This window comes from Protopterus annectens, chromosome 2.part2 (genome assembly GCF_019279795.1).
Source record: "Protopterus annectens isolate FY-2018-M chromosome 2.part2, PAN1.0, whole genome shotgun sequence".
In the NCBI taxonomy this organism is placed as follows: domain Eukaryota; kingdom Metazoa; phylum Chordata; order Ceratodontiformes; family Protopteridae; genus Protopterus; species Protopterus annectens.
In genome coordinates, this window is record NC_056730.1 from 683588596 (window position 1) to 683732774 (window position 144179).

Sequence of the window (144179 nt, forward strand, 5' to 3'; positions counted from 1 at the left end):
TATTACATTGGGATGAAACAGCTAGGCTTAAAATGACCTCCGGGTCAATAGCCAAGCAATCTCCTATGATCCTAATAACAGAGATAATATAACTGGAACTGAGATCTTTAGGGAATGAGGTTTAAGAGAAGCAAGATTTGATTGACCTATATAATGTTCAAATGTCAGTGACTGTGTAGTAAATTATATATGATGTATAATGTTTGCAACTAAAAATATGTCAATATTGCTTGTTTTCATTTATATAAATATATGATTGCCTATGTCATACGTGATAATTCATTAAAGATGTTTCTTGTTTATAAAAAAATATTATAACAAAAGTTCTTTTTAAAGAATTAAAAAGCATTGACAAGTCTGTATTTTTAATTGACCTAACCCCACTACAACCCTTTTAACATATTGCATTCTCATTTCACACATACTAGACATATGATATCCTATAGTTAGGAAGTACCAAAGAAATATGTATACCTTGGCTGAATTCTCCGTTAATACAATCTAATAAGATACATGACAAGGCCAGGGCTCTTTGCAAAAAAGATATAAACAATTGAAATAATTACACCCAATACCAAAACCAAAAAAAAGAAATATAAGAATAAAGACAAATGCTGGTAAGTTGTACCATGTCAGGGAACAACAAACAACATTCCTCAGATAGTGCCAAAAAATCTGGCAGGCAAGAAATGCTGTAAAACTAATAAGGTCTTCCTTAAAATCGCATTAAATCTACTAGTTATGTCAATAATAAACAAAATAAAGAATAATATTTCCACATCCCAGCACATGAATTACTCATTGTTTAGTGGTGTAATATCACACAACTATTAAATAGTTTCCCCATTCCATTTTAAAGCTAAACAAATATTACAGGTTAAAGAGATCTTAGACAAACTTGAGATCTCTTGTAACCCATATCACCATGTCATTCATCCAGAAATGTTATAATTAGAAAGTGACATTGTTTGCAAGCCCATAATATGTTTGCAATCTTGTACTCACTATTAGACCTATTCCTTGTAGTATCTGATATGCACTCTTCATAATGTCAATGGCTTCAGCCGCATAATTGTCGTCTGTCTACTTGAATAAATCCTAGAAATAATCGAATATGAACAGTGTCTGAAATATATACTGAAATATGGCATCCTAAGAGATAAACAACACTGTTCCTGTCCTAATTATAGTATTGAAGTTTATATACTACCAAATAAAATATTTGCCAACATGGAAGAAGGAAAACTCACTGGTATTATTTCTTTAGATCTGAATATAAGTCTTTGAAGTGTTGACCTTCCTGTCCTAAAGTGGATGCTGTGAAGAGATGACACTGTGTTTTGAGAATCTTCTGGCAAAGCAAACCTTTAGCATAACAGGACATGACACCTCTAACACAATGACAGTCCTAGAAGTTGTACAACAGGGTTTTGTATTTGACCCCCTTCTGTTCTCTATTCTTATTAATAATCTTCCCTGGGACACGCCACATTTGAGCTGAGTGCTTTATGCAGATGTTATTGCAATAATGCAATAATAAAATCAAATTTCCATACTTCCCTTAATAAAGTAATACAGGATGATTTCTTCCCTACATGGAATTGGTTTGCCTATAATTAGCTAGTGCCTAACACAAGTAAGAAATAGTAATGGTTTTCAGAAAATCACAAGCATTAAATAAGGATGTGTTTCACAATCAGTGACTCTGAAGGCATTATTCTGACCCAGATACATTACAGTCCATTTATACAACAGAATGAAGTTCATAAAGAGACCATTTCCAAAAGACAGTGATCACTTACACTGAGATCAGATCCTTGTAGTAAGCCTGTTTATTGATATGCCTTACATCAAAGCAAGTCGCTTACACTGAGAGCAAGTATTTCAGAATCAAGGCAAAATTACACTGAGCGCAGCTCTTTTGGAATCTGGCTCCAGGTTCCCCAGAAGTTTGGGGTATCACACAAAATTTTAATCCAGTTTGCCAGCTTACCTTGGGGTCCAAAAGATCAACAGCTATTCATGTTATTCTACTAAACTTGAGTATAGTTTACCCATTTGTTTCACCCTTATCTGCACAAAGTATTAAACTGTTATATACCACAGGAAACAAAGTTTTAAATTTTATTAATCCACCACATGCAGTGAATACAGTTATATTACTCTGCATTAAACTGGTTACCAGTTTCAGATATGTCCTCATCCTTATTAAACTCCATAATGGTCAAACAGTTGAAGAAAAAAGTACTGTCCATGACTTAAGGAATACGCAAATGACTAAAATCACATATTATTCACTGAGAGGACAGGAAACCCATATAACCTGCCAAGCCATCTTTTTGTATTTTTGCTAGCGAAAAAAATAAAAAAGAAAAAAATCTGTAAAATAGTAGCTGCTTGATAGAAAAAAAACTTTCCTCAAAAGATAAGGGCATGTATAACTTAATAATCTTCATGAAACAGCTATGAAAATGGCTGGCAGATGAGAAGAAATACAATTTCTATGGTGAATCCAATAGTACTGACCGGTGCAAGTCATGTTACACAATTTCTCCTACTACTGTTTGAAATACCTGCGATGTTATGTCATGATTTCTGTTTATATACTATGATTGTTATCTAGCAAGTGATAGTAATAAGAACTTAGGGCAGGATTCACGAAGCCTCCGTGTAAGAGTTATAACTCATACACGGAGGCTGCAGTTAAACGGAATGATGTCAGCATGCTCTGCATATTCATGAGAGCATGCTGAATCACACTTAAGGCCAACACGGTCCGTGTAAGACAGTAGGGGGCGTGTCCGTAGGCCGAGCCCTGTAAGCGGACATGCCCCCAGAAGAGTAAAAGTTCCCAAAGTAAACACCCACGACAGAGTCCACGGAAATGTGAATAATCAGAACACAACACATGCCCCCACAGACTATGAACAGAAAACATATAAATAAACATGTTATATATTTTTTTAAATTGTAAAAATGTTTAACCGTGAGTGCGCAGGCGTGCCCGTAGCGCAGCTACAGTTAGCAGTCAGTGGGAAAGCATATAAGAACTAAATATGCAAAATAAGCCAGGAAGCAATAGTGTAGCGGTAGAGATGTTGGCTGAAAAGCAGGCATTCATGGTTCGAGCCCCCACAACACCAATTTTTTTTTTTAGTAAAATAAGCAGGAAACAAGTCCCTGACAAATATGTACACATAAAACCACAATATATGTAAAATGTAATGAAATAGCCCATTTATATTGAAGAAATGTGAGGTAACAAAAGAATAAAAAATGCCAGATGTGCCCATAGCTGAGCTACAGTTTAACAGAGTGAGTGCATCTGCCCGTAGATGAGTAGTGGTTTAACTGGTGCAAAATGAGTGCCCGTAGCTGAGCAATGGTCTAACACGCTAAATCTATGTGCCCCTAACTGAGCTGAGCGTAATATGCATGCTGATAGCCAAATGAAGCTTTAAGCAGCGTACCCCGTTTGCGCGGAGCTGCACACCGCGCAAACAAGCTAACCAACGGGCAATGTTGAGCAAGCCGTATCATGAAAAAGCAGTGGCCAGGTTTGAACCCAGGATACTATACACCCTAGTCAAGGTACATAACCACTAAGCCATGACAGCAGTACCTTTAAATGCAATAATAGCTAATATATAGGAATGAATACAAACTGGAGCATGACAATGCAGGTTTACTGAAGTTGATACAATTCCAAAATGGCCAATCACAGATATGTGCGGGAAAAACGGACTATATAAGCCCCATAGGTGGGAATACACAGCATAAACGATTGTAGAACTGACCTGCAGGAAGAATGACAGGAGTAGGAGAGGGTAGTTGCTTTTGAGCACAGAGGTGGGGTGTTGAGGAGTCCAGGTACATGGTCTGGCTCCTAGTCCATAATCATGAGGCCCAACTCATGCAGGGCCAGGTCCTCTGGGGAGCATACAGGGCCGAGGCGTGGGACCGGTTGGCTCATGATCTCACCAGTGCCACAGGGATTCCAAGGACTGGTGAGCAGGTCCGTCACCACCATGCGGACCTGAAGAGATGCAAGCAGGACCAACTGAACCTTTGGATCCAGGAGGCCCGGCAAACACCCAACGCCCCACTACTGAGTAAGTTACATTTAATTATGTATGTAAGAAATTAAACTAGCTGATATTATGGAGATGTGTATTCCAATATTACTTCATTTATATTACAGCTGCAGGTGTCCATTCTGCGAACTGCAGAGCCTATGGCGATAGGCTGGTGCGGTTGTGCCACCAGGCAGGTCAGTAATCCACTACCAGTAACTGTAAAGAAATATAAAAGTGTGACAGTCAGCAAAAGAGTGCAGTGTAGTCAGTAAGGAATAAAATGTGCAAGTAACAGTGTGAAAGTGTCTGCAAGTATTGCTTGATTACAAAAGTGTGTTTCAGCCTGTAAGTTAAACCGAAAAATGTATCTGTCTGACATATATTCTGAAATAAAAATGCCCTACCTGTAAGAAAATAGTACACAACCTGCAGCAGGCTGAAAAGTATAGCTGCAGAAGATGATGAAATCACATGTGTGAAATATATCCCTGTTGAAATACTGAAACATGACAGAAGTGAGACTGCTGGAAAGGATTGTAATAACTACAGGTAAAACATGTCAATAAAGCCTAGAAGTAAGTACCATCCTTAATAGTAAAATGAAAGCAAGTGAGAGAGTGTGAGAAAGTGTCATGAATCCAGCAATACAGTAGTAATAACCCCTGAATAAAGTATACTGCAGTCAAGACAGAATGAAATGCATGTGAGATTCAAAACCAAACAGCGAAATCTGTTCAAAGTGTTGCTGCATCTGGAATGTGTATCCCAAAATCTGGATATGTTGCTCTCAGTCTGCAATATGCAGATAGGATGATTGTCTGATATACCAAACATCCACACTTGTCTACAGCTATATAAAGCAAATGTAGCAGGGTGATGTAGCTGAACAAAGCTAGATATGAATGTGTATGAAGAACAATAAAATGTATATTGATGTTGCAGTAACAGTCCTATCACCAAGTTGAAATAGTTATCATATAGGAAACTGTAGTTAGAACAGTAGTGTGTATATAACTGTAGCTATTAGAAATGTACAGCATATGTATTGTTATTCGAAGGTGTTAATATTATTTTCTTTACCTCACCCTATAAACACATATAACCCATTCCACGTGAAAATGGTATGTGCAATCACAATTAACACCCCTGGATGTTTGTCCTGTTGGGTCATATATATTTGCATGTCCGTTGATGCATCTGCCCTGTTCATACATCCACACCTGATGGCCTGTTGCCATCAATTAACCCTGCATGTTGTTGGACTGTGTATTTCTGTTCAAATTATGCATGTGTTATGCACGCTGTTCAATGGTGTGAATATCTGGGTGTTTGGTTATTGGGAATACTAATGCATGCTGTTACAACCAATTGTGAATGGTATTATATGTCACTAACCCAAACTGTCATGACATAATGCAAAACATAGGACGACAGGGAAGGCGGGTTCCAGCGGACCAACCTCTTCCACCTCAGCTGGCGAGTGCACCTGGCACTAGCGCCGTGTCCGGACCCTCCTCCGGTGGCCCTGTGCCACCTGTGGGTGGAAGCGCTGCAGGGGATGGGGCTCACCCCCCCCTCTGCAAGTGTGGCCGGAGGAGAACCACCACTCACCCTCCGTAGCGTCCGGACTGTGGTGTGTAGGGAGATTCGGGACTCTGTTCTCGAGCTCCTACGCCAGCTCGAGGCATGGGTGGTGCAACTAACGGGCATGCCTGTTGCCCGGCCTACACAGCCCCCAGCACAGCCCCATCCTGGGCAGTGAAGGAACAGTGGCAACTGCCTATGGGTGGGGATATCAGTTCCACTGTTGCCATCTGTGGGCTCATGGGCTCTGGATATCCAAACCTCCGTCCCCGTCAATTGTGTAACCCCCCCACACGTGTCATACACCGCCCCTGTATGCATCTTGTTTGTCTTGTCTGTTTACCTACCCAACCTACCTCCCCAGCTGTACCGACTTCCTTCACCTGACATACCACTCTCACCTGAAAAAAAAAAAAAGAAAAAGGGCACTCTGTACCCACAAAAAAATTACGCCCCATACTTAGCTGCCCATTCCGCACACATGTCTGCTGGACATGGAACCTATCAATTACAATTGGCTGTATAACAAGTATTATTGTTGTCCTGACACCTCTCTCAGGGGTGGAAGGTTTCAAATGTCACACCAAATTACATACATATGCACAGCTGTTGGTGATGAAGAAATGGGCAGCTATGGGCCTTACCTACATCCCTCCTGCAAATCCCAAGCTTGTTTCCCTACTGTCTTACTCTCTTTGTGACCCCTTTTTCACCTCTTTCCTGTCTCCCCATTTTCTTTTCTTTCAAAGAAAATAGCGCGGGTGTGCGCCAGAGTAAGCACGTTTAAGCGGTTGTAAGCGGGTGTGCGCATGTGTGCCCGGAGCTAACCGCCAGTGCGCATGCGTGAGCTCCGCGCAAACCAGTGCTAACCCGGTTACAACTGCTTAAAAGTGCCTTAGTCACTTTGATTGACAGGTCCTGTACTCAGTTCAAAAGCAAAATAAAATCCCACTGCAGTCCCGAACCCAGGACATTGGAAACACTAGTATGTATGACCTACCACTAAGCCATGACTCTTATACAAAAACATTGTGCTAAAATAAATATAACATGTAATAGTAGGGATGAATTTAAAGGGAATACAGGATGTGTAGTACACAAAGCATGTCATTTAAAATTACTGTCAAAACTACTGGATTTCCATAATAGTAGTGTGTGAACAGAAACAGCCATGCTAGTTGGTAGCTTGTAGATAATAAGGTCAGTTAAAGTACATATATAAATGTATGTATATGTACATATATATATATATAAATATATATCTATATATAGTTGTAGGAGTCATTGTACATACACACTTGCTACAGGGAACATGAGAGAGGAATGGAGAAATGTGAATATACAACACAGCCTGAATCATGAGAGAGATACTAACCTTTACACTCACAGAACACTGTCCACAGCATACCAGTATGGTCCCCGCCCTCACAATCTGAAAGGGCAATGCCTATCCCACATACCCTTTTATAGCACTGACCTGAAATCACAGTGAGAACTGCAATCAGTACACAACTGGCTGTATGCAATTAGCAAATACTGGCTTACAATTGGTGCAGAGGCCATCACATGGACCTATGCATATACCTACAAAAGCATCCAGTGCTAACACTCCCCACATGCAATACATTCATTGCATTGTCTGTAAGCAGACAGAGGGAGAGCGAGAAGTGAGAGAGAGAGAGAGAGAGAGAGCAAAAAAAAAAAAAAATTATACACTGTGACTCTGTCACCCGAAGCTGTCAGCACTGACAGTAGCAGCAGCAAGCAGAAGCAGTGGTAACGCAACCAGCTGCGACAAACACAGGTAATGCAAAGTAGCAGGTTAATAGTGTGCATACTGTGAACCCTCCAAATGTGTCATAGGTCTGTATCCATAGGTATGTCCATGTGATATGTTGTGTGTATGTAGTTCCACCAAAAGGGGATGACCATACATTACATGTCAATCAGTCTTAGGTCATGATCCTGGCAGCAGTTGTCTGTGCGTTGGCCCAGCAATGGCTGTAGTGACTACTTTGAAAGGTCAGCCAGGTTCAAAAGGCAGGATCAGCCCATCCCAAAGGCACACTGGCTGGGAACAAGTGTCTGCAGGTACCCGATATCACTGCGTATGCATCCCATACTGCATAATTCCATAGCTTAGCAGACCAGGCCCGTTATGCATATGATGTGGTAATTCCCAGGGTCAGTCGTGGTGCCCCCTTAGTGGTGTGGGACCACTGTTGCTGTATGCCACTGTCCAGGTACATATCCTGTAGTACGGCCAAGATAAATTATCAGTGTTATATGCGGTTGTATGTCCTCTCGAGTGCGGTAGCACACATCCAGGGATACCACGAGGTCACAGTGATGCTGTGTGTTCTTCTCTGCTGAGGGTGGCCCTCACCTGGACATGTGAGATGATAGGGAGGTTACATCCAGCTGTGATAAATATTTCAACTGGTGGGGGAGAAGGAGGGGGGATACATGCACCGAACATGTCTGCAAGATTGTTGCCAATATCCGTGTGTTTGGTGAATGTTAAGTAGGTGTGTATTAACACAGAGCATATCTGAGGCATGTGGTCCATATGTGTAACATAACTGAAGAAGGCCTTGTGGTCATCCATAGTGTTTGTGTCCATTTCCCTCCCAGAGTAGGCCGTGGCCGTTGTTATGACGGACCGTAGTGTAGTACCAGTGCTGAGCACAGATGCCTTCCCTTAATGTGAATGTGCTCTGTCCTGCAGTAGTCTCCTGCTATTGTTATACAATCTGCCTTTGTCTGGGGTCCACCGGACAGGATGCCTAACCTTTGTGCATAGGGTCTGGGTTAGAAATGTGCGTGCAAGTTCCATGCAATCTGTGGCATGTCCGTGGTAAGCATTTGCAAAGGGGTCAGCAGTGTGGCTTGTGGCTTCCACTGGCCCAGTGTGCTGAATGGATACCATCTCAGTCCCAGCAAGTGAATAACTGTCTAATCACATACATATCAAAGTAGTCTACTGTGCTGGTGGTGGTGGGATATGTATATCCAGGCTGAGTAACTTCTGTCCACATCACAGTAGTGGACGGTGTCCCACATACAGTACCTTGGGATGAACCCCCAGAGTGAGGTTGTGCATTGCACCTGTCAGTGTGTGCTGACCGATGGGGCATGCTACTATGTTGTGTGGAATGTGGCAGGTATTGTTGCACAGGTGTTGGCTGAGCACTGATATCTGGCCATGTACCTGTATATCCACCACGACACACACACATGCAACATATGGGAGTAGTAGTATATCACTACACATGAGTATCATGTATAGTATGTGTGCCATATATTGCTGACATGGTCTGCTGATATCCTGTTTGTGTTCTGTTCCAGGGAGATGGCGCGTCAGCGTAACCCCGCCTACTCTGTGGCAGAAGATAAGGAGATCCACCAGAGCCTGGTGCGGGAGTATGACATCCTGTTTTCCCGCACCAGTCAGAATCAGCAGGAGAGGGCCGCACTGTGGCAAGACCTTGTCCGTAGGGTAAATGATATTGGCATGCATAACAGGACATATGAGCAGGTACGACATCACTGCAGTGATTTAATCTGAAGTGTCCGTCAATGTGCATCAGATATCCACAGGCAACAGGTCGCCACAGGAGGTGGGGTGGCCACACATCCCCCCCTCACCAGACTGGAGGGGCTACTCCTAAGTGTTGTGGCTCCAGCCCCGGAACACCAACAGCAGTACACCTGCATTATGATGGAGGCTGGTTCCACACAGCAGCATGACATAGAGCGTGCAGGTAATATGCCATATGTACACTTGACTGTTCTGTACACTGTATCATATGCAATATCAATGGCACAGTTGTGCCCACTGACATTAATCTCATCATTTCTGCAGGTCCCTCCAGGGTTACAGCAAGGCAGGCCATCCATGCTGGTGAGTGTGTTTAACATAACCTATAATAGTCCTGATAATGCTAGTAACAGTAGTGTAACTCAGTAGTGCTCTGTGTGTATACTGCGGGGTGTGCATGTGTGCATGTGTGCAGGTGTGCCTGTGCCCATGTGTGCATGTGTGCATGTGTGCAGGTGTGCCTCTGTGCATGTGTGCCTGTGTCCACGTGTGCATGTGTGCATGTGTGCATGTGTGCCTGTGTCCACGTGTGCATGTGTGCATGTGTGCATGTGTGCAGGTGTGCCTGTGCCCATGTGTGCATGTGTGCATGTGTGCAGGTGTGCCTCTGTGCATGTGTGCCTGTGTCCACGTGTGCATGTGTGCATGTGTGCCTGTGTCCACGTGTGCATGTGTGCATGTGTACACGTGACCACTTGTGCATGTGTGCATGTGTGCATGTGCCCATGTGTGCGTGTGACCATGTGTGCATGTGTGCATGTGTGCATGTGTCCATGTGTGCATGTGTGCATGTGTGTATAAGTGCATCACTGGTAACAATGTCTGGAGACTGTAAACTGTGTTTCCTGTCTTCCTCCCACAGGTTCTGGGGCTGCTCTGGTGACCTGCAGCAGGGAACCTGAATCCTGTGCCACGGCTACTGGTAATGATGATATTTGTGTAATGGTACAGGAAGGTGTGTCAGGGTCTGCCATTGGTCAGCCAATTGACAATACACAGCTGTCAACCCCATCATTGCGCACAGTCATCCTGCCTGTACATCCTTTGTCACCATTGTCCCTAGGTGATGGACAGGATACAGTGGGCATAGACCAGGGTAATGTGGTACCTGTGGCACATGCGTCCCCACACAGCAGCCATGGGCAGGGTCCTCCGATGGTACCACACAGACAGTTGCCCATGGGTTCTCGTGGGAGCATCCATGGGCGTACTGCCTCTGGCTGACTTGCCCAAAGAGGTCTGTCAACCTCAGCTATGTTTCGGACTGTCATGCAGGCACAGTCATGTATGGAAAGGTACACCAGACAGGGTCTGAGGGAGCTGAGAGCATGTCACACAGCCATGACAGACAGTATGCGTGACATTGCGGATGCTATCTGTAACTTCACCGATGTCATAGACAGACATTGTGGGGACATATTACAGCAGTTCCACAACCAGATGTCCATGAGCCAGGGCAATGGTGGGTGTTTGCAGCGTCGACGTGGCCGTATGCCGGCAGCAGCAGCAGCTGGCAGTCGGCGCGTACGACAACAGGCTTGCGCACGCCCCCATAGTGCCAGCAGCAGCCCCAGCAATGCTGGGTCTGTGCTGTCATCAGAACGCCCCAGGAGGCCACGTGCACATGGCTCTGGACAGTCCCAACAGGGACTTGTGTCCAGTCAACACACTCCCGCTTCTGATGACAGTACCCAGTCTGGCTTAGTACTGGATACGGTCCGTAGCACCCCTGCCAGGCACAAGTACCGTGTCCGTGCACACAGACACTGATCTGTATGGCCTGCCAGGTGCAGTCTGTGGCTGTCCACAAACCCCTGTATATGGCAGCCATGAGGTGGAACTGTGTGCATGCATACACACATGCGAAATGTGAACACCTAGGGCGACCACATACACGCACACACTGCACCAACACTGCCCCACCCTGTACTGCTGCCCCTCACCAACACACATACACACACACATGTCAATTGGTGGTATCAGTGGCTGACTCCGGCATACCTAATCCACACCCTGTGCATATGATGACACTGTGCCACCTCCTGCAATCTCCAACATCATTGCGGGAACAGGTAAACACGTTGCTGATGCACAGGGTGACTACATAGAAGTGTATTAGTAGTATCATGTTGGTAACAGTACAGTGTGCTGCTATGACTGTGTGTTTATCCCAGCATGCCTGCTGCAGTAACTGTATGAATGTCCTGAATTGTTATCTGCACCCATAGTACATACCAAAGTATAACAGCTGCACATAATTGCATGCCGGTGGTAAGGTTGTCAACAGATAGCTGCATACATGGGTAGCACAGGGGGAAAGCTAACGCATAGTAGTGATATGCAATGGTGGACATGTACAGTAATGGTGTCAAGTTGCCCATAGCGACTATGCCATGTGGATGTTCAAGCATGTAGATATGTGTGCAGTACCAATGTAATCCAAATCACAAATAAGTATGACATAATATCAGTTCTACCATGGGCATCTGCGCTGTGTATTCCTGGGTACATGTTGATAGTGCCTACATATTTGCATTGTTACTTACTGTTATTGTTACCCCTTCTTTGTTGTATAATGCACTACTTCCAGCCCTGTTTACTGTAGCTTTGTTTGCATGCATGTTTGCTTGGGGTTCCCTGGAACACTGCTTACACCTGCAATGCAGAGTTACAGTGCTTCTCTAGACTTCTAGTGACATCTGCATAGCGTACGATATGTATGTCAAATTTACACATGACAGAACGTCACTGTCTGTCCTGTACGCATGTACGTTGCCTGTGACACATTACACATGTCTTACCTGACATTTACCCACGTGTGCAGTCATATATGTCAGTGCTATGAAACAGTAGCGGTACACCCACACATACACACCTTCAGTATGTTGTTCCCCATTGGCCCTATGTGTTGGTACTCACCATGGCAATCACACTACTAGGGTAGCATGTGCAAAGGTAACCTGTGAATCGCCTCTACGGTCCAGTTGTGGTTTATGTGAGTCATGTGTCAATGTCACAGCTGCCACATGTATGCAGTCAGCCATCACCCTTGGCCAGGAACGTACAACACATGTGTGGGATGCCACCACACAGCCAATCTGGGGACTGGTCTCTGAACCCAGTAATGCCATACCCTGTCAGGTGGCATGTCATATATACTACATCCTGGACAAACGTCAACCCCAATCCCTGCTGCTACTATTGATAATACACCTGAAGATGTTCCTGATAGTTTTGACCAGTTCTTTACTGAGACATTTCAGGCCCTAGCTAGCCATCTACCTCCTAGCTCCCCTGGTCCTGAAAGTAGCACCCCTAGAAAACTACTTGCGTTCAGCTGCCAACCAGTCGCCACTTCACTTCTCCGTACCTTGATTGTAACAGTGAAACCCACTACACTTTCTGCCGATCAACTCCCTGCTGAGCACCTATCAAAACCAGATGATGCTATTGCTTACCCGTCTCAAAGGTAATCAAAGGAACCATGGTAGAATCTAACTTTCCCACCATCTGGAAAATGTCATATGTAATCCCACTTCACAAAGGAGGCAGCTCTACTGAATTCTCCAATTATAGGCCAATAGCTATACTCTCTCCACTTGCAAAGATTATGGAAACTTTCGTCATAGACAATTCATGCACCACCTAATCCAAAATCGCATTATGGCAGACACTCAGCATGGCTTACGTCCTCATCACAGCACTACTTCAGGCCTCCTAGCCTTTACTAACACCATAAACCATACTTGCAACACTAATTATATATCCTCAGCCCTCTTTTTGGATCTTTCCAAGGCATACGATATGGTTGATCACCAACTTGTACTCCACACCCTGCAAACACTGTCTAGATACTGAAGCCTTCCAATGGTTTCAATCCTACCTGCATGGTCGACAGCAGGCTGGCCTCTGGCAGAACAAACTCTCTAACCTTCTACCTAACACCCTCAGAGTACCACAAGGCTCTATACTAGGGCCCTTGCTGTTATCCATCTTCATTAATGACCTTTATACTATCATCCCAAAAGTCAGCTGTATCCAATATGCTGAAGACTCTACTCTGATCTGCTCAGCCACATCTCCAGTAGAGTTATGGTCAGCTACCCAGACCACCTTTAATACAATAGAAAACTGGCTTTCTGAACATCGTCTGATCCTAAATCCCAAATAAACTAAACTGCTGTTATTACACCAACACGAAGGTCTACCGCTTTCACCGTTACCATAACATCAACTGATGGCACAATAATCTCCCCTGACCCATCTCCTAAACTATTAGGTGTCATCATAGACAATAATCTCAAATGTGACCTACATGTTAACCAGATTATCAAAGCCATCAATAGAAAACTAGGGTCACTTTACAGAATTAAAGCCTTCCTAGCCCCTCCAGCTAAAGGTGCCATAGCTCGCTCACACCTTGTTTCAACCCTTCTGTATGCATCCCGTCTACTCTTGAATATGAACAAGACTGTCCTTAACAAACACTCAATTTGCTACAACCACATTGCCAGGTTTGCCACTGGGCTGCCTTTTAGGACACATCATTGCATCAATCTAAATCAGCTTGGTTGGCTTGCAATACCCAGCCAAATACAGTATAACCAACTGATTATGGCCTATAAAATCCTCTATAATCCAGACAATACTCCTGCACTTCAAATATTATCACCCCCTATAACAATCCTAGACCGCTTCGCTCCTCTAACAAATTACTACTTCAGACTAGCAAGTTTAATGACACAGCCGGTGATTCTCTCTTTGCAAACCCTGTAGGTAGATCCTGGAACTCACTTCCAGCTGATATTACCCTACTGTCCACCTTAGGTCAGTTTATCAGTAGACTCAAACAACATTTGTCACTTAACTGGCTATGTCAATGTATCAAGCCTGGCTAACTTGAATGTGTAAAATCAGTGAACCACTTTACTCTGTAATTTAATTTAATCCTGACTTGTGCTCAGGACTAACATTAACCTGTGGAACATGTTTGACTTGCTTACTTATGTAATCTCTGTAAATAATCTGTTTGTAATATGTAATGCTAGTATTATGTAATGCTGTATCTGCTACCCTCGTAGCTTGTCTCCACGGGCCTCCCCTGGAAATGGACATGCATCCAGTCGGACTATCCCAGTGAACAAATGTAGGATAAATAAATAAATAAATAAAATATATTACAGTGACTACAATACAAGTCAGACGTTGACACGCACTGACAGCATGCTGAACACACTGGGGCATACATGGGGACTCAGAATAGCAGCCTGCCTGGGTATCACACACCTCCACAGCTGGCACACAGGCATATGTTCCGTCGGAACACAGCACATGCCACACATGGCACGCACATCCCCTGTGCCACACACTCACAGCCTGTAGGGCTACACAACACACCTGCTACAGACGTGTCAGGTACCTGTCTTGTGTGCTGCACTGGGGTCCCGCTCAACAGGCTGTATCTGGTGAAGGTCACAGTGATATGCCTCAGGGACACTATGGTCCACCACAGCACACATGCATACAGGTCAGTCAGAGGCATGCACACATATGACTCACTCATTGACCATGCCAGTATGGCTGCCTGAGACATACCTCCCTGGACTACATGATAGGGAACATAGAATGGATCTCTCAGCATGTGGCACAGGCCAGTATGAGCCTGATGTTGGTTGCCAACATACCCTCACCAGGTATTCTACCACTATATGTGGGAAGGGTGTTGTATGTCTACATTATGCTCAGTCTCCACTGTCATTCATAGGGTATCCACTGGCTGTCAACATGTGCTTACATGCTATGGAAGCCACAATGATGTGCAAGGGTCATCTTGCACGTGACACCCATGGCCCGATGTATAATGGCAAAGCTCCTTGGTACACATATACTGCCTTATGCTGCAGGACATGGTTTACATAGCCACCTCCGTGGGTATCACACAGGTTAGGACACTAACAGTGCTGCTACACAACAACAGCAGTGTACACCGGAAGATGCATGCACCAGACACTGCCCTCAGCACGGTGAACTGCAATGTCTGTGCAGTACCAGATTCATGATTCATGGCTCACAGGTGTTACCCATCACTGACAGGATATGCTCCATGCCATGCCTGTCGTCCCCTACACATGTAACACACATGGATAGGGGGGTGGTATCCCAAGGTAACACAGATACACACACCTCCAGGTTGTTGGCACAGCACAAACCATCAGGGCCTACTCATGTGCAGCTAACAGTGTGTCAGACTGCCATCTGGTTCATAGCCTGGCACACACAACCCTCCCATACACAGGAAGACCACCTATCCTCCATAACAACACTGGCAATATGACAGTCTCAAGAACTGTGTTTATATGGCGGACTGCATCCAGCCAAACATTGTGTGTGAGCATTACTGTAGCTACAACACACTAGTTGAAGGGTTCACAGCATGTGGTCACTGAATTGCAGTGGAATGACATGTTACCACTACCACAACAGGTGGCAACATGCAGCACCTGTACATCGACTACATGTACACTATATGGCCCAGACCAGATGTGTATCCCCTGCTGTAGGTCTTTCACCATAGACACCTACACTGTATAGAGACATACCACGCGGACCCTGCACAGTAAGACACAGTCATATTGGTATACATTGCAAATACCATTTATCCACTCGAGGCATGTGTCAGACATGGTAACTACTGCAGGTCACAGGTATTTATGTGTATGTGTCACACACATACATCATGTGTGCAATGCCATTGCTGGTTTAGGCAATGGCATGAATTGTTATGTACAAACACCCACACAAGGTCATACTGTGTGACACAACCACACGTGACAGTTGTGGGTTACCAAAACATACCTATCTGTACTCTGACAATGGTAATAGACACAGTAGCAGAGCACACTATTGGCATTACTAGCCAACTAGCCCTGTTTGACTGTGCTGATAGTGTGGTGACATCCCCTGTGTTTACTGGGGGAGTATGCAGCATCTGGTGTATTGTAGTATTTGCCAAAAGAATCTGTTCTTTTACACACCCTACTACCCCCACACACATGCACACTTGCCATTTGCAGGATTCATTCCCCTACCTAACTAAGTCATGACACGTGAGAAAGACGCATTAGCAAAGCGCACTATTCGGTTTACTAGATAGTTCCTCTTCTCTGGCTGTACTTATAGGGTGCTGACAACATCAGTATTTTGAAAGGGTAATGTGCATCAGGTAGTGTGATCTCCTGATTGCCAAAACTAACATGTTTTTCATACGGAAATGCACACACACAAACTCCCCACATCCAAACACACACACATACCATTTACAGGTTTCAAACTCCTACCTAACTACATTACGATACTCGGGAGAAACGCATTAGCAGAGTGCGCTATTCACATTACTGGGAGGCTTCTTTTCTCCTGCTGTACTTATAGGGTGCTGACATCATCTGTGTTTAGAAAGGGGAGTGTGCATCCTGTAGTGTGTTCTCCCAGTTGCCAAAAGGGACATTTCCCTCACACAAATTTACACACACACAGTAACCCCCCTCATCCAAACACACACACTTGCAGGATTCAAACCATTACCTCACTATGTTATGACACTCGAGATGGACGCATTAGCAGAGCGCGCTATTCGCATTACTGGGAGGTGTCCCTTCTCCTGCTGTACTTATAGGGTGCTGACATCATCTGTGTTTAGAAAGGGGAGTGTGCATCCTGTAGTGTGTTCTCCCAGTTGCCAAAAGGGACATTTCCTTCATACAAATCTGCACACACACAGTAACCCCCCTCATCCAAACACACACACCTGCCATTTGCAGGATTCAAACCACTACGTTATGACATTCGAGATGGACGCATTAGCAGAGCGCGCTATTCGTATAACTTGGAGGCTTCCCTTCTCCTGCTGTACTTATAGGGTGCTGACATCATCTGTGTTTAGAAAGGGGAGTGTGCATCCTGTAGTGTGTTCTCCCAGTTGCCAAAAGGGACTTTTTTCTCACACAAATCTGCACACACACACACTAACTCCCCTTATCCAAACACACACACTTGCCATTTGAAGGATTCAAACCACTAACTAACTATGTTATGACACTTGAGACTGACGCATTAGCAGACCGCGCTATTTGCATTACTGGGAGGCTTCCCTTCTCCTGCTGTACTTATAGGGTGCTGACATCATCTGAGTTTAGAAAGGGGAGTGTGCATCCTGTAGTGTGCTCTCCCAGTTACCAAAAGGGACATTTCCCTCACACACACACAGTAACCCCCCTCATCTAAACACACACACTTGCCATTTGCAGGATTCAAACCACTGCCTGACTATGTTATGACACTCGAGACGGACGCATTAGCAGAGCGCGCTGTTCGCATTATGGGGAGGCTTCCCTTCTCCTGCTGTACTTATAGGGTGCTGACATCATCAGTGTTTAGTAAGGGAAATGTGCATCCTGTAGTGTGTTTTCCCAGTTGCCTCTCACAGCCTTTCACACACACAAACCCCACTCACCCACACACACACACACACACTGAGCATTTGCAGGATTCGAACCCCTACCTGACTATATTATGACACTTGAGGGAGACGCATTAGCAGAGCGCACTATCTGAATTACTGGGCATCTATTCTGCACCTGTAGTATTTCTAGGGTGCTGACATCTTTATTTCTACAGAGGTATGTAGATGTAGTACTACCTGTCAGGTGGGGGATAGCATATATATGCATTTGCAGCCACCTACGTCAGGGTCAGATATGCACATCGCACTGGCAGGTTATGTTCTATACCATGCTTTGGGACCACAGGACCTGTAACACACAACATAACCAGTCCAGAACACCACACCCACATCCAGAACACACACTTAGCTTCCCTGGGAACAGTGCCAGGATATGCAGGTATTCACATACACCATTCCAGTTGTTAACATCAGGTACAGGCATATTGTGTGTGAGAACTACTCAGGCCTCTACCTCTTTACCCTACAGCCACTACAATTTGTGGGTCCATGTGCTATGGCAGAACCACACACCACAGCCACATGGGTGAATACATATTGCACCTGTCCATCTGCAACGTGGGTACTCACTGTTCCACACCAGAGGTAGACCACCATTGTTGATATCTGACCATACCCACCTTTCCCTGGACATCCATATCTCATCTCCACGCCCAGGCAAGGTTGTCACTGCACACAAACTGTGTTTAGCACAAGCAGACTCTACACTTGTGTAGACTGGGATGGATGACTTCAGAGGACCCATGCTGGAGGACTATACTGGCCACTCAGCATAATCCTTGACAATTGCATCTTATGAGCATGTGTACAGTTTGCATTGGTCATGCTATCCCACATATACCCATGACTGCTCCACAACAAGACACCTGTCAGCTGTACACCAGCCATATATGCGCCGTTCAACAGACAGAGTGACCTAATACATGGCAGAGCTGTAGCCCACAGAGGGAGGACATCTGTGGACAGTTCCAGCACGACACTTCATTCACACATACTCATTACAACACAGTGTTGACAGTGGAATCATCCAGAGAATGCAGATAGGGCTCCCCTCAGTCTGTTATTGACGGACACCTACTGTCAGAGATCCTCAGCAACCCTCTCACAGCACACACCGACAACATGGCTGTGGCTTAGCACATTCAATCCCTGAGAACTCCACGGTGCCCCTGCTTGACAGAGGCACAGCTCAATAGCCTCACATGTTGCCTTCTGTGACCTACTTTACAGTGGCACAGTAGCCTACTATCCTGGGGATGCAGATGCCAAGCACACTCTGGCTGAGCTGTCATTCCCTGGGGCAAGAAGCCTAGTATTGACCTCTACACCCATATGTTCAGTTGTCGGATGCACAATATTTGTTGTGCTGTTCTACTGTTTGCAGGTCTTTATTGCCATAGCATTCCCTGTTCCTATGACCAACTTGTGTATCTGTGGCAGATGTTTGCATATGATGGCGATCCACTATATCACTTATGTCTCTGTGGTCATTTACTGTGTGCACTGGGCTGATTGCTGTGTTGTGGTTGGTTCCTGGACTGACACGTACAAATACCAGATATGTGTGGCCAACTGCTAAATGGAGATATGGCCTAAGTGTGTGAGCATGCCCAGTTCAGCCTTTCCATGGCATGTTGTCTGACATATGCCTCATTTATCAAAGTGTGCTTGCATGCCCAGTGTGAGCTTTCCATATGTTGCACTTTGAAGTCCACCACATATTTGGGTGTGTGTGAACTTCGACAATATTGCACGTTTATGATTGTGTGTTGGGTGTCATGTTGTGTACTAACTGGCCAACTGCTTCGTGTCTGCCACAACAGGGATTATACTGTGCCTGCAAGAATTGCATGGGATACTTTGCAGACAGTTCTCAACATACTTTCATAATGACCTAACACTGTAGTACCGTATAGTGTACTGGTTCGGTACTTTCACTGTGGTGGACAGTATCCTAGGCTTTAGTCCTATGACTGCTTGACATCTTCATAGTGAGCACAACAGACTGTGTAGGGGCCAGTTGTGCACATATGACCATGTTGCAATATGTTCAGATATGGACTACCTACACCAGGCTCGTCCAACATTGCTAGTGTATTCCACAACATGGGTGGACATTGGCAAACACTAGTGATGTTCCGTAGGCCATTTCTGATGCTAGTCACAGGGTGTGTTTGTCCTTCGACACACATTGTAACTGGAGTTTGCCATTACATATGTCATGGTTAGTATACTGTGCCTCTGTCTACCTCTGACATAACAGTGATACCCAGGGTAGCCTACCATCTCCCATACACTCATCAGGATGCCTCTTGAGGGGTGTCGATATGTGGCTCTCTGGCTGAACTGTACCAGGAGTTTACTGAAGTGTGGGGGTGCCTTCTGTGTTATGGATCATTCTGTACAGCTTGTCCTATGTATGTCAGTGCTGGGGTTCAGGTCTCTCATGTGCATAGCTCACTGCCATTCAGATTGTACAAGGTGCAACATGTTCATTCATTCCAGGTTGGACATGGCTTCATACATCAGGCACAGCTTTCCTGTAGCTGGGCAGGATGGCGGTGTGTGGGGCTGCAGTTTGTTTACTCAGGCAACACATGGCATCTGTTCATGCTCTTTGCTACCCCTCGTGGGGTACTGTTGTGGACTTTACAGTTGATGGAGGTGTCTGCTGTGGTATATCCCACAGGGGCTATTGTAGTCAGTTGTGATGCTGATGGAGGATGGCTGCAGAGCCACAGTGAGTTCCCCTTATCTACATCTGCCAGCCTTCATGTTTGGGTGGGTATATGGTACATGTTTCTGTGAACACTACAGCCACATGTTTGTCCAGTGCAGGATATTTATCACCTTTTGTACCCAGGTCTCACATTACATGTTAGGTACCTCATGGGTTAACACCTGTGTGGTAATTTGTGGGCACTTACTGTATATCCACGGTGGTTGTCTATACACAGTTCTGCAATTAGCTTGCTGACATGGCTATGGCTACAGTTGTCTGTTTGTAGGTGGCCCTTTTGTGGGTTGCTTGTGTCAGCTGGGGGTCGGATATGGTGGGCTGTTTGTACTCCTCTGCATATATGCTCAGTCACAGTCCTTCCATGTTGGCCTATACCTATGGAACATGTATACAGAACGGGGGTGGGGGGCCAAGACCAGGCCTTGTGGGATGCCACTCATATCCGCTTTGTAGTCTGACATGGATGCGGCATGTCTGACCATGTCAGTTCTGTCCTTGGTCTGCTTTGCAACCCCTCTACTGACATAGGGGTGTATATTTAAGCTGGTGAACATATCCATACTCAACACGTACGGTATTGTCTAGAAGCATGTGCACGGTCCAGCTACGCTGTGTGGACCACATAGTCCTCATCAATGACCTTAATGACTGCTTCAAATGGGTCAGACATGTTTAGGGGCCGGTTCTGCAGTTACAACAGCCACAGTGTGTAGGGTCCAGTATCAGTAGGTCCACAATAGCCTTCTGTCTGCGGTACATACTGATCCTTTCCATAGCTGTGCAGAACAAGCTTGTCAGGTTCCCGGGGTGGTAGTTTGGAGTATCCATTCAGGCAACACCTTTGTTGTGATGGACCACTGTTGTTGTACACTGCTCTTTGGGTACATATCCTGTGGTAAGGCTGACATTGGCCAGTAGTGTGATTTGGCATTCCATTATTCTTGGGGTCCATGTTGGCCTCAGCACAGGACACCATCACATACCTTTGCTGCTGTGTGTTCTGCTTTGCAGATGATGGCTGTTACCTCAGCATCTGCAATGTCAGGGGACCATCTGCTGGGATAGGTATTTTGCACTTGGGGGGGGGGGTGTTTGCTCTGCACCTGACAGGTTGTATGTTAGCAATATGTGTGTGTGTTTGGTATGTTGTTTGTAATATCTGTGTGATTCGGAGCATATCTGTGGATGCCCAACATGGTTCCTACCATCAGTTGGGCAAGCCTTGTGATTATCCTTAGTGTCCTGTACATTTTGTATCTTCATAGGTTCATGGGTTCATAGTAGGCTAGACACCCTAGGCCATTAGTAAGCCTAGCTAGAGTGCGTGTGTCTTTCGCCACCCCTTGCTATGTTCAATTATGGCCATTTATGAGGTTCTTCACTGTGCCTCTGTCTGGTCGTGACACAGTGGGGACCCCCAGTATACATGTACAGTCATCCATCCACTTGGCAATATTCCTGTTGAGGGGTGTCAGTGAGGGGCTCTGCCTACCATGGATTGGGATCCTGTTTCTAGATGTGGGGAGCCTATGGGTTATGTATCTGTCCCTCCAGCACATCTTATTTCATTATGTGTTGAGGTTGACATCTGTGACTCTCACAGCTCCAATGGCTTTGATTTCCTGTGGTGTAGCATGTCCATTACTCCTGTGTTGGACATGGCCTTGTACAACAGACATACAATGCCTCTGTGTAGGCAGTGTGTGACTGCAGTCAGCTGGGGTGTCTACAGCCAGGCAGCATATGACATATATTTCACACCCTTTATCCTGTTGGTGGGGTAACTATGAGGTCTTCCGAACCGCTGCAGGTGTCACGTGGTACATCCCATATGAGTCATTGTACTAGATTATGGGTCTGATAAGGGAACAGTACAGCGGCACAGTGACCTCTGTTGATGTTGATGTGAATCCTTTCATGATACGGTGTCCAGTATCAACAGTCTTCATAGCCACATTGGCATTGTGGCTGTCACATGACAGATTAATGTCGACCTGTGTCCCTAGGTCCCTGATTACTCCTTGCATACATAATGGTTTGACACCTATGTGGTACTTTGTGTGTACCTTGTCTGGTATTTGGTGGGACATTCATACTGTCCAGTGTCTTCGGATGTCTGGGTGAAGTTCTTGTGTGTGAGAGTGTGGTCTGTCGCATGCTACAGACTGTAAAGCAGTTTTGACTACAGTTATGTGCACATGGGTGGTGTCCGCTGCTTTGTGCATTGTCAGTTACCTGGCAATATGGGTGTCTGTGCTGCATATGGATACTCCCCCTCCTTTGATGTCTTGATGCAGGTGTTGGGGCCATAACACATGATATGTGGTATAACCTAGTAGTGCTGGTGTGCTATCACTAGGCTTGCAGCAGGCTTCTGTCACTGAACAGACATCAATGTTCTCCATAATGGGAAGTGCCTCAGGGGCATGCATATTGCAGTTTACACATCTGGCATTGGTCAGCATTACCCTTATGTTTCCTACCACTTATGTTTTCTAGGGTGGTGTGTAGTCTTTTGGCCTTGCCTACATGGCTCTATGGAGGTGGCAAAGGCCTTATCCAGTATCCAGGCGCACGGGTAACAGCTGACAGCCATCCCTGTAACAGCAGCATGGCTTGTCATGCTTGACATCTCAAGCAGACACACATTAGACCCTCTTGGACTGACAGCTGTAACTGTGCCAGCTGTTAAACATGAGCATTCTGTGTTTGTACTGTGGCATCATTCTTCGTGAGGGTTGGATGCTGCACACAGCCAGTGTCATCCCGCCCTGGGGTACAGACTCGGAGGGACCATCCATGTCTCATTTGATGTTGACCAGGGAGGTACATCTCAGGTAATTCACACCAGCATGGACATTGAGTGCATCATATTTCTGCTTGCTTTGGGGTGACCTGCGTACTTGTGTTATGTGGCATTTTGTGGCAGCCTACAAGCAGCTTACTCTACCCTTTCCCTTGTTCAGTCTGGTGAGTGGGACAGCTGTGTGTCTGCCTATACAGACACCTATTACAACTGTATCAGGCATGTTGTTTCTCCTTCGGGCCTGTGTCTGTTTGGCACACCAGCTTTGCGTACTATTCATTGCATGTGCTATGTTTGAAGGTTGTGGTTGCTTGTGATCTACTTTGGAGGCTTCTGTTGGTGTGGTGTGTTTGTAATTAAGGCCTCCAGGAATATTTGTCTGTGTTTATGTGTTTGGTTTACAGTTGTGGTAGGTCTATGTGGGACTGGGTTTGTGGTGTATGTGGTTACCTTCTCCTCCTGACTAGTGTTGACAGTACTGAGTTGTTGGAGCTCAACCTCTGGTTTGGATACATGGATGCATCTATCACATATGTTTGTATTTATTGGGGGGTGTTGTGGTTGTCTGTGTACTCGGTACTGGCATCACACTGCCTCTGGATTCACAGATTATACTTGTTGTGGCTGGACTTAGTGGATTGTATGTGTGGACATATGTTGTTGCCATACTACTGGTCAGTGATTACTTCCCTTTTTATGTTTGCTATATCATGTGGTAACTTCCTCATTCTCTTGCATGGTTTGGTAATGGCTGGAGGCCAGCATGCCAGATGCCTGCATGTATGGCATTGTGTGTTGTTGTTATTTGTGATTGCATACTCCAAGCATTCCTGGCTGTGTTCATGGAATGCCTGTATAACATGATCTGTGGTGTGTCCCATATTCTGCACTTGCACAGGGCCTTTTGTGGATTCACCATCGGTTTTGAGGACTGCAACCTATACTTTACACATGTTTTTCACTGTGGTATTCTGGCCAGGGACTGGGTTCAGGGTGTGTATATCCAGTGTGATTACTCTATGGTCTGGTCTTACCAGTGAGGGGTACACTTCTCATCTTGTCATCCAGTACACATGTTGCTGATTATCACATCCAGTATGCTTACCCCTCTTGTGGGAGTAGTACATTGTTCCTGGGCATTTTGGTTTATGGAATCTGGGTAATTTTCTCCTACTGTGTTGGTGCTAGTACAATGCTACCGGTGTATGTCTGGGTATTTTCAGTCAAGCAATATAATGTGGTTTGGGGGGGCTTGATATATTCATGTATTCCGACATAGGCCAGGTGCTGTTCCTGGTATTAGGACAGTAGTCTGCCGCAGGCTATATACTGCGAGGCAGTTTTAGCCATTGGTATTTGACCATGGCTATTCCATGCTGCTTCTTTTTGTGGTACCAACATGGGGTGTGGTTATCCTTGCCATTTCTTGCTAGTCACCCTCCTTTTGTAGCTTGTTCCATGTTTTGTGGCTGTACAGCACAGTATGAGGTGTGACCTGGTAGTGTTAGGGTGCTGATGTGAGCCTTGCCCAGTTCTCTATTACAGGACTGGTATCTACATTCTCCTTACTGTGTGCGTTTACACTGCAAACATCTTGCTGTTTATACATCTGTCATGGGGTAGTATTACATCTAGGTTCCTATCCCTTGTAGAACCTATGAAGGTGGGTTTGTGTTTTGAGACTTACCTATTCAGGGCATGCTGTGGGTACTGACAGCCTTTGCCGTATCCATGGGGCATGGCATGATAGGTGCACGCCACCCCTAGCAGGTGGTACATCATGTCAGGCTCCGCATATCTTCCCAGCCTGTAACACACTGGCTCCCCTTTGACTGACTGCATTACTTCAGCCAATTATTGTACTTGATCTTCTTGTCTTCATAGTGTGGCATCATGCTTGGTGAGGGTGAGATGTTAGGCAGGGTCTTCATGTTTGCATATACTAGATGGTGTTACATTGCTTAACACATTTCAATCATGCCTCAGGTGGTGCTGCAGGGCTGCCTCTGTCGGATGCACATACTACACTCCCTGTACATGTTTGAGAGCAGGTTGTGTCATGTTAGGCATCCCTGTTACTATATGACTGAGTCAGAGAGGGGTATCATTCCCAGGGTTCCTACTGAGCCAGTGTATGTGCTATGCGTTGCCTCTTTGCCAAGGCCAGGGCATACTGGGCATGCCTCCTTCTGCCTACTGGGGCAGGCTCAGGTTGTTCCTCCTCCGAGTCACGCTCTGCCTGTGATGGCCTTGGCAATGGTGGGGGCTGTTTGGCCCGCCCTATGCTGGTCCTGCTGCAGCTGTTTTCGCAAGATCATATTATGTAGCATAGCACATACCATGACAATTTGGGTACATGTAGTTGGTGTGTACTGCAAGGCTCCACCAGATGTGTCCAGACACCGGAACCGTGACTTGAGCAGCCCAAACACATGCTCTATTACATTACGTGTTTGTGCGTGTGCCTCATTATGGAGTTTCTGTTCAGGTGTGTGTGCGTTTCTGATGGGTGTCATCAGCCACGGCTCCAGTGCATAACCTGCATCCCCACTAGGTGTCCATGTGGGATGTCCCCATTGGCAAATGTCTGGTACAGCTGCGTCAAATGCCAGATGTGGGAATCGTGATAACTCCCAGGGCAGCCAGCACACACATTCATTATTATGCCCTGGGCATCACACATGACCTGGCAGTTGATGGAGGGGAAGCCCTTGCGGTTAATGTAGGCCCTACCCCGCTCACCGGCTGGTGCTTTGATGCGTATGTGCGTGCAGTCTATTGCACCCAGTACCTCAGGGTATTCCGCTATTTGCTGGAAGAGACGCATATTGCTGGCCAATACCTCACGGGCATTGGGGAAATATACATGATCACTGACATGTGCTGACATGGCATCCAGGAACTGGTGTAGTACCCTGGAGGCTGATGCCTGTGATATCCCCATCATATCGCCAGTTGGTCTCTGGAAGGTACCTGTTGCTAGTATTCTTAGGCCAACACATACCTTGGTTTCCACTGGGATGGGTTCCCCTCTGTTGGTTCTGTGTGTGAGACGTGGCCTGCAGAGCTCAACAATTTGCTGCAGGAGCTCTCTGTCCACTCTATAGCGCTCTACTATCTCCAGCTCATGTAACCCGTGGTAGGTGACCCTGGGCCTGTACACTCTTCTCCGTCTCCTCACTGTGGGTTGTCTGGCACCATCTGCATTGTCACCACCCTCAGCAAGTCGCCTATGTCTCATTATGACAGCTATGGCAGCCCCTAACATTTCTGCTCTGAGTTCAGCTTTTACAGTTTTCACTTCTATTAGCTTACTCCTGTCTTGCAGTGTCTCTTAATGGAAACATCCTGCACTACTGTTTGCAGAGTTTTAAGTGCTGGGCTGGGCTACTATTCTGCCTGTGTAATTGCCTGCTTCTAATTGTTTTCACCTGCTAGCTTCAGCAGTTATCCTTGCTAGCTTCCTATTAATTCTGTTGCTTCCTTTTTCCTCTCTGTTTCCTCAGGGGGGAGCAACGTGCATACTATCTGAAACACGCTCACAGTGGCTTACACACGCGCACACGTGCTTACATGGTTCAGAATCTACTTATTCGGGTTAAAACACGTGTACACCCGCGCAAACACTGTTACACGTCTCCCAACAGCCTCCAACATACTCAGCCTGCCCTACACGCGCGCACACCCGCGCAAACAGTGTTAAACATCTCTCAACATGCTCCCACATGCTCAGACTGCCTTACATGCGTGCACACTGTCCTACTCGCGCTTCATGGTGCACACATGTGCACATGCACGCCCAGCAAGAAACTTTGGTGTAAGTAACAGTGTACACCTTCCATTTCTTGACTTTCCATGACTTATCTAGTGGCACACCTCTTTCCATGATCTGTGCCTGTCATCTGTCATATTACACTGGCCTCCAATGAACTGCATTTCTTTCTACCATTCCCCCCTGTGATGTCACCTATCTCCTACTCTATTCCTCCCCCTTATGTATCTCTTACACTACTCAGGCTGTGCTCATTTGCTATGTGACTGTGAGATTCAGTATCCGAACCCTCATTTACATGATATTGCCTACTAATGCTTAGTTACATGTCTTAGACTCAGCTTCCCCCCTTAGCAACCACTACACGGTGGCCATGTTGGTTTTGGTCTGCTGGTCCCTGCATTGTCATTCCATGTATTGCATGAAACCCACATTTGTGGGTTTATAACCTTCTTTTTTATGTTTTTATACAGCGCAGCCCATTTGCGCGGGGCTGCGCTGGGTTTAAACATCTATAATTTTATCATTTTGGCATCGGGTTGTATTGCCAATGGCCACATATTTGGCCATTGGCATGCTGCCTGAGTTATATGCAACCTTTTTTTGGAGCTGACATCGCTCCGTTTTGGAATTTGCAGAAATGTACTCAGTTGTCAACTGAGTACATTTCTGCAGCTAAAATGTCTCCTACACGGACTGGTTTCTGCTTCATGGATCGCTAATATACCTCATTTGCATACCTTTCAGATGCAAGTGAGGTATTTAGCATGTCCACGCCCAGTCCATGTAAGATACGTTTTAGCTGGTCTCTTACACGGAGCTTAGGGCTGTTCCTGGATCGCAAGGCTTGCATGGAGTGTTGCACGTCTCTTACACTCCGTGCAAGCCTTCGTGAATCCTGCCCTTAGTTATATTTAAAAGAAATGCACATTTTAATGGCTGTCAGACACATATTACTATTAATATATTAGATTCTCTCCACTGGCACCATGTTGTTAATAGCATCTCACATGCTATTTGTAATGTAGTCTGGTGAATGCATACTGGTGTCATCACCTGTCCAGATTTTCGAGAATGTTCAGAATTTTGCCTCATAATTATAGTCTGTTCATCAAAAAATGTTTTTTTTCTGAAAATATAATCATTGAGGACTGAAGTCACTAAATACTAATAGCCATTTGAGTTTCAGACTTCATATCCTTCAGAAAAATGAATGCTAACATACAACCTGCTATTCTAGCTGCTTTCTAAGTTTATAAGAGCAATATTTAAAATCTGTCCCTATTTTTGAGCCTTTGCCCGCTCATTATTTTTGGCTTTGTCCAGATTTGTTGCACTGAGAGTTTGAGAGGTATACTTGGTATTGTAGTTCTGTAATACGTATCGTAATTTCAGCACTGTGTAAGATCTAACTGTATCATGCTTTTGTTGTAAAGTTGTACTGTCTTTGCCAAGCATCTCATATAATGAATGAAAAATAAAATACAAATAGATAGCAAGCTAGGTAGATGATTTGTCAAATAGACATATTAATAAACCCACATGTAGGCATCCTATTTAAAGTGAAACAGGGTTGTTCAGCTGAAATCAGCATAAAAATTCTTTACAGCACACCTCATTATCATATTATAGGTTCATAGTTATACACTAGGCTAATCACCATCAGGCCTTAATAAGCTTAACCATGCAATCCAATCCAATTGTGCCCCTTTGTATCATGGGCATTTATTAGGAGGGAATATGTTACTCAAGAAATTTCTAGAGGTTATGGTTGGGGGATATGTTAGTTTGGGCATTACAGTCTCCTTCTGTGTATTAAAGTAATGGGAGCCATACTTGGGGTAAATTTCCAAATTCCCATCCATTGTTCAAGGTTATGCTTAAATAAGGTTAAAGATGGACTCTGATTCACATGGGTGGGGACCCTGTTCCAGAGCATGGGGATCCCCTGAAACACATATCTGTCTTGCCAGCATGTCTTATTTGTGTCACAAGCAAAACTTAAATCCTTGGATTTAGTGGTTCTGATGCTTTTCATTTTGCAGATGTGCAAAATTTCCATCAGAGCTGGATCTGAGGATGATTGGATGCCAGGCATAGCCATCTTCTCAGTAACCTGTAGAAGACTGAGTACAGAGATAGGGCTTTAAGGTGATCCATACAGGGCAATGTGTTTATACCCTGGATTGTCCTGGTAAGGAAACTCTGGGGGTGTTCTATCTGTTGCATGTGTTTGGTCAGGTACATGCCGAAGGGGGCATTATACTCAATGATGAGTCAGATAAAGACCAAATAGATTGGCCTTATGACTTTCTTGAACCTGGATGTCATGCCCTTACTTCTCTGTTAGGTGGCATAGAATGATTATTTTACTACCTTGGCCACATGTTAGTCAAAAGTTCAGATTACTGTCTGCATATGTTCACCGATCCCTGCTGAATCAACTCTTGCTGGTGTCTTATCAATGGAGTAATTAGTCTGGGTGGCAGTTTTCCCAATAAGCACTGTAGTGGACATTGAGCTTTGGTCTGTGAGTTTAGTCCACTTTGTAACCAGTCATTTGTCAGTGTTAGACCCTCTTGTAAGATGCTTGTTTCACAGGGTAAAGTATAATACCTCCCAATTTGCAGTCGTATGCAAACTTGACCAGACAAAGACACTTGACATTAGCTTTTACCTCCAAGAAGTAGATGCCAAATAACAGCAGTCCTAGCATGAAGACCTGAGATACCCCACTGGTGCTGGTCTCTTAGTGGAGGTGGTATCACCAATCCTGACTTCCTGGGTCCTATCTGTAAACCAGCTGGCAATCCAGCAAGTTATACAAAAGTTTATGCCGAGTTTGATGAGTTTATTAATTATACCCAAGTGGGCAATTGTACTGAATGGCTTAGTCAGGTTCAAGTAGGTGGTATGCAATGTTTTTCCCTCATCCATTGCCTTGGTGACCTTCTGAAACAAGTCCACCAGTCCAAGTAGCCATAATCTTCCCTTGACAAAGCCAAACTGGGTAGAGTCCAGTGTCTGAAGGTTGCCTATGTCTTTGTTGATCATTTCTATGATATTTTATTCATTGGCTTTGCATATGATACTAATCAAACTAATAGGTCTGTAGTTTCCAGGGCTGGTTGATGGTCCACCCTTGTGAAGTGAGAAAACACTTTCATTTCTTGTGCATAACCTGTTTTGAGGCTATAGTTAAAAAACGTCAGTCAAGTGGTCCTGATAGGTCATGTTTTTGGCTATTTAGGAGGCATTGTCAAGACACATTGAGGCTGTGTTTCCGGCCTACTGAGACAGAACCTGCTCCCTGTTAATAGTTGGGGGGGGTATGCTAGTAGGCATTTTATGTAGGGAGGCAATGGTCGAGTGGAGTGGTGAAGTTTGAGCTAAATGTGTCAGCCAGCAAATTCTCTATGTCACTGTACTCAGTGAAGGTGGCACCACTGAACATTAGTTCAGCACACTGTTTATGCTGCCTTTGAGATTTTGGACATAGCTGTAGAAGGTTTTGTGGTTGCATTTCACCTATGAGCCTATCCTGACCTCATAATTGGCCTTGTTGCACTTAAATAGCTCTCCTAGTTTCCTGTTTAGTTTAATTATAGAGCTCCTATCATTATTGGACTTGCTCTTCCTGATTTTGGAAATTGACTTTTTTCTTTTTGTTATATACACTGTTAAGTTTAGAATTTCATTAGTGTGGTTTGTTTTTAAAGTTTGTTTTGGGCTTACTTCTAGTAGGTTCAGAAGCCACTATGCAGCCATTTACATGGTTGCACAGGTATCTGTGTACAGTCCTGCATAGATTTGTGTGAAATCGGGGTTGGGGGGCACTGAATTTTGATAAACTGTTGCTTAATTGGGTGAAGTTTGTTTTGGAATAGTTAGTAACTGTTACAAGGTTTGATGGGGTTGCCAAGCTGATTTTTACTTCAAAGGAGACAGCCTTGTGGTAAGACCTCACTGGTGAGGAGATGACACTGGGGGGAGGGGGTGCAGTAGTCTCCCATATTGGTGAGTAGCAGGTCTAGTATCTTTGAACCTCTGGTGGATGTGTGCACTATCTGGTCAAGAGTAATTATGTTAATAAAGTCCAGGCAGTGTTTGTTCTCATTCTATAGAGGGCTAGTTAATGTCTGCCGTGAATAGGGTATCTGGATTAATGGTGAGTGTTTCCAGTAGGTCTAGGTATGAGCTATAGGATTTTAAGGGCATAGAAGGTGACCTATAGCTTCCTAGGATATGGCATGGGACTTTGTCTATGGTGATTTGCAAGTGGATAAATTCCAGGGATCATGTTGTTTAACTAGCATAGAGTTATGCTTGTTGCTAACATTGACAGAGACTCCTTCACCTTGCTGGAGTACTTTCTGTGGATTTAAACTATACCTGAATAATGGCACAGATGTCTATATTCTCTAAAGTAAGGAGAGCTTGTAAGGTGTGGAGTTTTTGTTTACTCACCTAGCATTGAGCAGTAACACCTTCAGGGTTCTTTGGGTTTTATTTGTTATGTTGGCATGTTTGCTAATTTAGAATAACCTAAAAAAGCCTCTAAGGTGGTGGATAAAGTTTTAGCCAATATTCAGAAGCCTGGGGAGACAAGTGCAGACCATCCTTTGTAAAGCAATGTGGGCCATTAACCATGTCCTCCCATGTTGACAAATATTGAATCCTCCCCGGAAAGACAACAGAAACTAAGCCAATTATTGAACTCAATCACTTTTTGTTCATATTGTGGCATCATTCTTGGTGAAGGTAGCATGCTGCTCAATGCAAGGCACATACCTGCCTGAGACACATATTCAGAGACAGAGAGAAACAGATAATGATGACTCTGTTCGTATAGTCCAGTGAAGCACATCTCAGGTCATTAACACACACATGGACTATGATAGAATCATACTGATAACTGAGGTGCAGTGACTTGAATGTGTGTATAACTTGGCATGATCTATGATAGAATCATACTGATACCTGGGGTGCAGTGACTTGAGTGTGTGTATAACTTGGCATGGACTATGATAGAATCATACTGATACCTGGGGTGCAGTGACTTGAGTGTGTGTATAACTTGGCATGGACTATGACAGAATCATACTGATACCTGGGGTGCAGTGACTTGAATGTGTGTACAACTTGGCATGGACTATGATAAAATTATACCGATAGCTGGAATGCAGTGACTTGAGTATGTGTTTAACTTAGCAGATCCTGGCTCCTGATAAGCAACTAACTATATCTTCTCCTTCTTCAGTTTGGTGAGGGGGGCATCTGTGTGTTGTACATGACAAGGGTCCTCCGTAATGTGCTGGCTTGTCTTATGGGCTTTGCACTTGGATCCTCACTTTGTGTAGTGTTTTGTGTTACTTTTAGGGAGAGCTTTAAGAATTGGTGAGGATAGACTTGGCCATTTATAGGCTTAGGAGGTCTTTGAGGTTTGGGAAGATTGCTTTTTAGTGCCTCAGCATAGGTTGGTCTGTGTGTATGGTGGACACTATGTGTGGTAGATGTAGTGCATGTGTGTTTTTGATAACCTTGTTTTGCCTCCAGTAAAACTGCATATTTGCACATGTTTAGGAGACTGTTTTTGTTTTAGGAGACTGCTCATATTTGTTTATTTCTTTACAGTCTATGCTGTCTAATGTTGTAGTCTGTTTCCTTTGTATTGCAAAGTGCCAGGTTAAATGACCACAGAAATAAAAATGACTGCTTGACTAATATGTTTTAGGACCTTCATTTTTTTTTATATTTACTGAGTGCTGCTGTTTTCTATGTGCCATTACAAATACAACCATGGCATCTTATTCCAGAAAGACACAGCAAGTAATAGTCAACTAGGACCTCATACTGTCTACTCCTTTGACACACCTTTATGCCACAGTCATTAATTTAGTGCTGCCATATTATCTTTAATTAGCATATTCTCTCTTATCTCAGGTATTCTTTGTTTTCCATAGGATATTTGACAAAGATTATATAGAGAGGCAACTTTAAATAATCACTATTATACATGTGAAAACGTATTTCAATGTACTGCATGTCAGGCAGTCTCCCAGATATCCTATCCACACACAGACACTAAGCAAATAGAGATGAGTTGTTCCTTCGGGCCTTCATTTCTGGAAGATAGAGTTTATGTACTATATTGAAACAGCTGGATGTATCTGTTTTTCGGCTAGCCCCCTGTTTTGATGCAGTCTTTGCAACATTTTATGAAGAGTTGTGTAGAGTGAATCTATGCTGCATATGTCATTTCAAATATGCTGTTTGCAGAACGAACAGTGTGATAGAGGCTTTGTGTCACTTGTCAGCCATGCAGTGGAATAGTTTTGTGTACTAATATACTACTAGTTCCCTAAAGAGTTTCCTCTAATTTGAATTAGTTTATAATCCCAGAATATATTTACCCATATATATATATATTACATAGCTACTTACTATATTTCTTTCATATCATGCAAAGCTATATTGATTTGTTTAACTAAAATATAAGATTTTGCCCCCGAGTCTGTTATCACCTACCAGACATATATTGGGTGTTCTTATACATGTTCTTTCTCTCTTCCCGTTACTGGAAACCTTAATGATATTTGCAGAGACATACGTTCTTTACAGTGGGGTGTGATCTAATTCTTAAAACACAAAAAAAGGCATTTGTATCACAGAAGCTTGCAGCAGTTTTTTTATAGTTATTAACATCAGAGTGAACAGCATTTTCTACTGGCTTCCTCTCCTGCTATCTTGTTTCTTTTAAACCCATGTTGGTTTAACTCTCAAATTGCCAGCTTGTATACAAGGTTCCTTTCTGGGACACTGTTTAACATATTGCTAAATTGTAGGTAAAACGTATCCACTACCCTTCTCCTCTTATTTATTTAATTCATCGATGAAAATATGTATCACTTGGATAAGAATTATTCAATACAGTCAGTGATGTGATGGATACTGTTCAGTTCTATTCTCACTGCATTCATTTTCTTTAGCAATGACTGCCAGTTTTCTCGCAACCAATGTCAGTTCCAAATGCATAATATTTGCACATTTTTATCCTAATGTAATTTTGAGAAATGATTTAATTCACTACATTGCCAATAGTTGGATGGTTATATTTGTACTAATTTCCTGCATTATTCATTTCTGTAATTATAACATAAATCAAATTTCTTATTTTATTTGTATTGCAACTGGAGATGTCATGTAGTATTTAAAATTACAATCTAGTGAACATTTTTTGTGATCTCTTTTTTAAAATCAGTGATTTCCTTTAGAAAAAAAAAAAAAAAATCAGTATGCACGACAAATAGCTTCTGCCACATTTTCATCTCCTAGAAAAGTACACAGTGTCCCAGTTCAGAATGGTTACATATAAATAATGAACTATTTTGTCATTTGTGTGCAATATTTTACAAAACCGTAGTTTGGAGATGTGGCATAGTTCAGACAACCTGATAAACAACAGCCAAAACATAACATTCCAACAGAACATGAACATAAACAGTAAACATGTTCAGAGTTTCAGAACACTGTAAATGCGATGTTTAGATATAAAACAAATATACTGCAGTCCTCAGCACATCACTGGAAGCACTTTAAGATTCAATCAGGATGTAATGTTATATGTCTTCTTTAAAGAAGGAGTGTATAGTGAGCACTGAAAGAACACTCAGTATGGGAAATCTTGTTATATTTCTCAAAGCGGGAAATGTGATTTATTTGGGAATTTTATTACTTAAACATTTTCATAACAAAATAAACTTATTGTAGTGTAAAAGTGTTTGCAGTAGTTCTCCATCATGAAATGGACAAATCAGAACACTTTAATTGTACAGTCTGAATTCATAGAGCCAGATTCCAAAACAGTTCCTCTCAGTGCAAGTCTGTCCAGATTACAAAAGACTTGCTCTCAGTGTAAGTGATTTACTTCAGTGTAAGGCTTATATATAAGCAGGCTTACTGTGGGGACCATCCAGCCATCCATAACCCCTTTCCCCATTTTGCACATGGGGTTGGGGTGTCACTTCAACAGTGACGATCATCTCGAGCCAAGCTTCACACCACCGGGTGGCTAGCCAGATTAAAAAAAAAAAAAACTTGTCTCAGCTCTCAGCCTGCTGCCAGTGTAAGGGCCACTTACACTGAGAGTAAGTTTTTTGGAATCAGGGCCATAATAAAACTGTTGCTTATATAGGGCAGAAAAAAATGCAGTTGTGTAAGTAAACTTACCATAACAGTAAATATTTGAATGATCACTGCTGCAGTATAGCTATATGGGTTAAATTCTGCATAGGATATAACAGTTAGACAGCTTCCAAAGTTTCAGGGCACCTTCCATGCACATAAACTATTAGGCAGTTTCAGCTGAGCTGCCTAAAAAGACAGCTTTGGGTGCCAAGCCTTTCAGAGCTTTCATGGAAATGGTAGCTGAGCCCTGAAAGGACAATGCTAGGAACAACAAAAAAATAAATGACCACACCGTGGCATGAACACACATCAGAAAACAAGGTGGAAGGAGGGAGGGAATGGCTACAACAGAAGTGATCGTTCAAACAAATGTTATGGCAACTTTACTTGCATGACTGTATTATATTCATCATATTGATCACTGCTGCAGTATCCTAGCTAAATGGGTAGATTACTCTAGCATAGTATATTTGATAGGTGGAAGGAGAAGGGTCCAGGAGCCCCAGGATTATAGTCCTAGCAAAGCCTGATCTAGGCCTTGAGAAGGAATCAAGTTTGTAATGCTTTGTAAAAGTATGTGCAGTGGACCAAGCTGCTGTTTCTAGAATATGTCTAGAGTCCAACCCTTTCCTTAGCTAAAGACAAGGCCTGGGTAGAGTGGGCCTTGACCCTGCCTAGAATAGTTTTGCTGTGGTGAGTATAACAAAAGTTAATAGCCTGAGACAACCATTTGGAAATAGTCTGCTTTAACACATATTGTCCCTTCCTCTTATCTTTACAAGAAATGAACAACTGATCTAAAGATGTGAAATATTTAGTTCTGTCAAAATACTACCTGAGTTGTCAGTGGACACCCATGGTATGCAGTATTGTTTCTCCCTCATATTTGGGGTCAGGAAAGAAAAAGGAAAAATGGCTTGTATTGCTTAGTATAAGCATGGATACCACTTTAAGCATAAAAGAAGTTCAAAAAGAAATACTCTCTTTCTGGAAAATGAAATTGGGTTGATTCACCATAGGTTTGAAGTTCATGGTAGGTACTAGGCTAACTGCTGTTGTGAGCTATTTTAAGCCTAACCAATATATTTTAGAGCTTGCAACTCAGAAACCCTTCTTGTAGAGGTCAGAGCAATCAGTAAAACTGTTTTTCATGTTAATAACCTTAAGTCATCCAGGTTAGCTGTTTCAAATTGCGAAAGTATTAGCTTCTCTAACAAACATTAAAGAATGGAGACCAGCTTTCTTGGCATCTTATGCAAATCCCCTTTCAAAAGCATTTTGATCTGAGAATGCATTGAAAAAGAGGAGTATCCATGGGCAGACATGCTTATGAACTCACACAAATATTGTAAAACTAGAAAACAACTAGCCCTGAATGGGTGCTGGTTATGTTATTGGTACCAACTATAAAACTTTTCAAATTTCTAATGTATGAGTTTCTGGTAACAGGCTTTGTTGCCTCCATTAGTACCTGCTGCATGTCCTCAATAAACAGGTGCCTAAATGGAAGTAAGACTCTATCATTTAGGCAGCCAGTTGAAGGTGATTGTGGTCAGGGTGTATCAAATAGCCCTGATCTTATCTGAGTAGATCCATTCTGTGAGGATGCTTGTAGTACTTGCCCCTGTCTGTTTCCAAAAGAAGGAAGAACCACTGTTGCCTAGGCCAGAAGGAAGTACCCTAGATATTAGTGGAATGGGTGGAAAACCATACAGTGACGTTCCAGTTCAAGGAACAGAAAAGTCATCTGTCTTGTAGGCCTTCTTGCATGGAGTCTTGGAACACAATCTTTATAGGTGATTGTTCAGAGAGGAAGCAAAAAGGTCTAGTTGAGGAACTCTCCACAGACGGATGAAATCTTGGAAAGCCCCTGATCTAGTTTCCATTTGTGAGGGTCTACTCCTGTCCTGCTCAACTTGGCTGCCACACAATATTGTTCTGTTGGAATTTATAGTGCCTGTATAGTAGGATTATGCTGTGAAGCTGTATCTCAAGCTAACATGGCTAGACTGGAAAGAGGGTAGGTCCCCCTTGCTTGTTCATGTACCACATGACTGTGGTATTGTCTGTAACAACATGAAAAGTTCCTAGGGGCCACAGATAATTCAGAGAGTTGAGTGCCTTGATCAAGGCAAGGCTCTCTTTTATATTTATGTGTTTGAGTCTGTCCATGGTGTCCCACACACCTTGCAATTTTATTCCCCTTAAACTGCTCCCCAAGCAAAGTCTGAGGCATCTGTGGTGACTGACTGCTTAAGAACAGGGATGGCGAAGGGGAGACCTAGATTTAAAGATATCTGTTGTTTTCACCAAATTATTTCTCTTCTGACAATCCCCAGCACTTGGATTTGAAAAGAAAAGGGTGTTGATGTTGGGACCAAATAGCCTTCAGTTACCATTATATCTTTCTCATGTGGAGTCTTGGCAGGGCTATCATAAGAATCAAGATGCCATGCATCCCAAAATCCTGAGGTACACTAGACTTAAAAGATTCTTATTGTCACATCCCTATTCATCCAGTCCTCCGACATTCATTAAGGTTTTGTTTGTCTGGATCACAGTATCAGTTCCCTGCCTTACTCTTTGGACTATCCACTGCACCAAGAATGTTTACTAAGTATCTAGCTCCAGTTAAAGCTCATTGCAGGCTACAAGGATTTTTCCATAATTAGATGATTTGTTTTTTTTTTTTTTGCAGAGAATTTTAGAAAGTGTCAGGAGTCTTCTCTTGGATGAGAGATCTCTTACACAAGCAATGATTCCAAGAGAACTTTCAAAAGTCTGCCTTGACTCCTCCACACAGAATGGTGTTCTTGGGATGTCAGCTAGATATCTAGGGTCAAACAACTTTCCTTCCACAGGAAAAAAATAAATCTATATCTAGATCTATTTCTAAGGTTTTCCACTCAAACTTCAGTCAATGAGAGGGAATATCTCAGGATTTTGGGTCTTATGGCTTCTATGATTGTTTTCATACCCCTGGCAAGACTCTAAGTGAGAAACATACAGTGGTCCCACCACTAACACTATCTTTTCAATTCCCAGTGCTGTAGTTTGTCAGAAGTTAAATCATTTGGTAGGGACAATGGGTATCCTTAAATCCAGGTCTGTCCTTCTCCTTCCCTGTTCCAAAGCAGTCAGACACCACAAAGACCTTGGACTTTGCTTGAGGAATGGTTTAAGGAAGGACACAAGTGCAGGGTATGCAGTACACCAAGGACAGATGCAAGTACATAACTATCAAAGAGAAGCTTACTCTGATGAAGGCACTCAACTTCCTGAATCATCAGTAGTCCCTTGGATCTTCTGAAGTTCTTACATAAAATGCCACAGTCATGTGGTGCATCAACAAGCAGGGGGGCACAAGGCCATACCTCCTTTGCAGACTAGCCATGTTAGTTTGGGCTATAGCATCACAGCACAGTCTCACTCTACAGGCATCCTTCATTCCATCAAAGCAATACCGTGAGGTAGACAAGCTGAGAAAGACTAGGGCAGACCCTCAAGAATGGAAACTAGAGCGGGGGGGGGGGTCATAAAAGATTTGATCCATATGTGTGAAGTTCCTCAAGAAAACCTCTTTGCCTCCTCTCTGAACAATTAGCTGGCATTTGTTCCAAAACCCCATGCAAGAGAGTCTGGAAGACAGGTGCCTTTGCTTTTCTTTAAGCAGTAATGCTCCTGTATGCATTTCCACCCTTTCTACTAATATCCATGGTACTTCTGACTCATCATAACAAATGATTCCAGGCAGAGTCAAGGTTCACTTTACCAGGGCTTTGGCTTCCTCTATGGCTTTTTGAAAAAGGTTGGATTCTAGACGTGTTCTAGAAGTTGCTACTTGGTCCTCTATACATACTTTTACAAAACACTATAAGCTTGATTGCTTCTCTAGTCCAGGTCAGGCTTCCCTAGGAACATTCTCCAAGGGCTCCTTGATTCTTTTCCTTCCAACTCCCAAATGTAGCAAACTAGTGCAATCTATCCATATAGCTAAGGGTACTGCAACAGTGATTAATATGATGAACATACTACAGTTGTATAAGTAAACTTGCCATAACGGTATATGTTTGAATGACCACTGTTGCAGTATCATCTCTCTTTCCATTCCTCTTGTTCTTTTGGTGTGTTTTTTATGCTTGGGTGTAGGCATTTATTGCCTGTTGTTCCTAGTATTATCCTTTCAGGACTCAGCCTCCCTCTGTCTGTTGGCAGGAAAGCCCTGAAGGGCTTAGCACCCAAACATGTGTTTCAGTCAGTTCAGCTCAAGCTGCCTAACAGTTTTGCTACTTGGAAAGTGCTCTAAAGACTTGGAAGCAAGCTGGCTGATATATCCTCAGCAGGCTAGAACCACATATATCTAAGGCTACTGCACAAATCTATGGGTCTATATTATAACAGGGAATGCTTAAAATAGCGAATGCTGTATAATCGACCCAAAACAAAACCGAAAACACAAAATCCTGAGCAAATGGAATGGTCCGCATAAAAAAAAAAAAAAAACAAAATAAAGTGGGAGGGTTTATCCCCCACACTTACTGATGTGGGTGGCTGTGCCCCCACACCACCCCTACTTAAATATACCAACTCTGAGATCACACCACAGTGGAGAAAATGGTAAAGTCCCGAAAACGGTCCAGTGATTCTTTTCCCTGGGGGAAAAAAATCGCTGTACCGTGTCTTCAAGATTTTGCTGTTTCGACATTTAGCTGTCGATTAAACAGTGTTTGTATATTAAGCATTCACTTACTTAATAGGGAACCTGAATCTACATACTATCTACAGCTACTGTTATGGTAAGGATTTTTGCATGACCGCACTTTCTTTTACCAGAAACCACCTTACAAGAAGAATCAATAGCCTGAATTAAACCCTGAGCCAGACCCAGTAAACTAATCCTGCCTAAGAAAATTTGAAGAGTAGTAAATAAATGTTTAAATTTCTGTTTCTTTTTGACAAAAAAATAGGGCCAACATTGTTATTAATGGTAGCAGCAGGTTCCCCATGGATGGGCACAACATTTGGACAAAATGTTAGGACCAACAGGAGTGTCTCTCTCTCTCTCTCTCTCTCTCTATTGTCCACTGGAAGAACCCCAATAGCTATGGAGGATGTGGCTATCCCCTGGTCCATAGTGGCTGTAGGTGTTCCACAAGACTGGCCTGAGGTAAAAGATGAGTGGTCTGAGGAATAAATAAGACTCATCCACCTGTGGCTGAGGCAAATTGCTATCCTGCTGTAGAGGCAAAGGCTGCTTGCTTAATTCTTTTTTTGTGGCTGTAAGAAGTACTTAGTGTGGGATTGCTAGTTTGTTCCATGGTCAAGCCAAAAATGGTGCTTCTTTCCCAGGGAAAACAAGCAGAAAATGCCAGTAAAAGTTAAAAGTCAAGTCACTTTTTTTGCAAAAAAAAAACACAGCAAAAATCACTTTATAACACTTTGCCAGACCCCCAAAGTAAAATAAATACAATTTCTCCACATAAAAAATGGTTTTCAATTACTTTAAACAACTTTTTTAAACTGACAGGAAAAAAGTACACTTTCATTTAAAATACAGTCTCATAACAGTACGTTAGAACACAAACTCCAAGCTTAAAAAGTAAGTATTAATAAACAATTTTCGAAATATGTTTTTTTTCCAATGGGAAATGGCTTATCTGTTCAGCAAAGAAACAGCACAAGCTGACCACTAATCCTCGAAAACCTCAGATGAGCATACACTTCAGGGGTAGGAAAGCTCTGGAGGGCTTGGTGCCCATAACTGTCTTTTTAATCAGCTCAGCTTCAGTTGACTGATGTTTTGGGCATGTAGAAGGTGCCCTGAAGCTTTGGAAGCTGGCCAGATGTTATATTTTATGCAGGATATAACCCATATAGCTATGGCTAGTGCAGCAGTGATCAATATGATTTATGCCTACAAGGTATAGGTAGCAGAAGACAGCAGCTACACATGATGATGAGTGTATAATAATTTGTAAAATATTACAGATGGTCAGTTTGGAAGTGATAGCATTGTTACCACCGTGCTATTTCTGAATTTATCAAGGGGTCACCACTATGCTTACTAGAAATTGTTGTTGTGTCCAACACTTTGAAACAGTGAATGGTGGAAGGACCATATTCAGGTTATGCATGGGTTACAGTTGTGTATTGTATTGCAAGAAGGCAATGTCTGGATTATTGCAACAAAAAAGAGAATGCAGTCTGAAAAGTAATATATGCTGTATGTTAATTTGTAAACTGAAATACAATTTTAGTACAAACTAATTGCTCTGTAATCAGATAGGCATAACAAAGACCTTTTTTAGTCATAGCCCATGAAAGGCAACAAAATGAATCAGTATAACAAATAAAAAGCTACAAAACAAAGTATGCTTAGTATTCAAGTTACAGTAAGATAAATACATGAATTATTTAATCTGTGTAACTTAGTGTTTGACAGCTTTCAGGAGTAGAGCTGTTAATATTAGGCCTAACTGGAATGATGCAGAGCAGTTTGGGACTGCATTTGTTATATGCTTGCATATGGAGAATTCTAACAGGTGCTGCTTTGTTGAAGTAGAAATACAAATGTTTCATCTGTTCTAATACATTGAGGGGGCATTGCTTCACAACAGAGGGTGGGAGATGGATGTGCTTGGGTACAGGTAATTCATAGGTTCATAGGTTCATAGGTAGGTACTAGGCTATTGACCGTAGGGCCTATATAAGCCTAGACAAAGAGGTACCCTGGCTTTTGCCACCCAATAAAATTATTTTCCTGTGGCCCTGTCGAGCAGAGCCACAGAGATGATCCCCGAGGTGAATTTCCTATTTCCCATCCAATCATCAAGATTTTTTTTGAAGACTGCTAATGTGGAGCTTTGTTTGATATAGATAGATAGTTTGCTCCAGAGTATGGTAAGTCTCTGGGACAGAAATCTATCCCTCCAGCATGTTCTGTTTATTGTGGTGAAAAGGTTTAGGTCCCTAGAGCATGTAGCTTGGAGGGATTGGGATTTCTTTAAGTGGAGTATGTCCAACAGCTATGGGTTTGTCATAGCTTTGTATGTTAGGCAGAGATCACCTCTGAGTAGGCGATATGCGACAGAGTAAAGCTGGAGTTTTTTTAGACGATCTACATAGGACATCTGTTTGAGGCTGGTAATCCTCCTTGTGAGGTATTTCTGTGGCCTTTCCAGTTGTTGTAGATGTCTTATGAGGTACATACCAAAAGGGGCATTGTACTCTATAATGGGTCTAATGAGTGATGAGTAGAGGGGAACAATGACCTCTTTTTTCCTGAATGAGAAACCTTTTGTGATGAGGTGTGCCATGCAGAAGGATTTCCTGACTACTGTGATGATGTGATTATTAAAGGAGAGACTACTGTCCACCTGTGTCCCAAGGTCTCTTATCACACCTTCGGTGTTAAGTAGACTACCACCTATGTGGTAGCTCATGGGTACAGAGTTTTCACCAAAGGGGATGACAATGCACTTTTTGGGATTGAGCTTGAAGCTATGGCTTTGACACCAGGCATTGTTTCATTGAGGCCTTTTGTAGGATGTCCACATCATTAGGAGTTTCAATTATGGCTCCTAGTTTGCAGTCATCTGTGAAATTCATTAGCCAAAGACCTTCTGTGTTAGCCTGTACTTCAGAGATGTAGATACCAAACAGGAGACTCCACTTCTCACTGGTCTGAAGTCTGATTTGGAGTCTGCTACTTTCACAGCGTGGGTTCTGTCAGTGAGCCAGTTGGCAACCCATCTTGTGACATACGGATTTATACCTAGTTTAGTGAGTTTATCTATAATTCCAGAGTGGGGGACGGTGTCAAAACCCTTGGCGAGATCTAGATGGGCTGTGTGAACCATCTTACTCTCGTCTACAGCTTTGGTGACTGCTTCAAAGAAGTCTATCAGGTTTAGCAAACATGATCTGCCTTTTACAAACACGAACTCGGTGGGGTCTAGAGTTTGGAGATTACCAGTTTTTTTGTTTATAAGTTCCATGATGGTACGTTCCATGGCCTTGCAGACCAGGCTTGTTAGGTTAATGGGAGGTTGTTCCCAAGGTCTGTGGTGGTTCCCTCTTTGTGGAGTGGGATAACCGTCGCTGTGCACCATTCAGTGGCCACAAAGCCTGAGGTGAGGCTATGATTGAACATGGTGCTTAGATATGGTGCCAGTTCATTCTGTAGTTCATGTAGAAAGCAGCCTGGGATGTTGTCAGGTCCCATGGATGCTGCGTTCTTGGCTTTGGAGAGTGTGTTTTTTACCTGTGCAGCTGTGATTCCAGGAGCTTTGCATTCTTCTGGTACAGAGATGGGCTTTTTATGGGGTGAGAGGTGGTAAAGTTGGCACTGAACCTATCTGCCAGGATATTGGCAATATCAGTTGGTTCGGTATATTTAGTGCCATTGTTCTGTAATTCAGAGCAGATCTGAGTGTTGCCATTGAAATTCATGACATAGCTATAGAATGCTCTGTGGTTGTCTTTAGAATCAGTGCCAATTTTGTTTTCGTAACTATCTTTGGAGGATTTTATGAGGGATCTCAGTTTCTTACTGAGGCTGACCAGGGAGTTCCTCCAATCATGGGATTTTACTCTTTTTTGCAACAGTTTCTTTCTTCTGTTGTAGAGTTTGTTTATGCCAGGGGACGACCAGATTGGCTTCCTGTTTCTGGAGGATAGCATCTTGGTTCTGTTAGGGATAGCACGATCCATGCACTCGTGTAAGTTCTTATAAAGTACAATAGTGTAGGATTCAGCAGTTGTACCTCTATTGTCTGTCTGCATGGGTGTCATGAAGTTTGCCAGTTCTGTCTTAAGAAGTGTGAAGTTGGCTTTGGAGACATTTTTTACGGTGGTTTCCCTAATGGGGGGTGGGGGCGGGATGTGGATGTCTAGGGTTATTAGCTTGTGGTTGAATCTGAGCAACAAGGAATTGATCTCTGGTGTGGAACACCAGTTGCCTGTGTTGGTAATGACCAGGTCTAGGATATTGCTGCCCCGGGTGGGAGTGTGGGTAAGTTGATCCAAGGCATTGGAATTTATGAATTCCAGAAAACATTGAGCAAATGTGTTGGTACCTGAATAGTTTTCCCAGTCAATGGTGGGGTAGTTCATAGGTTAGTACTAAGCTAACTTATTTATTTATTTATTTATTTATTTCAGTTTGATTACCGGGGAGGTCCACTGGGCTTGGGGGCCCGTTTTCAGTGGAGGCCCGGGGAGAAAAGCTCCATGCGTTTAGTTACATACAGTTACATACAATTTATAAAAGAAATTACATAAAAAATTGAATAAAAAGTAACAATAAAAGTTTCATAGACTATTGTATTACAAATAACAGTAATCAGAGACTGAGAAGTAAAAGAAAAAATCCCAAATATTCAAGGGGAAAAATCCTGGTGTAGGCAAGAAATCAGGAAGTATTAATTAAGAATATAAGCTGAGTATATTAAAGAGGTTAGGTAGGTAAGTGAGGTTAGCCAGGAGAGAAGTGGGAGGATAGCTTCAGAGGTAAAGGCTGAGGAGTGCAATTGCATTTCCTGTTTTGATAGAGGTAGGAATGAAGCTGTTTTTTGAAGATGTCTGGGTTGGTATAGGTCCTAAGTGAGGAGGGCAGAGCATTCCATTTTTTGGCTAGGGTAAAGGATAAGAGCAGTTGGCTCATGGGTGTTTAGGTTTTTGAACTGTGATTAGGTTTTGGTGAGAGGATCTAAGTGATCTAAGGGGGGTATAAGGCTGTAGAATATTAGAAAGAGCAGGGCAGTTTGAGGGGTGGAAGTATAATTTGTGGGCTGTTGAAATTTGGAGAAAGTCAAGGTGATTGGGGAGTTCCAGCCAGTTTAGGAGTGGAGGGAGGTGCAATGATGAGAGGAGGATTTGGCATTTGTGGCAAATCTAGAGATTTTGTTGTAGCATTGTTCCAATTTGGAGGTAAGTGTGGAAGATAAATTAGTGAGGAGGGGAGCGCCGTACAGGAGGGAGGGAAGAAGGAAAGTAGAGGCAAACGTAAGTCTGGTGTGAGGAGAGAGGAAGTGGTTGTTTCTATACAGTAGTCCAAGTTTTATGTGAGTTTTTTTTTTATGTTTAGTTGGATATGGTCATTAAATTTTAGTTGGTCATTTATTTATTTATTTTATTTTATTTTACATTTGTTAACCGGGCTAGTCTAGCTGGATACATGTCCTTTTTCAGTAGAGGCCCGAGGAGAAAAGCTCCAAACATAATCATAAAACACAAGTTATCATAACAAGTTATAAAAAATACAGGTTATAAAAATACAAGTTAAAAAAGTATAAAAAAAGTAGACATTGTACATTTACAAGATTAGTAAAAAAGTACATTTTACATATCAATTATAATGCCGAGAAGCTTGGTGGAGGAGACAATCTCAATGGTGGAGGTGTTGTGACTGGTAATTAAAAATGAGTTCTTATCTAGAGAGGATGATTTAGATGGGGTAAAAAGGAGGATCTTAGTTTTGTTTGCATTTAGGGCAAGATGATTTTGGAGCATCCAGTTTTCTGTGGTAGAAAAGGCAATCTGTGTTTGGGTCTTTAGTTCTGCTAGATTTGGGGCACAACAGATTAAAGTGGAATCATCGGCATATTGCACAACTTTGGTGTTGGGAATAGCTTTATGGAAGTCATTAATAAAGATGTTAAATAGTAATGGGCCTAGAATGGAACCTTGTGGTACACCAGTAGGGGTAGGAAGGAAAGAAGAGGTAGCTTGGGCCCATTTCACTGCTTGGGACCAGTTTGAAAGGTAGCTGGAGAACCAAGAGGGAGATTTTTAGCAGATGTTGAGATTAGAGAGGTGGTTTGGAAGGAGTGAATGAGAGATGGTATCAAAGGCTTTGGATAAATCTAGAAGAACAGAGGAGACTAAGTTACCGGAGTCACGTGCTGAGATGACAGAGTGTAAGAAGGAGAGAAGGGCAGTGGTAGTACTATGTCCAGGACGGAAACTGTGTTGGGTAGGGGAGAGAAGTTGGTGTTTGGTAAGGAATGGCAAGAGTTGCAGGTGGATACATATTTCAAGAATTTTGGATATAGGGAAGAGGATGGCTATGGGGCCGAAGTTGGAGACAGAGCATGTTTTGCCACCCTTGTGGAGAGGCAGAATGAAGGCAGAGCGCCATAGTTTGGGTACATAGCATTCAAGTAAAGACCTATTTATTAGGATGCTGACGGGTATGGCAATAGAGCCAGAAGAAATTTTTAGGAAGGAAGATGGAATGCTATCAGGGGCATTTGAACAAGGCTTTAGTTTTTGGAGAAGTTTTTTTATAAGGTTGGTGGATACAGGTTTGAGTTCAAAGGAGGGGGCAAGGGATGCAGGGACTGAAGATTGAGCAGGGAGGGTGGGAGGGTTATTGTTGGAGAAAGTTTTGGTTAGATCAGCGATAGAAGAGGTAAAGAATGAATTGAAAAGGGAGGCTACTTCGAGGTCTGATTTGCTGGTATCAGGGGAGGGGTTGCTTTTTGTACCTGGTCTAAGGAGGGAATTGATAGAATTCCAGAATTGTTTAGATTTCTTGCATTGTTTTCTTGTAGTTGGATATAGTAGGACTTTTTATCCCTAATGACTTGCTTTTTGGCTAAGTTTCTCAACTGCTTATATTTGAGGAAGGTTTGTGGATCCTTATGTTTAAGGTGGGCTTTCCAGGTTTTATCTCTTTGAAGCATTATCTTTTTAGTGTCCTTAGAGAGCCAGGGGGAGTTAATAGTTTTGATTCTTTTTGTTCTAATAGGGGCTTGGGAGTTAAGGACAGTTAAAAATGTAGAATTGAAGTAGTCAATGGCTTCATCTAGTGGTAGTGTTTTTAGGAGGTTCCAGTTGGATAGTTTAAGAAAGTTAGAGAAAGAAGTAGGGTTAAAGTTAGATAGGTTACAAGTATGAATGTAGTGGTGAGAGTGTGGGGAGGAGGGAGTAGCACGAATGGTGAAGGCAGGGAAATGGTCTCCTAGTGGGTCAGGGGTGACGCCTGATTTTGTAATTTTATTTGGGTGAGTTACTAGGATCCAGTCAAGTATTGTGCCAGGGGGATTAGATTTGTTGGGTCGAGTGAAGGAATTAGTAAGTTGAGTGAACTTGAATAGGTTGATGGCTATAGTGGGATTGGCGCTATTGATTTTTCCCCAGTCAATATTTACATCACCCATAATGAAGGTTTCCAGGTTAATACTGGAGGAGGTCCAGGAGAGGATGTCTTCAAGAGTACTGATATTGTTACCAGGGGGAATATAGAGGCAAATGATGCAGATGCTTTTATGGTTGTTTATTTTTAGTAAACCAACCACAATTTCAGAGTTGTTAAAAGAGGGGATGGGGTTAGGTAGGAGTAATGGACAAGAGGTTGGAGTAAAGTATAGCAACGCCACCACCTCTTTTGTTTGGCCAGTCTGACCGGAGACAATGAAATCCTGGAGGAAGGAACTCTGAGTCAGAAATATCAGGTTTTAGCCATGTTTTAGTGATAGCAGCAATGTCAGGAGAGTTATGACTGAGCCAGGCATGGAAGAGAGTTAATTTATTTTTTAGGCTTTGGGCGTTAATAGTAATGCATTTGAGGTTTTTGTTAGGGTGTATGTTGCTAGAGTGTGGGAGAATAGAGGGAGAGAAATTAGGGCCTGGGTTGGGGTGAATGTCACCAGCTAGATAAAGGTAGGGGAGGTGGGGGGTGTTTTTTTCTGATTTGTTATTAGTTGGAGGAAGGCGGAAAGGCTTTGGTTTAGGTTTGGAGTTATTATTTATGGTAGGGAAATGTTTTACTTTTGATAGAAGGGAGGGGTGGGAGGGAAATAAAGAAGCAGAGATATTATGGTAGTGGGACGATAGGAGGTTTTGGGGAGAAGAAGGAGGAGAGGGTATATGGAAATTGGTATAGTTGGTCATTTGGTAAAGGTATAATAGAAGTATGGTAGAGGATGAGAGCAAGAGGAGTTTGGTAGGAAGGGTGGGCATGATAATTAGAATTTGGTAGGAGGTGATAGAAAGAGAAAGTTGAAGAGATGAAAGAAGTGGGTGGGGAGTGGTTCAGAGAGGAAGGTGTATGGGGGAGGGAGGGGAGGGGCAGGTGTATCAGGATTGGTTGGTGAAGAGGGAGGGGTAATTTAACAGGATAGGCTGGAATAGCGGGAGTGGCTGGAAGGTGAAGAATAAGTGTAGGAGTACTGGGGGCGGGTGGTAATTGGGGGCAGGGTAGGGGAGCGGAGTGAGCCCACAGGGCGAACGGAGTGGGAAGAGCCAAGAGCCAAGGAGACAGAAAGGCCTGAGTAAACAATCAGTAACCCCAGGCTGAAAGTAGAGAGCTGTAGCAGGGGCGCAGATAAGTGGTTGTAAACTTGTTTTATAGAGGAGTGTATTAGAGTATGACTAGGGGCTTTGTGTGGTTCAAGGGGAGCATACTAGTAGTAAGTATATGAGAGAGTGCAGGATCCTTAAAGGAGGGCAGCGACACTGTTAGGCAGGGAAAGTTGTGAAGCAGGGAGAAGGAGTATTACTATTCTGTATGTATGGAGTATGCTGCCATCTAGTGGAAAAAGGAGGGAGGTGCACTTCGAGGAAAGATGTTCCCCGGAGAAGATTATGTTTGGAGAGATTAGAAAGAGGCAATTTGGGGAGAAGACTGAAAGACCAAGGAGGAGGGGGGGGCCAGTGCAGAGACCAGTGTTCATAGGTTCATAGGTTCATAGGTTCATACTAGGCTATCTGCCCGAGGGCATTTACAAGCCTAGCCCATAGTTTTGTGGCTTACGCCACCCCTTTAGTATGGGGAACTATACCCATTATTTTGCTGTGCCTCTGTCGAGCAGTGACACTGAGGTAATCCCTGGGGTATATCTGCAATCTCCCATCCATTGGTCAAGATTTCTCTTGAACAAGGCCAGTGAGGTGCTCTGCCTCACATATACTGGGATTTTATTCCACAGCATAGGAAGTCTTTGGGTGATGAATCTATCCCTCCAGCACGACCTATTAATATCCCTGTCGAGGTTTAAGTCTCCCGCCCTTGTGGCTCTGACGGATCTAGATTTTTTGAGGTGAAGCATATTCATCAAATCTGGGTTTGACATGGCCTTTTATGTTAGGCAAAGGTCACCTCTGAGCAAGCGTTAAGCGACTGAATAGCGCTGGAGTTCTTTCAGTCGGGCAGCATAGGACAGATGTTTGAGACCCTTTATCCTTTTGGTGAGGAACTTTTGTGGCCTCTCCAGCTGCTGCAAGTGTCGGGTCAGATACATTCCGAATGGGGCATTGTACTCGATCATTGGTCTGATGAGTGATGAGTATAGGGAGACTATGACCTCCCTTGATCTAGATGAGAATCCCTTCATGATAAGGTGGGCAATGTAGAAGGTCTTCCTAACTACTTTAGCTACATGGGTGTCGAATGACAGACTACTATCAACCTGGGTCCCCAGGTCCCTGATAACTTCTTCTGTGCTCAGTGGATTGCCACCTATTTGGTAGCTAGGGGTAACCTTGTTTTTCCTGAAGGGTATGACTATGCATTTTGGCATTTAACTTTAGGCCATGGCTCTGGCACCAGTTATCCGCTTCTGTGAGACCCTTCTGAAGGATATCTGTGTCAGATGTGTTTTCTACTATGGCCCAGTTTGCAGTCATCTGCAAACTTTGTCAGCCATAACCCTCCTGTGTTTGCTTGTACTTGGAAAAGTAGATGCCAAACAAGAGTGGGCCCAGGACTGAGCCCTGTGGTACACCACTTGTGACAGGCTTTGAGTCTGACATGGCGCCAGCAACTCTGACCCTGTGGGTTCTGTCACTCAGCCAGTTTGCAACCCATCTTGTGATGTATGGATTAACATTTAAGCTGATGAGTTTTTCAATGATACCTGAGTGGGGTATTGTATCGAAGGCCTTCGCCAGATCGAGGTAGGCTGTATGGACTGCCTTTCCCTCATCAATGGCTTTGGTGACTGTTTCAAAAAAGTCAACCAAGTTTAGAAGGCATGATCTGCCTTTAACAAAGCCAAACTGGGATGGATCCAAAGTCTGCAAATTCCCTATGTCTTTATTTATGAGGTCCATTGTGATCCTCTCCATGGCTTTGCAGATAAGGCTTGTCAAGCTAATGGGCCGGTAATTTCCAGGGTCGATGGAGGCACCGCCTTTGTGAAGTGGGACCACAGTTGCAGTGCGCCACTCCTGGCATGCGTATCCAGAGGTAAGACTATGATTAAACAGCTGTCCTAGCTGTGGGTTTAATTCCTCATTGAGTTCGTGGAGCACACAGCCGGGGACACCATCAGGTCCCATGGATGCTGTGTTTTTTGCTTTGGAGAGAGCAGTTCTCACTTGGGCATTGGAGATGTTTGGGGGGCTGCAATCGCTTGGTATAGATATCTCTCCTTTTGGGGGGGCTGCCTTTACACACACTGAGGTAGAATGCTGCTCAAGGTAAGGTAGTGCTTAGAAAATACATAAAAAGCAAGGAAATACATACACCGAGTCTCCTTAGCAAGGGAAAAAGGGTCCCAAAAATTATTAAAGCTCAAGTGGAATGTTCACTGTCTTCTTCTCTTGGGAGAGATCTCCTGTCTGTTCAGTGAAAAAGTGGGGGAGGGCACTCTTGGGAGCAAACTGAGTCTCCATAGCAAGGGAAAAAGGGTCCCAAAAATTATTAAAGCTCAAGTGGAATGTTCACTGTCTTCTTCTCTTGGGAGAGATCTCCTGTCTGTTCAGTGAAAAAGTGGGGGAGCGCACTCTTGGGAGCAAACCGAGTCTCCTTAGCAAGGGAAAAGGGTCCCAAAAATTATTAAAGCTCAAGTGGAATGTTCACTGTCTTCTTCTCTTGGGAGAGATCTCCTGTCTGTTCAGTGAAAAAGTGGGGGAGGGCACTCTTGGGAGCAAACCGAGTCTCCTTAGCAAGGGAAAAAGGGTCCCAAAAATTATTAAAGCTCAAGTGGAATGTTCACTGTCTTCTTCTCTTGGGAGAGATCTCCTGTCTGTTCAGTGAAAAAGTGGGGGAGGGCACTCTTGGGAGCAAACCGAGTCTCCTTAGCAAGGGAAAAAGGGTCCCAAAAATTATTAAAGCTAAAACTTCCCTTGCAAGCCTAGCCAATTATCCTTTGTAATACTCAAATCCTGCACCTTGTGTTTGTAAGGCAAACACCTTAACCATTAGACCACCCTCCCACCTGTTGAAATCAACCATTATTAGGGTGTTGGGTTGTACCCTAATATTTTCCAGTGTATCAAGAAATGAGGAGTGGGAATCCTGGGGCATGGTGGGGGATCTGTAACAAGTTACAATTTGGATTGTGGTCTTGCCCAGAGTTAGTTGCACTTGTCAGGAATGACAGAGAAGAGAGAGATGGGTAGAGCTGCAATGTACATAAATAAGGGTATCAGGTCTGAGGTAATGAAAGAGGAAGAACATTAAACCATGCAAATGGAACAGCCAGAGATAGAAGCTAAGCTGGGTTCCCTAAATTATAGCAAAAAGGAGGAGCAAGTAGAATGATATAGTATATCATCCACCAGACTCAACATTAGATGATAAGAGGATAAAAAACTAGAGCAGAGAATAAAGAGTGGGGGTAGGAAGAAGAGCATAACACTCATGGGGGTTAGTAGTTGACAAAATTGAACTTGTCTGTTTGAAAGATTTAATTTCACATTATGTATATTCCAAATGCTATTTCAGAAAGTAGTTAACTACTGTGAATCACTTAACCACTCACTGAGACAGGTTAACTAATGACTTGAGAGAACAGGCAACAGGACTGGCATGTTTGATGATGACACAAATATGTTTGTTGCAGCAGTGGAGGAAGGGTCAGTATTTAAGGAAGGATTTTGAAAGTATGAACAAGTGGAAAGAATTATGGCAACTGATGTCAGTGGGTAAATGAATATAAAGTGCAGCACTTAAGCCATAATGACCCCAGGGTGAGATATCTTCTGTAAGTAGTGGAAATTATGATAGCAGAGTAGGAACAGGATCTCGAGGTGCTATCACACCTGAACTGGAACATCAACATGTCAGTGAAAGCAGCAAACAAAATGTCAGAATGCACACTAAGGGGGTTAGAATCCAAAAGCAAAGGGGCAATTTGTGTTGTCGACAGGACCTTAGTATAGTTTGCAGTTCTAGAGGCCATATAGGTAAAAGAACAGTAGGTTGTCAATAAGAATTCCAAGGAAAGCTTCCAGAAAGCTCCTTCTGTAAAGAGGAATGAATTTGACCAGAGGTTAGAGGAGCTAGAGCTCTTCTCAACTGAGATCAGAAGAGACAGGGGAGATGATATTTATGTCAGTAAAACATGAAGCTGTTATTCTGAACAAGAGAACAGAAAGTGGATGATTAACACATGTAGCTGAATGTAAGGGATATCTACTGCTTATATATCTGAAAGCAGGTTTTTACAAGGAACATTGTAAACCCATGGAATAAAATACCAGAATGAGTAGAGGAGATGGAATATATTAGGCATTCAAAAGAGAAATGGAAAGAAGAAAAAAGTTAATGAAAAAGGTCATAGGAATCAAAGAGAGGTAGACATTATGGTACTCACAGGGCAGACAAGATAGTAGTATTGTATTCTACCATCAAGCAAATGCAGCATAGTATTATACCAGCGCTACCAAAGAATTTATATAAAGGATTCCAAGATGGCCATCAGCTAGGAAGCACACTTCTCAGACAGCTCCTGACAAAAAGTTATAATCTAACCCAATCAGGGCTTCAGCGCCTCTACTAACTCGTCAAAAATCAAGAAGTACTGTACTATACTAAATAACAAAGCATCTTTTCAGAAGATTTTGTAAAATATACAGAATTTATATATTTATCTGCAAAACCACATGTGCTGATGGGAATATCTGCAAGCAGTTCAGGCCTCACTGATACACTACAGGAATCTACAGAGAAAATAAAAACTTTGATAAATACAGTAGCATGGACTCAATGGATGCTCAAACATCAAAAATAAAACTTTCACAATTAACTTCACCAGAGAAAGAAGTCTGTACAAAGAAACAAAAAAATTGCAAAACGGCAAACAGATCTACAAAAGCAGACTGCCAGAATGAGGACTGAACAATCCTTTTTAATGGAAGAACTCAAAGCAGCTGTAACACCTTTGCAGGAAGAAATACACTCCTTTTCTACAAAACTAAATACTTTTGTAAGTACTTTAGATCAAATATTATCTAGGCTACAGAAAAATGAAGAGAAAATTGTAGAAAATGAAACCAAGATAGAAGAAATCAGAAGTACTAATGCCACAGAAAAAAACAGTGTCTGAACTACAACAAAAAATAATAGATCGAGTAGCTAGAAGAAACAATGTGCTTATCAGGGGCATCCCTGAATCATACGAACAAGCTTATTTACATACTGCAATAACAGAAATCTTTGAAATACTCTTGGATAAAATTGCTGCAGTACAAAACTTTGTAAAAGAGAGATGTCATAGAGCATTAAGAAAATCTCAAACTCTTAATGCCCCAAGACAAGTATATGTGAGACTACTGAATGCAGCTCATGATAACATGGTTTTACAAGCTGGCGAAAGGCAATAAAATAGCAGTTGCACAGGTCTTAACCTTAGCTATCAAGCAACAGAGACAAATTCTATCAACCTTCTGTGCATAAAATCTTCTTTTGGCTTTTCCCGGTTAGGGGTCGCCACAGTGGAACTCCGGTCCGCTAATGATTGGCAGTAGATTTTGATGTGCTGGCTTGCCAGGCCTAACGCACAACCTTCAACGAAGGAATGCCCATTCATGCATGCCACCACACAGAAGACTCTCTAACTGAGAATCGAACGGGCAACGTCTAACTGTGAGGCGACAACGCTACCGCAGCACCACCACCGCAGTTACATCAACCTTCTATGCATAATTAATAAAAAACAAAATAAAGTTCCAAATGAAGTATCCTGCTTCTCTACAATTCCAATACAAAGGATCTGCACACCAAGTAAAAAGTAAAGCTTTCTTAAAAGCATTCAATGAAATCCCTCCAAAATAACCAGGGAAATGTAAGTAGCATTTATACTGTTGTTATCAGCATTTAAAATGCGTTTATACTGTACAAGAATCTTAATTCCAATGAAATACAGGCGTTGCTGGTATTTATATGCATTATTTTGATGTTTCTGAAGATTCTTTACCTTTATATTGTAAGAAAAAGTCTCCATGGGCTTTATTTTCTATTCCAACATTCTAAAGCTGTTTTTCCAGGAAGCTGAGTCACATCAGATGTCCTGTGATCTTTGACCTCGCAACGCACATGTTAATTATCTTATTCAGTGATGTCAGAGCCAATTCCAGTCTCTGGCAGCCAAGAAGTCCCAGAAAGAAGCAAGAACCATGTGAATGCATTAAGGCATCCAATAGCTTGACCAGATTGCCATCCAGAAAGTAAACTGCAGTATTACAAGGCTGAAAATCGAGAGACGTCTATTCTTCTTGAAAAAGAATAATTCATGGCTCAAAAATCACACAGGTACTGCAAACTTTCTTAATTCACTAACTGTAAGTCTTTAAAGGCAGTTCTGGAAGAAGAATATTTATGTAATTACTGGCAATCTAAATGATGTAAAGGAAGAAAGCAAGTTTTAAACATGAACTGAATAAGAAAGCTAAGGTTAAAGTGATCCCTCCAGAATAAGATGGCTTATGAAGAAAGATGCACTACAATCTTGGACTTGGCTGATATACTGTAATAAATAAAAATTACTTTATGCTCATTCATCAGTTTTTTTTTTCTCTTTCATTGGACTAGTATTAGTCGGAATACCAGAGAAGGTCAAGTAACATTTTGTGTACTAAATTTTATTTTTTTATTTTATTTTACATTTGTTGACTGGGCTAGTCTAACTGGATATATGTCCATTTTCAGTAGAGGCCCGGGGAGATAAGCTCCACTAAACTGATAGTAACAACTTCAGAAACAGTACACTTTTCAGACTAATACAGTTGTTTACATAGCAACTTAGTAATCATGTGAGGTAACATATTTTAAAAGAGATAAAACAATAAAAGAAGAAAAAAAATATTTAGAAGGCAGTGACACATTCATATAGTCCAAGCTGGGTATACATCTACATATTCTATAATAGTTCCTAAGAAGGATGGCATTCATACAGTCTTAAATTAGCTTAACTGATCAGATTCACTGAGGTATATGAAGGAGCTAGACTTAATGTAGCAATAGTGAAATTAGTATATAGTGCACATAGCAGGAAGGGGATTCTTAGTCTGGGTTAGTACATGGGCATAGCCAGTGAGTTGTAAGGTATAGTTGAGTTTCTTTTTGAATAGTAGCGTTGAAGAAAGAGATGTGAGTTTACAGGGAAGTAGGTTCCAGGTTTTCCCCACAGTGTTAGAGAACAGTGAATCCCGTGCTTTATTGTTGGGTTTATGTATGGATTGCAGTCAAACAACAGATGCACATAGGACCCTTGCACGGCAAAAGTACAGAAATCCAAAGAAACAAAGCCAGCAAGTGTTGAAAGTGTGGAATCCAAATAGTTTATTCAGACCCAAGGGAAAAATCCCCTGAATGAGATATAAATAATATATCCAAACCGGTTTCGGCTCAGCAGAGCCTTCTTCAGTGGATAACAAACAATGAAAGCAATCACAACCCAGTATAAATATATATATATATATATATATATATATATATATATATATAACTGGTAAGTCACATAAGAACCAATCAAAACAGATAATCTATAATTCAGAATTGGTCATTGAGACCAGGTGGGAACAGAGCTCCAAGTTTGACTATCCATTTCCTTTCTTTGAAATGAAGTATCTCATGCCAATTACATTTATCTCTACAAATGCCCTTGATGTAGTCAATAATAACAAACTTAAAAGAAGCTATTGTATGTTTCAAACTGTGTTTGTATAGAGCATTGTTGAGACATTTGTTCTTAATATCACTGAGGTGTTCACAGATTCTAAAACAAAAAGATCTAGAAGTCTGCCCCACATAGAAAGCAGAACAAGTGCAGGTCACCAAATAGATGACCCACTCAGTACTGAAATTAGCCCAAAATTTAATGTCAAAAATCTCAGAAGAGTTTTTACTATTAAATTCCCGGGTATGTAAAACCCAGGCACAGTATGAGCAATGACCACATGGGATGCACCCTAAAACTGGTCCCCCTGTCAGAGATATTTGGGTAAAAACTGTGGGATCAAAAGAAGGTCTCTTATAGTGGCTAAGCCTAGAACCTATTGTTCGTCCCCTTCTAAATGAGAAAGAACATCTATCTCTAATAAAAGGGTGAAGTTTTTCTTCAGCCATCAAAATATTCCAATGCCTCTGGATGATGTTTATGAAACCCTTGGAATTGCGTCCATAAGTAGTAATCAGCCGTAAAGGCTGTTGGACCACATCTTTATTCTTATCTTTGTAACACAATAAGTCCTGCCTATTCAAATTGGAAGCCCACTGTTTGGCCAAATTAACAGTACCTGGATGATAACCTCTCTCTATAAATCTGTGGGCAAGGTCATCTCGTGTGTTTAAATAGGACTGTTGGCTAGAACAGATCCTTCTGGCTCTCAAAAATTGGGATTTTGGTATATTCTGGATGATATGTTGTGGGTGGAAGCTGGAGGCATGTAATAAAGAGTTATATTCAGGGAATTTCCTAAATACTGTAGTGGACAACGTATCATCCACATTTCTGTTAATCTCCACGTCCAGAAAAAACATCCTGGATCTATGAAAAGTCATCTTAAATTCGATTCCCCATATGTTACCATTAAGGTAATCAAGAAACTCTTTAAGATAATTTTCATCAGCCTTCCTCACCAACCAACAATCATCCAGATAGCGACGCCAGATGTCCATCTCACACATATAAATGTTGTGATTGGGGTCGTAAATCATAACCTCCTCAATGTATGCCATAAAGAGATCCGCATAGATGGGTGCAAAAGATGCACCCATCGCTGTCCCTTTAGTTTGCCAGAAACATTGATTTTGATAGTAAAAAACATTGCTAGTTAGCACATATTCTGTCAAACATACCAAAAAAGTATTAAATCCGGGTTTATAAAGCCCAGATCTAGCCAACCAATAGTCCAAAGCTTGTAGACCTGCCCAGTGTGGAATATTGGTGTATAGAGAGGTAATGTCCAAAGTACATAATAACCAATGGGATTCAAGTTGTGTATCGTTAATTATGTCCAAGAACTGGGTAGTATCTTGAATTCTAGCTCTTATGTGCAGAAGCAATGGTTTTAAATAATGAGTCAAATATTCCGATAGTGGTTCAGTAAAGGACCCATGTCCAGAAACAATGGGTCGACCTGGTGGATTGGTGGCATGTTTGTGTATCTTAGGCAACAGATAAAAATATTGTTTTTTGGGAGATAGAACCATAAGTTGTTCCTTTATGGCCTGTGTAATGATACCCTCCGCTACTGCTTGAGTCAAAAACTGTCCAATTTTCTGTTGGAAATGGGGAGATGGATCCAAAGGCATATGCATGTAATATTCTTTATCACCCAATTGTCTCATTGCCTCGTTATCATAAGCAACCTTATCTAAAACCACAACAGCTCCACCTTTGTCAGCTTGAGTAATGACCAAATTATTTTTATTAACAAGTTCCTCACGACTATGTACTTCATCCATGAGAGAATGAGACAATTGAGACTATCGGAATATTTGACTCATTATTTAAAACCATTGCTTCTGCACATAAGAGCTAGAATTCAAGATACTACCCAGTTCTTGGACATAATTAATGATACACAACTTGAATCCCATTGGTTATTATGTACTTTGGACATTACCTCTCTATACACCAATATTCCACACTGGGCAGGTCTACAAGCTTTGGACTATTGGTTGGCTAGATCTGGGCTTTATAAACCCGGATTTAATACTTTTTTGGTATTGTTTGACAGAATATGTGCTAACTAGCAATGTTTTTTACTATCAAAATCAATGTTTCTGGCAAACTAAAGGGACAGCGATGGGTGCATCTTTTACACCCATCTATGCGGATCTCTTTATGGCATACATTGAGGAGGTTATGATTTAAGACCCCAATCACAACATTTATATGTGTGAGATGGACATCTGGCGTTGCTATCTGGATGATTGTTGGTTGGTGTGGAAGGCTGATGAAAATTATCTTAAAGAGTTTCTTGATTACCTTAATGGTAACATATGGGGAATCGAATTTAAGATGACTTTTCATAGATCCAGGATGTTTTTTCTGGACGTGGAGATTAACAGAAATGTGGATGATATGTTGTCCACTACAGTATTTAGGAAATTCCCTGAATATAACTCTTTATTACATGCCTCCAGCTTCCACCCACAACATATCATCCAGCATATACCAAAATCCCAATTTTTGAGAGCCAGAAGGATCTGTACTAGCCAACAGTCCTTTTTAAACACACGAGATGACCTTGCCCGCAGATTTATAGAGAGAGGTTATCGTCCAGGTACTGTTAATTTGGCCAAACAGTGGGCTTCCAATTTGAATAGGCAGGACTTATTGTGTTACAAAGATAAGAATAAAGATGTGGTCCAACAGCCTTTATGGCTGATTACTACTTATGGACGCAATTACAAGGGTTTCATAAACATCATCCAGAGGCATTGGAATGTTTTGATGGCTGAAGAAAAACTTCACCCTTTTATTAGAGATAGATGTTCTTTCTCATTTAGAAGGGGACGAACAATAGGTTCTAGGCTTAGCCACTATAAGAGACCTTCTTTTGATCCCACAGTTTTTACCCAAATATCTCTGACAGGGGGACCAGTTTTAGGGTGCATCCCATGTGGTCATTGCTCATACTGTGCCCGGGTTTTACATACCCGGGAATTTAATAGTAAAAACACTTCTGAGATTTTTGACATTAAATTTTGGGCTAATTGCAGTACTGAGTGGGTCATCTATTTGGTGACCTGCACTTGTTCTGCTTTCTATGTGGGGCAGACTTCTAGATCTTTTCGTTTTAGAATCTGTGAACACCTCAGTGATATTAAGAACAAACGTCTCAACAATGCTCTATACAAACACAGTTTGAAACATACAACAGCTTCTTTTAAGTTTGTTATTATTGACAACATCAAGGGCATTTGTAGAGATAAACGTAATTGGCATGAAATACTTAATTTCAAAGAAAGGAAATGGATAGTCAAACTTGGAGCGCTGTTCCCACCTGGTCTCAATGACCAATTCTGAATTATAGATTATCTGTTTTGATTGGTTCTTATGTGACTTACCAGTTTATATATATATATATATATATATATATATATATATATATATATATATATATATATACATACTGGGTTGTAATTGCTTTCATTGTTTGTTATCCACTGAAGAAGGCTCTGCTGAGCCGAAACCGGTTTGGATATATTATTTATGTGTCATTCAGGGGATTTTTCCCTTGGGTCTGAATAAACTATTTGGATTCCACACTTTCCACACTTGCTGGCTTTGTTTTTTTGGATTTATGTATGGATACCAATAATTTATTTGCTGAGCGCAGAGTTGTAAGATTTTTATATGGGGCGATTAGTCTCATGAGTGTTGGTGTATTGCTTGGATGATAAAGCATCTTATTGACGATAATAAGTTGGTGAAATTGAAGCTGATTATGCAGCTCCAGCCAACCTAGTTGTTTTAGATTATGACAGTGGTGGGATCTAAATGGGGAGCCAGTGGCAAATCTGGCAATGTTATTGTAGGAGGCTGCCAGTTTGTTGAGGTTGTTTTTAGATAGATTAGTATAAATAGGTGAGGCATAGAGGAGAGGAGAGATGAGGTGGGTGTGGGCAATAGTAGCTCTAGCTATAGGAGTAAGGAAGGGTTTAATCTTATAAAGGGAGCCTAGTTTTCTGTTAACTGATTTTATTGTAGTGTTAATGTGAGTATCAAAGTTAAGGTTGTGGTCTATTATTACTCCTAAGAGTTTTGGTGGTTGTGTCAGGAGATATGACAGTGCCATTATTAGATATGATTGTGAAGTCAATCGGAGAGGACTCTTGTGTAGGAGTGAGGAGCAATAATTTTGTTTTTTTGGGGTTAAGGAGGAGGCAGTACTGTAAGAACCATTTTTCTACTATTTCAAAGACATTTTGGGTAAGGAACTGCAGTTCAGAAGAAACAGTAGCGGAGCATATTAATGTGGAGTCGTCTGTTTATTGTATGCAGGTCACCTGAGGGAAGTTTACATTTAGATCATTGATAAAAATTGAGAATAGAAGAGGGCCCAATATAGAACCTTGCGGTACACCAAGGGTAACAGGAAGGTGGGTAGATAGATTATTAGCCCAAAGCACTGCCTGTTGCCTGTTATCTAAGTAGGATTTGAACCACTGTAATGCCTGTATATCAAACGGGAGGGGCTTAAATATATTCAAAAGTAGCTGGTGGTTTACCATGTCAAAGGTTTTTGAGAGATCAATAAAGAGTGCAGAGGAAAGAGTGTTACTGTTACAATTTTTGTTAATGCAGTTAGAAAAGGATAAGAGGGCAGTGGTGGTCCTGTGGAAAGGCCTAAAACTAGTAGGCTATTTTGTAGAAAGTGGTCTAACAGTTGACGGTGGAGGCATTTTTCCATAATTTTAGCTAAAGGAGAGAGTAAGGTAATTGGACAAAAGTTTGAGAGTTCTGTTGAGTTACTGCCTTTGTGTAGTGGGATTATATGGAGATTTTCCAAATAGATGTGATTGCTTCTTCTGTAATGGTTCTATTTATTAGGATAGAAGTAGTATAGACTATGACCTTTGCTGCTATTTGCAGGTATTTAGCTGGTAATATGTCAGCTGAGGGGGTGGACAGTTTGAGTTTTTGAAGAAGGTTGCTGATGAGGGATGTTGGAAATGGTTGTAAACGAAATGAAGGCAGTAAGCTAGTTGAGGAGGAAGGCAGACTATAGGATACTGGATGTAATGAGTTAGCAAGTGATTGGATTGCTTCAGTAAAGAAGGTATTAAAGGCATCAGCAATTTGTTTGGGATTCTCATGGGCTATCCCTGATGGGGTTAGTGTCTTGGAGTGACCTGGATGTAGGAGTCTATTGATACCTGTCCAAAAATGTTGTGGTTTATGTTGATTAGTTTGCTGAATTTGAAAGTAGCAGTTTCTATTATCTAAAAGTATTGATTTTTAGTAGTATTTCTAAGCTGCTTAAATTTTATATGATCAGCAGGGTTTTTAGTAGTACGCCATTTGGCCCAGATTTTTTTCTAAGTAGAATTTTCTGCCTCATTTCTTTAGTTAGGTTTTTAGCAGTACGCCATTTGGACCAAATTTTGTTTCTAAGTAGAATTTTCTGCCTAGTTTCTTTTGTTAGCCATGGAGCAGTTTTAGCCCTATTTCTGATAGTACAAGTAGGGGCATGACAGTCCAGGATTTCTAAGAATTTAGTGTTGAAGCATGTCACTGCATCCTCTAGTTGGAGGTGTTTTAGGGCTGACTAATCACATGCACTAAGTTCAGTTTGGAAGCTTTCAGGGTTAAAATGTTTATTGGTTTGAGTGGTTCTATATGTGGTTGGGTAGGCAATATTAGTCTTTTGTCTAATTCTAATTGTTAGTGAGTGATCGCTAATGTCATCTGGAATGTGCTTTCTTTATGGTTGGGTTTGTGGATTCTGATGGGAGAGGTGATTGTTTGGGAAAAAACATGTAGGTTTATGTGGGTAGTAGGATTAACAGTAGTACAGCTATTCCAGTCTATATTAAAGTCTCCCAGCATTATGGTTTCTTGTGGGTAGTTTGTTTAAAGCTAGCTAAGAAGATTTTCAAGGGTGGTGATATTATTTCCAGGAGGAAAGTTAGGAGCAGATGATGTAGATGGACTTATAGGCATTAATCTGAAGCTTAGTGATAAGGATTTCAGCGTTAGTATCTGAAGGTGGTTGGACAGCTAATGAAGTAACTTGAAGCCCTGCTTTGTATAGTATGGCTACTCCCCCACCCTTCTTGTTTAGGCAATCTAATCTCACAATATTGTATCCTGGAGGGGTGATTTCATAGTCTTGGGTTGCAGGTTTTAACCATGTTTCAGTTAGACATAGGATGACAAATGCATGTACCTCTAAGAGAGCATGAAGGTGGGTAACTTTATTGTTTATACTTCTTATGTTTAGGTCAGCTATGAAGAGGGAGTTAGGAAGCCTTGTAGGGGTGTGAAAGGTAGAGGTATTAGGTCTATGTGGGTCAGTGGGGCAATTGTTGTTGGGGCCTGATTTGGGATGAATGTCACCACCCAGTAGGAAGTGTTGTTGAAGTCTATGTGTGTGAATTAGGGGTTTATAAAATATGTTTTGTGTTTATTTGGCTTGGAAATATTTATAAGTAATATAGGTAACTCTATGATACATTGTTAAGAGATATCTGGCTGTTGATATTATGTTAATGTGTTTTGGGGGGCTGATAGAGTTGGTAGGGATGTTTGCTTAGAGGGATGGTGGAAATTGGAATAGTTGAGATGTTTGTAGGCTGTTAGGACATAGGGTAAAAAAAGAAAAGGTAGAATTGAATATAAGAGTAAGAGTTTTATGTGTCTTGACATGGGTGTATGAGGCATTGTGATGGGTAAGTTGTAGGTTAGTGAATGGGAGGTAGTGTATGTAATGACGAGGAGGAGTGATGTGTTACCTAGTGTTTTACTACTTAATGAGAAGCAGTATGGAATTGGATATTGGGAATGTGGGTGTGGTTAGAGAGGTATAAGCATAGAATCAGTGGGGGTGGGTGGGAATTGGGGGTAGGGTAGGGGAGCAGAGTGAGCCCACAGGGGGAACAGAGCAGGTTCAGACAAGTATGGAAGTTCTGAGAGAACAATCTGTGAATTGCTAATTACTATGAAGGCACTTTCAGGTAGGTAAAGGTAGGTGGAAATCCTGTGAAAGTGATAGTGGGGGGATACCTGGGTGCACTAGTGAGGAATGTGGTGGATAGAATCAGAAATGTAAAAGCAATCTAATACAGCAAAGATGCATTTTAAGTTATAATAAGAGAGAGAAGGGGTAGAATGAGTGAGAAACGTGCCTAGTGTAGGTTGCCAAATGCTAAATGCATTTTAATATGTAGCATATAGTGGAGATATATCTTATGTTGATTTTCCATATACTTATATAGACAGAAAACAAGAAGTGTACTTATAACATATACTCATAATATATCTGCATAATACAATATGTAGTAGCAGAGTCCGTTGTTCTACTAAAACAAGTTCTATAATGTTTGAACTATATAGCACTCAACAGAAGGATTTGTGATAAAAGATTATATCTGGCCACATGGTTACATCTATAAAGTTATTTTTTTTATTGAAATATGACATTACAAACCACAACTTACCCCTACTGCCTAATTGGGCAAATAACATCTATAACATCTATATTTGTTATCTTATTTAAATTGCTGACTGGGTGGTGTTTATCCTAGCAGTGTTGTAATGTTTTGAATGCAAAATATTTGATGTAAGATTGTTAAAATTGTATATAGGGTTTGTTTTTTCAATTCTAGAATGATGTATATGTTACTTGTTTACTGGATTAACCTTTCTCTTTCAGAGGATAGTGGTCAGGCACTAAAGAAATTCTGAAAGAGAATTATGTCACCTTCTCTTCTCATGCTATTATTTCTCAACACACAGTAATGTTTACTCAAAATGCTTTGACAAAGATCCCCCCTATAACACACATAGTTAATTCAGGTACAGGATTATCTAAAATAATACACAAGATGAGTAACATAGCCTTATGGAATGTAAATGGTTTATAGGACATTAAGAAGAAAAAGCTAGTTATGCACCTCATATACAAGTCGAAGACAGATATAACTTTTTTGCAGGAAACTCATATGACTATGGAACAATGGGACAAGGGAAAAAAAAAAACACTAAATGAATTCAGAAAATAATAGCAGCTGGAAACAGTACCTCATCAAGAGGAACAGCTATAATAATTAAAAAATCTTTTAAAGGGAACATCATTAAACATAGTTATGATACAAAAGGGAGATGGTGCTATTTCACATGTTTGCTACAACATACAAAAAAAACTGTATTACTTTGTAATGTTTATGGTCCTTGTGACTATCAACTTGATTTCTTAACATAAATTTATAACTTACTAAATAAGCACCCAGATCATCTGATTATAATTGGTGGAGATTGGAATATAACAGTTAATCCACTCAAAGACATGTCGAATAAAAATTATACTCAATCTCCCCAAGCCACAACATTTTTATCAGAACTAATTGAAGATTTAAACCTAAGAGATCCCTTTGAACTTAACAACACAGGCAATCTAGGTACCACATAAACATATTTCTCCCCATACCATAAATCCTGCTCTAGACATATTTCTAATTTCTCAAAGCTTTGCTCATTATGAAATACAGTATAACTCAGAATATAGTTCATTATCAGACCATTCAAAATAAATCTAATAATAACACTAAATAAAACTGATTGTACTACCAACACTACATCAAACTGGACATTAAACTCAAACCTGTTGAAAATTAAAGAAGTGGAACAAGATATTATAAATTCTCTTATGCACTTAAATGAAAACTTTGCAAACAGTGATATCACTTTGGATATTCAATGGGCAGATTTTAAAGTTACGACTAGGGGTACCCTCATCCAAAAAAACATCAAATTACAAAAAACAATGAAGGGAAAATATCAGTAAAATAGAAAGTAAGATAAGACATTTTGAACTTGAACTACAAAGAAATTGCACACCTACAATTGAGAAACAAATAGCAAGTCTACAGAAACAGTTAAATGAGATTCTAATGCAACAATATACATTTCCAGAACTTAGAATGCTACACAAATATGCAAACTGGGCTCAAACCCCTTCCAAAATGTTAACAAGACTTATCAATGTAAGGAAGCCCACTTGTAAAATACAAGAAATAAAATATAAAGACAATATTTATAACTCTGATATTGAAATAATAAGGGCTTTTAAAGAAATATTTCAAACCATTTATGGTCCACAAGATCATATTAATGACAACCTATTCCAAACATTTGTGAATCTCAATCTCATAATCTCAAAAGCCCATTAACAGAAGAGGAAGTAAGTAAGACTATTGGTAAATTAAAACCTGGGAAAGCTCCTGGTCTTGATGGGTATGTAGTAAAATTTTATAAACATTTTAAGCAACAAATAGCACCAATACTTCTAAAATTATACAACTATATAATAAAAGTTGGGATATCAGATCTTTATCTGAACAACTCCAAAACCATACTTATCCCAAAACCAAATACAGATCTCACAAATAAAACATCTATAGACCTATAGGTCTGATAAATTTGGATATTAAGATATTTTCAACAATTTTAGCACAAAGAATACAGAAAGTAGCCCCAGTCATAATAGCACCAGAACAGCCAGGCTTTATGAGTCAGAGACAAGTAAAGAACAACACATTAACCATCAATGCACTAACCCACTTATGTGCCAAGGACAAATCCCCTAAATACACATTATCAGTAGATGCAACAAAAGCCTTTGACAGAGTCAATCAAAAATTCCTCCTCTATGTACTTTATCAATTTAGACTCCCAAAAGAATACACAAAAATTATTAAAATGTTATATACTAAAGCAACTACAACTCTTTATATTAATAAAAAAAAACTTCTAACCCAATACAAATAGTTAATGGAACCACACATGGCTGTCCACTCTCACCAAACCTGTTTAATTTTTATATAGAAACATTACTACTGCAAATTACCCAGAGAGCATACCATCATCTTATGTCTGTATCAAAAACTCAAATAAAATACATAGCTTTTACAGATGATCTCAATATTTATTTTCAATATCCCAATACTGATTTAAATAAAATACTATCGTCCATAGATAAGTTTTCCATGGTATCCAACTATGAAATTAATTCTAAGAAGTCAATCATTTATCCAATTAACCCACTGGGACATAAGGAATTTTACGTTCCAGAGACTAATGTTAAAGTGCAATATACCTTGAAGTATTTAGGTATAAAGTTTAGTCATACACAATCAGATATGTTCAATAATAGTATAGGTAAAACATGACCAAATATAGTTGGTAACATTAGTAAGTGGAAAAAGCTTAAACTATCTACCTTATCAAAAGCTTCAATTATAAAAATAAACATATTGCCTAAGATTGTATACCCTCTGAATGCCACTTTCATGAAAATTCAGTTACCTTCTTCAACAAGACAAAAGTTTGACTGGCAAAGTTCATATGGTACCCAAAAAGTACAACAATTAGCTATAATAAGCTAATACCCACAAAAGAAAAAGGAGGCCTAGGCCTTCATGAATTTCAATTATACTATGAAATTATTAATGCAAGTCACATCATGCAGATAGCAAATCATGACCCAAGAGGAAGTGAATGGTACCCATTATGGATTAAATTATTTCACCCAGATATTATGACATAAAGTTAATCCAAAAATGATTCCCTTCTTAAAACAAGAAACTCTTAAGACAATAAAAATTCACCCAATCTAAATAAACAACTGTGAAATTTTCAAGAAGCTACTGATATCAATAAATTTAAATGACACAATTACGCTTTTCCAACCAATACATACAACCCCAGATATAAAACTAGCAAACACTATGGTAAATCTAGATAAATACCCTTTAATAAAAATTATACAGGATTTTTACCAATTAAAAAACCTTCTAATGGAAAATATCATGAAACTACTTAAAGCTAGCAATAAATATAATCTGATAATTAAACAAATCTTATACCTAGTAAGTACTATAACCAAAAATATCAATGCAGTTGAGCAAGATGTCAATTTAGCACAACAAGTTCTAAAATTGCTCTTAAGTAGAAAGAAAATGATATCAAATACATATACATTAATTGCAAATATTTAATATCAAAGTACTATTCTTTTTTTCAAAGTTTTGGGGAAAAAAAGATAACACTATAACAGACAAAAGGAATTAGCTATTATAAATACTATGAAACTGACACCATACAAAAAGTTAATATACACACAGATCATGATCTTCAACAATGCCTACCATACACCTGTCCACCTTAACAAATTCAACCTATCCAAGTCACCCTATTGCTCCTTCTGTCCTAACAAAGAGGCAGATATCCTTCACGTCCTTTGTAGCTGCAAAACAGTTTATAAACTATGGTGCTCACTAAGATTCCTTTTAGAGAAATCAGGGTATTCAAAATTCACGTTGTCATGGGAGACACCTATACTGCATATATTCAAATGCAATAATAATAATTTCTCTAAACACATTATAATAACACTATGCACCATATTAAAAGCTTACATAGCAAAAAACTGGATAGACAGATCAAGACTAACCTGGTCAGGATACAAAAGCATGTCAAAAAAACATATATTGGCCAAAAGCTTTATACAAAAAAGTCAGAAGAACCAAACCTACTATCAAAGGTACTGCAAAGCATTAACTGATATTCTGTCATAAACAGTATGTTAAATACTAATTATATAAGGATAGTAAACACATCACTTTGTTGAGATTAGTAACCACAATAATTAAGGTGACATATTTGTATATAAGTATATAAGGTTTAGTAGAGTAGATTGTTATCATTATATAGGTTGATTTATACCTCTAATATTGCTCACAGTTGTAAAATAATGTACAAGAGAACTGCTATATGATAAAAGCTCTTGGACTAACTTATAATATAACCATATCATCGTAGTAACACAAATGGTAATTCTACGTAATTTGAATGTTAATAAGTAAAGTGGACAATAACTATTATTATTTGCTTATGGTATGCACTCTGTAACGTCAACTGTACCACATGTATATGTCTTGTTTATCTTTTTCTGCATATTTTGTTAACAAATATTTAATAAAAAGAAATTTGATAAAAAAAAAAGAAATAATTTGGATAAAATGTGCTTGGAGTAACTGAGAAGTTAAGGAAGGCCATGATGACATAACTGTATTTTGTATGAGAGTGAAATAGAATAGATGAGGCAATGCTGGATCAGTGACCAAATTAGCAGTTTGTAGAGCAACCATGATAACAGAGTAATTTGGGTTATGATTAACTGCTTTACTAGCTTAGCTTAAACACCACACAGTATTGTTCATTGGTAGGTGACTAAACTATAAATGAATGAGTACCTTGGTTATGATAGTGTAGAATCTGTGAGTGACTATCCGTTGTAACTTGGAAAAATATTCAGATAACTTAAATGATTTAGCAGTTTTGAAATATAATCTAAAATCAAGCAGAAGAACACAAAGGACTAAAGCTGTGTGAATAATTTTGTGGCTTCTAGATGCACTTCATTGAAATTCGGAATCAGAATGACAGAGGAAGGTTCTACAAGCATGGACCTGATTCTGATTATGTCTATTTTGTAAAGCTCAGAAATATAAAATAAATAACCATAGAATATCTAGTATAGTTCCCTTTTTTTCTGCTAAAAAGTTGCTGCCTGAAATGTTATTTATAAAACAGGAAATATTTGAATCAGTGGACTACATTTAAAAAACATTCATTGTAAAATTTTCACTATACAACATTTGTAAATAATAAGACATTCGTTTACTATATCATGAATATGACTTTCATTGTCTTTGTCTTGCTCAATTATTAGACCAGAGTAGTTCCCAGACCCAGACTATAATAAGAGTGAATTGATGGTCTTTCCAGGAAAATGTTTCCACCAATATCTAAAAGTCTTTAGGCAGGTATGTAGATGCTTTCCATTATATAATGTGTGGGAGCAACAAGCAAATCTTAGGATTCCAGAAATGTCTAGATTCTTTCATAGCAGACACATGTGAGAATTTTTCTTTCTCTACAGTCACCACAGGTGTAGGTGCAGGTCTCCTAATTACAAATTATACAGGAATATCAATGGGCTATGGCTGAAAAATGAGAGAACTTCTTCCCTGCACAACTAATTTTCCATTTTTTTTTGTTCCTAGACTGCTACAATTTCTGTGAATCCAGCTTTGATATATTTACATGCATTCTCATAGATAACATGTAAGTACTACGCTACCTGCCCTTGTTGGCCATTTTAAGCCTAGACAATTTCCCTCTCAAAGGTGAGAATCAAACCCTGTACACTGTAATTGTGAGATAAAACCTTAGCTATTATAGCAATAAGCAATTATATAAAAGGCACAGGCCCTGAACAACTTTCATTAGGTCCAGAATCTATTAAGAATGATAAATATAGTTCCTCATATTGATGTATTCACCATGTGCAAACCATCTATAATTGCTATATTGATCCAAAGTGCATTTCTCAGTAAAATGTTTTCTCAAAATTTGTGTTCAGACCTGGCAAAATCAATTAAATGTGTATGTCAGCAATTTATTTTTTCAATAAACATCTTTATTAAATGATCGTGTATGACATAGGTGAACCTTACATTTATATAAATAAAAAACAAACAACATTGACACCGCTTTAGTTGCAAGCATTATACATCACATACTCCATTGAAACAACTGTATCAGCCTTCTTGACCCAGACATTTCTGCTGAAGGCAAACCTGTGTTCCTTTGATAAGTAGTTCTGCCACAGAACAACAAAAGCCTTGTTTTGACAGTGCTATCATTAATTGTTCTTCATGTTTTCTTAATGTAAATTAATTTTGTGCAAAATCACAGCTGGTATATGTGTCCATATAATGAATTTGATAATTACAAAAAATGTGCCCTTTCTGACAGGCATAAGACTTTTTATAATGCTTGTTTATGAAAAAAAGAAAGATTCCCCAAGGGCATATTTATCTGCCCTAAGTTGTAACTGAAACCAAGTGCCAGAACTAATGCCACTGATGATGAGAGTTTTTGTAAGCTTACATACGACAAGAATGCTATGAATTTTGGCATGCCTGTAAGTTACTTAAATAACAGCCTATATTCTTGCACTAAGGGCAGATGTACAGTACATGACAAAGGAGCTTGAAGTTTTGTGGACTGGCCAGATGTCTGATATTCTGCACAGATATATCTATCTATCTGCATATATACAGATATACATGTCCCATATAATTACAGTTACTGCAACAGTGATCTATTCTAACATCTGTTATTATGGGAAGCTAACTTAAAATACCCAGTATTTTCTCCCTTCAGTAAAACTACAGAAGATACTTTAGCAATCCCTTCCATGAATCATATCATCAGGTGAAAGGGATATCCAATTGGTCAACTATAGCCTCATTATTTGCCAACTTAGTTAAGGCCCAGTGAGAAGAGGAATTTGTACATAAAGGTTCAGCAATATATAAGGTTGCATTTACAGTCCCTGGTTTTGGTTGAGAATAGCAGTAATCTGTGAAGAGAGGCACTATGTCAATATGCAAATAAGGTCAGCGGAGGTTGTTCACACAAACATGTTAAGAAACATGCCTGGTTAAAGCAAATGGGCAAAGTAAGTAAGCATTAAGGGGAGTCCTATTACATGGATAAGGTGCCTTTGGCATTGATGTATTACTGTGATTCACAGAGACAAACATAAAAGGGCCTCATTTGCACAAAAAATGCATAAAGGACCCCAGACTTTTTATAGCAAGAAAAATAATGGACATTTGTTTAAATTCATGTGAAATATTTCAAAAGGATGTATGATTATTGAGTTCAGTTCAATATTGTTTTTTAATTTATATTATGGACATATTGCAATAGCGTTGGTGAGTAAGCTGTCATTTGTAAATGGGACATCATTACAGCAGCAGCAGGAGGGGAAATGATTGGTGATCACAGAGGAAAAGGTACTTTTACGTCTTTTTGTGAAGTAGCAAGGATGTTTTGTGTGTTTACTGGTCGTTCCAATATTAGTTTGTAAGAACGTGGTATGAATTAATGAAGGGATGGATGAGTTAACAACTTACTGTTTTCTTTACTATTGTGAAGGTATTCATGATAGTCCAAACTTTCATTCACTTGCCTGAACTCTGTATGTCTATACCATTATGGTGGTTGTGTCACATAACTTTTATTCTGAGGATGGCAGATGGTGTGTGATTGATGATTATGCAAAACTTTTGGGCATGACTGCACAGTGATGGCACAGAACAAGGGATCAAGGAGAGGAAGAACAACTTAAATCATTTTAATAGGGTTGGCAAGCATCTACTTGGATTAAAACATAGCTATAATAAGTGCAGCTCAGGTTTTTACAACAGCTATGCAAAAATCTGACTATGAATCGCAAATAGGACAAAGAAAACTTCATTAGCATAGTCTGTTTTTTATAATTTCTCATTTATATCTCATTATAGTGAATTTGCTTCCACTTATTCATGACCATCATGTGTTAATCTAAGAACTGCCACCTAGCGACATTAGGGACCATGACCAAAATAATAACATGTTCGTATGACTGTCAATACCACCCATAATTTTTTTATTTAAATGTTTTATTGGCAACATTTGTATTGCTTGGAGAAGGAATAGATAAATGTTTGATAAGTTTATTGTTTATTTAAATAAAACTACCACCCTTTTATTTATCCTTTGTTTTTCAGATTAGTCCATCTATATAACTGACCTCTGTTCAGGGGAGACCCAAGGTGGTATTCATACTGATTATGAGAAATTTGGCAAGGGAACCAGAGAACTTTCCTACTGTTTTAAGTAACTGCTGTGTTTTTTTTTTTTTTTGCTTACACCTGAGCTACTAGCTTCTCATACAGATGAGGCTTTGGTTTAACAACTCATTTGAAGAACACCACACTCCAGAGTGCAGCACCACCCTTTCTCTACACTGCAGTATCAGTATTGGAAATTAATCATTGCACAAGGGATGGGAATAGAACCTCTCAGCCTTCTTGTTGCACTACTGACACTTTACTTCACATTATACAAAGAATGTGATTAAAGTGTTTGGAGAGTATGATTCAAGGGAATGAAGAAACAGGTAAAATAAGTTCCAAAGTTTATAGGAGCCACAATTTGTCAGTACTTATTCACACTGTAAAAGCATTCATTAAAAGTAAACTAAATAAAAGTGGCAAGCAGTTAGGATTTTTTAGTTAACAAGTTCTGAAACAGTTTTTAAAGGAGAATTTAATAAATTTGAAGATATGTTTTATGCAAGGGGTTGCAATAGTATTTTAGATGATGACATTTTTAAAGAGGTGGAAAATTTCCACCCATTTTGAATGGGAAATTACAATTAAGAATAACAAGAAGTACAATGCCTTTACTTTGGTATGGCCTGCCCACGACAATAGTGAAGAATCAGAGTTTATTAAAGTGGTAAGGCCTAACTGGAAAGTTACACTATGAATCCCAGGTCATTGTAAAATTAAAGAAAAGATCATTTAGATGCAAGAGGTGTGTATATCAAATATGAGCAGTGGAGCATCCCTATTCCACACTATAGTGATACAGGATCAAATCATGAAACAAAATCCAAGAAGCAAGGATTCCTGAAATATTCATGAAATTAATTAAATGTCTTGTGTTCATTGTTGTGTTAAATTGTGTTTTTTTTCCACTGGATGAGGACTTTGAACATTATTCTGACAGAAATATTCAGAAGAACACAGCTGAGCTTCTATAAGCAGCATGGCTTTTTGAATTAATGTGTGTGTGTGTGTGTGTGTGTGTGTGTGTGTGTGTGTGTGTGTGTGTGTGTGTTATAAAGCAGTATGATGAATAAAGTGGACCTAAGCCTGCATTAATGTGTCCTAAATAGTGCTATTTATATTCCCGTGAAAACCTAGGTCTGTCCTGTGCGATATCTCTAGGGTGTCCAACACAGACGTCTAACTACTGCTAGTATATGGTAATTTGCTCTGATAAAAATAAATGTAGTGAAGTACTGTGATTTATGCCACTTAATGTGTTGTTCACTGAGATATTGCTGGTTTAAACTCCCGGTAGTATCATCGCCCAGGAAAATGCTTAACACAAATTAATCAGTAACCGAGTGTGAGCATTATGCACACAGAGACATTTGTGAAATTCCACCTGCATTATATTTGAGCTGAGGACGGTACAAAATGATACCCCTTTGTAATGAAAGATGCTAAAGATTTTGTACCCAGAGAGACATAATTGCCAATGAAGGTACATTCTGTAGTGGCTGGCTGACTTGGTATACCTACATCTCTTTGGAACTCCTGCAGTGAGTCTGATGCTCCTGTAAGTAACAAAGAATTTTATGTACTCAGTAATGTGCCAAACCAAAATAGTGTAACACCAGTATTCAGGAGATACCTACATGATCACTAATTGGATTCTGAAATGTTATTTTTGTCAGGATGCACAGTGTTGTGAACTTATTTATATCATGTAGGATGGGCTGTCCACCCTAATTTCACATATATGATACACTACAGCCTTGTCTGTGCTACAGTAAAAGAGTCAGGACAACGTGACACGTCTCATATGAACTGGGAAGCAGTATTGTCAACATTGCTGTGAACTAGATGTTCCTGGTGTCCCTGTTCTATGGCTTGCAAGGCAAGCAGCAAGACTGCATACCACATTATAATTCTGTACGATCGCCAGTCTAGAAATATTAAACAATATGCCTTTTGTAACTTGGTCTTTAATTCATGTATTCAGTAAAATGAATGTATACTGTGAAACTCATCTCAGATGGATTTGTGCATTTCTAATATTCTCAAATCAGGAACAGATGTATCACATAGTACTTTACACTGTGCAGGCCATTATTTGCATTCTACAAGTAATTTTATTTTATAGAGACTTACGCAACATGAAGCATTCTTTGATGGCATTGGTTGCCTGTATAGGAATCAAAAGGAATTTGCTCAAATTGAATGCAGCACAGTGGGATTTGTGCATTACACAACTTCTCTCAACAATCACAGCCTTTCTTTTTGGCATTTTTCCTTCAAAACTTGAATTTTGGGACATGTGTTTCTATTTACAGTTAAGGAATTCCCTTCCCGTTAGAATAAGTTGCCAATTAAATTACTTCTATTTACTTCCAAACTATTTGAAAACTTTGTCTCATTTACTGTTGTGTTTTAATTTTGAGAATTATTTGTTTATAGGCTGCAAATGGATTTCAGAAGTATGGATATTGTTCTGGTGAAACTTAAAGCAATAAATCATGTCCATTTTGAGATTTTTATCTGTTTTAGTTTTGGATTTGACTTCAGATTGATAATGTTTCTGACTGTTTCCAGTTTGCAGCATTTTTTTTGGAGATATTGAAATGAGTAATATTAAAGTTTATTTGTCTGAAAAGCATTTTTATAATGCTTTGTCCAGAATGTATTGTCTGAATATTTGACTGCCCTTCTAGGAATGCTGCAGTGTCCATGCTTATCCTTCGATAAATGTATTATTTATTAGTATATTACAACTGCCTAGAAATATAGTGAAGTTTTCCTTTTTTCTAATGATCTGTGCATAAAGGCATGATGATCATGCAGTGAGTCATCAGTCAGTCATTTACAAGCAATTTTTTATTAAAATGTAGCATTGGTTTCCTCCTCATAGATTTATACCAAACAAAAATACACAGATAATTTAAATTCATTAATGTTAATGTTTCAGGTAATTTGCTGCATGAAGGTGGAGATTAATTGGAACAGTCTGTGTATATGATGATCCTAGTATTTATATTTGATAACAACTTTCCTTGCACTTGGCATAACAATAAGGTATCACAGAATATTTATAATGAGTTTTGCACAGCTCCTACTGCTAAATCTTCACTCCTATCTGCACTTTGCATTGATTGGTCTTACCACAGTTCACAAATTTCAATGTGGCAATATCCTAACAACTCTCACTGGCAAAAACAAACTACCTCTATAAGTAAGGAAACCCTTTCTGGCTATCTCGGTTTGGATCGCCCCTAAATCCAGAGTTGGGTGCTGGTGACTGTTGACCCAGCATTGCTCTGAAGTAGGGCTACTTGAGACATAAGTTCCAGGAGGGTTCAATGTGCAATGTCTGTTACCTGTGTGTGTGTGTGTGCGTGTGTGTGTGTGTGTGTGTGTGTGTGTGTGTGTGTGTGTGTGTATGTATGCTGTTTTTCAAGGAGCAGAAAGAACTTGTTGCCTCTTGGTAATGTGATGTTGTATTGTATCCTTACTAGAGTCTACCAAGTAGTGATGCAGCACTGAATAATATTCAAGTCCAAACTTGCTAAAAAAAAAATTACATTACACAGTAATTTTTATTTGTCTTTATCAAAATATGTATAATGCATTATTTTATTTTTATTGTACCGTATTTCTGCTATATCTCTGTAATTCTATTGTATGTTTTTCCACATCCATTTTTGTATTGCATGCTGTATTTTTCTCTGACAAAATTGACTGTATATATTGTTTCTCTGTAACTGTTCATTGGAGCTTTTCGCCCTGGGCCTCCATTGAAAACAGGCTCTTCTTGCCCAGTGGACATCCCTGGTTATCAAACTGAAATAAAATAAAATTAAATTAAAAAAAAGTTTAAAATCAGTGACTCAGTTCATTGTCCCTGCCCAACCATCTGCTTTTCGGATTGCATGCCAAGTGTGCATCACTGGTGCTACAAGCAGATGCACTATTCCTTTGCCTGTGGGATAACACAGAACATTTATAAATTAATACATAAGCAAAAGCACATTGTTCAAGAATAAGGTGATTCATTGACAAGTTTGTGGGCAAGTAATTCAGTGCTAACTCCAAATTGTAAACAGGAAATCTGAAAGAATGAAAATCTTCCTTCACAGAAAAAAGAAAAGATGAAATGAAAAATGGTAATATTCAAATAAAAGGGAGAACTAATCATTATAATCCAGTGCAAGGAGGCCAGCCGGCATACGTCCTACATCATCTGGGAGATCATATCTACAACCTGTGTCTCGATCATCCTTTTTCCCTAAACCACTTACTTTCCTCTCTCCTTTCCTTTACACTTCCTACTCTTATCCTCACATCCCCAACCCCCCCTTTATTTTTATTGCACCCTGTCAACCCCCTTCAGTATCTCCTGGCTGAAGCTCACTACATAATTTGTGTCTCCTCTCCTCTATTCTTTCATGATAATAAATACATTAATGAATGTGTTCCCCAAGGACTCACACTCCCATATTTATTATTCTCTCTCACTTTCCCTCTGATACTACAGCATTATGAGAGTAAAGGAAAATGTACAGAGTGCAGAGATGCAAACCTATGTTCTTAGGATCAATGGATCCAAATACTTCATGAGACACAACTGCTTCCTTGCTGATGTCTTGCCAGTTACTGAATCCAAATTTGGGCATTTTCTTATCTCCACATCTATTCCAGTAAATGACAATCTAGAAAAATATAATTTAGGGGAAGTTGTATTTGTTAACTTTTTGCTCAGTGAGCCCTGCTACTATCTTATTTTACTTCTTCTTGCTTTTCCCAGTTAGGGGTCGCCACAGCGGATCACCTATCTGCTCATGATTGGCAGTGGAGTTTTACAGTGTTGAGTTACCAGCCCGGCGCCCAACCTTCCACAGAAGGCACACACTCACACCTAGGGCCAATTTAGAGTGTCCAATCCACCTACAGCATGTCTTTGGGATGAAACTGGAGTACCCGGAGGAAACCCACGCGACCACAGGGAGGACATGCAGACTCTGCACAGAAGGCACCCCAGCCGAGGATCAAACCAGAGAACCTCTTGCTGTGAGGTGGCAACGCTAACCACTGCACCACTGTGGCCGCCCTACTATCTTGTTTTACTATGATTCTGAAAATGGTCCAGCTAGGTCAGTCTTGTACCCCTGGTCAACAACAAAAATAAATACATTAAATAAATAAATCTGTATCATTATAAGCTTTACTTTTACTTAGCAGTAAATTGGAATGTGATTCTCTGATATATGATTTCTCATTTCACAGTCTTGCACCCAAGTATCATTTCCCTATGTGCTTCATACTGGCTTTTCTTTTGATAGTCACCATTCTACTCAGTATATAGTACAAATTAAATGCAATGATATTAATATTTGTGCTTCTTATAATTATATCAAATGAAATGAGTGCATGCAATGCAATTTGATTTTTGTATTAAAATGTCTATGTGTCAGAAGTGGGCTTGTGACATGCTGATTTATTAACATTCATTCCTATCAATTAATTCAAAGGTTTTGTCAGGTATCTGATTAGCCTAATTTACTGTCTAGCTTTCTTTTTTAAGTTGAACATGTTTGTATTTTTGCAAAATAATAATTTACTCTACACTTACATTATAAGGTAATACATGGATGCTTCTTATCAGACAGTAAACTACACCATTCTTTTTTTTGTTTGCATAATGGAATTAATTATTTATTCTCAAATTACCTGCATGATCCAGTGCACAGTTACAGGGCAGCTGAAGTGTATCATAAAGTTTAGTGGTCATAAGGCATAGAAACACATCCTGGATAGTGCATTATCTCATCACAAGATGTGCACACAGAGACAGACAGACAGAAACGCTCTTGCACATACACAAACATGCAAACACAAATGCAAACACAGACATAGAAACACAGACACACACTCCCATACACACACTGTCACAGACACACACACACACACACACACACACACACACACACACACACACACACACACACACACTCACATAGACATTCACATGTGATGTGCACACTTACTTGCAATTTAATGGTCACCAATTCACTTATGGCACATCTTTGGGATGTTGGTGAAAACCAAAGCCCGTTGCAAACATAAATACATAAATAAATACATGGGCAAGACAGATCATGCAGACTTTGCAAAGAAGGCTCTCCAGCCATGAACTGATGAACTGAAGTGGAAAAACATATTTTATGAGGCAGCAAATCTATTTAATACAATACTATGCCACCCTTTGAATATAAAAGCCATTTCATCTCAACTTTCCTTCAGTGCACCTGGAGCAATTTTCATTATTTAAAAAAGTGGCACTTAGTGAATTAGCTGCAAAATTCTTGAGTTATTTTATATCTTATTGCATTAATGTTCAGCAATCCTTAATTGCACGTGCAGCTGAAAACAATGATAAAATGAATGATCAAATCAAATAAAAATCTCTTTTGACTATTATAAAGGATAGTTTTGTTTTATTTATACAACTTTGTCATTTTACCTAAGATAAATTGTAAACACTGACATACTGTAGTTCCTGTGAAGATATACAGTCTCTTGGATTGAACTGTTTTATTGCAGATTTTTCCAAACCACTATGAAATAAATAATGACACCATGAAAAAGATCAGCCTCGTTTTACTTTCTATTTTAATAATTTGATTTTTATACCATGCTCTGTATGTGAATGTTTTATTTATTGTAAGAATATCAGATGTCAAATAGTCAAACTATCTGCCAGTCTGATTTTCACGGATATACCTACAGAGTCTGATACTTAGCTATATTTGGCACCTTTTTCCTGTACTAAATTTCATTGTGTAAGAGCTGTGTGTGTGTGTGTGAGTGTGTGTGTGTGTGTGTGTGTGTGTGTGTGTGTGTGTGTGTGTGTGTGTGTGTGGGTGTGTGTGCATGCGTGTGTGTGTGTGTGTGTGTGTGTGTGTGTGTCTACACCCATGCACGTCTCCCAGTGTTGATAGTCATATAACTTTATTTTGATGTCATACAAATAAATGTTCATCGGTCCTAATAGGTAGTGTTCTAATAATTTTTCTATATAAAAAGTATTACATGAAATGCAGGTAGCTAAATAAAGCACTTTTTTCAGTTATAGCACAGTCTTCCTTCAGGATAAAAATTTCTATCTATATTAGCCACAATGATATCCTAGCATCATATTTTTGGCCAGGTCATGCACCAATAAGGAGTTGGCAATACACATTCCTGAAGACAACCTTACTTCTTCTGAGTCACCACTGAAACAACTTCAGATAGATGCTTGGCCACCAAGAATCTCTTTAGAAGAGCCCTGTTTACTAATTAACACTGATGGAAGATTTTCCAAATTATTTGCTAAACTTTTTATTTAACTGACCCCAGAACTTCTTGGAGAGGTGCTAGGCTGTCAAATGATCACAACATTGCATTTATGTTTGGTGATCAGAAGCCATATACTGTGGTATTTGTGCTTCTACAAACATAGACAGGTAATGTGGGGGAGCTAGATACACTGTATTACTTTAATGAGTTACTACATTCTTCCCCACCAAGAACAGCTCATCAGTTCCTATTTCAGCATGTAATGTAGCAGAGTCACTCAAGCCTTCAGCAATGGATAGACCATATCTGTGATATACCACACTTCCTATACATTTGCTTTCAGCCATGTTATTCTAGTTAACTATTGCATCTTATTCAATGAAGAGAAAAAGCCATCAACCATACTGTCTTTATCATAACATCGAAGTTGCAAAACTTCAAATGTTATGATATCGAACCCAAAACCTCGAAGACTGAGAACAGCGAAGCCATGGAACATTGAATTCTTTCCCAGGGAAAGAATTCAGTGGGCTGTTTCTGCAGCTTCATTATTTCCTCCACTGTGGTGCGATCTCGGAGTTGGTATATTTAAGTAGGGGGTGTGGAGGGCACAGCCCCCCACATTGGGGGGTGTGGGGGTGAAACCCCCCACATTAGACATAGTTAGTAGTGCTTGTGTGTTTTGTGTGGAACAGCGATTTTTTTTTCCCCAGGGAAAAAATTGCTGTTCTCAGCTTTCGGAGTTTTCAGTTTTTGTGGTTATCAGTTCGATGTTACAGTTTTCAATGTTATTGCATTTTGATCATGTAATATAAACCCATCTACATGGTGGCATAGTGGCTATGTCCCTACAATAGCCCTAAATACTTGGCGGTAGTGTAATGTAAAATAAGTCGGTCACCTAAACAATGCTGACTTGCTCCAAACATTAAATCTTTGTGTTCCTATAGTGTAGCTGGACAAAACCCTGAATATGACCCAGGTGAAGAATAAACCTTCCTGGTTCCGTAAGTGTAGCTGGATGAAGTCCTGAATATGACCCAAATGACTAGTGTTTGTTGGGGATAGATGAACTTGAGTGGCAGATACCAGCTCATGCATCCTAAGGGGAGGAAGAAGCGACATGTTCATGTTGTTAAGGGTGGGGTATGCACTGCTAATGTTGAAATGACTTGAGTGGAAGCACACACATCTTCTTCCAAACAATTAGTGCAATTAAACTGGTCACCTAAAAGAAGAGGTTAGGAGAGATATGACCTCAAGGTGACTAGTATACTGGTACACGCCTTAATATCTGTCTTTTACTTTCTGGGGAAATAATGAGCCCAACAAGCCCATGAGCAGGAATGAAATGGCCACAGGGCATTTGCCCAGTTCCGCAGTCTAGCTCTCAGCTCTGAAGGACTGAATAAGCCACAGGGGCACAGGTAGGGGATCACTGGGTAAGGTCAAGGGAAGGAAAACATAAAAAAGGAATGGACCTTCATAAGCAACATTTTTTTTCCAACGAATCCTAATTAAATAGTTACTGATTCATTAATCATCTGCCCATCTCCAATGCAGTAACCATAGAAAATGCAAGCCAAACCACTTCTCCAACAAGCACATCACCCACAGTTCCATTCTTTGGTCCCTCAGAAGGAATTTTAACAGCCATACCAAAAATAAAAAGCGTTGATAATGATTGACCTTCCCAAGAAGCCTGTCTTCTTCAGTGCAGTCATGATATCTTTGCAATCTCAGAAACCGGTCTCAGTGAAAAAATTGCCCTTCCACATACATCTCCCATAAATATCCTACAATCTATTACAATATGACTGGGTTTAAAATTTCTGTTGGTGCTGATTTTCTGATTAAACTGATAAATAACTTCCATGTTCTCCTAACTGATATGAACAACATCAAAGAAAATAATTCATTAAAATTACCTTATAACCCTAATGATTAAAATAAACCATGCTTATCTTTAGATATTGCATATATCTCACCATTCCCCATATAACAGCCTATTTAAACAGACTGTTTTAACATACACTATAAAACAATCTTAAAAACAATCAAACTAAGAAGAAACTTTGCAGTGTAGAGGGTGTGGTGTTCACTTCTGGAATTATGTTAAGCACCTCTGACTATGTGCTTAACATAATTCAAGAACTGAACATCACACCCACCACACTGCAAAGTTTCTTATCGGTTTGTTTTTGACCCAGTATAGGCTTCATACTGAGTTTTCTGAGAGTTTGAAGGATACCACAGATTTTTTTTTTGAAACATAAAAGAAATCTTACTTTACTAGGTAGCTTTAGCATTAACTGGAACAACAGAGAAGGTCAGCAACTTTTTCAACTCTTCCTACTATAATCTTTCTCAGTTGGTAAATGGCCCTACCAGAACTAAAGCTATGAACAATAACAGTTTCCTCCTAGACTTTGTTTTCTCTGACTCATCTTAGAGTCTCATCAATCTGCCTACTGTCCAACCTGATGCTATAAATGACCATGTCACAGTCATTATGATATGGTCCTTTAAGGCACCATGAGTACAGATCATGCTTTTCCTAGACACCACTTTCCTGACTTTCCTGAATGAATGAAACTCCAACTACTTCTTGTGTTTGTCTTGGTTGAGTGGGAGTCTTTCTTTCAACTGACATGTCCCACAGCTTCCCTTTGAGTAGACCATCTCTGTTATTAATTATTTCCTCTGATTCTATAGGCTAAGGCTTAATAAACCTTTAACAATGCAGTTGTGAACAGGAAGTAGAATATGAACTAAAGGGAAGTCATCCAATAACCTAGAGGTTTACAACACCTTTCTAATGCAGAAATGCAGAAAATAAGCGAGAGTCACATCTGGAGGAATAAACAAACAGTTCTGATCCCTAACTGAAAACTCTTTTGCAGAAATTTCAAAGATACTGCAGGGATTTAGCTTTCAAAATTGCACCTCTCCCTTTGACTGTAATTGTACCTCTAGACTCAAGGAGTACATTTTCCCACCCACTTCCAGTGTCACTGTTCCTTTGCTCTATAAATCCTACTATATTCTCCAGCTTCATACACCCATCCATGCCATACTTCATAGGCATTTTTATCAAGACAATGAAAATAGGATTAAGCAATGCATAGTAACTGGAATCCCACTTCTTATGTTCCTTCCACCTAATATTTCTGAAAATGGCAGCCCTAGTTCTAGTAATCCTTTGACTCGTCATTATGTTTTCCCTTACTCAATAGAAAAAGCCTCTGTAAATTCAAGCATGTACTCAAAAAACTGTCAAAATATCCTCCCAGTCACATCTGCTCAAAAGAATTAGCCCCCTGCAAATACCTTCTCCATTGGCAACATTTTCAAAATTCTTGAAAAGTGTATGTATGAGCAAATTCTTTGACAAATATCAAACACTGATACAGTGTTATTTATTTTCATCTGATTAAATATATAGGATGTCAAATCCTACTGGATCCAACCTCAGCACCGATTTTGAAGGTTTCACAGTTCCAAGGCTCTCACTCCTCCCCTACCCATAATTTCCCTCTTCTGCACTCCAAAACCTCAGATCACATTTGCCGCCTGAAGCCTCCAGATGTGTTTTTGAGGGGTTTCATATTCTTTACCTTAAATCAGTTGTTTGAGTTTGGTATTCAGCTACATACTTTTACTCCTACTCCTCCTGTACCGGGAGACTCATCTCTCTCCAGTGCTAGTATTACCTTTTATAGATATAGGTTAGGTTAGTGCTGTGTTGTTAACAATTTAGAATATTCTTTAGTGTGTTCATTAGAAATGTTTACATGATAGTGTTGTTTATTGCTTTTTGTGATTTATTTCTGTTTATAAAATTTAGAACTTTATCAGACTTTGATTATAATATTTGACAATACTTGATATTACCGTATAGTGTTTTTTTTTTTTAACAATCACTTTATTTACATTTCTTAAATAACATTTCCATTAAGTTCAGTACCAAGAACAAACATATCAGACCAGAAAACAAAAATAGTTAGATAAGAATCTCAAGTACAATGAAATGTAATAGAGTGACAGGATGGTGTTAATATGGGTCTACTTTAAAACACCAACACGCAAAACACAGACAACGAGAACACCGAGACCGGAAGATTGACAACTGAGATGACCGACAGTTTAAAAGCCTGATGCTGAGAACACCGACATGTTAAGGTAAGTGTGTGATAGTGGCAGACTTTAGGGTTAGGGGTGGGTTAAGTGAGTTAGGGTTAGGGTGCGGGTAAGGTAAGTGTGTGATAGTGACAGACTTTAGGGTTAGGGGCGGGTTAAGTGAGTTAGGGTTGTGGTGCAGGTTAGGTGAGTGCGTGATAGTGACGGACCTTAGGGTTAGGGTTTGTGTTAAGGTTAGTGCATAGATAGTTGTGTATGTAAGGTTTAGTGTAGGTTTGTAAGGATTTTATTGTGCTTGTGTTGTGTGTGTGTGTTTTTCGGAAAAGCTATTTGTTTTGTTTTGTTGATTGTCGGGATTGTGGTTTGTCGGGCATGTAAAGTTTCGTGCTTTTAAATTGTCGGTCATCTCAGTTGTCTATCTTCTGGTCTTGGTGTTCTCGTGGTCAGTGTTTTGCATGTCGGTGTTTTAAAGTAGACCCGTTATTGCATATGTTTAGCAAAAAAGTTGAGAAAAATGTAAATCATTCAATAAACTATATATATATATATATATATATATATATATATATATATATATATATATATCTGTATATATATATCTATATATATATCTATATATATATATATATATATATATATATATATATATATAAATATATAAATATATGTGTGTGTGTACTGCTTGCCAGTAAAACACAACCAATATGATGACATTCTAGGTGTACTTGGTATGTAATTATTTCTATTGAGGAAGAATAAAATTAGGCTGGATTATAACAATTATCCCAAAAGTGTATTGATTATAAGTAAATGATGGAGGAGAGAGGTGAGAGGTGTTGAGGACGGAGTGCAGAGAAAAAAATACAGCTTTATTCCTTAATAATTCGACATTGGTAGGAGTCAGTGGCTGTTATCTCAGTATATGATCCATTAGAAAGTTCCAAAATTCAGCAAAATGTTTATTTCGTTTGGGTATGCATTAAAATCTGTGTGCTGTTATGTATCTAATAGCTATTTGTCTGCATTCATTCCAAGACATCTGAGTTCTGTCTTTCCAGTTCAGTGCAATATAATACTTTATAAGTGTCAATAGTGTAATTAATATTCTTTCTTATTGTTTCTTTTGCTTCACAGTGGGAACATGTAATAGGGCACATTTTCACGCTAATATAGATTTCTCATATCCCATTTTGCTTAATCTGAGTTTGAGTGAACACCATCATTTGTATGAACATTTACAGCTCCAGAATATATGAAGTAGGTCAGCATTCTGGCTATCACACTGTGGATATAAGGGGGATGAAGTAAGTTTACATTTTTTATTTGTGTTGGGGTAAAGTACGCATTATTTAGTACCATGAACTGAGTGTACCTCAGTTTTCTGAAGGGACTATATTTAATTGTCTTTTGAATAGATTGAGTCATTTGGTCATTAGAAATAAGTGGATCTATGCCACGCCAGTATTTTGAGAAACGTATCTCTTCTTGGTACCTTATTGACATTATTAGTTTGTACGAGCTGGATATAATTTTTGTTCTTAGTGTTAGTAGAGACCAGAGTGTTTTGACTAAACTTATGTCTCTCTGTGGGATTGTACGATTATGTAATATATCGGCAGGTAAGTTCCGGGTTGTTCCCAGCTCTGTGCGGGATTGATTCCTATATGAATAAAGGTCTAACACTGTCAGCTCCCTTAGCAAGGGGTATGGTTTTAAGTTTAACATTTTATCATTAATCTTAATATTAGGATTCATATGCAGAGGTTGCATTATAACAAAGGCATTACATAAATTCAATGAGTTGATAAGTTTTTGCAGTACCTTAATTTTTTCTCCAATTGTTTTATGTAACTTCATGTTCTTCAAACTATTTTTGTCCAAGAAAAGAAGAGCCTGGGGATTGATGTTTAATGATTTAACATAGTTATAGTATATGATTACCCAAGTAGGAGACCATATGTTTTTACTTGGATTATATTCAGATATAGTCAGTGACCTGTTGACCCTTATTATGGCATAGTATAGTTTAAAGTCTGGGAGAGCTAAGCCTCCTTTAACGTATAGTGTTTTTTGACTAGTGTTATTTGCCTAGTATTTCTAGTTGGCTTTAAGGTTTCATCATAGCTGAATCTCAAGCCTTTAACAATTTTTCAGAATGTGGGAATAAATTCCCCCCCCAGGGTCCTCACACTTTATGTGTTTACTGCCTGGGTGCTGTCCATTTTGACATACAATGCCATTTGTGTGCCTCCTTCAGTGCTAAAGCTTTACAAGCTGATTGCGACAAAGTGGTGGTGAAAGGAGATCTGCCTCCACAGACAGGAACTACTTTTGTTAGGCCTTCTTCTTTTTCTGCTGCTGCCAAGAAACAACGCATGGCTTGTGCTTCAGATAAGACCCCAGACAAGTAGAAGGAGAAAGAGAAAGGTAAATCTCAAGAAAAGGATAAAGAAAAATCTCCTTCTGTATCGAAATGATCCTAGGATCCATCAGTTCCAGTCAGAAATGCACCAAAATCAGCTAGGCAATTGGAACCAACAGGTTCTTTGTCTGGACCATCCACCCATTGATCCTGGTTTTCTTCAGAACCAGTGAGGTCCAGATTGCACTTTCCAGTCTTACAGGAGACAAGATACTCCGGGTCATCTTCAGTGACTTTGGCTACCCATTCACTTTGGAGCTCGACAGTGTGCACTGACAGGATGATGAGAGAATTCTTGAAGACACAGATTTAGCTTAGGGATTGGTGATACCATTCCCTGGAAATGTACCAACAATTAGTCTTCCTACTCCCCTCTTCCTTCAACTGTTGCTGTCCATCCCTTGGGTCCAATATTACTGAATCTGACCCATTCTGAAGTGCTTGATACAGTATAATCAACTGATTATGGCTTATAAAGTACTTTACAACCCAGACAATACTCCTGCACTTAAAAACATTATCACGCCCTATAACAATCCAAGGCCTCTTCGATCTTCTTACAGACTTCTAGTACAATCTATCAAAACCAATAACTCAGCTGGTGACACTCTCTTTGCCAACTCTGCAGGTAGATCCTGGAACTCACGTCCAGCTGATATTACTTTACTTACCACCCTGAATCAATTTCAGGTAAGACTCAAACAATATTTGACACTAAAATGGCAATGTCAATGTACCAAACCTGATTAACTCCATTATAGTATGAGTTAAAAACTGTCATTTAGGTTACCAGACCGGTATTATCTTTAAACTTTGGAATTTGTATAGCTTTTTAAAGCATGCATTCAATGTATATACTGTATCTGTAATATTAATTGTTACCTTGTAATCTTAATTGTTTTCTTTGGAGCTTTTCTCCCCGGGCCTCTGCTGAAAATGGACATGCACCCAGTCGGACTATCCCAGTCAACAAATGTAAAATAAATAAATAAATACATAAATAAAATAATTACTCCCAACACAGCAGATACAGTTTATTATATGCCACTTCTACCACTCTTCAAATTGTCACTCTCTCACAACACAGAGTTTGTTGTCTACATCAAGCAACCTTACAGGTGTTGCACCATCCCCACCCTCAAGCGCGGTTGATGCTATGTCTGCTAGGTCTCATTGCTTCTTCCATATTAAAGGTTCCTACAGCTGATTATCACATGCAAATTCTTCAGTGGACACTGGCAGTTCAGTGGTCTCCCTTTGCATGCCAGGATTTGTCTTACAAGAATTTGCAGACAGTACATGAAATGGTGGGCTATTTTACCTTCAATAACACAAAGGAGACCCCTGACCACAGATGCTTCCCTTCTATGGTGGTGTGGGCATTTTGAAGGGAGAATGATACAAGGTACAAGGTACATGGTCACATTTAGAGGCCAATTTTCACATCAATGTCATGGAGTTGACAGTAGTCCTCTTCACATTGCAGGCTTTCCAGAATGCCTTCTCAAAGGCTATGATCTCCATACAATCAGAAAATATGGCTGCAGTATGGAACATCAACAAACAAGGTGGAATCCATTGTTATCCCCTGTGTTGAGAGGCCATGATGGTGTGGCAATAGTTAATGTCTTTTTACCACTTTCAGACAGCAATGCACATTCAGAGGAATGCCAGTGTTCTCGTGAATAAGTTGTGCAGGACTATTCTAATTCCTTATGAGTGGTCCCTCAGTCCAACAGCGGTAGGGCTAATTTTCAGCTGATGGTGCCAGTCTTGCTGTGATCTATCTGTCTCCCACCTCAGCAACAAGTGCCACTTTACCCTGATCCCTCCACAGGGTCAGTCACCATGGGATACACTAGTCCACAATTAGTCCGCTGGGCTCCTGTATGCCTTTCTCCCATTACCTCTAATGAACAAATTCATTCAGAAAGCCAAACAGTGCAAGGCAAGGGAAATCCTCATTGCACCCTTTTGGCTCCGACAGACATGGCTCCCCTTTCTGTGGTCTCTTCTACTACATCCACCACGGATGCTGGATCACTGTCTAGATTTTCTTTCTCACCCATCCGGGCTGCCTCCACCAGATCAGACTACCATGAAACTGACTGCTTGATTCCTCTAATTTTAACTATAGCCAAAGATGCCAGGCTTCCCAGTAATGATGTTAATAGAATAACTGCCTCCTAGAACTCTTCTGTGAAGATGATCAACAACAGTAAATGGGTAAAGTTTTCATTTTTTTGCTATAGCTAAGGGTTTGTACCTGAACACTTTCAACAAGGGTCTAGCTATTCTGCCATCAAACTTCAGACAGCAGTGATTTCCAACTTTTATAGTGGGTAAAATTATGTATGTATTTATTTATTTATTTAAATTTAAATTATGCTTCTTTGGCTTCCTTAATAATTTCAAATGCCTTTCTTAGAGGAACCTTTCTACTGTTTCCCCCATTAGAGATCCAGTACCTCCATGGGATATTATTATTATGCTCCAGGCCCTAACTCAGCCTCCGTTTGAACCTATGGGTACTATAGATATTACATTTTTTAAGATGGAAAGCAATTTTCTTAGTCACTACCACAAGGTACATTTCTGAGTTACATGCATTCTCATGTTAGCCTCCATACTTGGGTTTCCATAAAGACTAGTTCTCTCTCTGAACTAATCCATCCTTCATTCCAAAGGTGGCATTCGTAGGTAACTTAAATCGATCCATAGAGCTACCTGTGTTTTTAAGTTTCTGAACAAAGGGGAATACATTCTACACATGTTGGATGTGCATTGCCAACTCAGATTTTTTCTGCATCGAACAAAGAAGGTTAGAAAATCTGAACACATTTTTATTGCCTACTCTAATGCTAGGCTTGGCAGAGCTGTTACAAAAGTTACAATGTGCAGATGGTTACCAAATTCCACCTCCTTGTCTATGCCTCATTGTGTTTACAGTCACAGTCCAAACCTAAGGCTCATTCAACTAGAGAAGTGGGTACGTCAAAAGCCTTTTCTAAGAAATTACCAATTGACGGACATCTGTGTAGCAGCAACCTGGTCCACAATCCATACATTTGTTTCTCATTACAAGCTCAATGTACAATCCATGTCTTGCTCTTCCTTTGGTTGCATCATCCCCAGGAACGCCCTTCCTTGATACCACCTATTAAGACAGCTAGGGAATCTCTCCCATGTGCTGAATTAGATGAAAATAGGCAACACTGGATATGAAAGTTTTGTACTTACCATAACAATAGATCCATGTTGTCTGATTTTCATCTTGTTCAATCTCCCATCCCTCCAGCCCCCCTCCAAACTTTTTTTTTTTGTATGAATAGTTTCCAGATGATTGGGTGATCTTCCCTCTGCACCACCCTGTCTGTGATCAATATTGTTTGTGACTAATGCTATCACATTATGTTAATTATCTTAGGTTCAGTTCCATTTTTTGCATTTAGAGACTACCCCTTTTCCAGTGATAGGTCTACCCCTTTTTTCTATAGAACAAACTCGATCTGAGGTATTGGAGTGAAGTACATATAATTCTGGGTAGGGGAGGATTCAGAGTCCTGGAACTATGAAAACTTCTAATTTGTTGTTGAGGTCTGAGGCAATCAGATCTGACATCCCATATGTTGAACTGTACAAAAATCAGACAACATGGCTCTATTGTTATGGTAAGTACATAACTTTTGTTTTTATGTCATAATCACAGCACAGACCTTGCATGGGTTGTACCAGATTCACTTCTATCTACCCCATGATGGACTACATCATCTTTAAAATGCAACACATCTTACTTTCAGCTGCCTTCTTTATTGATTTGAAGAGAATATGTCAGAGAGATGAACTTAGGTCTTCAATGAGACCCTATAAAACTTCCTCTCTAACAGAACTTTTACAGTTTCAGTAAATAATATATCTTCTGAAGTAGGCTCCTTTCAAACTACTATTTAGCAAAAGTGAGTCCTTGGTCTAGTACTGTTTTACATTTTCATTAATGACCAAGTAAACTAAGAACCCTAAGCATATATCATCCTGTATACTAACAATCTTAATATTTGTATTGTTAAGGTCAACCTTCAATGAGACTCTGCAGGTTTGGAACTGGGTCTATGCCAAAAAACCTTCATCTAATACCAGCAATTTAACTTACATGCTATCTAACAGTCATCAGCAACTTAAAAAATCCTTGCATGTAATTGTATGACACCTTCAGATGCCCATTTGATCAAACCACTGCCAGCAAAAACTTTTGCATGTGGGTTAAACCAACACTTTTCTTTAAGCATCATGTAGACGGCACCATTGATAAAGTGCCTAAACACTTAAAAGCCTGCCACAAAATTTCTGACTTGGTCATTATTGAACTCTGTGAGATCATTTACAGTCATTAGCGATTGGAGTAGCTTTCCTACAAACTGAATGTACCATTCTGCTGGCCCTGTCTATATTCTAGTCAGAACAAACAGACACTGTAAACAAAAGTAAACAAACTTTGCAAGTTCAGAAGGTTAAATGTCTGACTGACGTTGCACAGCTCCACTGTGTCTGTACATCTTAACCTTTAAACTTCTGCAGATGGAATACTGCAGCCCCCCCAACCACACATACACTGGCCCCCAGATCTTAGATCTCAGAACAGTAAATTATAACTTCTAAGATGTCCGCTGTCATGTTTTTAAATGGGGGTGATGAGTTTTAATAAACTTACCCCAGTTAATGGGAGTCTAGTTCCTGCTAACTTCAGGTATAAAAAGGACAAAACTACATTTGTACCAAGATTGATAGTGGAAAGGAATGGAAGAGGTTCAGATGCAGGGAGCCAAAAATAGAAGCAAAAAATTTGCCCCTTCCATGGCAGTGGCTAAGTAGTCCATATCTTTCAACACCTCTCATTAATAATTATCCTTTGAGTCTTAACAATCACTTAGGAGTCATTAAATTTTAATTTTCATGTATATTTTGGAGGTACCAAATGCCATAAAATTAAAACAGAATATACCATTGTGTAATCACTGCTACTTTGTCATTGATTGAATGTGCAATATTTTGCTTATAAAATACAGAAACATTGCTATGTGTTATATTCACAGTATGGTACAGTGATGAATGCCTGTCAGTTCAACGAACAGTGCATCCATTCATTTTTTTACACATGCTGTCATTATTGTATAATTTAATTTCCACCTCTTGTGTCTTGTCCCAGGCTGATCTTGAGAAGATTCCCTGACTATGCCTATTTAGCTGATTATCAAACAAATAAATAACCCCAAGAGTAATGTGAATGTCTGTAGGAAGCATGACAGTGGGTGAGAAGACCAACTACTACATTACTGATACTTATGCAAATGTTGGAATTTAACATGAAGAAAATATGGGGAAACCATATGCAAAATTCCTAAAGGTGGTATAAATGCAGGTATGTAACATGGCTGGCTTTCATTTTCTGTTGTGATGTTGCATGCCTTTAAAAAAAACGTCATCTTGACAGCAGTATACCTTCACTGTGTCTACTGATTAAAAATCTCCAGCAAGTATCACAACCAAACAAAGCCAGTTGTCCAGTATGTGTTTGGTCTCCTGAAGGAGTCTGTTTGGCTTTGAATGACCCTACAGCATAGCCTTTGCAACCTTACACATACAGTCCTAGCCAAGGATAGCAGCAGGCAGGAGGAGATAAAGGATGCAGATCAAGTTGCTCTACCATTGACACTTGTCACTCAGCAGGGTGTCCACCCACAAAATGTGCCACATAGACAAAATCTGCTGCAAATGCTGGGAGTGTGATGTGTCAAACATATGGATGCTTAAGTGTGACTGTATTAACCAGATGTTTATATGAATGGTAAGTATGAGTGCATTAGCCAGATGTAACATGCATGGTAAGTTTGACCATGTTAACCAGATGTGATCTTTGCAGTGAACTTAAAGTGATGTACTGCAAGCCACCTCTTAAAACATCAAAAGATCACACTATACTTAGTAAAGTTTGTATACTATAAATGTTTTACGTTTAAGAGTATATGCTCAGAAACAAAAATCATTGACACATAGTATAATTGTATGTACAATGCAGAGGATACAAGCACAAACACATCCATGCATACATGTCATATGGAAATCTGATTTATCTGAGCTGACAGGCATACAGGCTGAGCAGTATCTGCTCCTGCTGCTGCATGCAAAGTGTTCCTACATGGTGACATATCTCATGCCATTCAGAACAATGGAGTCCATCACAAACACATTCACTGAATCAGCAACTAAAGCTCATTGTGAGGAGTACATAGTGCCTTCCTTAGGCACTGTGCCACCCCTGGCAGCAGAACAGACATGTACTGAGCACTTGATGGTCGATACAACAGCATAAACACCACAATCAGCAGCATTCACATCACTGTGCACTCTGACATCATTACTTCTCTTCAGTAAATTTAAGACCTGTGCATGCCAACTTGAATGAGCAAGACAGACTGGCAGTGCAGGTACACACTGCATATACAATAAACAGCAACAAGGACCACCAGTGCATAAAAAACGAATAACCTCCAAAAGCACTGCAACGAGGAAAAGCAATGCACCGGACAGCCCAGGATAAAATCCAAAGTTTATTGACATAAAACGTGATGAAAGTACAACACACGTTTTTCGTCTACAACTCAGACTTCTTCAGACAATGAATAACAGTTCACACTCATAATATATATTAATTGCAAGTTTCTATGCATTTTTTAAACTTGCAGGTTAGTACATTATGTTTTTACTGAGGATATATTTCTTTTGTTTAATGGAATGGTGTGTTCTTGTGTTAAAAGGTCTATCTGTATGTTATTAATTATTCATGAGAAGGTTTCTCCATTGGGAGTTTTGAATTAATTGCTTCACTCCAATTAATATATATTATGAGTGTGAACTGTTATTCATTGTCTGAAGCAGTCTGAGTTGTAGACGAAAAACGTGTGTTGTACTTTCGTCACGTTTTATGTCAATAAACATTTGATTTTATCCTGGGCTGTCCGACTGCACATACAATGTAACAGTCCATGCTGTGATCACTGCCTTATGGCCTCTGACTACTTACTGTAGCTTTATTGATTCTGTAAGGGTAGAATCATACAAGAAGTTGGGGGTACATTTGAAGTTTGCTAGTTCTGTGTTCTGTGTTCTGGCACTGTAGTGTCTGAAAAGTATGGCAGTTGAAAGTAGTGTGCAGGTATAGTGTTGATTGAAGCATCATTGATCTGTGATGTTCACAGGGGGCATTATTCAGCATGTTTCATATATACAGGTCCTCATGCATTGATTTTTGCCATCGATGCAACTATGGCAACTGTACCTACATCACACATGACATCCAACAGCCTAAAGTCATATGCGTCTGCTTTAGGCTAGCAACATTACACAGGTCAGTAACCCTATTCCTCACAAATAACCAGCTGGTGCCAGAAAAACTGAATTGCCATTCCATTTCTGCAGTACTTATGTATGTACCATCTGTGTCTCTATACCGTGGCATTACTGTAATGTGCACATATCAGTGGATGTGCCACTTTGATTATTCAAGGTACACAACTTATTTCATGTATACAGTGCCCCTTACCAAGACTGTCAAATCTTCGTTTGCAGATCATTAGTGTCAGAATGGTGGAGTACATATTTTCCTTGTCAGTGCAAGCTTTTAAACAAGGATGCAGTGGCAGATAACCAGCTGCCATATAGTTACCATGTCTAGAGCACCCTATAGGACTATAATGTGCTTTGTTTAATAAGCTAATGTACTACTTCATGTCATGACAAATGCTACACCTCATTGCAAAGCAGGTTAAATACAATCATCCAGACATTCTCTTATTCTCTGTTTCTTATGTGAAATATAAAAAAAATGAATTGTTGTGTCTATTTTAAGTTTGGCGGATGACATAAATGTTAAATGGGAGGATAGGATGTGTCCTTAGCCACAGCATAGAGCTATGAGAACATTTTCACCAGACCAGGTCTGCATGCAGCCAGTCTTTCACAAACTGATGGCTTCTGTCTAACTCACCAAATAGCTGATGCAATGTCATAGTCAACAGTAATGGACTCAACAAATACTGACTGGTAGTTTCTCAGAAGGGTCAAACTTCAATATCAGTTACTGTAGCCAATTTCCTATGAAAAGAGATTCTAATTTCTGAGAAAATTCCCTGAATTCAGCATTGCTTGTTTTTGTTTTCTGATAATTTGTGCCACATATTTGAAAAAATATTTCTTGTTGTCACTATAAATAATTTATGAGAGAGAGACATGTGTCTCTAGTTTACTAAATCTAAATGAATGACTAGGGGGTACTGAGTCAAAAGCAAGGGGAATAATCAAAGCTTCAAGGTCCCAGTTACATCTATATCTATATATTTATATATATATATATATATATATATATATGTATATAAAATATAAAATATATGTATATATATTTTATATATATATATATATATATATATATATATATGTGTGTGTGTGTGTGTGTGTGTGTGTATACACACATACACATACATATATATATGTGTGCGTTTATGTGCGTATATATATATATATATATATATATATATATATATATATATATATATATATATATATATATATATATATATGTATATATCTTTAGTTATCATTTTGTTGACCAGGAAAGTCCAACTATGACAGGGCCTATTTTCAGCAGAGGCCCGGGGAGAAATGCACCAGATGCATGTGCTTTGGATTGTGTGGTCAAACCAGAGTACCCAGAGGAAACCCATGTGAATGCAGGGAGAACACGCAAACTCCACACAGAAGGCAAAAGAGAATCGAACCAGAGAATTATAATTATATATATATATATATATATATATATATGTGTGTGTGTGTGTGTGTGCGTGTGTGTATTTTTTTTTCAATTTCTCCAAGACTTTTGTGTTTCTAATACCATGACAGGAATGGACCCCATTCATAAGTCAAAGTATGATTAAAGTTCATTAAATTAGCATTGTTTCAATCTTTGATGTTAGACAAAAGTTCTCTTAGTAGCACCCACAATGTGGCCTGAATTGACTCATTCTGCAAGTCATACAGAGTTACATGCATCAATAACATATCTAAATACAACTGTAAGTTTCAGACCCATTGCTCCTACTACTGTTGGAACTGTCTAGCTATCATTCTCCCACCTTGCCATCATTTCGGCCTGCAGATCCTGGTATTTTATGACTTTGTATCTGTCTGTACATAAAACACTGTAATCACTTAGTGTATCAATTTCAATGATCAATGCTACTTTTGTCTTCTTTTTATGGACTTCTATATTTGCTTTTCTCGCATCTATTTTTTTTTTTATTATTTTTGGTAATGGGTGATCCCATGTGATATAAAAGTCATCATTTTCTATCATGGTTTGTGGATCATGTTTCCAATGCTTCTCACTTACTTCAGTAGTATAATTTTACATAATCCCCAGTGCAGCAGTCTTGCCACATTATTATGCCTTTAAGTGTACAAGTCTTCTGACTGGGCTTGTTACTGGAGTTCTCTGTACTTGGAACTATAGTTATGCCTTTTCAACATTTCTTGCCTTCTCACCTGATCCTTCACCTTATATTCTTTCTTTTGTTTTTTGGCACATTTTGGCACATTCAGTTACTGCCTGATATTTATCTACTTCTGGTTTGATTTCCATTCCTGCTTGAAACCAATATGTGTCTGCTAAACTAAGCAGGGAAGTCATCTTAGACTTGTTCTCCTCATGTTTTAAAACTCTTGCTGTGTGTGGGTCTTGTGAGGTCAGCAGATATATATGCAGTCCTATGACTGCAGATGTATACATGTAATGAATTTTAAGTAGGCCCATATCTCCTTCAGAACAGGGAATACATAAAATTGGTATACACTGATTTTTAAAAATCATTTGATAAGCATGAAGCATTTTTCTTATTTTCCTCTCCAGCTGATCCAGTACCTTTTGTTGCCAGTTACTCATCCCAAAACAGTAAGTTAGAACAGGAATATCAAATTAGTTTGTAGCCTGGACTTTGTTTGTCAGGGCTGTTTTCAGTATTAATTTTAGTCTTTGAAAATATCCCTTACTAAGTTTTGTTCACCTTTGTTCATATTTTACTGTTGATTCTTCAATAGTTCCCAAATATTTATACACTCCCTCCTTCTCAAGTTCCTTTGTATCCCATTCCTGCCCCAGACTGATATTTTCTTGGCACTGCAGCTTTCTTGCTTTAAAGGTTGTTTTTCCACATCTATCAAGACTGAACGACATTCTTATATTATCTGAGAAAGTTTTGACCACTTGTAGTCATGTTTTCAATTCCTTATCAGATGAACTGTACAGTTTTAAGTCATCCAGAAAAAGAAGATGAGAAGTCTTTGCACTGTTGTTTTCTGGGAGCAAAGTGGTTTGCCCCTGTTTAATGGTCACTGCAATGTAATCAATCAACGAAGCATGTATCTTCTACATTTGTAAGTAATCTTTTATCCATGAATGTGGGATGGTGTCAAATGCTTTTTTGAAGTCTGTCAATACCATACTTAGATTCTTTCGTTTTTTACAATTCCCCATTTTAATTTTATTCAAAAACAAATGGCCCTTTGTTCGTTTGTTACCCTTTGTTCTAAAGTCATGACTGAGTTTTCTTCCAAATGATGATAAACTCAGTTGGCATCAATTCCAGAATGTAGTTTTTACATCATCAGAAGGCAAGTTATTAGTCTACAGGTTTTAGAATATCGTGTAGGTTCATTCTTAAGGAGGAGTATCATTTTTCCTGCTGTTAATCAGGTTGGTGTCTGTTGTTCGGGATGTGCATATAAATAGTTCCTAGTCATGACTAAATCTTCATGGAAAGATGTTAATACTTTAACAAGATATTAGATACTGCATTTGGGCCTGGGGTTTTCTTTTCTTAATTTTGTTCCAGTTTCTCTGGGTGTTACTCCATCCCATTTCATATCCTGTACATTTGAACTTCTTAGTCTTTCTTTTACTTTTTCTACCCATTCAGCATCTTTGTTATGTTCCACAGAATCTTCATAGGTATTTGTCCAAAATGTGTCTGTTTCTTCTTTGTTCAGTGGTGTTCCTATTCCTTTTTATTTGCTTCCCAATACTTTATAAAACATTTCTGGGTCACAAGCAAATTGCTTACTTTGGACTTTTCCTTTATATTTATAAGTTTTTCTACCCGTGCTGATATCTTTAGTTTGTTATTTGCTATAGTGTACGATAGATACGGGTCTTGCTCTGATACTGCACGTTCCTTTTATCACGTCTACCTTTCTGTGTATTTTTGCTGATCTGTTCCCTCTACTATATTCTTCTAAGAGCAACATGTCTTGTCTTAATTGCTATACAGTTTTCACTATTTGATACCTCCATGATGGCATTTAATTACTCCCCTTCCTTTCCCTTGCTGCCCTGTGTTTTTATGGTAAAACTGTATCTGTTATAAATTTAGCTGCACAGTAATATATCCTATTTACTTCTGTTATACCACATGAATTTCTATGAACAGCCTTGATTACTGTGTTCATTTGTTTTATGAAACTTCTAACCTTTTGGGGTCTTATTGACTTTCTGTAGTCTATTTCTTTCAGTGAGCATAATATGTCTAGCCATCTCTATCAATCAAGCAACGCTGCCTTCAGATAATTTTCTTCTAACCACAAATGAAGAGTAACAATCCAGAAAAAAACGATACCAGGCAGAAGCAGAACCAAAGATGTAAAATAGTTTATTCCAAATCAAAAACCGAACTTGCAACCAACATCACACAGTTCAGTTAACTGAACTGTGTGGTGTTGGTTGCGAGTGCGATTTTTGATTTGGAATAAACTATTTTACATCTTTAATTTTCTTCTAAACTAGAGGCACATACTTTGTTTTTATTTTGCTGCAGACATTCTAGAGAAAGTTACAGAACATCTTCCTGTAACATGTTCTTTTCAGCATCATCCTGTGTCATCCATTGTTGTTTCATAAAGTAACTCACTGGCCTATCACTCCACAGTATTGACTCAGTCAGAGTTGCCACATTTTGCTGTTCCTTCCCTTGCTGTGCAACTCCAACTTAACTTTTGTACTGGTTTTCTACTGAAGGCTATCTTCATGTGACAATGGAACAGATGTTTCCTACTCCTCCAATTTCTTCTTAATTCAGGGATTCATTATTAATTCTATCATGCTGTGATATTATCAAAGTTAGGGTTTCTGTACTAAATCCTTCACTTATCAGGTAATCCATAACTTCAATTTCTATTTCTTTAGCTTTTCCATTTACTAATCCTCTTTTCTAGCTCCCTTTTGGTTTCTTATTTTTGTATTTTAAAATTTTCCATATCTAGATGCCTTTGCCTATATTTCTCTGCAAATATCTTTGGTGCTGTTTTTTTTTTTTTTTTGTATTGGTTAGTTTTAATTTTCCCTTTGAATAAGTTGTTGTTGTTTGTCTTTCGGCTTTTCCCAGTAAGGGGTCACCACAGCAGAACTCCGGTCCGCTAATGATTGGCAGTAGATTTTTATGAAACGTCAAGGTGCCAGCTCGATGCCCAACCTTCAATGAAGGCACGCCCATTTACGCACGCATGTCTTTCGAACGCTACCCAACCATGGGGAGGACATGCAGACTACACACAGAAGGCACTCCCAAGCCCAGCCAAGAATCGAACAGGAGAACCTCTTGCTGTGAGGTAACAACCCTACCACCGTATCACCATGGCATAAGTATTTGAATAAGTATTGCACAATATTAAATCTCTTTTTCTTTCCCATGTCCATATCTCTTCAGATGTCTCCTGCTCCTCCTGTTTCTCCTTACTTGGGGAGTTCATTGTTCTATCATGCTGTGATATAATCTGTGTTAGAGTTTCTACACTAAAGCCTTCACATTGCAGGTATTACATAACATCAACTTTAATTTTTTTTTATCTTATAGTTTAGTGAGCTTTTGTTCTATATTCCCCCTTTGTGATCTTATTTTTTGTATTGTGAAATTTTCCATATCTGGGTGCCTTTGACTATATTTCTCTTTGCACATCTTTGGAGCTGCTTTTTTCATATTGATTAATTTGGCTTTCTCATTTGCATAAATTTTGCACCATATCAGATCTGTTGCTCTTTCTTTCTTTTTCATATCCATATTTCTTTTTTATCTCTTTCAAAAATGTCTAGATTTTGTTTTCCATACTTTTGCACTTCCTTAGTTGCTTCTTTTTAAATGGCCCAAGGTTTCTTGTGCTATATAACGTTTTTCATGGATCTGTTGTGTTACTTAATATAAATTTGCATTTGAAGCTCTTGACAGTTTTTGTTGGGTAAGTATTTTTTTCCTTTAATTTCTCACTTAGTCTTTTTGAAAAGATGCTATCTGGAAATTCTGGACTTCTTGCATAATAACAAAATTACAGAATGTTTCTTATCCTCAATAGTCCCCTCTATTATCTTTATGGCTCCTTTTTATTTGGCCTGTCTTTGTGTTTTTTTGTGGACTACTATTTCCTTCTACAACAGGGTACCATCCTCCCCATGTGCCTTGCCTAACCCCATTGTAGGAATATTTACATGTCTTGAAGATTCCACACTGGAACCAGTGTGCCTACCAGGACTAGGCACTATTTTATCCTGGCAATTGTGCACCCAGTGGTCTTTTACATTTTTAACTTATTCTACCCATGATATACGTTATATAAAATATAGTCTATATATCAGTTTTGTCTTGGTGACATTTTGTAAAAACAGGGTCCACCTTGTGAAGGTACTAACCTAGACTTGAGGATGAATTCATTTCCAGCAATACCCTCCTTTGCTTGCTGATTTTATCATCTGTCTATTCGGACATATATCTGAGTATGTGTATATATATATATATATATATATATATATATATATATGGTTCCCATTCAGAAGCCTGAAACATCATAAGCCTGAAAATCAAAATCCTGAAACCAAAAGCCTGAAAATTCAGAATCCTGAAAACTCAAAATCCTGAAAGCCCAAAATCCTGAAAGACCAAAATCCTGAAACTCAAAATCCTGAAAACACAAATAATGCTAATATGTCACTATAAAGACACTAATATCTACCAACTGACCCTGACCCTAACCCTAACCCTAAGGTCCGTCACTATCGCACACTCACCTGACCCGCGCCCTAACCCTAACTCACTTAAACCGCCCCTAACCCCAATATTTGTCAGTATTGCATACATGCCTAACCTGCGCCCTGACCCTAACTCACTTAAACCGCCCCTAACCCTAAAATAAAACCAACCGCACACTTACCTGACCCCAATGCATGACCTAACACCACAGGGCTAACAATAGCAAAGCCACAATGACACCAGTATGTCTATTTTGTGTTTTCAGGATTTTGAGTTTCAGGATTTTGGTCTTTCAGGATTTTGGTCTTTCAGGATTTTGAGTTTTCAGGATTTTGAGTTTTCAGGATTCTGAATTTTCAGGCTTTTGGTTTCAGGATTTTGATTTTTAGGCTTATGATGTTTCAGGCTTCTGAATGGGAACCATATATATATATATATATATATATATATATATATATATATATATATATATATTTTTTTTTTTTTTTTGTAAGTTGACTTTTCGACTAACATAACATCTGTGATCATACATAGAGGCAATTCCTGATGCTGCAAAGAAAACTTTTAGCTGACATCAAAGACTGAAATAACACTAATTTTGCAAAGTTTAATCATTCTTTGACTTAGGAATGGAGTCTAGTCCCATCATGGAATTAGAAACCCAAAGGACTTGGAGAAATTAAACAGGGAGTATGTAGTTGGAAAAAGCAAGTGTTTTTGTGTGTGTGTGTCCCTGTTCACCGCTCACATGTGGGCAGCATCCTCTCATCGCCTCTGTATTTTAAATATGCCAACTCTGAGATCACCCAACAGCAGGGAAAAAGAGAAAGTTCCTTAACCCTCCTGTTTTCTCATCTCATACAGAAGTGCAGTCCCTACAGCAATGAAACAGGAATCAGACAAACAAGTTGACCTTCCCTATTTCAACAACAGTGGCACTTCCCAAAACCATAATCCCACATATTATAGAAACAGTGAATGAAACATGCAATTCATTGTGAGCTAGTAAATAAAAAAATTACTTTGTCTCCCAGTTCATTGAACCTGTGAAATACAATATTTCTGCACTTGGCTTACACTCCCTCAAATTTTATATATTAGTTCCAAGACTGCACAACAGTGCAGGGAAGAGAATAAAAATGCCAGTCCACACTGTTCTGCACTTGCATGAACATCCTCACCTCATTCCAATTTAGCATTAAAAAATACATGCCCCCAATGCATACCAGAAGTTCTAAAACTTGACATCTCTAAAACATAAACACCTTGTAACCATACGAAACACAAGAATTTCATTCTGTTCCATACCGTTATGGGAAAATAACACAAATTACATAAGTTGATGAAACAAACACTCAACCAAATTATTTTGGATAAATTTGAAATCCAATGTACATTGAACATATGAAATACAATATTTTTACAATGGGCTCACACTGACTCAAGTTTATATATACAACCCAAGACTGTACAACAATTCAGGCTAGAGAAAAAAACTAGCCAACCCACACTGTTCTACAATCACATGAACATACCCCACCCCTTCCCAATGTGGCATTAAAACCTACAGCCAATGCTACCAGAAGCTGTAAAACTCAGAATCACTGAAACATAAATACCCATAACAGTTCAAAACTCAAGAATTGTATTGTTTTCTGCCCTGTTATAGGAAAATAAAAAACTACAAAACTTAATGACTCTAACATTCGGCCAGACTATTTTGCATTAATACTAAATCTGAAGTACTGCCAGTAAGCAAAACTGTGATGACCCTTGGGCATTACAACAACCAAGTGTCTGCATTCTGAATGACCACTTTGTATATATATATATATATATATATATATATATATATATATATATATATATATGTATCTAGGACTTTTGATCAAAAGATCAAAAGCCCAAATCCATTACCACCAAACACACTTTAGCTAAAGTGCTTTCATCGAAAAAGCGCTTTTGTTAAAGTATGTTAAAAAAAAGCACACACAAAATCTACTTGAATGCAGTGGGGCAAGCCCCCCTGCACCCTCCACCCCCGCTACTTTAATACTCTCACTCCAAGGCTGTACTACAGTGGGGAAAAGGGAATTTTCCCTTACCGCACCACAGTACGACCGGAACAACAAGCATACTTATGTGAAAGTGCTGCTTTGGTGAGCAGCACTTTCACGCAAGTATGCTCACCAAATTGTGATTCGGTGAAAGATGCAGTCGAGCATCTGTACGGATCTCATATAAATATATATATATATATATATATATATATATATATATATATATATATATATATATATATATATATATATATATATATATATATATATATATATATAGATATATATGTATGTGTGTGTTTGCGAGCGTGTGTGTGTGTGTGTCTATATATATATATATATATATATATATATATATATATATATATATATATATATATAGTGTGTGTGTGTGTGTGTGTGTGTGTGTGTGTGTGTGTGTGTGTGTCTATACATAGATATATATATATATATATATATATATATATATATATATATATATATATTGCCTTGCTGAGTTAATTAGATTAGACAGGGACAGTTAAAATTTAGACAGTTAGGATCTACAATTAGTTAGTTTTTCTTCAATCAGTGTGAAACCTATCCTACAATAATAACTTCTTAATTCCTCTGTGTGAAACTATGTGATTTACTAGAATCAGTTATACAGTGTGTACATGTTTTAAATCATTTTATTTATTAAATATTTTACTACCTTCTGTTGTGGCCTGTTATTTAGCAAATACTTTTAGTAACCTGAGAGTATGTATACTTATCATGATAACTCCAGGCCCACTCTGAAAAGCCTTACTGCTTGGATTGCATGCTGCATTTTTTTATATCAATATTTATTTTACTCAGTATAACTAAACACTCCTTTTGAAGGGTACTGTGGTATTCTGACTGGTGGCAGACATCACCATGTAATTTGGGAAAGAGGACATAGCGGGTAAATCTGTATCTGTCTTTCCCAAGAGTGCCTGTATGGGTGAATATTAAATTTTTAAGTGTGAGTGTGCCAAATACCTCGAACTGGGACAAAATGCTCTGTAGTGGTTAATGTGAAGACTCATTTGGGGACCTGGAGTGAAGCATAAAATCCAATCTCAGGTTTGGAGCCTGTTCCTGATGTACTCTTAGGGGAATTGTGTATTTCTATCTCTGCTTTCCGTAATGCTCCCTTACCAGAGACAGTGTTGAGGATTGAGGCTCCTTAATTACTGCCCTGGGTTAAGCAGGGTCATCACAGTTATCATGAAACAAAAATAAACATTTCAGGATTTCAGAAGAAGGACTGTATTATTGTACAATACATATAAATAATTGAAGGAAGTCACATTCAATGCAAATCTATTTTGTATTATTAATGTTAAGTATATATTAATATATCTTTTTTCTTCCCTTTTATCTTTCCCCATCCTTCCCTCCCCTCCTCCATCTCCCATCTCCCTTCCCCTTTCTCCTCCTCTCACTCTCTTTCTTCTTTCTCATTTCAGCTTTTCACTTTTCTTCTCAGCTTGCACCCACAATTTACTTTTTTATAATAATGAAGATTTCCTTCTGAGACTAAAGACATATCCATTAAGAAAAATATAGTGCTCTTATATATCTTGTTTTTCCCCAGAATTTAGTGATTTGAGTGTATATTTCAACTGTAACTGCAGTCTTCATAATTGAGTGGTATATGGCATCTGCTGCAGTCAGGAATTGACTGTTAATCACTGCTTCATCCAGATCCCACTACAAAGTACCAAATAATCCTACCCTTTATAAGGTGCTCTTGATAAGCAAATGCACCAATTAAAGAACTGCGAAGATCATGAGCAGATGTTTTCAGTCAATTCAACTAGTCACCTTACACTGCAGGAACAATATAGTAGAAAACATACACTTATTTAAAGAACTCTGTACAAGTAATAAAAAATAAACTAACCAAGCACACTATATGCATGTAACTAGTAATGATCATTACAGTATGATGTTGGAAAGAAGAAGAGTGTTTTACACTGTAATCATGGTACAAAGTTTTCATGTGTAAGAATGTAAGCAGGACACTCATCCACAGATATTTCTGCAGACTTTCTGTATAAAGCAGTCCTGAAAAAGACTACACAAGAAGACCTAAAGTTAGTAAATAGGAGTCTCTTCTGTAAAAAGAAAAAAATGTAACATTCATTTTTTTTTCTGACATGGAGTACTCCGCAGTAGCAGTTGTTTGAAAAGGTATTAGGTAAGGGTGTCTTGCAATAAGGGCGATAAGTGCAGGGAAACTAATAGGAGCTGTAAAGTTCACAAAAATGAACCCCATTATAAGAAACAGTGTATGCAAACCATGACTGTCAAAGCTGAGACAGCCTAAGAGAAAATACTTCAGCACACCAAATTTCCATTTGACAACCATCACATCCACCTCTCTCTATTTGATATGACCATGAGACCACCCAAATCAAAACCAATGGAGATAATTGCTTCTGCACTCAAGCAGCAGTTCTTACATGGTGTGGTGTAACAAATGATATCAGTCAGTTGTATTACATATTTATACTTAACTGCTATGCTGATAAAATGTCAGCTATGATGTTTAAAGAAATAGCATTTAGATATTTAGTAAAAAGATAAATAAGTGAACTAAGTAATTATTGTAAATTAAATTTAAGAAGCAACATGAAAGATGACATCATGCGTAGTATATTTAAAGCAGTTACTTGTATACTAAAAATAAAGGTTAAGTCCAAACCGCTCTACCTCTTAGCACAAGAAATCGGGACAAAGCCTAAAATAATGGGGGAGGGGGTCAATGGCCCAAAAATAGGGACAGATTTTAAATATTGCTCTTATGAACATAAAACTTGTTAGAATAACAGGATTTGTGTTAGCATGTATTTTCTGAAGGATATTAAGACTGAAACTGAAATGTATGCTATTATTTAATGACTTCAGTCCTCGCTTATTTGCTGGAAAACCCCAAGTTTTCTGAAGAACAGACCAAAATTATGAAGCAAAAATCTGGACATTCTGCAAAAATCTGGACAGTTGAGAAGTATGGGGGTGACTTTTCAACTAAAAGAAATTCACCACTTTAATTTGACATTTTTTAATAAGTACTTCATAAATATCTTCACCAATCCCATGAGGGTATTTAATACTTCTGTATATAAATATAAATGCATTTTTGTTACTTTGTAGTGGAATTCTTTGTAGTGTTACTATTATTGTTCGTGGTTATTCTAATTTATTGTTTTTTTTTTTCTTCTTCATTTCATTCCAAGAGTTTTTTCTCTGAAGATCTGTTTATGTTTAAATTACCAATCTATGTCTTCAGGCGTTGGAGTGAGGTTTCTGTTCTTTACAAAACCAGTAGCTTTTTCTAAGTTATTAAAGATTTTAGGACCAAAATGGAGATGTATTTTTATTTTTGCAAGGAAACATTATCTGAGTTTTAAATCCATTTTCCTTAAGAGTTTTCATGAGTGCCCAACATCTTTTCTTCGGTTCTATAGTATTAGTTGAATACGCGTTGCCAAATCTTATAAACAACAAACCATCTGGCACCTCAAGAAAGTTACTCAAGCATAACCCAAGCAGATGACGAAATAACCAAAGCATTCTTGGACTGTTTCTGCTTTTCTCATCAGGACTGATGGCCACGGGTGTTTGTCCTCCTTCTTGCTTGCTATCCTCTTCTTTTTTAATGAATGCTGTTCAGGTTGGACTCTGACTGCATCCATTTCCATGAAACTTGATGTACTTGCCTTGAGCACTTTTGACCTAAACCAATTGGAGCTACAATACAATTCAGCACTGTCCTGGCTTTGGGATCAGTTTCACTTAACTATTTCATAAAATCACACTACAAGGTCTGCATCTTTTTTTGCATTAAGCAGAACTGTTCTCAACCCGTTTTTCACCATTCCATGCTCATGTTATGATAGTGTTTTAAAAATATTTGAATTTGCTGTGTGAAGTATCTAGAAATCTTGCTTGACTGGCATTTTGAACTCTCTTGGCTCATGAAAAATATTTCACAGAAACTAATTTGACATGAGATGTGTGACTCATCATTTGCAAAGCAACAACATTTTTATTGCAAAACATGAGATCTGATGGAAAATCAACTGCTATGAAGCTTAATATCTCTGCAATCCAGACAGCTAACATATATCTGTATCTATATGTATCTATATGTATATATAGATATAGATAGATATTACATTTGCAACATATACTGCATGTTTGTCTTGCTGTTTTAACTGCATGATTTTAAAACTCCCTTTAGATGCAGTCATTTAAATTTTATATTGCAAAGCAATCTATATGTAAAATGTTATTACAGATTGCATTAATAAATTATACAGACAGCAGAGTGTGGGTATGAATTTGCAGTTGTTGACTGAGTTAGGCCATCTGGATGACCTGTAGCAAACTCTACACAGTGATTATAGCCTCAGTCTGTTTCTGAACTTTGGACCTGCAGTTTGAATATTCTCTCATGATGCATGCTTGCCAGTGATAGTCCAGTGAACCCTTGGCCATGCATCTTATGAAATGTTGTTAGTATTCAGTGTTTAACCCAAATAGCTGATCATATCACATGCTGTTGTGCAATAACACAGCATTTGTCCACTAGTTAACAAAAGAATATGAAGTATTTTAGAATCGACTTCTATGCAAGACTGTCCCACTATATCAGCTGGCAAAAAAAGTGCAGTAAATGAGCATGTGGTTTAAACTTCAGCCTTTATATAGTACAAAAACAGTATAACCAGTTCTTTCTATACTGCATTATGCCAGTCAAGTCACTGAAATGATGTTGGTTATACTGACTGCAAGCCTGGAATCCCAGCAGTCCTCTCATTAAGCATGTGTCATTGAACGAGTGACTTCAAGTCACTATAATATTCTTCTAAGGTCATTGTCATACCTGATTTCGATCAGTAATTGTTTTAATTCCGAAATGAGTGGAGGAACTATCACCACTTGTTGACAAATAAAGGTGGTATGGTTTAGCTCTTTTACTGATGCTCTCATTTTGAATGTATTTCTTCGGGGTCTATATTAGATCAGCAAATGCTTAAAAAAGTGAATGCTGATTGATCGAACTTATGTATGCGAAAGCTTAAAATATCGAAGCAACAGAAACCCCAATTTTTTCCTAGGGAAAGAATTTGGTTGTCCGTTTCTGTTGCTTTGGTATTTTCAGTGCTGTGGTGGAAAATTACGGGTTGGGTTCAGGTAAGTGTGTGATTGTGAGGATGTGAGTGTTAGAGCAAGTTAGGTGAGTTAGGGTTAGGGAGCTGGTTAGGTATGTATGCGATTGTGTGGACGTGAGGGTTAGGGTGGGTTAGGTGAGTTAGGGTTAGGGAGCAGGTGAGGTGAGTGTGTGATAGTGACGGACCTTAAGATTAGGGTTTGGGTTAAGGTAAGTGGATAGTTAGTGGTGTGTGTATAGTTTAGTGTAGTGTTAGGTGTCTGATTTTAGGTGTATGTGTGTGGATTGCTGTTTGTTTGGTGTGCTTATGTTGTGTGTATGTGTTTTGGATCAGCAATTTTTTTCCCTAGGAAAAAAATCGCTGTTCTGACAGTTCGAGATTGTAAGCTTTTGCTTAATCTCAATCAGAGTTTGCTTTTTTAAGCATTCGCTGATCTAATATAGACTCATTTCTTCGGCATCTAACCTTGGCAATACTATTGTGTGAACACAAATTTCCCAACTGCTGATGGACAAATAGTTACATTTTAGGCATTTGTTGAGTTTCACACATATAAGCACTGGACAGAAGTCAGTAAATTATGTGTATTAATTAAGGAATCTGTCAACCATACAGTGCATGTGTTGGAACATAGAAGCAAACATAATAAAAACATAACTTCTGCATTTGACCTTTAACCACTTTCAGGTTCTCCCTCTGGAAAAAAAAAATAGCTAATTATGTTGTCTACATTGCTTACTTGTGACAGGAAACCCTGGTAGAAAATGGTGTGCTGGGCAGAAACTAGACCAAGGTGGATATACTAGCATCTAAAAGACTACTCTATGCTGGAGTGAGTTTGCAAAGAGTATAAAACAAATCAATAAAACAACCATAAATTCACCCTTATCTAAATCAGTGTCCAAGACAGTGTTTCATCAAGTGCTGCAGTTTCTTAGAATGACTTTTACATTTACAGATGTTTTAGGAACATTGGAACATTAAGTCATTATACCACAAAAGATGTAGGTTAAAACACTTTTACCACTTTCTCAGAATGTTATAAGTTTGTAAATTTTCTGGGTTTGTTTTTCTGATTTTTGGAAACATACTTCTCGTCTATCATAAGTTATGAGTCCATTACTCATTTTTGCTGTCAGGGGTTTTGCTTACCATAGAGATGACATTTCGCACCTACTCCAGTTAAGATTTAAACTGTAAATCTTTAGTGACTTCTGTTTTTCCTGAGTCGAGAACATTATAAACAATAGTGCATTTGATTCCACTATGTTTTCTTTTTTTTTTCTTATGGTTTTCCAATGAATGTCATATTGTGCTGTTTGGCTTAAGCTGAGTGTGATTGTGATTATGATGTCATACACCAAGGATATTTAAGTTGCGTTCTATACCACTTCAAACTTTAATAAGAATCCTTAAGGGGATTATTTTAAATATTTAAATAAATTGTAAGTTCATGGTTAGATATGGGATGTTGCTAGAGAAAGAGTGATTTATTTTTTAATTGAGTCTAGATTACCCCATCAAAAGCTAATTTAATGAAATCTTCATTCATTGAACAAAATACATTGAACGTTTACTTCTATGAACATTCACTTCAACAGATTATTTACCCAGGGTAAAATAAGGACTTGGCCAGCATTCTGAATGTCAAACACAACACAGTATTTCAAACCCACCCAAGTGGGGGGTTGTGCCCTACACACTCCCCCCAACTATATATATATATATATATATATATATATATATATATATATATATATATATATATATATATATATATATACCAAGTCTGAGACCACACTACAGTGGGAAAAAGGGCAAATTTCTGATGATGGCCAACTCCTTCCTTTCCCTGGTTAAACAATTAATTGAGGTGAACATTCACTGAAGTAAACGTTCGATGCATTTTGCTTGATAAACAGATGTTCAATGGAATAAGCTTTTAATGAAGCAATGTAAACCCATTTAATTTTATTTTATTTGCCAAACCAATTGAGCTAGTATTATCTCAGATTACAAAGGTAATTAAAAATGAGTTTATTTTTTATAGAAATTACTTCCTTTTTTGTAAGATGACCAAAGTTCCATTTAAACCTTCAATGTTAAGGACAGTCATGGATAAGCATTTTCCATACTTCAGTAATGGCAAATATCAAAAAGCAACATATTAATTTACTATAAACAGAGGATGGTTGTAACACTGGAGATTACTTCTTTATGTTTCTAGCTTGGTCTAAATGTTCTTTGTTAACCCTAATATGCATTTCAATTTTTCTAATATGTTCAGAAAATAAGGACAAAATAGAGTAATGTTTATCTTAATTAGTTATTTCTGCGTCATTCTTAAAGTCTCATATATATAACATTTTTATAATATTTCTAGATTATCTATTTTTCTTTCTTTAATAGCTAGTGAAACAGAAGGTTGCCCCAAATCATACGAATTAGGAGCAGAAGCATATAAACTGTTTTGAAATCTATTTGGCACACGAGTCATATTAAATACAGCTATTTGATAGAATCTATTATATGTTTGTATTTTATTTGACTGTTTGTTTATGTAATGCCATACATGTGTGAGTATACATCACCCTCAGCAGATAACTTCCTTTTCTCTTGCTTCCAACTGGTAGATATCTAAAACACATCACTTATATATTGAACAATTTTATTTGACAGTTAAGTATATTGATTTGTATTTGAAACAGCTGATAACCAAGCATTCTACTCAAAATAAATCATTGTTCAGGAACTACAGATATGTGACACATTCAATCTTCCATACAACTAAAGGCAGATAAGTGACCACCCATAATACTTATCTTCTACAAGGATATTTTGAGTGGGACCATTTAATTCATTTTAAGTTGTTTGTTTATACTGAAATGACAAAGACGAGACATAATTACATTATTGACAAGGTTATAACAATCATAAATGTAGATATAAAGGAAAAGAGTCTTGACACGACATAGTGTATGGACTATTAGAGAATGTGTGACCTGTAAATTGCATCCTGAATGGAGAACGAATGCTCTCTAGCAGGGTGTTATTCTGCAGATGACTATAAACCAGAAAGGCTCACACAGTGTCGGGTGACTCAGTACCACTGGCAAAGCTACAAACAGTGCATGTTGCAGAAACAAAGTAATAAAAAAAGCCAGTACTTTCCCAAAAGTGAGAAAATCCAGTATTTAGTTACAGCCAGAGGTAAAATCCAAAAACATGTCTGAGAGTGAAAATCAGTTAAGCACTTTCATCCCTTAATATGGGACATCTTCAGATCCATCAAAACCCCTCCAATTAAACTTTTATATATCCATCAAGAGAGAAGTGTTTCTCACATTCAATTAAAATTAAATGCAGAAGACATCGTCAAAAACAATTATGACAATAATAGGAACAACTGATGAATTATAAAAACAATTGTGATAATTTCCCATTAGAAATAATTTTTTTAAAAAAAATAGCACTTAAAAATATATTCATAAAATTATTAAAATGTAATTTTATAATTTAGCAGCTCTCAGCTTAAGGACTGGGATGATGGGAATCTGATTGTTCAGTCCTGGTGAGACAGATGCATTTAATCTTAATTGCCAGATTAATTCTCAGAAGTCTAACTTAGTTTCCCAGGAATAACACCAAGTGTTTTTTGGGACAACTTCAAGTACACCAAAAAGAAATTTAGAATAGATGGAACACTTCTGTGTGGATTTAAACAGTGAGTAGTTCACACTGCTTTTAGAAATTGCATAATCTTGTTCTTATATTCTTTTTCTGAATTGCCTCTCAGTTTTAGAGACAAAAAAGATAAAAGTCGGGACATCCAATACACAGAGCAATGTAAACAATTCCTTTGGAAGCACAGTTCCTCTCTCCCAAGGTGATTCTTAAAGGGGGATTCCAGTTTAGTGCTCAAGAATATACCCACACTAGTTGGAGGCATCACACCTCCTTGAGTCCCTATGTAACTTGTTGGTACAGGTGTTAGAATGCCCCTTAAAAAGGGTCTTGGGATTTCTGCCTGTTTTTTACACAATATTAGAGTGCCCCCCCCCAAGGTTTTATACACCTCAATCATCTGCCTTGAAAATATTCCATTTCTTTGTTATAACAGTTTTCACTTCACTAGAATAAGAACCAAATGTAATCACTAAAGAATTTAAAAAAAAACAGTTGTGATCAAGTTGTTTCCTAACAATGGGGGTTGGTATGTTACTACTGTTAGCCACCATCAGTGTTTTAAATTTTATACCCCATGATTTTAAAACTTCCTCCCGTATATTAGTCACTAATCAACAGGGTAGCTCCATATATGTGATAAATTGCCCATCTCGGCCTTAAAGTTGTTAAAATCTGACCACATCCTGGCTGCCTTTATCAACTGACCTTTGAAAATGTTTTTCTTAGTGTACAGTGGGTGACAACTATTATATTCAAGATAACTGTTGGAAAATGTTGATTTCCTAAAACTGTTTGTACCAAAACATCAGTCAGGTCTCTCCTTAAAAGTTGTGGCATCTAAAACATCCATACAGTCCCTCAAATGTTTATGTGTGAACTTAAGAAAAGTAGTAATGTTGTTAATATAAGACAAAAATTCTCCAACTTTGTTACCGGGTCTTTTCATAAAATAAAAGTATCAAACATGTAACATATGTATGTCTGACAATGTTCTTGGCAAGGGGCCCCATAATGTGGGCCTTTTCCCAACTGTACCAGACTAAGTTTGCATAAATGGGTGCACATCTGGCACCAATTCCTACTCCCTTAGCCAGACGGAAAAGTTCCCCCTCAAAAAATATAAAGTTATTCAAAGGAATAAATTCCATAGAAGCCATAATGAAATTGATAAGGTAGTCGTCCAAGGTAGATAGCTCAGTAATGGTGAAGTGGAACAATTCTAAACCCACCTGGTAGGGTATACATGAAAACACTTCAACTACATCAGCACACATACATACACATATATTTATATGTGTGTGTGTGTGTGTGTGTGTGTGTGTGTGTGTGTGTGTGTGTGTGTGTGTGTGTGTGTGTGTGTGTGTGTTTGTGTGTGAAATACATAGACAGTAGTTGAAATACAGTATTGCTGAATGGCAAAACATCAATCAAGTCTGGTTGAATATACAATCCCTAACATATATTAAAAAAAACATTTTTTTAATTTCTTTTTTGCTTTGCATAGACCAGTCCTCATGCACCCTTCAAATGCCTGCTACTTATAGAAAAATCCCTGAACCCAAATGCCAATATTCTTGTCCTAAATTAACATTCAATGACCTGAGATTCTGTAAAAGGACTCATCTGATTCATAGGTCAATAAAAAAGTCAGCAAAAGGAAGTAACACCATATCTATCTATCTATCTATCTATCTATCTATCTATCTATCTATCTATCTATCTATCTATCTATCTATATCTATCTGTCTATATCTCTATTTATCTATCTATCTGTCTATTTCAATCTGTATATATATATATATATATATATATATATATATATATATATATATATATATATATATCAAAGGAAATGTTTTTTTTTTTTCATTGCAAAGCTTATATTTGAAAGTGTGGAGCCTAGGTTCCATATGTAACAATTCTCCCATACTTGGCACTCATCAGGCTAGTCAATAAGTATAATGATCCCCTCAGTGTCTGTTCAAACATGTCACAAGCGGAGTGACCGCAAAACTTTCTCACTTAAAAAAAGGGCCTAAAGCACAAAAGATATACATACCATCTGAAAGTCGTGTCCCTCTTCTCAGTATTGTACAGGCAACTTAGAGGTGAACTCTGGCATGCATGCAGTGCCTGAACAGGCCCTATCGTGTTAGACCTATTACGTGTTTGCAAGTCCAGTGATAGCATGAACACTCACTCAACGGCTCTCAATCTCTTTCACATCATAAATATAACATGTTGGAGGAATAGATATGTATTACAGAGAATACCTCTGCTGTGGAATCATCTTTCACTCCACATAAAAGTAGTCTCTAGCAGAAGCATATCAGCGTCAAGCAGGAAAGGAAATCAAACCAGAAGTAGATAAAAATCAGGCAGCAAAGGAATGTGCCAGAAAACAAAACAAAGGATATAAGGTGAAGGATCAGATGAGAAGGCAAGAAATGTGGAAAATCCATAAATATAGTTGCAAGTATAGAAAACTCCCGGAACAACCTCATGCTGATCAGGATGGAATGCAGGAATGATTAAGGAGAGGTGAATTCAAACCAAAAGATGAAAGGTTAATATTGGAAGCTCAAGATAGTGGACTATGTACACGCTGGTTTACAAAGTTCATTAAACATGCTGGAGAAACAGATAAATGTAGCTTTTGTAAAACCAAATTGGAAATAGTTAAACACTTTGTTGCTGATTATGACATACTAATGGCAAAGGACTGTATACTGAAAGGCATAATAATGTAGCAAGATTGTTGCACCTGGGATTGTGTAAACATTATAAAATTAAAGTAGCTGAAAAACACTGGAAACATGAACCACAAAGTATCATAGAAAATTATGAAGTTTATATCACATGGGATCATCCATTATCAACAGTTCAAAAAAACAGATGCAAGAAAACCAGATATAATGGTCCATGAAAAGAAGACAAAAGTAGCATTGATCATTGAAACCGCTACACCCAGTGACTACAGTGTCTTACATAAAGAGAGACAATAAGTCATAAACTACAAGGCAGAAATTAGGACAATGTGGAAGAAAGATACCCAGATAGTTTCAGTAGTAGTAGTAGGAGTAATGGGTCTTATAAAAAGGAATCTACAATCGTATTTAGATATGTTATCAATACATATAGCTCCATATGATTTGCAAAATGAGTTATTACAGGGCACATTGCGGGTGCTGCAAATAGCACTTCTGGCTAACAGCAAAGATTAAAACAATGCTATTTTCATGAACTTCAATCACACCTTGACTTAGGAATGGGGTCCATTCCTGTCACAATATTAGAAACCCAAAAGACTTAGAGAAATGCAAAAGTAAACTACTTCTCTATTCAAACATAATTTGGCAGGATTAATGGGAAACTGCAAATTTACTCTCAGTTTAGCAACCAAGTCCCTCATGGATAAGGATAACATGTAAATGTCCCAACATAGCCTTCTTCTGCCCATGTTTTGATTATTTGTACTTAAAATATAACTGCTATATATATATATATATATATATATATATATATATATATATATATATATATGTACCATGGGAATATAAAGCTTAGCTTCTGAAGAAACAAACAGCTCAATAGTCTACTAACCATCTATGAATCTATGACTGCAAACTGAGAGTTACTGTCTATACCCCTCCTGGTATACTGAAAATGTGTTCAAATTAAATGTGTAGGAATGTATTATTTAATTTGACAAATAGCCCCTACCTTCTGCATATGGTATGGAAAATGCTCCACTACTAAACAAAAATGTATTCTAGGACTTGGGTTCTTGGGTTTGAGAGTTTCTACTCCTTTGAATATCTTGTGCCAAATGTCATCAGAAAATCTTTCTACTTATCACAACTCGTAGACATGGGAATATCTTCTAACTCTGAAGATATAACAGGTTCCTTATAGTTAGCACTGATTAAACCAATAATAGAATACAGTGTCCCTTAAACCAAAAACAGAATACAGTGTCCCCTTCAGCTTGGACCTCACACAACATGACACAAATGTAGAGAAATCCCAGAGGTTTCTGGCTAAGATTTCAAGCTTAAAGACACTGATCTAGCAATGGAAACTAGAAACTATGTCCCTTAACTCAATATCTTATAAACTCTTGAATGGGTTATTACAGACCCTGTTGTTCTTGATCTCCAAAGTCTGATAACTTAGCAAACATCAGAACCAGGGACATAAAGCTTCACCAGCAGATAACTATAACATGACAGTGACCATATCATTACACACACTGCCCCCCCCCCCCATAAACTTCTAGTGTATGTTAAGCAATGGATTCAGGCACCTAGGCAGCGTGATACTCCCCTGTGAGACAGCTGGATGTAGACACATGGCAGTTTGGCATTATGGCTACATTGACAAATGTCTATGGACAATTCCCTGTGGGAAGAGAACATCCCCCTGCACCCTAACCATATGTGGCAGACAAAACCCCCCATAGTTTTACACCAGGCACCCTCCCAAAAGCCAACATGTGCCATCATCACTAGTAGAAGTGGTCGGCACTTGATGCCAAGGGGGCATGAAAGTGGTACTGTGAAATCGGTGTACTGTGAGCAGATCCTTTATTAACACAACAGACAAAGTGATGTGTGTTGTGCTTGGTGTGTACTAGAACCAAATATATTCACAACTTGTAGAAATGTGCTACAGCACGTAGAAAATCCTGCATATCACTGTAGTCACACTTATGTTGCAAGATGTGTTTTAGGTGACACCCCCTTATAACAATAGCCTTTCTACGTGGTGTCCCAGGCATCCCCCTCAAAAGTGACTCCCTTTGGTTGTCTGTCAGGTTCTGTTCCTGTTGTAGAACAGACAGGGGGTCAGAAAGCTGTACTGTAGGGCATCCAAGTAATACTTTTAGTTGACTATGCCATGCCTCCACCTGGTTATTGGTTCATGGGAAGTCCATGTCAGACACATCGCACACATTCTAGAACTTCAGAGGGTAGGAAGATGGCAGACGTTGTTGTGTTGAACAGTGGGATGCATATTTCCTTGGTCGGCCATGCACATAATGATGGTTCAGAAAAATACCTACAGACTTGGCACAGTCAAGTAAGGTAACCACAATGTCCAGAAAGGCAGGGACAACTTCATCCACTGGAAGGAATGCCAGTGCAATCAGCTTGTGGATGGCTATTGAGAACATGGTGTCTGTACCATACAAGGCCACAAGGTGCTGATGCTGGATCTAGTGCCAAATGATCTGTGCAAAATGGAATAGGCACCCCTTCAGAATGCTCTTAGGTAATGCCTTTCAGCTGGCATGGATTGCTGCCTTCTCAAAATCTGTCATAATATACCACAGAGTTAGGGTGCATCCCTGATCTGCAGCCATACCCTTAAGTATGTTCCACATATTGTTGCATGCAGACTCTGATTTCCATATCATTTGACAATACACCAGGGGAACAATTTGTGCTGAGGTGGAGTTGGCAATAGTTCCATGTAAAGTATACAGCTGACGTCAAATATCAGCATGTGTTGGGAAGGTGCCATTCCTGAGTATGATGCACAAATCTGCCAGATTTTGTGCTGTAGTTAGCAGAACCAAGGAATCTTTCCCATCCATATCTGACTGTCTGTATAAGATAAAGCTTCCACTATGGAGTGGGTACTGGCTGACATCGATATCTGCAAGTGTTGCCAGAGGTGTGAACATAGATGCCCGTGCCCTCTGCTATACCCTGGTGATGCTATGATGTAGGGTGGCATGGCAAGGCATCTCCTGTAGTACACTGTCATCCGTTGCACCTAGGACACTCTGCATTACCAGACTAGGCATGTCATTGCTGTTTACTTGCCCTCTGCCATAGCTCTGCTCGCAGCACAGCCACCTGGGCAGTGGTTGCATCTGCTCCATGCTGATGGACAGCGATAGCATGGCCCCTGCAGGCCTTTATTCTCTGCTCCACACATGCCCAGTACCATTTGGAGAGGACTTCCCGCTCTAAGTGGAACAGGTATCCCTCCACTACCAGCACTGGTTTGGCTCACTGGCTGGGCACTGTCCAATATTTGTTGACCTGGGCTATACTCATATATGGACTCCATCAGGGCAACACTACTTGTGGTTGGCCTCTCAGCATCCATCACATCCAGTGTAGCAGGCAGAGTATGTTAACACTACTTAGGTATAGGCAACTATCAGACTATGGTTATGCTGCAGTACACTGCCTTGTTTGTTGTACCCTTCTGAGTATGAGCTGTCTGCCACAATGGTCCTTTGTAGCAGCATACACACCACCCTGCTCTTGCTACCTTTCCTTCTATGGATTCTCTATGTTCATTTCACTCAGCCATGGAACTGGCAACTGACTGTAGTCCTGTAGGTGTCTATCCAGCTTGATTTTACACCACTGGATCTACTTGTACTGCACACGTCCCCTTTAACTCCAAGCTATTGAAGCTGGTCAACCAGGGTGTGGTGCAGAGCCTCAGTTTCAGAGACAGACATTACTTATGGATGTTCTCCTGTGTAGCACCCTTTTCTGCCTACATGCTTCTGCATATGTGTGTACCCCATCTGCAACAACCATAGGATCGATTAGGCTACCCCCATGTAACACACATGTTGCTTCGGAAGTATACGATCAGTTGTTGACAGTGAGGTGGGTTTATATTCCTATGTTTCTGATATGTGTTTTCCCTCCCCTACATGTCAGTGTTCCCCTCTACACTGGTTGCTTCTGTACCATTAGTTAGGTAGTCATTAATTGCCAGGATTGTCCTGTTCACACCTGCTACAGGTGTATGGGCATGCCAATGTATAAAGGGTAGTGCAGCAGTGATGACACTATTTTCATCATGCACTTGGTATTACGGGAATATGTCTTAACCAGGACTGCTTGTTGTTGTCTGTATGCATGTAGGTCTGTGTTGTGCTTCTGGCTTTCCTTTACCTGTGGATTATTTGTGGATGACTGTTATATGTATATAAGTAAGTAGTGTACATAACATACACCAATAACTAAGGCAATAGATAGAGACATAGATGGCTAGGTAATACTGAAGTTAGACATAATGGTAGACAACTGAGTTTCAGACTTCATACCCTTCAGAACAGTCATACTAATGCGAAATCTGTTATTCTATCTACTTTCTAGGTTTGTAACAGCAGATTTTGCCACTTTGTCCCTCTTTTTGGGTCTTACTCCCGCTTTTAATTATGGCTTTGACCAGATGTCTTGTTCTATGAGGTGGAGAGGTATGCACTAGGAAGGCTCCAACAGGGCACGTTATTTCCATTCCGTTGTGACTGTGCTTGTGCCACTAACAGTGCGCATGTATTCCTGTATCTAGCAGCTGCAGATACAGCTTCTTTGGTCGTTCCCAGCTTGTAACTTCCCACTCTGTATTTTTCCTGCAAGGGTTGTGTGTGAAGATTACTGTGCGTGTGCTTAGCAGGTATGCTGTTTGTATTTTATTCTGTTGACTTGCACCTGTTTAGATTACTTGTGCTGCCGATCACATAGAGCAGGTGTGCTGTTTTTTTTTTTATTTTGTTTATTTGCACCTGTTTCTCTTACTTGTGCTGCCAATCAGATATCTAGCGAGGCTGTTTCCACTGTCAGGAAACAGCCCACTTAGTTCCGCTAGGTATCATCTCTACGTGGCGGGTTTACCATCTGTGTGCACTCCCACCATGTAGCTCCCTTTTGGCCACACCGCTCTACAGTTTAGTGGTGCTGCGGCCTTCTGCTTTCAGTATTGTAGCTCGCGGGCAATTGTCTTGCAATCTACACACCGGAACCCGTAAGCAATGTAATACATTGTCATCCTTCAAGCAGCACCTGGATGACTGAATGAGTACCCTCAAACTTACTCAAGGAATAACTGGCCTAACTTTTTTTCTTGGGAAAGAGGGTACATCCCAAGGGTAAATATTGTCAAGGCACTGATAGTCACAAGGCAAAATTCAGTTGAAACTCCTATTAATCCTATGAAAGGACTTCAGTAAAATGGAATAGGACCTTAGAGGATGTGACTGTGATTTTATTGAGGCATGAGGATGCTTTCTGATTTAAATCCTCAGTGGGAGATTGGCACATATCCCACAGCTGAAGCAAAACCTGTTGGGTCAAATCAAAGAAGCAAACTGCATGTAAAAGGATACGACATACTGTCATGTGTTCGGCAAGGAACACACCACTCTCTTGTTCAGTTTAGTTAATGCAGGAGTAGAAAGTCTGTCTACCCAGACAACTAGAATGCCTCTAGCTCAGGGACAGTCCTGAGCATTCCTTCCTAAGAAAAAAAAAGATATGTCTCCATGGCCTCCTTAAGAAGCAGGCTTGTATGTCTCTATGGCCTCTTTTGTCAGAGCATCTCTTGGGATATCTGCTAGAGCAAGATATAACTAATGTCAAGGCTGCACAGTAGTGTGTTTTATTGCTGAGCCGCACATTTCAAGATACATGCTTTTGATAGGTATCAAGCCAAGGACAATCAGAAGACATTGTTTAGTTTTGTTCATAATCTAAAAAGTACAACACAGTAATGGGCTGAATTGCTTGCAACTGATATTACCTAAACTGAGGCTGAAGATATAGCGAACCTACTGGCTGATAAATTTAGCTCTAAATTTACCCCCTCTCCTCTCTGTCTGTCCCCTAACATATACCAAAACTGTCTCACTTCCAGATATCACACAAGGCTAGGTCTTAAAATGTGCTAGCAAAAGCTAAAAATACTGCATCAGTGGGTCCTGACAATTATATCCCTGGATGTATTACATTAAGCACAGTTTAGCCACACCCCAAACAACACTGTTCAGTCTCAGGCATACATGTTTTGTACTGAGCAAATGGAGAACAGCTACAATCATTCTCCTGCATAAGGGAGGACCTTCCACAGACCCAGAAAATTACAGACCTATATGTCTGACCAGCCTCATATACACATCTATGGAAAGATATATCATGGAATTAATCAAGCAGGACATAGAGATACATACAATGTATCCTCTGACCCATTATTGATTGCTTTACTGCACATCAGCAAGTCAAAGGGCATCAGAATTACTCAGTCTAGGGATTTAAACCTCTTCTGCAGCATCAACTGAATGGTTTGTAGGGACAGGTATATCTCTCAGAGGATACTGTTGCTGTGGAACAGATTCCTTATCCACATAAAACAAAGTTCATCCCAGTCCATATTCAAGGTCAACTTAGATCTCTGGATGGGAAACAGAAATGTTACCTCAGGACTGCCCCTGTATTACTAATGGACACAGGCAGCTCCCAAATGCTTTATCCCATGCATGGGTTCCCTTGGATTATCTATGGCATGATACCAGTTATGCTCATTAAGGGTAATATGTAATTATCGACCATGGGATGGAAAAGGTCAGTCTCTAAACAAATGGAATATGTTATTTTGAGCACAAAAAGGGAAACTCACTAGACTTAAAACGGCTTGCAAGGGCAGCTAACCTAACAATTACCTATGAACCTATGAACCAATTACCTGAGGGTTATTCATAGCAGGGAAAGACATATTGCTAAGCCTTTCTTTTTTTTTATACTTTATAAGCACCAAAGCACAGGTCTTATTTTTACAATAACTCCCCTTGCCTTCTGTACAGTAGTTTTTTGACCACTCTTGAAAGTGTTCAGAATTACCTTTATTATTAAACTAACTGTTCCTTGTGTGAAGACAGTTGTATAGACTTAACGTGTCAAAAACCTGTATCTAGTCTTAACTGATAAAGTCTCATTTTTCAGCCTGTGGTTTACTCACCACCATTCCACATTATCCTGCCTACAAAAACATCGGATACCACAGGAGGTTGCTGCACCATGCACATGCATTGGTAGCCATTGGATATCACAGGAGGTTGCTGCAGTATGCACATGCATTGGTAGCCATTAGATACCACAGGAGGTTGCTGCAGTATGTGCATGCACTGGTGAACACTGGATACCACAGGAGGTTGCTGCAGTATGCACATGCATTAGTGGCCATTGGATACCACAGGAGGTTGCTGCAGTATGCACATGCATTGGTAGCCATTAGATACCACAGGAGGTTGCTGCAGTATGTGCATGCACTGGTGACCACTGGATACCACAAGAGGTTGCTGCAGTATGCACATGCATTGGTAGCCATTGGATAGCACAGGAGGTTGCTGCACCTTGCACAAGCATTGGTAGCCATTAGATACCAGAGGAGGTTGCGGCAGTATGCACATACATTGGTAGCCATTTGATACCACAGGAGGTTGCTGCAGTATGCACATACATTACTTTGAGCAAAATGGTACAGACCGGGTGGGACTTCCTGATGAGATCCTATTGGTGGAAGCCGATCTGCAGGAACAGCCTGGTAGAGCGCACACTAACCAAAGTAATGGATGTACAACGCAAACGAAGAATTTCAACTTTAACGCGTGGTCTGAGAAGCAGTTTGTTTTCAAGCAAGGTACTTTTTTAACTTCCTTAGCTCAAAATGACAATGTGGAAAGAGATTTGAAAGAGCTAAGTGACAAATTGTATGCTTTTAAGACTATGCAGCTAGAGATTGAATACTTGAAAGAATGCACACGCGTACAGCGTGTTCCAAAAGGCTTGCACTGTTTCAAATTTCCAAACAGCGCATTACCAGGAACTGATTTATACTTAAATTTGGTGAAACTGTTTGATAGAACTGGCCTAGAGGTCCTTGACCTCATGATTAAAGATTACGAGCTTAAAGCTAGTGATTTACTTACTGAAGTAAATGGTTTAAATGATTCTATGGTTAAAAAGAAAAACTTTTTGAGTGTAAAGAAGGAATATGATGGGATTTTTAATGAGGTTGACCAACATTGTATAAAGGTTATTAATCGTAAAATAAGAAAGTTAGAGCGGGATATGGCTGAATATAGGGATGGGTTGGCCTATCCGATTCCTGGCAAGGGTAGGATGAACACAGGTTATATTACAGATATGTCTGATAAACCAGTATTTATTGACAATGAGGATGACCCTGTTATGGATCCACCTAGAAGAAGTGAATGTTTAGCTCAAAAAGAGAACAGAAACATACACCAGGGTTTTCATGTTCCCCAGGGCAGACCGAGGGGGAGAAGTACAACACATTACCAACAAGAGTGGAGCAGGCCACGCAGATAAATGATACTGGTTTTGAAAATAACATTGAACCCTTTAATTCCCCAGGGCATGTTGAAGGGGAGGAATATAATGTACTACTCACAATGTTGGAACAGACTACACTGTTAAATGACACGGTTTTTGAAGCTAGTGTTGAATCTTATAGTTCATTGTCAGATACAACTGAATGTAACTACAAAACTACAACTAAAAACAATTTTACTGTTTACAATTTTACTGACATTGATGTGAATATGGACTTTTTTGAGTTATTCACAAAAGGTTTTCAGTTTGTTCCTTTGCGTTCATTAAATTTACCGAACACAATAATAGATCTGAAGTTGTTTGTGAGACATCTAAACCTCTTACTACAATTTAAAGGGCAAGAACCGGCAAATGAACAGCTTGTCAGAACTAGCACTATAAACCCCCCCGTTCACCCCACTTTAAAAATTTTCGAGGAAATGGTGGAGGCAGATTTAAGAAAACAATTTTCATTTAATACATTTCTTCCACCTGTGAATTTAGACTTTAAAATGCCCCAGGTAATAGATTTTTTAAAGAATGAAGGGGTTAGAGTCATGAAACCGGATAAAGGTGGGGGGGTAGTGTTGATGTATAATTGGGTTTATGAAACTTACATTTACAACATGTTGCAGGACCCCCAGCAGTATGAGATATTTTCTAGAAATGAACTAAATATATCTTATTCCAAAATTAAGTTTGTGTTATTTGATCATTTAATGCAAGGTGCAATTAACGAAAAGTTGCATAACTATTTATATGTGGATAAACCCAAGACCCCAGTTATATTTGGAATACCTAAGGTTCATAAAGGGTTAGACCCTTTGAAGTTTAGGCCAATAGTTTCTGGTGCTGGTAGCATTACGGAACCACTGGGAAAATTTATTGACCAAACTGTAAAAAAGTTTGTAACTTCCTTAAAGCATGTTTGTAGAGACTCATGGGAATTTCTTAAAGGCATTGAAAGGGGTCTCTACAAACCCACTTGTTTAATGGTAACCATCGACATTGTGGAGTTATTTCCAAGCATCCCACATCACACTGGTTTAGAATGGTTCAATGAGGTATTGGCCACACAATCTGGTTTGGGAGCTAACACAGTGATGTTATTAGTAGAATTTATGGAAATTGTTCTAAGGAACAACTTTATTTACTTTAATGGAGAAATATTCAAACAAAGAAAGGGGGTGGTGATGGGTACTCCTTGCGCCTCAGCATATGCGAACATTGTTTTACATTATTGGGAAAACAAATTTATTTTCACAACTGATTGGGCTAAATAGATTACTCATTATAAACGCTTTTTGGATGACATTTGTATTTTGTGGGAGGGTAGTTTAAATAAATTTGAGGAATTTATGACACATACATGTCCACACATTTTCTTTCTTTTACACATAATGTCAGTAACGATAAGCTTAATTACCTGGATGTTACACTCCATAAAGACTATGCTAATAACTTCTTTCAATCTGAGATTTATAGGAAAGCGACTTTCTCAAATTCTTACTTGCATTTTGAAAGTGGCCATCCTTTCCATCAGAAAAAAGGAATAATAAAAGGACAATTCATTCGGGCATCTAGAATGTCCAGTACAGATGAATTGTTCCTTAGAGAGGTTGATACACTAAAAGGTTTTTGCAGAGAGAGGTTATCCAACAAGTTTGATCAACAAATTGGCTTCAGAGGTAATTACTAATAGGGAATTTAAATATTACCCATTATTGGGCATTGGACAGCAGACAGTAGAGAAAACGGTACAGGAAGGCAAATTTGAGTCAAATAGCACATTTATTTACACATTTACTAAGGATGCTGAATATTTAGAATCAACTGTGTTAAAATATTGGCCAGTACTAACACTTGAGGAAGATATGCGTAATGTGATACCTCCAAAGCCTAGTTTTGTGAAAAGAAGGGACACAAATTTAAAAGGTTTATATGAAGGTAAAAATCGTGTTAGGAACCAGACATCTATTTCAAGGTTGGGTACATTTAAATGTGGAGTCTGCAGCCAGTGTCATTTTATTTTAAATGATAGTAATTGGCATATTCACTCAAGAAATTTTAGGTATCATCCAAGGGGTAATTTTAATTGTGGAACTAGAGGAGTACTATATTTAGGGGTCTGTACTCAATGCTACAGTTTTTATGTAGGGAAGACTGAAAGACCCCTAAGACGTAGGATCTATGAACACCTATATGAGGTAACTAAAAAGAAAGACACTAATGCCTTTTACAAGCATTTTACCCAGTGCCCTAACATGCAGTTAAAGTTTTTGGTCTTGGAGCAAGTTTTGCAAGACCAAAGAGGGGGTGATTGGGAAACATTTCTCGAATGTAGAGAACTATTTTGGCAATTAAGGTTAGATGCTTCAAACCCCCCTGGTCTTAATGACAATATTAGTATTAAAAGTATTCTTAGGATGAGAAGAGCAAAATTATAATAATGTTGGTATATATTTATTATAACATATTTATTATTACAACATATTTTTATTACAATACATTTTAAATTAAATTAATTTGTGGTTACATTCATTTTTTAGTCAAATACTTTATATGGTATATTTAATTAATGGCATTTCTAAGGTATGTATTTACTATGTAATGTCTTTTTAAAAAAAAAGTTTTTAATGAGAGTAATTATTAATTAATTATTCACAATGAACTATCATGTGACTGCATCTAATGATATATAAGAATGGTGGTTTTAGCTTTTTTGTATCTTGATAAAGCCTGATATTAGACGGGTGAAAGCGCTTGATTCAGTTTTGCTGTGATTTTTATGCAATTAAAGCTTTTGAACTATTACTTCATGCCAGATTGACGTTTCTTCAGTCATTGAAGGTATTTTTGTGATTTAGTTTTAGTTTATAGCAATTTTACCTTTTGAAGGACATTGCAATGACGTTTTGTTTGGAGGGCCAAGGATATGCATCTACATACATTATTACCTGTGGTTTGGAGGGAGGTCAGACATTTTTATGGAAGCACTAACTAGGAATTGTATGCTATTTTCTAATTGTACAGTCAGGATCTGTTTGTCTGTGTTTGCTTTGATGAGCAAGGGATATGAAGTGGAAAATCGTTTTAGATCAGAGATGTAGTTAGCTGACTTTTGATTCACTAATATAGATACTATGTCGAAAGCTTACACTTTGGCCAAGCCAGATACCTAGTGATTTGAAGTAAGTTGTTGTTTCTAAAAGTATGTAGCTGCTAAGCTGAACAGACTGTTTAGTGGGAATGATAAAAAGTCATTGTTTGATACAGAAGATTTTCATGTTTTTCTTTTTAATATTGAATATTATTTTATTTTTGAACAGCCAGCTAGACAGGAGAGAAAGGCCTTCAAGTTCTGCTTTAATATTGAAAAAGAAAGGCTCGGCTGTGTAGACATCCATAACATTTACATATAGAATGATACTGAGTTGTGGGAGGACATTTGGTAGGTGATTAATAAATAGTGAGAACCATAGAGGTGGTAAGATTAATCCTTGATGCATTCTGTTGATTAAGGATGAGGAAGGAGAGAGAGAATGAGGATTTGATCTGGACTTTGAAGTCTCTCTTGTCCAGGAAGTTCCTGGACTGTGGAAGAAAGTTTTGTGTTATTTCAGAAGAGTTAAGAGACTTTAGCAGAAGATAAAAAATCCACTAAATCAAATCCTTTTGTCAGGAAGATAAAACCTGTTTAAAGTCTCTTATCCACATTCATGATGATATTATCAATAAGGGTGTGCACGACTATCACTGTTCTATGGCTAATCCAGAAGAGTTTCTCATGTAGGGAGTGGATGCTATATTTCTGGATATATTCTGTCAGATGGGAGAAGACTAGATTTTCAAAGATTTGCCTAGGGTGGCAAGGGTTGAAAATGACATAAAATCTTTGGGATGTTTGGGTTGGGCTTCTGAACTATGGGTTTTGATATTGCTTGTTTACACACTGTAGACATTGTGTTGGGGAAGAGACAACAATTGCGTACATGGTGAAAGTAAGAAGTATATGATCTCTGTATAGTATGACACACTATGTCAGAAACATATTTGCTAGAGCCATTCTAACATCAGATGCGAGAGCAATGACCAGTTTGTTGGTTACAATGTAAATAATAAAAAGTATGTTTTTAAACCAAATACATAAATCCAACAAATTGTAGTTATTTTTCATAAATGCTTAATTGTAGAACTGTATAATTATTGCAAAAACCTTTCTTGCAGAAAAGTAAATTGAACTTGTTTTTCTAAAAAATGAAATGCACGGATTAGTTCTTAGAAAGCATGCAGTACATCTAATTTCAAACTTTTTTAATGGAGACAAGCTCATGATATCATTTAGACTTTACAATTACAGATCCAAATCTGCATTACTCAGATTGTGTCATCATATACAAGGCTCCACAAAAATTGTTCATGCAGTAATTACTATCTTACCTGAAACTAAGGAAAAGAGGTGCAGAGGAACAGGTACTGCTACAGAGTGTACTATGAGTGCCATAGGTTCAGAGGTAAGTACTAGGCTTGCTGCCCTTGTGGACCATATGAATCCTAGCCACTTTCCCTATTGTGTTTGAAATAACTTATCTCATTTAGTTATAGACTGGCTTTACCCATCCTATGGTCGATAATTATATATTACTCCTGGTGAGAATAACTGGGATCAGACCATAGATAATTATGCATGAGGTAAAGCATTTGGAGGCTGCATCTATCCATTAGAAGTACAGGGGCAGTCCTGGGGTAATCTGTTTCTCATTCATAGATCCAAGTTGCACTTGAAAATGGACCGGGATGAACTTTTTTCATCTGAATGTTCCACCAGCAGCAGTAACCTCTGTGAAAAGTTCTTGTCCCATCAAACCATTCTGTTGATGTTGCAGAAGAGGTTCCTCTGATGTTGCTCTAATAGCTCAGGGACAATAGTCTGCTAAACCCTTTATATGCTTTATAAACACTAAAATCAAACCATGGAAGAGAAGAAACTAATTTCTGATTACCATTATAATGTAGCATAAACATAAGAATAAAAGCAAAAATATAATCTTATTTTATGGTAGCAATCTAATGCATCATCAAAAGAACAAGACTATAGTGTTCCATGAACTTTAACTCTTAACCTGTATCACATTGTTCATATGCTAACCCTAACCCTGTCCCTAACTGTAACCCTGCAAATTACAATTTGGAAATCCTTTACCCTACGAATCCCACTACACTAGGCACTCAGGCATACTTCTCATTCACAAACACACATGCACATCATTAAAACTATTCCCTTGCCTAGCTCTTACACTAACCCTTACCTGCCAGTACTTACATACACACTCCCACCACTAACACAGATCCATTTACCACTGTGAAGAAAATATATATTTGGCAAAATGAGCATAGAGAAAATAATTATTCTGGATAAATAAAACAGCATAGTTCACTTAGTTGAGAAAATAAACATTGAGCAAAACAAACTGCTTCCTTTGAACAAAACTAGGATGACTGAGCAAGTTATCCTATTGAAATATATTAGACATTCAGATGAACTGTCTTCACAAAAAATGCAAATTCTATTTAATCTACTCTCATGTTAAACAGTTGCACTGCATGATTTTCAGACAGAATTGCAAAGCTTTGTTTATACATATAAATATCAGGATCTGAAACTTAGACTTCAAAGACTGACATGTCCTTTCTCATAACATTTTTTTAATACCGCAGCCATGCACTTTTATTTATGTTAGTCTGTCCGTACTCTCCAACCCCCTCTGTCTCCTCTCCAGAATTTAATGCAGTACCCAGGGAGTACTCATTGAGTAACACAGAGACATCAGTGATGGTATCCCCCTTGCTTGAGATAAATATACAGCCCCCAGTCACATATGTCTACATGCCTGTGTACATACAGCCCCCACTCACATATATCTATATGCCTGTGTACATATAACCCCACTCACTTATGTCTACATGCCTGTGTACATACAGCCCCCACTCACATAGGTCTGCATGCCTGCGTACATACAACCCCTGCTCACATATGTCTACATGCCTGTGTACATACAGCCCCCACTCACATATAGCTATATGCCTGTGTACATATAACCCCCACTCACTTATGTCTACATGCCTGTGTACATACAGCCCCCAATCACATATGTCTACATGCCTGTGTGTGTACAGCCCCCACTCATATATTTCTACATGCCTGTGAGCATACAGTCCTAACTCACATATGTCTACATGCCTGTGTACATACAGCCCCCCTCACATATGTCTACATACCTGTGTACATACAGTCCCCACTCACATATGTCACCATGGCTGTGTACATACAGCCCCCATAATACTTTGTCATACAATCATACCATTTATAACCTCACAGTCTCTTTTATTGTCCTGGACAGCAGCACAGGTATTTCTCTCCTTCAACCTCTGATACCCCTTTTATTTATTGCTTTTCTGTGCCTTACAGCATACATTAATGTTTCTTATTTACCCCTGATTATTGTATTTCTTTTCTCTTTCATACTAAAGTCTAATAATGATTGAGTCATTCTTAACTGATGATCATATTTCTTTTCCCCTTCATATTCACCTTTAACTGTGACTGAGTCACTGTTTTACATGCTTCCCTTTTTTGTTGCAATTTTACCTCAAAGTAATCCATAGGCAGAGTGGGCTCCTCTCCAGGGGCAATGACCATGTGACTATCAGGATGAGTCATCACCAGGAGTCCATCATCACCAAACCAGGTATTATGCCAAACTTCAGCTTAGAAGGTTATTGGCATTGTGGTCCTACAAGTCCCTAGCCATGAGCATGCATCAGGATCTGCACATAATAATCATGTTGCCAAATATGGTGGTATTAGGATACATGCTTATGTCCTTGTTAGTTTTGTCTTCTAGTACTGTATTTCTGCTCTCCATTATGGAGAGATCACTAAAGCACTAGTCATCTGCCTTATTCCGGAACTAGGCGAGCTAGCCCTTGGCTACTCACTCTTAGCTCCACTCGACTAGCTGACTCCCTTGGACAGAAAGCAGTGGACAAAACCACATCAAAGTTATCACGTGCCTAAATATAACCTTTGCTTCAGTGGTCCAGTCAGACTACTGTTAATAACCTCCTAAGTTCTCCAAGATATCTACACACATTCTGTTTACGCACATTTTATTGTTAGTTCTATTAGATGTTGGGATAACATTTATAAGTCATCCACAAAGTCTGTTATGGTAACGTACTCAAGACAATCTGTCACAGTACTGGTACAATAGTGCTATTAAAGCCATTCTCCAATTGTTAGCACAATGACACTTTGTCAGTGCATGTAATGATCTAACAAGGAGAGCTTTCTTTCATTTTTAACTTTTTGTCATTTATTAAATATATTTATTTTACTTACTTGTTAAGTTGGACTTGTTCTGATCCAGTTTATCATATGCAGCAGTGATTTTGATAAGATGCTTAGTATTGGATTCATACTGCAAACTGATTAGCAAATCTTTTCACAATTCCTGTTTAAAGTGATGGCATTAATGGCATCAAGTGTCTGTACCCTTATTATGTTTCGGTTATGTGCATCACTGTAATCAGAACATTCACATGTGAAACAAAGCCAGAAATAAATTCTAAAAGAAGGTATACAAAATTGTATAAATCAATTTATTTTCATTCTATAAGCAAAAAGGTGACATTTAGTTTTCACTGTAAAGATAACATCAATAGCCACCTTTATTTGTATTCAAGGCTCCCTTCTAAATGTTGTGATGTTAGGTTAAATGTCTCTGTTAAGTAACACAAATTATGATAATTAAACCCTGAGCTAATGGTTATATAAAGCTCATTTATAGCTCACTGTTTTCTCTATTAAGCCATAAAGCAACTTTAAAAGTTTGGGGTGGACAATATACAACACACCACTTCCATTTCACTGTTACACTGTGCAATATATTTAATTATTAATATAAATTTTGATTAAATGCTATTCTAATATTCCTACATTAATGACACGATTAACAAGCACAAATGGAAATGTATTCTTTGTCAGTAACTACATGACAGTGCTATATCCCAATAAATGGTTTTTCCACTGCCTAGAGTAGTACCAAGTGTGACATAAGTGACTTTTTTGACTCCGTAAAGACATTCAGAACTGGAATTATGTAGTCTAAAGAATAGGGTTGTGTTTTATAATTCCAGGAGCTATTTTGCCAGTTCATGGTTTTCTAGAAGATAAGGAGGTCACTCAAGCATTTCTCTCAAGGTCCCTGCTCTGTTATAAAACAAATCAATGACAGCACAGCAAAGAAATATTTTTCTGCGTATGTTTTGAAACTGATTACAATAGAATAAACACAAGACTATGACCTTGGATACAATGCTGCAGTATGAATGGCTCAAATCTGTGAAGAAAAATCATTTTCATTTAAATGGCACTTGCAGTGTAAGAAAGAATACAAGGACATACAGAAATAAATGGTAAACGAGTTATACAAAATTTAATCATGTTGCTTATGAGGCTTCAGAAGCTGTTAAATGTTATGGGTTCATATTGTCAGCCTTGTATAGTAATAGCTTTCTGACATTTAAGCAACTAAAACAGGAAATAGCATCTACGTTTTAAAAGGATGTTGTGTTAGTCTGGTTATAAAGAAACTGCTAGAAACAAACAGTTGTCCTTTATTGTTTCTAATGCAATATATTTGTATAAATAACAAGAATTTATGTACAAAAAGTAGATCTGATACACTCAGTGAGGTAAACACTTTATATATAATATTATTTTATTTTCTGATAGCTACATTATTGTCCTCTATATATGGAGATAAACAGTAAAAATGGTTTGATCTCACCTACCAAGCAGCTTGACTGGAACCCACAGCAGACCCCCATTAAGACCGCGATGTCTGTGATTTAACAATGACTAATGCTGCATATTAGTGATGCTGTTTACACCCCTTTGACCTGTTCCAGAGAAAACAATCAAATGGCTATGTAGAAAAAACTAAACTATTACAAAAAATAAAGTAATGGAGGCCCACAGTGACCTCAGGCAAAAGATCTCATAAATAATAAGGCATCTCCCTTTCATCCCATGCTGTAGAGGATTGAAGCCCTAAATATAGTCCAGACAAGCTTGTCTAGCATGGCTGTCTGAGGTGTCAGATGGCGGAGGATAAGACTGAACAGTCAATGCTAGCTTGCTCAGCTTTGGGTGGGATGAGGCATTGGCTGCATGACCTGTGACACTGGTGACACCTGTGACCTAGAAGGGACTTGGTGTATCATCCCACTTATAATGGACAGTTTGGTCTGTACTGTCAATGTGGATCTCTGCTCTGTGGAGCTAGGAAAAGTGAGAAACATTTACCAGAGCATGCATGCTTCCTTCTCCTGGCCAGGCTTTAACTATGAGAGAGTGAGCTGCACATTAGAGGGTAAGCCACTTGTGTAGACATGAAGCTGGCCCACTCCTTGTCACCAGGGCAGGAATGAAGTGAATGATTAGGCTTTTCAGATAGGAACCAATTGCTCATAGACATCTTACCTAACATGCCGATGCTTATCTCTTACCCTATAACAGGAAAAAGTGACTGATCGATCAGGTGGAGATAGAAGACCCAGCATGCCCCAGAGAGGTTCTGTCCATTTTGCCCTGACTTCCATACATGTGTAAGCAATACTTATTCTTCTCTTTTGTAGAGGGAAAATATCTTGTCTAGTAAGCCCTAGTGCCCCAGTGTTCTTTGCTAGACATGTACTGCACCAGTTGCAGGTCATTTCATGGTTCAGAGATTTTTTTCTTTTTTTTTTTTTTACCACATCAAATTCTCATCCATTACTAATTAGTTAGTGACCAAGGTAAGAATATATCCTGCGTTAAAAAAATAATAATACTAACATTTACCTCATTACATACGAAGTACCAGAAGCAGTGTTAGCAATTTATTATACAGAAAAAGTGATTAATATTAAAAAACGTGTATGTCCCTGATAAACCAAGCATTGCCTATGGAAAGAAGTTTTAACACCCAGTCCAAAAATTGCCATCCATCCCATGAAATAATGGAAAATAGCAAGCAATGTGGCATTAAGCAGTAACCCATTCCTAACCCAAGCTATTTACACAAAATGAAGCCAATCTTTAAAAAGGTAACAAAAGATTTGATACTGAATTATTACTGATTTCAAAGTAGTTCAAAGTAGTTTATGGAAAGTAAACAGTGTCATGCAATTGCTGAGGCTAAAAAGCAATGAAAACAATAATAAAAAATATTTTTAAAAATACAGCATTAAACAGCAACCTGATTATAATCTACTGCATCTACATAAACAAAAATATCCTTTAAAATTGCAGCTGAAAAGCTGAGATGTGATCTGATTTCAGTGCAGCTCAGCAAAACTAATTAAAGGCACAGAGTTTCTGACCCTCACACTGGTCTGAAAACAATAACAGAAAGATTACATTAAAAATAAGCAGCTAAATGATGTATAAAACAAAGTACAATTTACAAAAAATATATAATATAAAACAGAGCATCAACAGCTCTGTCATTCAATGCAATGTACACCTACAGAAATAAATCTTACAACCAAATAAAAAAATAAGAAAAAGAACCTTAAGAAAACATTGACATGCCTAAAATAGTAATACTGAAATACAGAAAGCAGCAGCACATTGTATCTAGACTATAGCCATAATAATATCCTTGAAGTCAAAGTGTGAACTATTCTTTAGTACAGTAAAGTGGAAGAATGTACAAGATACCATGTACCCCTTCACCAGGATTTATGAACAATCATGTAGGCTTTGCAGGAAGCCTACATGATGTTTACATGTTTGCGCAATGAGCAACAGCATTGATCACATATTCATGTTGCTGATCATTCTTACACGAATGCATTATTGCGGCCAGCAACAGTGTTGGTGGTCACAAAAATGTGTTAAGCAGCATGATCACTACAAAGTTAACAAACAGACAGAAATGGGCAAACCTGTTAAGTGCGCTTACATGGACAGCATGAAGAGCTACACAGGGCAAATAATGCAAGCTACACCAGGCAGGAAAAGTGTATGGAGTGCAATATGCACATAAATAAAACATATGAATACAGAAATAAATGAGGGGAGGGTAAACGGCAATGGCAACTGCAATACATGGGTAACCAAGCTGGGAAAGTGTACTGAGGATAATGTGCACAGAAATCAAAGAGCTGTATATAGAAATATGAACAAAATCCAAAAAAGTTCCAGGCAGGCAGGTAGACTGGACTCCAGATGTAACTTTAAATCAAAATAAATGTATTTGTATAAAGCGCTTTTCAATTCTATACATGAACTTCTTCAGATACACTGTTACTTAAGAAAATGGTGCTTAAAATACCCTCCCTTACTAGTCATGTGATCAAAAGACCAATCACGAATTTAAAGTACCCTCTACATAAGAACACTTGTATTACTCAGACTTCTTTCATACAAAAGCACATACTAAAACTTAAAAAAAATAAATAAATGTTAAACGTGAGTAAAAACATGGATATTAAACTCTAAATTCCTATTCGACTACTCATAAATATTATCTTTTTACATTTTTCACTTTTAAGATGCTGTGGATACAACACGTCATTTAAACCTGGTAGTGTATATTCATCCAGGGGTATTTGCCACAACAATTCAGATAATTCCAACATTACTGTCATTGGACCACTTCTCGAGTTAGGCCGCATCTGCTCTATTATCCAAAATTTAAAGGTGTGCCCTGGGTTCAGACTGACATGTTTTGCTAGGGCATTTTCACCCTTATTCCTGGAAATACTGTATAGGTGTTTATAAATCCTTTCACATAATTTTCGTTCTGTTTTTCCTATATAGAATGAAGGGCATTCTTGACATCTAGCCAGGTACACAACCATTTTAGATTGACAATTGCATCTATTATTGTTCTTCAATTTCATGCCCCTTACTTCTACATATTTACAATGGGGGTAACTGCCACATTTAAAAGTACACGGATTTCTATACAATTTAACTTTTTCTTTCTCCAAAATATTTTTCAAATTTATGCCCCTCCTGTAAATAATCTTCAGACTTGTTCCTATTTTACCAATCAAGTCCCTTTCACCTGAGATGAAATTCCAATTCTTGTATATCATATTTCTCACTTTGTAAGCTGCCTGATGATAAGTAATAACACACCGTTCTAAAACTGGTATTAATATTAATATTTACTATTCTCTCCTCTGGTTTAGTTAACTCCTCTCATGTATGTATTCATCTTCTAAAATGGGCCTATAAAGTCTGTTCCTTCTTTTTCTTTTAACCTCTTCTATTAATTCATCCAACAAGTTACTAGAGTATGCTCATTTAGTCAATATCCCCCTTAAGTTTTCACATTCATTTTCAAAATCAAGGTTACTAGTCACCATAATGGCTGCCCTTACCAGATGACCCTTCACAACAGCTCGTTTTTGGTGGTAAGGGTGAGCACTTGAAAAATGCAGAAAAGTGTTGGAATACTTTTTTTACGATGAATTCTAGCTGTATAGCCCCTTCTGTTCACTTTTATTCAACTTAGCATCTAAATATGGGATCTCGTAGTCATGGTAGGAAAAGGCAAACTGTAAGAAATTGGTCATACTGTTGAAATAATTGACCAATGTTGTCACCACCTGGCTATCACCCTTTATGATCATAAATATATCATCCAGGTATCTTGTGAAAAAATATATAGATTCAGCTATGCCTACCTTATTAAATATAAATTCTTGCTCCCAATATGCCATTATCATATTGGCAAAGTTGGCTCCGCATGGAGACCCGACTGCCACTCCTATCTTTTGTAAGTAGTATTTCTGTTTGAAAAAATATAAATTATTACTTATAATAATATCAAGTAACTCCTCCACTAGATGTATTTCAGTTGTTGGAGCACCCTTTCTATACATCATGATGGATTCCCACTCTATGCCTAAGGCATGGGGTATAGATGTATAGAGAGCTTTGATGTCAACTGTCAGGAAATTATAGTCATTGTTAAACTCTAATGAATTTATTTTCTCTAAGAAGGACCATGAATCCTTACATATTTGAGTTTCAGTAATTACATATTTTTTCAAGATATTATCTACTACTTTGGAACATGCATACTTTATGTAAATTCTTCCATCCACTATTGATCTAAGTGGGGTCCATTCAAATCTTTATGGATTTTTGGAACTCCAAAGATTACTTGTGTTAAAGGTGCTAGAATGTTCATGCAATTATAAAGGTCTAACTCTCTTAGCATAAATAAGTCATTATTGAATATTCTGATATGCTTGTTTGCTATGTTAAATTGGTTAAGTGACACTTCCTCATACGTTTCCATTTGTAGTATTTTCTCTACTCTATTTTCATAGTCGTTAATGTCCATGAAGACTAAACCACCACCTTTATCAGGCTTCATTACTCTTATTCGGGCTGTTTTCAATACATTTATTATTTCCCATTCCTCTTTACTCATATTCTTTTTATGGTGCCCGTCTTTGCCGGTTATGCTTCTAAAATCTAATTTGCATACTTTCTCAAAAATCTCTAACATAGGATGTAAAGGGGGTTATACATACTGGATATAGCATAAGGTCTTACATCTAAGGCATTACTGTTACCAATGATTAAATTTAGAGTTATTTTTCTCACAAACAATGTTAAGTCCAATACTGTTCTAGCCAAGTCCATGCTCTGGTCAGGGACAAATGTCAGTCCTTTAGCAAGGAATTCAACCAGTTTTATGGGAACTTGAAAGGACGAATAGTTATAACTTGTGAAGTCCCCTTCCACATTCTTAACTAGAACACATTTCTGTCCATCTAGAAGGTACTGTGAGGAATTTACCTCCACCTCTTGTTGTGGGCTTTCCTGTGGTTGTTCTTCCTCTGCTGCTTGCCTCTAGTAAAATCCTGCTTCGCCCCATTTGAATTATTTGACCTTTGCTCATTATTATGTTGACCGTTCTGGTAATAATCAACATTACAATGGTGATTCCAGTTGGAATTGTTGTTAATAGATTTCCCATGATGTTGATTACAAATCCACTCGCTTCTCCGAATTTCTTTATTGGCCCATCCTGTATTATTTCCACCTCGTACTTCCTCATTCATGGTGACATCACTCGGGTCATTTGAGGTGATTGCTGTGTCATTTCCTCCCTCTACGTCTTGCATATTCATAGGGTGGGTGTGGTTTTGTGCATTCCACACTTGCGCTAATAATAGGTGAGGGTAGCTGGTGCTGTTCTCGTATTGAAGGCGGTCCTGGTTCAGCTTTTTTATCTTGGTCACCTTCAATTTATTTACGTGTTGATCTATGCTGTGAAAGATTTTCTAGGTATTCGAATTTATACCTGCAAAAGTCAACATGATTTCTTATTGACTTGTCAAGTATTTGTACATCATGGGCTATATCTTTAGCTGTATTATGGTAGTGTTTGATCATTAATGCTAATAAATCAAGTCCTTGCTGGTTAAAAAGATTTATAAGTTCTTTATGAAAGTCTGAGTCTGGTGTCAATCTTGTTGGATACTGACAAATTCTAAGTCCCTTAGGGAATATTTTTAAGTGAATGCATTCATTAAAGAATTCTATTTCAAGACATTATTTTTTGTATTTCAACAGTTTATTGTCCAGTGCTGTTACATTATCTCTCATGGAGTTACCTCCAGCCCGTGGATTTGTTGGTGTATTAGATGCTTGTTCTTTTAAATTCAAAGGTACTCAAGCCAGACTTGCTGATTTGGCTCCCCAATAAGCCTCAGAGGTAAATGAATCCCTTCATTGTAATCCAAATTGAGATCACCCTTTGCTCGTCGTTCAAATTTCTCAAATTAGTCCTACTGGTTCCTTCCTCACCAGAATTTTGAATGGGAGGTAGTGAAACTGCATCAGAAAAAACATGTAGTTGTTGCAACATTTGCTGTGAGGCATTCTCTTTCTGTATACAGTTCATTTCAAGTTGAGGTTGTTCTAGTCTTTTATATAAAGCCTCTACCTGCTTCATGAGGATAGATGTCATTGCAGTCAAATTATTCAGTGTCTCCCACTCATTCCCTGGTTCCGTGAACAAGGGTGGTGAACTATCCAGTCCATTAGCTGCTATGAACTTAGTACAAAACAAACAAACCAAATAGATAAACAACCGCAAAAAGCAGACTGATGAACAAAATCCAAATAAGTTCCAGGCAGGCAGGTACACTGGACTCCAGGTGTAACTTTAAATCAAAATAAATGTATTGTTATAAAGCACTTTTTGTTCATTTCTATACATGAACTTCTTCAGATACACTGTTACTAAAGAAAATGTTGTTTAAAATACCCTCCCTTACTAGTCATGTAATCAAAAGACCAATCTGAATTGTTGTGGCAAATACGCCTGGATGCAAATACACTACCAGGTTTAAATGACATGTGTTCTATCCACAGCATCTTAAAATTGAATTTTTAAAAAGATAATATTTATGAATAGTTGAATAGGAATTTAGATTTTCATATTCATGTTTTTACTCATGTTTAATGTTTATTTGTTTTTGTTTTTTAAAGTTTTAGTATATGCTTTTGTATGAGAGAAGTCTGAGTAATATAAGTGTTCTTATGTGGAGAGTACTTTAAATTCTTGATTGGTCTTTTGATCACATGACTAGTAAGGGAGGGTATTTTAAGCACCATTTTCTCTAGTAACAGTGTATCTGAAGAAGTTCATGTATAGAATCGGACAAAAAGTGCTTTATACAAATACATTTATTTTGATTGAAAGTTACACCTGGAGTCCAGTCTACCTGCCTGCCTGGAACTTATTTGGATTTTGTTCATCAGCCTGCTTTTTACGGTTGTTTATCTAATCGGTGTATATACAAATATGTAAGAGGGGAGGTTAAATGTTCTAATTGTGCTAAGATAATTGATAGAAAGTGGCTTAGTTCACCAAGACAATTTTGTAATAATACAATTGTGCAATGTGTATGCCATACCAATTAATGATGGTCACATTTCCTGAGCAAATATAGGTAAATAAAAGAAGACATGATTTTATGGAATGTGACAGTTACACAAATTAACATTGTAACACAGAGGAGTATATGAGATATGAATGTTATCAACATGCTGAGCTGATATGACAGCAAGGACAGTACATACATTATGAGATATTTGTATAGCATGTATTTCATCAATACAACATGTTCAAATGGCTCAGAAGCTGCAATCTCCTTTTGCAACAATCTAATCCATCCTATCAGTGTTACCACTGAGCTGTGTATTATCTGTGTACGATTAGAAATAGGCATAACACATGTGGGAGGAGGATAACCTTTGAAGAGAATTATGCACTTTAATAGTCTAACAGTTATGGATCCCATATGTAGGTGTGAGTGGTATTACAAATGTTTGAGCAGTGTGTGACATACGTAATACCCTCACATAAGTCACTCTTGATTGACACAGTTATTGTGAAGACAGACAAGAACATATGCAAACAGTGCACTATGATGCGATGTATTTCACAGAGCTGTGTATTGCTAGGATCTGCCACAGCAGGTAGCAATGGACATTGTCACAAACAACTGAAATTTATGTGTGAATTAAGAAAGGATCCCTGATAATGAATGTCGTATCAGTATGTTAGACTGATGGCAATTAAATGAGTATGTTCATGTGCACACAATTGCGATCACTCCAATAGCAATGTTCCACCCAAGAACTGGAGCACACTCATGTACACTACAGTATGCATGTGCCACAGTAGCACTCTCACCATGACATTGGCAGAAAAATGTCTACTGCCATGAAATACAAAGCTATGTTCACATGTGTTCATACATCATATCAAATGATAATACTGATGTCATGTAGTGGTTGTTGTATGACATCAATGCATTCACACAGAATGATTGCCTATGACAAAATTGAACATCAAGCTGTACAACTTGACCACCTAAAAATATGGCTATGAGTTGCGTGCTCCACAGATGAATTATCATAACTATTAAACGCAGCCTATGTGAAGTCATTCAGTCAGCTGTACTTTATTTGCCCTTAATATTTATCTGCTAAAATGGATGGGGGAGGCCTCTGTCACTCTGTATGCACACAGTAGAATTGGGAGGGGGGATGTCCTTCCTGCAGAACAGTTAAGGATACAGATGCATACAGTCACTCAGTGCTGGCTTGGGACACTTGCCTAAGAGTGGAGAAAATCAGCACCACAGTGGGATCAAGGAATGTACTAATGTACTATGGTAAATGTACTAATGTACTATGGTAAATGTACTAATGTACCATGGTATACATTCATCACCAGTTGTCATATCTGTTGTTATGTGAAAGCATTCCATCATGTCTATGAATCAAGAAATATGTGTCTGTGTAACTGTTAGAAAAATATGTATTAGTAATATGTATGCTAAGTGCATTCGAGGTTTAAAAGGGTTAATACATTTATTCTGTTCACACTGCATGAATCTGCACAGCTACTAGAGACATTCTAATCCTGTTTATGTCATGAAAATATGCGCAGCTATGATCTGCTTATGCCATGGAAATTAACAAGAAGCATTTGATTTCTGCTAAATAATCAGAAGTGTTTCATTTCCACTAGTGTCATGAGACTTAACAAAGAGTTATTGATTTTCTGCTTATGCCATGAGAAAGTGCACAGCCCTGAAGCTATTGATAATGAAAACAAAGGCTGCTGGAAAGTATAAACTGTAGTCAGCATTACTTGTACCTAAGCTAGAAATGTACCTTGAATCTAGGCAAAAAATTAACACTTATATATTAGAACTGCACAATTGAAGAATTGAAATATTGTGGTAGGCTAAAAATAAGCCTCAAGGCCAGGTTGTTTTTCTCAAATGTTTTTGTAAATCAACAATAATCCAATCATGTCAGCAGGAAATCTAAGTAACATTTTCTATGTAACACATAGTGAGTTTTAAATCTGAACATGTCAGCAGGAAATCTAAGTAACATTTTCTGTGAACAATACAGAAAGCTGTGTCTAACTACGTCAGCAAAAGAAGCAACATTTCTGTGTAACATGGAAAGAACTGTATAAAAGTAGCATACTGCTCACTAGTAATTCAGACAAATCCTGTATCTGCATGCTTTGTCTTCTTGCTGCAAGTAGTAAAGGGTGCCATACTTGAACCTTACGTGAATTGGTCTTTGAAGTTTTTTCCTTTGACAGATTGGTCCCTCGAGCCAGAACCCTCTCTTCACTTCGGAGCAGATGGGCCAGGTGGTTGAAACCGTATGGGGAAGAAACCAAATCAGTTCTTCTTATTTGAAAAGCCCTCCGACTGAATTGTCGTATAAAAGAGGCCAGCCACTTTCGGATCTGCGGGTCTCCAAATTGGTGATAAATCACGTGGGCTCAGGTAAGGTGAATCTACTTTTTTTCTGCTTTCTGTTTTTGATCAGGGACTAGACTTGTATTGTTTTTGTCAAGACTGTATTTTTGCTTACAAGTCAGGGACAGAAAAGATTATTGTCTTGTCATAGATCAGGAGAAACTGAATAAGTAGGCAGTCATTCTGAAGACACTATAACAAAATTCGTGGTACCACGTTAAAAATTAGAGAAGTTACGTAACGATCAAAAGGGTAGAACAAAATAGATAATAATTGCACAAAAAGACCCCAAAATCTGCCATTAACAGAAGAAGCAAAATACGTGCAGTCGCAGCGTGCCGACAATATTAAATATTATTCAAAATGGGTTAATGAATATGAATTTGACAGAAAATTAGAAAAATCCTTGCTTATCAAACTTGTCAAACAGCTCAAAACTGATTCCAAAGGTCGGGTAAAAAAGCAACGCAAATTAGGAATTCCTCAGGCACACAGGTGGATTGAGGAAGTAAACCGTAGGAAACAAAAGAACAACAATTCAAAAACAATGTTTTTAGACAAGGAGGACAATAACTTAGTAATAGCATCGGCCCCTCCGCCTCCCTTACCAGAATGTGAAGCAAGTGAACAGGTTAGTCCATCCCCACAATATCCTGTTGTCACTGAAAATAGAGACATTGTAAAAGTAAAACCATTTATTAGAGATCCCATCGGGACCAGGTCTCGAACAAGGGCAAGTAATTCAAATGAAGGCATCGAATTATATCAAATGGTTAAAAATTCAGGAACTATGAGTGAAGAAGAAATATGCCCACCCATAGAAGTGCGCAATCCTCAGGCAGGACAAGATAATCAGGACCCAACTATTTTAGTGTATAGACCTTGGACTCCAGAAGATATCCAGAAAGCCACTGAGGGAATTCCCCATCCAAAAGTTAATTTTAGAAAATTCTCAGAAGATTTACAAGGAATGAGGCTGAGTTATAACTTAAATGGAGAAGAGGTAGAAAAAGTAGTTAGACAAATTGTGGGGCCAGATTGGCACATGATTAGTGGCAATTGGAATCACTGTGATGCTGCACACAGGCCCCTCCCACATAGCAGCACAGAATTAGACAACAGAGTAAAAGGTCTTACAGATCGCATCTCTGAAAAATGGAAGCCTAGGGCAGACTGAACTTGCATTAATCAATGCATCCAACAAGAAGGTGAAACTATTGACCAGTATTATGCCAGATTATTAGAATGTTTTAATAACCACTGTGGAATGCAGGTTCCTGAAGATAAAACACAAGATTCCCCATATGAACAGCAGTTAAAGAATGCATTTTTAAAAGGCAGTATTGCACCCATAAGCAGTTTTATTACAAAACACATGGTAGACCATCGTACAAGCAGGTTACAGTCATTACTTGAATATGCTAGGCATGCCAAAAGGCATTTTAATAGCAAAAAGAAAAAGAAAGCTCAAGTATTTTCTGTAGAAGATGGAGCAGAAGTTTATGTAGTACAGTCTGGGAAAAAGGGCAAGAAAAATGCACAGGGAAACAAACAATCTGATCAGCGATCAGAGGACTTTGAAGGACGAAAGAAAAGGGGTGAATGTTTTAAATGCGGTAAAAAGGGACACTTGGCAAAGGATTGCAGGAAAAATAAGAAGGCAACCACGGAAGATAAGGAGGGTGAGGACTGACTATATGGTAGTCAGGAATCATTAGAAGGGGATAGCGGAGAAAGGACAAATGAGAATGTGATAGAGGGAGTAGAGGATGTGACAGAAGAAATAGAGGAAGTGCAAGAAGTTAGTGACAGTGAAGAAAATGAAATATTAGACCTAGCTTTATTGAGCTTGGAGCTCTATTTAGCAGACACGAAACCAGAAGTTACACTCTTGGTAGAAGGGAGGGAAGTCAAATTCTTGTGTGACTCAGGGGCATCACGAACCCTGATACATCCCTCCAAACTACCAGAAAACACAGAGTCACCTGATTACATAATGGTAAAAGCAGCTAATGGACAGCCGTATCAGGAACCCCTCTCCTGTAACATTGCAATAACTGATCCTGTTTCAGGATTGACTCAGAAAAGCAAAATTGTTGTTTCTACAAAATGCCCAGTAAACCTCTTGGGCAGAGACCTCATGCAGCTATTTGGTATAGCAGTAGTCCCAACCATGCAGGGTATGGAAGCACAGCGACAAATTGATACCTTTGCAGTGCAAGCGGAGGGTGAAATGTTTTATTGGTACAGCCAGAACTTGGTTACGACTGGTCCAGGGACTGTGACCAAAGAATTAATGAATGTAGCCATCAGCAAGTTCCCCTCCCTTGACATTGATAAGCAATACCTGTTGCACTGTACCCTGTATTATTGTAACACACCAGCTCCTGATAAGGAATTTGAGCAATAATTGTTTAAAAATCATGCAAACAGATTGATAGTATGTAATCTGTACTGGGACACAGAGGGGAACAGTGTAGCCAGCTGTTCATTGCCCCAGGAGTTCTTTACACTTTATAAATCTAATTGATTACCATATGTTAGCTTAACCAAGAACAAAGACATAGAATGGGCAGACCTAGGAGAAAAAGTCACGAGATGGGAGAAACAGACAGAATTAGAACTGTCAGAACAGGGAATACAAATACAGAAGCTGAACTGGATAACTCAGACCCACCCAGCCGTACACTTGCAGTCTAGCAAGGACAGCTGATTAGCACTCCTATTAAAGGAGGAAGAGAATGCCTTACAGAATATACCAGAAACTCTCTGGTCAACAGGAAAATCAGATGTAGGACTTATTCGTACAGCAGGACCAGTAACTATCATGCCAAAGTCAGCATTCAGACCACAGAAAAGACAGTATCCCTTAAGAAAAGATGCAGAGGCAGGGATAAAGCCTATTATAGCAGCCTTACTTAAAGGAGGGATACTAGTAGAATCTCCCGATTCACCATGTAACACACCTTTATTTCCTGTTAAAAAAACAAATGGAGAATGGCGTATGGTCCAAGATTTACAAGCTGTAAATGATGCAGTAATACCAAGAGCACCTACGGTGCCAGACCCACACACCCTGTTGAATGATTTAAAACCTCATCAGAAGTATTTTTCTGTGGTAGACATCAGCAATGAATTCTTTTCGATACCGATACACCCTGACAGCCAGTATTGGTTTGCATTCACATTTCAGGGGAAAAGGTATACATATATGCGACTACCACAGGGATATTGTGAAAGTCCAACAATATTCTCACAAGAAATGGCAAGCAACTTGGTGGGATTTACCCCACCAAGAGGCAGTCAGATTTTACTTTATATTGATGACATCTTGCTGGCGGCCCCTACCCAGCAAGATTGTAGAGAAGATACCATAGCGCTATTACGATTCTTAGCCGCTGAAGGACATAAGGTAAATAAAAATAAACTGCAGCTTTGGAAAAAACAAGTCAAATACCTGGGATATGTAATATCCAAGGAAGGTAGAACAATAGATGAGGACAGAAAAGTAGCAATATTACAAGCACCAAAACCCACTACCAAGAAGGAAATTATATCCTTCCTGGGTACAACTAATTTTTGCCGGAGCTGGATTCCAAACTATGCTTTGGAATCTGCACCTCTGACTGACCTGATATATAAAAAGCCTATGGCAGCACAGGATTTGTTACAATGGACACCAGAGGCAGAATCTGCTTTCTGCAGACTGAAACAGTTAATAGCGTCCTCATTAGTTCTAGGATTACCAAACTACCATAAACATTTTTTCCAAACTGTAGATTGTAAGCAAGGTTATATGACATCAGTGTTAACACACAGCATGGGGACAAGCAACGCCCCATT